This window comes from Pelecanus crispus, chromosome Z, assembly GCF_030463565.1.
Source record: "Pelecanus crispus isolate bPelCri1 chromosome Z, bPelCri1.pri, whole genome shotgun sequence".
Classification (NCBI taxonomy): domain Eukaryota; kingdom Metazoa; phylum Chordata; class Aves; order Pelecaniformes; family Pelecanidae; genus Pelecanus; species Pelecanus crispus.
The window spans coordinates 4,648,919-4,757,456 of NC_134676.1; the positions used below are offsets into that span (position 1 = coordinate 4,648,919).

General features: G+C 43.0%; 1 protein-coding gene across 3 annotated transcripts; it reads left to right on the top strand.

The window, feature by feature from the left end:
• Positions 1–33,872: 33,872 nt before the first annotated feature.
• On the top strand, positions 33,873–78,487 carry ST8SIA5 (ST8 alpha-N-acetyl-neuraminide alpha-2,8-sialyltransferase 5). 3 transcript variants are annotated; one of them, XM_075726822.1, is made up of 8 exons: positions 33,873–34,003; positions 49,516–49,623; positions 62,280–62,372; positions 66,080–66,166; positions 69,308–69,452; positions 71,714–71,826; positions 76,936–77,028; positions 78,019–78,487. In XM_075726822.1, exons 1-8 carry the CDS (start codon positions 33,873–33,875, stop codon positions 78,485–78,487), a joined length of 1,239 nt encoding a protein of 412 aa, XP_075582937.1. The 3 variants fall into 3 exon arrangements, with proteins under 3 accessions (XP_075582937.1, XP_075582939.1, XP_075582940.1); XM_075726824.1 differs by lacking the exon at positions 49,516–49,623; XM_075726825.1 differs by lacking the exons at positions 49,516–49,623; positions 62,280–62,372.
• Positions 78,488–108,538: the final 30,051 nt, after the last annotated feature.

Genomic DNA, 108,538 nt, shown 5'->3' on the forward strand with positions numbered 1-108,538 from the left:
CGTCCCTGAGGCCGCCATGGCCCCCAGCCATCGCCCGGGCTCCTCAGGGGAGCGGCGGCCCCCGCGGTAGCGGGAGGGGACGGGAGCTCCGGGAGGACGCGGGCACCGCCGCCACAGGGGCTTGCGGTGTCCCGGGGTCCATTAATTCTGCCGTGAGAGCCCCGTGGCTGCGGTTGCTGCGTGGAGATGGAAGCGATCCCGACGCCGGCCGTCGGGACAATTCGCCCTCGCTCCTTCAGGCTCCGTCAGGGAAACGTTAGGTGGAGCCCATCCCTTCCCTTGGGACATGGGGGCTAAAGTGGGCATGGGGGTGTTGGGTTGGTGGTTGGACTGATGATCTTGGAGGGCCTTTCCAACCTTAGTGATGCCCAGTTTTTACTTTCATTATTACTTTTATTATTTTACTTTCGTGTTCAAAAAATGGGTAGGCGTGGCACTTTGGGACGTGGTTTAGTGGGCATGGGGGTGTTGGGTTGATGGTTGGACTGATGATCTTGGAGATCCTTTCCAACCTTAATGATGCCTAGTTTTTACTTTTATTATCATTTTACTTTTGTGTTCAAAAAAATGGGCAGACGTGGCACTTTGGGACGTGGTTTAGTGGGCATGGGGGTGTTGGGTTGATGGTTGGACTGATGATCTTGGAGATCCTTTCCAACCTTAATGATGCCTAGTTTTTACTTTTATTATCATTTTACTTTTGTGTTCAAAAAAATGGGCAGACGTGGCACTTTGGGACGTGGTTTAGTGGGCATGGGGGTGTTGGGTTGATGGTTGGACTGATGATCTTGGAGATCCTTTCCAACCTTAATGATGCCTAGTTTTTACTTTCATTATTACTTTTATTATCATTTTACTTTTGTGTTCAAAAAACGGGCAGACATGGCTCTTGGGGACATGGTTTAGTGGGCATGGTGGTGTTGGGTTGATGGTTGGACTGATGATCTTGGAGATCCTTTCCAACCTTAATGACTCCTAGTTTTTACTTTCATTAAAAAATAATCCAGCCACCAAGCCAGGAAACATGAAATTGCTACTCTCCCCTTACTTGGTTTAATGGTGGAGTTGGTAGTGTTAGGTTAATGGCTGGACTGGATGATCTTAAAGGTCTTTTCCAACCCAAACGATTCTATGATTCCCTGCAGAGAGACCCGTGGGGGGATGCCACGTTGTTTGACGGCTCCGCTGCTGCCAGGGCCGCCCCGGTGGGTTTTTGCTCACAGGATCTTTAGCGGCAGGTTTGATTGCTTGCTTTGAACGGGTAGTCAGGCTCGGTGCCATAACCCCTTATCAGTTACTTTTAAAAATAGGTTAAATGACTGATCGCTTCCCTGTTGAAACGCGAAGATGGCATCGCATCCCTTTAAAAATAACTTGCTGTCGTGAAAGACGCGAAAGTAATAACAGCACTTCACGTTTTTAATACAGGCTTTCACCTGAAAACGTCTTTTAGAAATATTAGGTAATTAAATTGTCAAGCACAGAGTGAGCACATGAATGTCTTCACTGAAAACACCAACTTCTGGGATCAAACTAAAGGAAAATTTATACTGTAGTACTTCCTAAGAATTGAAGGTCAGAAAAGAAGGATATCAAATCAAACTATTATGCAAGCATATTATTATATATAAAGCATGGTGGATGGAATAAATGGCCGTATCGGCCACGCAGAATGGATGGTCCTGGTCAAAAGCCTCTTCCAGCCTCAGGCATGGAAAAATACTGCGCTGTTACTTTCAACAGAGCTTCTGCCCAAGGAGAACTTGCAGGATTTTACTTAATTAGATAAAGTTTAATACAATCAAATACATTTAAGATACCAAAACAGCAACAGCAAGAACTCAGGAAGGAGCAGAAAATGGGAATGTGATTAAGAAATTCTGGCCTGCACTTTTTTTTTATTATTAAACAGCAATTTCAATTGTCGCAAATGGCCAGCAGGAGTTCAGAATTGCACATTGCCTCAAAGGCATTACTCATTTTATCAAAGAGCAGGCGTTAGTTGCACCATACCCCTCAAAGCGATACTATAACAGAGGAAAAGATAGATATGAGAGCTCCAGACCTCCTTCGGCCAGATGCTTAGCAGCATCACACTGAATAGACTGCAAGCCCAATGCTTTTGCTGCCTTGTCAGTACCTGTATTTGAAACAAAATAATCTATTTAACCAAAGTCCTTTGCTTGGCTGAGAAAGAAAGAGGATGAGAGAGAGCTGCTTGCCATTCAGCCCTTGTGACTTTGCACGTGCTGTTTTATTCATCTGTTTTCCCTGAACAAGAGGAAATACTCACCAGATACTTCACTGGCAAGCATTTTCTACCCAAAGGCTCATTTTATTTTTTAGCATATCTTCCAGGGGTTGTGAAGCAGCCATAAAATAGCTTCCTTTAATCCACCTGGTTGTGTCACAACAGAGGCAAACCACTGTTGTTTTGTTCCCAAGAGCTGGGCAGCGCTTGTCTGGACTTCCTTATGCAGACTGAACTTCAGCTCTGCGCAGAGTTCTCTGTCAACGTGCAGAGAACTTCTGGACTTCTTTCAGAAGAAGTTCAACAACTTCTTTCTGAAGAACTGAGGGCTGATTACAAAATCTTTTCCTTGTGCCTGCGCACATGCACGCACACAATTTTAGGACTATTTTGCACAGCTGGTGCTCAGCCATGTTCCTATAACTATCATTGAAATTAACTTTATTTTCTCCTGTCTTTTATTGCATTCCAATTTCTGCCAATCTGTGCAGGAAAACAAACCTTATAAAACTGTTGAATAGTTTCCAAATTAACAGGTTCCCTGAAAAAAAAACCACCCTCAATGTTTACTGGCTTGCCATCTTTATGGGCATTTTACATTTTACTTTTACACAAAGTATCTTTCAGCCTATACACTACCTACAAAAACCTTCTTACAGGTGCTGACCATCCCTCTTCCCACATTTTTTTTCTACTAAGAGCACAGCTTGCTTTTGTATTTCTGGAGCAATTGCTGTCCTTATTCTCTCCTCCACAGCATTACCTTCAGCCATGGATGTGAAGAGTGCTATGCTAAATGCCTGGTTGTAACTTCACTAAAACCAATCAATAGAGTCAACTAAATTGTGCCTGAAGAATGAAGGTTATGCCTATAGAAAGAGAATGGAATGGAATAGAATAGAATATTTTGGTTGGAAGGGAGCTACAACGATCATCTAGTCCAGCTGCCTGACCAGTTCAGGGCTGACCAAAAGTTAAAGCTGTTGTTAAGGGCATTGTCCAAATGCCTCTTAAACACTGGCAGGCTTGGGGCATCGACCACCTCTCTAGGAAGCCTGTTCCAGCGTCTGACCACCCTCTCGGCAAAGAAATGCTTCCTAATAGCTCAGCTCAAGGGCTGTGTGCCATTCAGCACAAATTTTAAGGGCATAAGTGAAACTGAAGATTATATTTGTACCTGCCTTCTGCACTGACTTGATTTTTTTTTTTTTTTCATGTGCTGTGATATGGGAGGGTCTAAAATGATTTTGTGTAAGTGATTCATTGTTCTGCATTTATAGCAGCATAAGTAAGAGTAGATGGTAGAAAATTTTGGAGGTTTGAAAAACTTTGAAAAGAGAGGTTTGTAAAAGTGTGGCTGAGGCTTCATGAAAAGAAGTTGGTCCAAACTGTACCCAGTATTCCCTCACTGTTGTACTGAGGGTACAAAGAGCCAGTGTCCTTACTCAGTAAGCCTTTTTGGAGCAGGAAAAGATTGCTTTGCTAGTTAATACCTGTGCGGCAGAAGAAGCCATGATGGAACAGGAGGAGCCATTTTCTGCTTCCAGTGTTTCTCATAGTTTTTAATCCATTTTCACTTGCCCTGTGTTGCTCTGGATCTGCTCTTTTTCATACACATGCATAGGTTTTTCCTATGTAGCGCCTGATGCACTTTGGTCTAGATTCTGCTTTCCATTTGGCTTGCTTTGTAGTGGATGGAGTGCTTGTGTTGCCATGGCTGCAACTGAGCCGAATGGTCTCATCGTCTATACAAATTAATTTTGATAACATTCAGTGCTTTGGGGGGTGGGTGTTATCAAAGGTTATTTGTACATGGACTTGTGTAGACAGGCAGGACCTTCTCTGGCTATCATCCAGGTTAGCCTAGCAGAAGGCAGCTCTGACCTGAAAGCCAGAGAGCCCAGCTCTGACCTGAAAGCCAGAGAGCCCATTTGGTCTGGTTTTGAGCTGATAATGTCTGTCTTTTCTCAGGGAGACTGTTAACTCAGGGGTGGCACTCAGTTATCATTACTGTAGAGCTTCCATGCTGCTGTTGCCTCAGATCTTGAGAGTTTCGAGTGCATCTGCAGAGCTCGTGCCTGTCTTTGCCTGCTTGTGTATAGGTTTTTCCCCCAGAAGAGTTCAAATTTGAACCCTGCCTGGATAAGAAATGGTACCACCTTAGCCAACAACTTATCTTGTTCTGTAAATCTAGAATCTTATTTGTGTCTTGTTCAAATGTATTGACTAAAATATTTTCTCATTTGCAGTATTAGTACTGTTAAGACACTGCAGTTAACTGAGATCAGTCTGTAGCCTATTTGTTTTATTTACCAATTGCACTTCTCTAAACCTACCGTCAACGCCTCTGAGGGGATCCTCTGAAGACAGCAGATTTATGCATGTTTCAGTAGATTCACTGTTCGGATGTGACTTCTAGTGATGATGCATGAGAAGAAAAAAATGCAATGTTATTACTAAGCCACTCTACAACAAAAGCTTTTACTGATATAAGATGCCTGATGAGGCAACTGGTTCTTTACAACTGATGATTCACATAATTTTGGATCACTAACAGGGACCAGTCCTGCAGATATTTCATCAAGCAAGAAGTGGACCATGTACCTCAAAATACCACTGTGAATCTTCTGCTTTACAATATTTCTATATGAATACAAGCCTGTGATGGATGTGCTTATGGCAGCTAAAGGGTACCTGACCAATACAGTGTTAGAAAACCTGTGAAACTGATGCCAGTAAACCTTGTAAAAAGTAGAAAAAGTCTAAAATTTGTGTTGATTTTCAGCACTATGGAAAGAAAATCCTACTAGCTGTAAGGTGAAGCTGTCTATAATAATCTTTGAAAGGCAGTGAATAATTTCACTACCAGCTTTTGGGATTTTCCAGGGTAGCCCTGCTTTTAAAGCTGAAAGTTTCCTTAATCTGTTGCCACAGGTTTTTTAACTTTGTAATCTCTCATCTCAAGCAGCCTGTGGGTTTGAACCCTTGACTGTCCCACTAAACTTAATTTCATCTTGAAATTCAGATAATCAAGGTTATATAGTTATATATTAAGTGTGACTTTAACTTTTCTTTTCCTCATAGGCTTTTTCCTAACAGCATGCAATTCCTTTAAAGCTATTAATCAGAAGGCTGATGAGTTCTTTTGCTTTTTTTTTTAATATTATGCATTGACTATAGTCAAGCGATCTCTTCAGATTTTGCCTGCACTTCAGACATGCCTGGGTCCATCTCTCAAAATGGTGTTTAACAGAGATATCTGTGTTGGAGGCCTTACTTAGCAATGGAGACAGGCACCTCAGGAAGGCATTTCAGCTTTTTGTTTGCCTGTGATTTGTTGTGACTGAATGACTAGTAGAATATGCCACATGATACTATTTCTGCTCCTTCACTGAATGGTTTGCAAGAATATCCAGTGTTGATACTAACACATAAAAGCAGCGCGTATGATTTTCAAAAGTATTGTCTCTGTGTCGCCTTTATTCGTCTCTCCTGAAATCAGTGAGATTGCGGTTGTCATTGGTTTGAAATAGGTTGGCCCAAAATGACTGTTTTTAAAAACCCAAGCTGTGAAAATCAGCATTTTGCAAAGATGGGTATGTGTAAATATGAAATGGATCGTGTGATCATTTGTGCTAGTGAAACACACTTGCTTGTTTGCATATACCAAATGAACAAGAACATAACTGAACTGAGTTTGTTTAGAGTTGAGGGTTGGTCTCCTAAATAAGACACCTAACTTGGTTTGGGAAAAGAATGAACGACATTGCTGAAAAATTACAGAACTTCTTTGCCATGAGGTCCCTGCTTATGAATGAAATCAATAATGCTTCCCCACCTTGTCATAATTTATTATTACAACACCTCTTACAATTAGGTATGATTATTTAAAATAATAATATTACATATGGTGATATGGATGTAGAAGGAGTTATGTTTTATCAAAGAGTCAGGAAAGTTTAGTTGTAGTGTTCATTCAATTCTGGTTGCAAAACAGGATGAAAAGGAAGGGAAAGTACAAGAAAGGAAGTGTTTTTCTTCTTTAGGAAGAATGCAGGCAGATTTTCTCTGGTGAATTAGATAAGAGCTACCACTCGGCTTTCTAGTAACTTTGCCACATTGAGAACATCTGCCAAATTGCACTGAAAAGGTCACATCTGTTTATCTGGGAACAGGACGTGTTTTGTAATTGATTGAAAAGAATGGCATAGGACAAGTGGCAATGCAATAAGGCTGCCCTGAGCAAAGCCAGTGTGGAAGTAAACACAATTTCAAGAAGCTCTATCAGGAACGGGCAGTCTTGGTGAACCCTTATGTACAGGGTTTGAAGTCTCTACGGAATCTGTGCATCTTTATTACTCAGGAAGCGAACAGATTAAGACTGAAAGCTCCCAGCTTGAGCCAGACCCGGCAGCCAGGTTCCTTCACTGGTAAAACCACTGTGCGCACTTTCAAGTCTGGGATGGAGGAGTTGACACTTCAAAGCCCAGCTGGATCAGCTGCCTGGGGCATTCAAACTTCCCCTCTGGCTACAGCCTGCTAAGGCAGATGTGCCGCTTTGAGGCAATGTATATCACAGGGCTAAGGCGCGGTATGAGACATGACTGGAGGAAGGGCACCCTCACTAAAGGGGGGTGCATGTGGAGCAACCCGCCACAATGATCATATTAATCCAGGCTGATGAAGCAAATCCAGAATTTCACCATCTTCCTCTCATACCACAACTATGGTGAGGCTTATAGTAATCAACTTTATGCACTTTTTTTTTTTGGAAAAGGTGACTCAGTATAGCCCTCTTCAAGCAGAAGTGATCCAAGATAACTCTCTTAGAGCTACTGTGGGGAGGTGAAAAGCATTACCGCTACAATAACACCACTGTTAAATATTTCTGCTTATCTGAGTGATGATAAAATAATTACAAGAGGGTTTTTTTTATCGTTGGCCTCAGTGTGTTTCATAATCAAATGTTCCTTTAAAGCTGGGAAATCACATTAACGTCAAAAAAAAAAGAAAAAAAAAGAACTTCTCTCTCAGGCACTGCCATATGTCTTTCCAGGTGGAAATACAAGAGGGTAAGGCAGTAAGGCAAGGATTGTGGAGGGACCCTGTTGTGCTTGCCTGTTGGAAAGCATATGGTGCAATAATATTCCAGCTCTGACTGTGAATTTTCCTTCTCTTGTCTCCTCTGGTAAATATGATCATTCTAATTTATATTCAACTATTCTGTTTGTGCCTAGGAATAGAATGCTCCTTCCATTATCAAAACTACGTGTTAGATCAGGTCCCACTTCAGAGAGAACCCCAGAAGAAACAGAGAACAGGTATGAAAAATTTCCTCACCAATTGTCTGAACCACCTTTATAATGTAGAAGAGGTTACAGAGGCTTGGATTTCAATGGTCTTTATGGAGACTTTGGGATGCTGGAATTCCAGCAGAAGGAATCTCTCCCCATCTTGAAGCGGTAACTGCTCCAAAGAAAAACAATGCTGGTCCTCAGCCAATTTTTGTGCCCCTGCAGTAATGCTGAGTTGCAGTTGGCTTGGTCTCAGGGCTTCCTTCCTAGCCTTGGAGGTGACTGCATGGAAAGTATTGTATTTCAGAATTTATTATTTATTGCTTAACTTTCTCAGTGCGCTCTTTGGGCCATGATGCTGTAGAAGTGTTAGCAAAACCTGAGTTCCTATCATCCTGCTCTCCTGGGCTTGGCCAGGCACGTCTAGGACTACACAGAGAGCTTCACGTCTCCAGGGCCTTGATTTATGTGGAATCCAGTGAAATGCTTCACATACATGTGTAATCAGAGATTATAGCAAAAAGTAAAGTAGTTATATTTGTTTCAGTATTGTCTTTCAGTATCACGTCAGCATACAATACAGTTTTTGAGCGAGGCTGTTGCTTGCGGCTTCTGAGGAAAAAGGCATAAATCTGTGGCACTTGGCAGTTTTGAAATAAGAAGCCCATGCAGGGACGTTTGTCTGTCGTCATAAGCAGTTTAATGGCTGGCTTCTGTTCTGAAGCTGGAGGGGGTTTTATGTCTCCTAAAACATATTATCATCTCTAGAGCTATTATCTTTAATGTAACTGTGGGTATTTGAATTGTCCAATCCTTTTTAAAAATCCTGTTAGGCTTTTGACCTCTGTGATTTGTATCTGCACAAAATCCCTTGGAGCAAAATAAACCCCTTACAAAGTTCCCTGTGCACGTACCACTGAGTGTATTTCCACACTGCAGATACTTAGTCTGGACTTGCCATTTCTCTTTGATCCTTGGGATCTGATGAAAACTTCGTTCTCCCTTTCCTTTTTACTGTCTTTTCTGTGGGAGGAAACAAAATTCTGAAAATTTCAGAAATGTCACCTTAAGGAGTTTATAATCCCTTCTGTCCATCTGCTGACCCACTGTTACCTGGTGGTGGTGATGGTTGTAAATAAAGGATGAAGTTATATTTCTATAAGCATAAACACACAGTAAGGAATAAAAGCACAGGGAGAAACATATAGAGCAAACCTTCACAATTCTGATAAAAACCAACTCTTTCATGAAAAGTTTTGAGAAACATTCCCATAAACTGTAGGGCTCTGAGGTGAATTTGTTGTGGGGCCTAGGGTGCTGGGAGCTCCTTATGACTGCCAACTGTTCTCCATCAAGTGCATACTTGTGCAGCAGAGAAACGTCTTATCTCTCCTATTCCCTTTTCTCCCCAGGAATCCTGCAAATGTATCTGGTTTGGGAGTTCTAGTCTACCAATGGGAAAGCTGGAGTATGGTATGGTCATTAATTTCACTGTGTTAGAGTCCAGATTGCGTGGGGGTGTGTTTTTAAACAGAATGAGTTACGCAGAGCTTGGGCAAAGCACTTTCTAAGTAGAAATGTCAAGTAAACTGATAAGTTATGACAGAATTACAAAGAAGGCAAATTATACCATAAATGGAGAAGTCCTGCAATGTAACTTCTTGCCCATTGTCTTGTCTATGGGAGTGTATCTAGCCAAGCTTGCACATTTACCCGGCTTTAAAACTTCCAACCTGATTTGAGGTGTAAAATGTGATGGAGAGTTGATAAGGCAGGGACGTTGCTCCAGACGTCATCAGCAATCTGTTGTTATCGTTCAGTCTTACTGGAGATCTACCTGGAGGCTCTTAGCAGGAGCAGAAAGCTGCTTTGTGCTGTGTGTTAAACAAATAGTAGCAGGCAGCCCTGGCCTCAATTAGCTGTTTATCTAATAGCCCAGATTCTGCAGTTTTTAACCTATTTTGTGTTACCACTATACTCATGTGAATGGCCCCAAACAGGTCAGCGTTTGAGTCAAGTTACTCATGAGACACTTTGCAGGATTAACCTGCAGATTCAGTGTTTAACTCGGAATTATGCAGGAAAGCAGTCTTCTGCCCCTTTTTTGCTTTTCAGCAGTCATGCATGTAAAAGTTGCATTGATTTCAAATTTTAGATTTAGAATCTTGTTTGTATTTTAAGATAGATAAACCTCTTCAAAGACAGTCTAAATGCTTCTTCTAGATACAAAAATAAAGCTTGATAGTAAAAATGCTCTTTAGAGAAGTTTTATTGCCTCCAGGGGATTTCAGTGCCACTGGAAGAACTGAAAGAGCTGTTTCCAGCAAAGGCAAGGATTTAGCTCAAAGAGGCTTCCCCCAACACAAACAGCTGTTTCTTGTCACATAAGAGAGGAAAGCTGCAAAAGAAATAGGACATGAAGTACAGAGTGAATAAAACTGCTGCTTCCCTGCAAACATCCCTTACAAAGTCTTGAGCGTAGGAGGGCTTTCCAGCTCATGATGCAAGAGCCAAGGCAAGGGGTGGGTTTCGTGGGCTGGGCTGAAATTTGACATCAGGAGGAAATTGAAACCCAGCATTGGTGGAAGCTGTCTGTGATGCAGAGGTGAAGGCTGGGTCTGGCTTGACGCTTAGGGGACGTGAAAGAGGGGGCCAGCCCGCGATTCAAAGAGCGAAAGAAGCAGGAGTCCATGAGTGGCAGTGGAGGAGAAACAGAGAGAAAGGGGCAATCTGGCATAATAGGAGGGCAGCCGCAGCACGTGTAGAAGGTAAATAAGTAATCACAGTAAATTAAGGGGCAATTTGATTGGCAAACATCTGGTTGCTGCTGCTCTCCTGGTCTGGCTGGATTTCTTGCAGATGGTACGTGCTGTTCTCTCTACAGTACATTTCCGACACGTTCGTGCAAACCTTTACAGAAAATCTAGCTCCGTTGTGATCTGCATTAATCTACAAGCTTTGTTAAAAATTGTGAATCAACTCCAAACACAAAAGAGTTAGTTTTCAAATGGTGATTTTTTTTTTTAAAGTAAAATACATTTGCATGGAAGAAAACGAGTGTTGAGAGACAGGCACAGCACATCTGTAAGATGCATGCATGTTACGGGAGGGGAGACTGCAGGATAAAGATCACTTGCAATTTGCTACTGAACTTCATGTGTGCTTTAGGTTGCTTCCTTTAGATATATTAGCAAGCTGTTAATGCCTGTGCTGAACATAGTCACCAAAAAATCTTGGAGTATTTAACTAACTCTAATAATAGTTTTGTATGTTAAGAGAATGGTGTGGAATTATAGGAGTAGGAAATAAAGAGGGATCATAATGGAGGCTGACTGTGTGATGAAGTGTAAACAAATCAGAAGGCAAATTAAGTCCTGTTAAATCTGACTCAGATACGATTTGCCTCAACTTGACTTCTCTGGGGTTGCAGGGTGTTGTTTCCTGGGCTACCTAAATAGTATTGGAGCGTTGTGCAGATGCTGCCAAGTTAATCAAACAAATAGTCATTTGAGCACCAGCATGAGTTTTAGGGATGAGCGATCAGGGCATTTGCTGAGGCTGCAGGTCATAGGGACCCCATGAAACTAAATAGCAGTGCAGATCATCCCGGCTGTGGATGGGAATGGGAGAAGAAAGGAACCTGTACCTTAGCATCTGACCCTACAAATGCGACATTCGCTCTGCCCTTGAAGAAGGAGATTTAAGCTCTTATTTCCTGTTTCCAAGTAAATCTCTTATCTAGGATCTAGTACCCACTCTCCACCAATATGTTGAGAGATTGCAATAACAAATCTCCCCGTCACATCCGGCGGGGCTGCTAGCAGCACTGCACCTCTCTGACATTACATGCTCTAATTACACACAAGGTTTTTAAGAGTGCTGAAACATCACAGGAAAGAGAAAAAAATAACAGCCAAGATTTCAAAAAATGACAAACCAGGACTTCGCAGACAAACTCCAATAGAGAAAACGCAGCTTGTTTCATTTTGCATTTGTTTCGTGGGAAAAAAAAAAATAAAATGCTTAGGTGTTCCTGAAGGAATGCAGAAACCGCAAACACAGGCTGCAGGAGGTGCAATTGATTGCTCTACAGAGGCATGATGAATCACCCATGTCCTACGACAGCTTTGCTTTGAAGAACTGAATGACTCCCCAGCCACCCATTCAGCCCTGGGCTCAGCCCGGGTCTGCACCGTGTCTCTGGGCAGAAGGCCAGGATGCTTATGTACGTAACCACCTTCTCGAAAGACTTTTTCCCAGATATATCAGAATAAGGTATTTGACGGAGTAATTAGGTGGAGTATTTTAAATTAACAGTAACCAAACAACTTGATTTTCACTCAAAAATGATCCTAATTTTGTAATGGATAGGGCCAAAATAAGCTTGGTTTAGGATCAATGTACAGAAGCACCTAAACATGTTTCTAGAATAATTCTAAGATTTCTTAAGCACATGAGTATGTGAATGCATTGTGGTTTTGAGAGACTGCAACTATTTTTGACTAAGGTATTTAAAGACTAGAGGTGTTTTTGACCACCAGTGTTGGTTTCCTCCAGACCTAAATTCTTATAGGTTGTGCAAAGAAAACATCTGCTTTTGCAGAGCGATTTTATTCTTGGCTGTTATTCTACTGAATGTAATATTAACTTATTTTTAGAATTCTACTTCATATTTCAGGCACAAGTGTATATTTCTAAAGTATTCAAAACTGGCATTGTTTTCCTGTCAGGGAAAGTGAGAAAATGGGAGTAGTCAGTATTTGCATTTATATAGCATCTTCTCTCAAAGGATATAGAAGCAGATATGAAACTCCTAAGATCCGGGGAATTTTCAGTAAAATGTGTGATATTTGCTGATCTTTCACCGACTGCATTGAATGTGATGAAGGAGATGCAGCCAGGAAACTCTGACCTCCAGGAACTGACATGGGAAAGGAAACTTGGAAAAATGGAAAACGGTCTGTCTCATTCAATAGTTCAGCTGTTCAGTCTCTGACCCATAGACACGATATCCTCTGGATGATACCTGGGGAGTCATGCATGAAGGAAGGGACAATCTTAAGTTGTTGCAAAGTTGCCAGATAGCTTTTAGAGCTCAAGTTTAACTGTCTAGAGCTTTGACAATTGGATCAGTACAGCTTTGGTACCATAGACAGTATTGGTCTAGGATTTAATTAGAATAACCCCTTTTTATTGAATTCTGGGAATGTCAGCTTGCTAATTTTACCTCTAGCTCCTTTTCAGGCCAGCTTTTCCTTAAAAAGTATTTTTCAAATTGGGATGTGGGAGGCTTATTAGGTCACTGAAAGTGACAGAATATAGATGTAATCAATAGTTCATCACTGGGAAAGAGGGTGCCAGGGGTGGTGTTGCAGGTCAGCTGAATTGCTCTGATCGGACTCAGAGTCACAGACCAAGAAAATTACTTTTTATTGCGTTTGCTCCTCATCATCAGTTATAACCCTTAGCATTCATTTACCAACTTTCCAATGATTCCCCAAAGAATTAGGATGCATTTGCCTTACAAAACTCTCAAGAGTCTGATTCTTACTATTTGGGTATTAAGATGTGAAAAGGATTGTTGTAAAATATTTAAATTTATTGCTTATAACTGTGAATACAGTCTCTGTTAGGAAAATTAGCTTTAATTAGTACAAGTAAAATAGCTTACTAAAAATCCCACCAGGTCTCTCTGGGTCTTTACCAGCGAGGATGGAGATCCACTGTGGAGCTTTTAGCTCTCTTTTCCAAGAACGGAAAGAGAAGTACAACCTCTGAAGTGAAATCTCACCCTACTGTCTTTGCCCTTTAGTGCTAAGTTAGAAGACCATCTTTCTGTTTAAACGCTGACAGTATTTCTGCATTCTTAGCTACTTGTGTGCTTTTAGGAAAATGCCTCTTTTTGGACCTATAACACCGGGCAAATCAGCAGTCTCAATTTGTGAACTCAGTTATATATATCCTGACTCGAGATCTGAGAAGGAAATAGCTGTTGGCCTGTTTTTACTGGCAATGTGAGAACTATGTGCTCAGTTATCAGTTCTGTTTTGCTGCTGCTTCTGTCAATATCCCATAAGTGATTTTACGTGTAAAAATTGTGCGTGATCATCTTTGTTGGAGGGACTGTATGTTCCATGTGATCCTGGCAAGCATTCAGTATTTTGTAGTTCCCAAATGATGAACTGTTATCTCCTCTTTTAAAGCAGTTTCTTATTTAAAAAACCTATTTATTTTACAGTTAATTTTAAAATTCTATTACTTTTAATATTTCAATTCCGATATATTTTTCAGCATCCTAGTAAGAGGCTTGTATCTATCAATATTCTTTCCTTGCTTGAGTCATGAAGTTTATGACATTTCTAGAATGCAACATTTTGTTCTGAAAAGAAAAGCAAGTATCATTCAGTTTTAGTGGATGACTATGTTTGTACTTATTGATGTAAAGACAACCCTATATACATCAAGATCCTCCAGTTCAATGGATATCTAATTTTTGAAAATAAGATTACAGCTGGTGGAATTTTCTTAATGTGGGCAGCTTCCTGGACCTGCAGCTGAAAATTATATACTTTCCAGTTAGACAGCTAATAATAAAAATATCAGTTTCAAAGAGCAGATTCAAAGTATTGTCGATATCTATCCCCTTTGCATCTCAATAGATCTATTTTGCAAGAAGTTTGTATTCTTTATGATGAAACCCCAAAGTGTTGTTACGTTACATGTTGGAGTAATCCACAGCTTTTAGTGTCCTATGCTCTGGAATTAAAATCACATGAAAACCAGGAATGTTGTTTCTTGCAAAATGTTTTGAGCTCAGCAAAGGTGGCATGGCTCCTACTGCTTTTCATCTAGCTTTTGACATCTCTTAGAACAGAATGAGAGGTATTATTAGTTAGGTAAAATCCCACCTGCGGTGCTTTTTATTATGCGAAAAAAGAATGGTTTCAGTTAGGGGTGAAAGCAAATTGCTTGTGGTGCTAGACCTCAAAACTTGTCAGATTTTCTGGGTCACTTAGCGAATTATTTCTCATATGATTTTTTTTCACTGTTGATTAAGTTTTGGCAGCACTACATAGATAGAGAGGAAAGAAAACCTGTCCTGAGAGAAATCGCTAACATTTTGCAGAATTTCAAAGCAAATTTATTAAGTGGAGTCCTGGGAGCATTCATTCAAACATTACAAGAAGCTGCTAGGAGAGACTGTGGAATCTCCATCCTTGGAGAAACTCAAAACTTCACTGGAGAAGGCCCTGAGCGACCTGTCACGATTTCAGAGCAGGCCTTGCTCTGAGTGACAGGTTGGACTAGAGGACCTCCAGAAGTTCCTTCCATCGTAAATTAGTCTGTGATTGTATGAGTTTTTGGCTCTATGAATGAGAGTTTAAATCCTAGTTAAGACAAGGAATCTCATTGTTTGAACTGAGTCAATGTGTCACCCTGCTCTTAGTTGCCATTACATATTCAGGGAGTATTTGGCCAGTATTGATGCTCCCAGTCTGTCCTTTGGTGTTCACAATTCATTCCATAATTCTCCAACTTGATACCTCTCCTTTCTTCCAGGAGTTTTTAAGTGACGATGAAATTTTAAATTATGGCCTTTAGATGAAAGCATCCTGTTTTCTTGGTTTCTCTCCCTACCAATAACAATTAGAATGCTTTTTAAAGAGGAAAGAAATTAAAATGGAGTTATAAGAAGGAAGGAAGGTGGTTTGGATGGGTGACAATGTCATCTGTACATTGGGTTTAATCCATATCAGGTGTAGTCTTGGCTCTGCCACTTCCACCTTACGGGGTCTTCAGCAAGTCACGCTGTCTCTGCATGCCGTAACCTGCCCATGGCTTGGGGACGAAGCCTTCTACAGCTAAATCTGTGCTGTGAGCATCAAGCCACCTCGGAGGTCAGGGGCACGGGAGTTCCCTTACCAGAGGACTGAGCTCAGCCCAGCCACCAGGCTACAAAGATGGAGGAAGGCTGGGGTGAACCCTGGCACATAGCGATGGAGGAGGCTGTAGGAGGCTGCAATGTATGTCCTATGGCCATATATTATACATATATATGTATATCTGCTCTTCTGCATCACTGTGTAAACTCATGGTGCCTTATTTTGGTATTGAGCAGGAGTCAAAGGAGCCTCCTGGTGTCAAAAAGAAGTGAATGAGGCCTTATTCACCTCTCAGTAATGTAAAGAACCAGAGTTCAAGAATGTTAGTAGTTTCTGCATCATCTTTGGTGAGTTTTGAATCAAGCTGGGTTTAATCTTATTTAGTTTTAGTTGCAAAGAAGCTAGATCTATAGTCTAAGCTAGTCATATAAAGACTTTCTGTAGTCAGTGGGGAGAGAGAAACACACCCAATGGCTGATTTGCCTGTCTGTCTACCCTAAAAAGCAACAAAACGTTTCTGGAATTGCCGTTTTCATCTGCTGGCTATAGCAGGAGTCTGCTGAACAGCTCTTCTAGAGATCTATCACTGAGAGCGCTAACATTCAATCAAATGAGTTCTGCATTTTACACACCACACACATGTTCTGAGCAGGCCCATAGCAAAAGCCGCTGCATGTTTCCTCCAGAAGGGAAGTTGGATTTAATTTTTTTAAAATTTCAGTTCAGAAAAGCACAATATATATCCTTAATTAGATGTATATGTAATTAATGCTATCAAGATTCAGGATTAATCAGACTTTTTATTTGCCACTTTTAATAAATACAGGTTTTTTTCTCTCTCTCTATAATGTGACACCCAGAAAATGTAGTTTCTGTTATTTGCATTAAACAGAGCAAAGTCCCACAGGTAAAGCAGTCTAGCGCCTGAACTCTGGAAGTTGGACATGTAAAAAAAGGACATTTGGATCATGAACTTTAGGAGTTGGGTATATTTTTATGCATATTTTTTTTGTCAGAAGGTAGTCTGATAGTCTGGTATATTATTTACAGTTAAGATATTTGAGTGAATGGACATTGCGTTACTATTTTCTATTAAGAATTATCCATGTAAAGGGAAAACAGGGCATGTAGTTCTCCTTAATCTACATGTGGGACATTCACTGGTTCCCAGGGAAACCATTAAGGCAGGATTTGAAGAGTACAAATGAGGAAATATGATAAAGCAGAGTTGGAGGCAGAACACAATCTCTTATAAAAGCTTCCGAGAGTGAGTGAGTAACCCTAAACATTAACTAGATTTGAGGTGGAGGTTCCCATTAATGAATGAGGACCTAAGAATTCATCCTAAGAGTATGCAGGGTATTAAATGATGCAAAGCAAAGTAATTTTAGAGATGTGACATGTTGTTTTCAGCCTACATAATACTTTAATCCTCAGACCTACTATTCTAAAACCATCAGCTGTGGTTAATCAGGAATGCTTACAGCAGGGATTGAAATGGCCACTTCACTCCTTTTTTCCAGTCAAATTTTGCTCTCAGCTACACTGCTGTCCTACGTATTTGTGAAGGTAGGATCCAGTACACCATTTGGATCCTCCTTCGACTGCAAGCCATATGAAAAATCGTGTTTGCCTTAAATAGTGAGACTCACTTGCTAAATAAGCTGGTTAGTTTTCCCTCTGGACATTCTCTAGTCTGTAACAAACCCCCCCAATTTTTAAGTGTTTTAAAATGTGTTGTTGTCAATGTGTTTTTAAGAGATCTGGGCAGAGCTGTCATCGTTCCTAACCTAGTCCTGTACTGGAGCTGTTCCTTAGCATGTGGGATTTTTCAGTCTGGCTGGTTCATGCCATTTAGCTGGTGCCTCTGACTTCCAGGTACTCTCCTAGCTTCTTACACCCACTCCCTCAGAGTTTTCCTTATGCAGGGCAGGAGGGATCAATCTGGGCTTCCAGCTTAACCCCTCCTGGGGACCAACAGGAAGGCAGGCAGTGGCACGCTTGCCAAGTGACACAATTTCATCATCACTGTCTTTAGCTACAGGCAAGCTACATCGCTTTGCAAATTAACCCTGTGGTGATACCTTCCATTCTGAGTCGGATTAACTCTTTCCTTGAGGCTGTAAGGAGCTGCCGAAGTGTCATGGTAGGCAGAGTCCTGCCTATCTTTTCTCCCACTAGCTTGGCTCTATTTTTGCTCTTTTTTGCACGTGATAGTTGACTCTCCTGGCTCTGAGAAGGAGCTGTTACCCTCTGACGTTAGGGCAATGCTTGAGCAATAGTTGAAGTCAATGGCTCTGGGTTGCTGTGTGAGGTCTTTTCAAATCAGGCAATGAATGATGTGTGTTATCTTTGCTAGGAAGGAACAAATCCTAATAACTTGCCATGGCCAGCATTGACCACTGCATAACGACACTGACTAAAAGTCATCTTCCAAAGTCTAGACTGAAAGACTCAAGCTTGATAACCAACTCCTGGTGTCGAAAGTTTGTCCACCTGGAGCTGGCAGGTCTGGTTCTCTCTGTGTATGGATGATGTGAAACACGCTGCTGGCTGCCCTTACTCCTGTGCTGGTACATCCTTCTCTGACCCATATTGAAAATATCTGCTGCACACTGGCACGTTGTGAACTTCCCGGTGGATGGCGTGCACTTCTCCACATGCAGTGATGCCAGGTGGACACGCGAGAGCTGCACCGCAATAGCTTTCCAGTGTGTGGGTTCATAATCGGAGTGTTCTTCTAAAGGTTTCTAGTAATGGAAGTGTCACAGATGAATTCTTCATCTGCTCTCACTAGGTGGTATTTCATTTATCAGAGATACTTGCTTTTCAAGAGTTTATTCCTTTTCCGTTCATGGCTGTAGACTTAAGAAATAAAATTCACATCTTGTAGCTTATTGTCACTTTGAGAACTCATTCTCTGAAACCCATGGTTATTATTTTGCCTGCATCTCACACTGTAAAATATAGAAGAGTTTGTGTCCTTCAGAGTGACCTTAAATAGCAGTAGCACAAAGAAAGCGATCAGATGCCATTAGCAGCCTTCTGCTGGATTAACAGCCAGCAAAATCTGGTGAAGATGCCTGGAGCTTTCTAGCATCACTGTTGTCATTTTGTACGTAATTGCCCACGAGCAGCTACACAACATCCAGCAAAGCCCAGCTCAGCCACAGCAATACGCTGTCAGGCCGGTGCACCCGCACTGCTGGGAAAGCTCCCCAGCAGCTTTCCAGCTAAGGCAAATTGAGGCGAAGCACCTCTCCCACGGTTACACAGTGAGGCAGTAGCTCTCCTGCGGTTAAAATCCCCCATCTCTACATGGCTTTTAGGCTTTTTGTCCTGGTCACTTGTGTGACATGTCTTCATCCTCCTGTCTACTTGAGCAGACTGGTTTTGTTGGAAAATCAGCCTGTCCTGTGCAAAAATAGAGAGACGTGATACGATGTTGTCCAGAGATTTCAGCAGGGCTTGCTTGAGAATGCCACAAGTCACTTATTCAGGCCATCATTTTGCAAACACCTTCAGCTGACAAAAACCAGCACAGCTGCCAAAAGAGTCTGTTGTTCTCACCCTTTCATCTCCAGCTTCCCTGCTTATGCCTCCTGTGTAGCATCCCCTCTCCTGTTTTCTGGGAGTGTTTGTGTGCTTGTGCATTGAATTTGGACTGGGGAGCAGATCCACATGAAAACTAACCTTTTAAATTCTTTTTCTGCTGGGTTTATTCTAAACTGGATTACCACTGTGATAGTCACGACACATCTGTGCAAACACCAGTGCTGTACAAGGCAAGGAGCAGTGCAACAGCAAAGACAGGTAGCTGAGAGCAGGACAGGTTTGCTTTTTCCATTGGTAATACCAGCTTAGGCCAGGTTCTAGTATTTGTAATGCTGCAGCTTCATGTAATCTTCAGCCATCAAGAAATCATTCTGTCCTGGCATGCCATGAACATTTCCCTAAAATAATGTCGTCTGGAACAGCTAGGTGGAAATGATTGAGAAAGTGGTATTTTAATTTTTTTTTTTTTTTAATTAGGGCCTGTTAGACCGGATGCTGTACTTTCATTAAGCAACTGTGCAGATGTAGGAGAGTCAAAGAAAACCCTTTCTGTACCCAAAATGACATAATTTAGTCGCTTCCAGAGCCAGGAGATGCTGTGTTACCCCAGGGTAGCATGCAAGCGGTAACACAGTGCACAGACCAGGCTGTGGAAGCAGAAAATGTGAGGGGAGGAGAAAAGGCCTTTGACAACCTCCCCAAGCTGGGAGGCAGAGGTCAGAGAGGGGAAGGGAGCTGTTGTACTTCGGATGTTCGACTTGTCAGAATTTGTTTAGTGAAAAACCAGAAATGTTTCCCAAAGCTCCTTTTCTGGGCTCTGGGCACATCTGTTATAGGTTCAGAAAAGGAACTAAAATAACACGGGGGGAAAAAAGTTAACTCCCTAACATCAGACATGGAGAAGGAGTGATATCCACTTCTGGCTATCAAATTCTAACTGTGAGAGGGGAAACTTTACCCTCTAGCCTATCCCAAAAGAGTTGGGTGTAAAGAGGTTCCCAGTAGCATGTTCAGGAGGTTATGTTATCATGGATCCTCTGGAGAACAGGGTCTGACCAGCTCCTGGAAATGTCTTATGCCCAGCTCGTTATACTGATGTAGCTCTTCTTTAACACAAGCAGGATTTTCAGGGGGAAATGCGGTTTTTTAGCAGCGACAGCCTGCTTGGGACCGATGAAAATCCCAATTACCTTCCCTCTTACTTGTAACCAAGCATCTGTAAAAGACTGGAGCCCAAGCAAAATGAGTCAGGACATGTGGGGTTTGAGGTACCGACAGAGCCTTTGACAAGGTCTGAAACAGGAATGGGAGTAGGGAAAACAGGACAACGTCACTTGGAGCCAAGCAAAAACTCATCTGCACTAAAAAATGTCTCCTAAAGAACACACTCTCTCTTCTACACTCGCTGCCAATTGCACTTGATTAATCAGGTTTGTGTGGGGGTGTTTTCCTTCGCTCCATTCCTAACAGCGTTTTTTTTCCATAAGTGATCTTAATCTTGTTGCAGATAATTCATTGCCTGCAAGATCACGACTGCTCTAAAAAGTTGCAATAGTTTTCCTTCAGAAACTAATACAATTCTTGCTGGAAAGCCATAAATACCTTCTCAAGACATCAGCCCCACAAAGGTATATGTTCTTCTAAAAGTAATCACTGTGCGTTCCCCCCTTGCAAAAAAGCAGGGTGGGAGTTAGGCTGGTTTTGATCCTGTGGAGTTGATTGAAGGTTTCCTGCTGGAGTCTATTTGATAGTTTCAAACCAGGGAGCATTTATGTGCAATACACCTGTTTCCAAAAGCTCCCCCACCTCCATAAAGACAGCTGCAGCAGAAAGTCCTAGTCACTCTGGGGAAAACACATTTTATAATAGTTTCCCATCCCCCAGCCAGATGGGATCAAGCTGAGGCAGCTGCATTCCAGGTCCCATGAGAAATACTACAAAAATTGCAATTAATATAATTAGTTAATGCCTTTTTTTTATCCAGCATGGTAACAACTAGGGAAAAAAAAGCTTGAAATAGCTATTCTACATATCTGTCCAATATGATATTGGATGCTTCCCAGGATTGCTCTAAGCTTTCCCTAGGGCTTTAAAAGAGCTTGTGGGTGCTCAGCCAGTTGCTGCATTAAGGATCTCTATTACTGATGGTAACGGGGGTAGGTTAAAGCCATTTGCACAGTAGATTTTGCTGTGAGAACAAAAAAAAAAAGTGAGACTGAATTGATAATAAAGTGATTTAGATTTTGCTTCCTCCCTTGGAAATCAAGATTGCCTCCCATTGATTTAAGCATGTACTGGCTTAGGTTCTGATTAAGCAGTAATGCAGAGTTTGCCCGATGATTCAGCTTTATGGGGGATGTACAAACGAAAAATACATGGCCAAATACATCCCTGGCACATCTCCGTGAAATCTGGCATTTACCAATTCGTTAGCTGCTTGTTGTTCGAGGGTTTCTCTGCTAACCTTCAGATGGTGCAGCAAGTGAAGATTTCTTTTGCAGGCATTTTAATTCCTTTTCCTGAAGTGTTCATAGCAAATAAAGCAGTGTACCAGGAACTGTAGCCCCAGTAAGGTGTATTTGTTATTGCCATAGCAGGCAGTATTTAGTCTGCAGCCAGGTGAGATGACCAAAGGGTGAAATATAACCTAAAAACCAGGGCAGATTCTTTTAACAATCTTTAGCTTCTCTGTTTTCACTTTCAGATTTCATCCAGGGGCCAAATTATGCAAACATGAGTATTTTTTCATTTTATATTCCTGTCGCCGTTCCCTGCCATCCCTGTGGGGAAGCCTGGAGGTCAGGCATCTTAGCGAAGGGCGTGAAAGTAAGGGAATGTTGAATAATAAATGCCTGAGGTCATGCAAGCTGTTCCTATCTCCCACTTTCCTAACAGATGATTACAGAACGCCTAGCTGAGGAAGTTCTGAGTGGCTCACACAGTGATTCTGGGGTGCTAGTACGCAATCTGTGAAGCTGTCAATGCTCTTAGCCTTTGCATGGGTCATCAAGGGAGTTTTTGAATCTCAGTAAGTACTTTGCCATGTAGCAGGGACTTCCAAAAGCTACGTGCTGTATAACTGGGCATTTCCTTTTAATAGTTTCAAATTGTTTCATTTTTGTTGCTGCTTAAATTCTTTCAGTTCTAGGAGAAATGGTATTTTAAAGTATCTGAGTTTCTTATATTGTCTGGAAATGTAACTCCCCCCCGCCGTCCTCACCCCAGACCATTTGTGAATGTTACTGGGAGGAAGAAATATCATCACTCCCCAGATTTGCCTTGTCCTCCTTTTGCCTGTGAGAGGAGGGTTAATAGAAGAAGTGGGAAGAAGGGTTAGCAAAGGGGAGTGCTAGTCATGTGGACAGAACGCCAGCAGCAAAGCTGGCACATGTTGTTTCATCCGCATGAAAGTATGTTTTATTCATTTGCTGATGATCGTCTACAGTAGCTATGAGAGAGGAAAAAGAGTACCAGAGTCATACTGGAACTCTAGGTGAAATTCTGTAGCTTTGTCCCCCTTCAATGGCAGGTGGCCGTGGGAAATGTGAGTTTCTGTGACAGTTTCACTGGAATTAATATAGGCACTTTCAGTGGATTAAATATTAAGGGGAAAACATTCATAGCTCACTTATGTTATTTACTTGGCATTAACTTCAACTTGTTTTCATGCTGTTTCCATACTTGGCCCTCTCACCAGCGTTCAGGCATCCACCGTGCAGATACCTGCAACTGAACTGATCATCCCAAGCTCCCATTATACTCAGGAAAGACAAAGGCATTTTTAGGATTTGACTCATTTGACATAGCTTGAGACATTTACTTTAGGATGAAAAGAACTGCTAGTCTCCATGGAGCATATTGACTAAATCTCAGCTAACTGCATGGAGGGTTTCGGTAGGCTGTAGGCACGTACATTTATGGTAGGAATCAGGTACATCTATGTTTAGTGCTATTAATACCTACATTTCCTGGTTGCCACTATAGCAGGGTTCCCATGAGCTGTGTGAGATACTAGTCTGTCTCAACCAGATGATCCTGGGGCATGTCAAGTCGTTCAGGATGGCAGCGCTTAGGGAACTGAATCCTGTGCCCAATCCGGTGGATCCTGCTCTTGCAGTCCTCAGACTGACAAAGTCATATGTTAAAAGGCAGAAGAGTTTTTTTTTTTGCCTTACGCAATAAGTAATAATGATCCAGCCACCAAGCCAGGAGGTGTGGGGTTGCTACTCTCCCCTTAACTGGTTTAGTGGTGGACTTGGTAATGTTAAGTTAATGGTTGGACTGGACAATCTTAAAGGTCTTTTCCAACTTAAACAATTCTATGATTCTATGATTCTAAGTGGAAAGCTTCGCACAGTTGTCTGTGTTACTCCTGCAATACACCTGCAAGGCCAAGAAATGCTATGACTGCTAGTTCAGAAATGAGGGAAGAGATGCTGAGGAAGGCAAAGATACTCATCTGCGTGGCATATGGAGCGTAAGGTGAGGTGACTAAGCAGTAGATGACTCCACCGCACCATGCAGAAATCGCAGTTCAAGTGCTGGAAGCAGCCGTGCTTTCGCAGAAGTGCCATTTTGCCTGCCCAAGTCAGCTTGGAGATCTCGGCACTGCGGTGTAGCTCTGCGTGAAGTCATGAAGGAAGCCTGGTGAAACATGGAGCTGAGCCCAAACCTCCTCCTAATTAACAAAGGCTAGTTAGGGCTGTCGTCCCTCCTGGGATGAGGATAAGGAGGAATTCGGCTTTTGGCCTGCTGGAAGGAAGTTTAGGGTTTTACATTAAAAACGTGGATAGTTCTGCAAAAATAGCAACCTAGGGAATAGTTAATGATTTTTTAATTGAATCTCTTACTTTTAATATTAATAAGCCAATGGGGTATGAACACTTGGAGCTGATGTTTGAAGTCAGCTTGGATGGATATCGTTGAACTGTACCTTTTTTGTAGCTCTGTAGCTTTTCACTAGCTGCTGGGAAGATAATACTTGTAACAGGAACATGTACGTTCTGGAGCACGGATGCGCCGTGATGGGAGAGTGAGGATAGCAAGGAAGGGCGACAGACATGAAATGCAGAGTTAATGGCTTTCCTGTGTATTTCTGGGAAGGGTGACGTGCTGCTTCCAGGCAGCAGCTTGTGAATTCAAGTATGTATTTAACATTCAAAGTCAAGCTCTGTTCTGTGTAGGGCCGGTCAGAGCTTGCATGGATTTACCAGGTATGTGGCCCAGAGCAAGATACATCTTCTGTGAAGTTGGTGACCATCGAAACTAAGGTCATGTGCCACACAGCACAATGTTTATGCTGAAAGCACTGTTTTTTGCAGTGCCAGCTAATTCTTCCGCTTCATCGACTGGAAGGAGCAATGCTGAGGAAAAAGGCACGTCCTTCCTTTGCTCAAAGCAGATGGATGCTACATCTATAGATCTGAACTACAGCTTCCTTGGATTTCCAAGCCAAACCTTTAGTTGGTGAGGGGATAGCACCTGAACGTGAGTTGTCAGAGGGAATTTGATGATCGTGCCATAGTTCCCTGCTGTGCTGAAAGGCCCTAAGTTCCCTATTGCTTTGTACTTGATATGGTGCATTTTTCCAGCTGGGAAAAGTGAATGGAAAAACTCTACCCAGGGCAGTGTATTGTGAAGGATGGCTCCAGGCCTGAAGGAGGAGAAGCAAGAAAAAGTGGGAGGCTGGAAAGCTGTAAATTAAAAAGGGGTAAGGGACAGTCTTCATACACCCTTTCCACCTTTCTTTTAATTTGCTTGTCTGTTAAACCTTAGAGCAAAAGTTTAATCAGTTTATAATGACAATATGTAACAGTATAACATATATTCTCTGTAATCTCTTTGTCTTTGCCACAGTAAATAAAAATGGAGAATTTAGTGTGATTATTGCCCCTTTTATTAAGCAAATATTTTTTCTGTGATTCCAACGGAGGTGAACTCACAGCATCGTTCTTGTTTGCCAGCTACTCTCATAGGCTGCAAGGACCCACAAACAGTACTAGTTATGGTTTTTGTTATCACATCAGGGAAGAGCTTTCCTCGTCAATTAGCCAACTTCTGGACCCATGAAACTTTCAGTGTGAACCTGGCATCATGGTTCATTTTCTTAAGCGCTGCATGGCTTGCAAAAGAGGAATATTGATTTGGCTCTTCCTGTGTCATCCACATCTGTAAAATGATAATGTCATAAAATAAGGAACTAAAATGCCGATGTAATATTTATTTTTAAACTAATTGTGAAAAAAAGCAGCTATCTGATGTAGAATACGTTCACTGGGGACTTTTCGCCGTTTAATGTCCCAACATACTGAATCACAATAGAAAGTTAGATGCACTGAAGAATACATTTGTAGGACCTGAGCCCAACCAACCATATTTTTACTGGGCTTGAGTCCCAGCTTTATCTTCCTCCTTTGCCCAGGTCCAAAGCCTTACTCCCTCATTGCCACTAGCTATTTTGTTGCTACTTTTTGCTCATGCGGATCTTATCTATTGTCATTTGACAGAAACTAAAAATGCAGTTCAGAAAATGCTTTACCAAGAGTAATTTGTTCCCAGCAAGACCTTTTTAGCTACACAGTAACATGAAAGCATCAAAGTGCCAGGAGAACTTTTCAAAAATAAACTGCCCTGATGCTAAAATAAACTTTAATTGATTGAGAATTGCACTGAGCCTGACAATCTGAACCATTTATTATTATTTTTCCTTTCAAGCTTCAGCTTCATGTGATTTAAAATGACTGAAATACAGTTCCCACATACCTTCCTACCCACACTGCATGAAACAAAAAACCACACACAAACTTCTTAGCTTCAGAGAAGCTGCTGGATACACCTGGAAGAAAATAAAAAAAGGTGATTGAAAGTGAAGTTTCAATAAAGGTGATGGTGATGGGAATGTTCTGCAAAAAAAGCCCCCTATTCTGGCTAAATGCCATGCTGTGCTTCTATCTCCTCGGAGGAGAGCTCTCCTGGGGATGTCTCTCCCTGTCAAAGGCATTCCTTTAATGCCTGCTTGTAAAGCACTGGATCCTGTAGGCCAGATGCTCTCTCAACTCCCAGTGTTGGAGATTAATCACAGGCTGTGGATAAACTACAACTCTGTCTTCTCCACTTTAGGTGTTTAAAGAAAAAACACAACTGAGTGGCTGTACTTGGCTGTTTAAATAAATAACCTGTTGCAGACTCTCTAGCAAATGGTCACCACCACCACTAAAGACTGCTGATAAATGCGCAAAACTTTTTGGCTGATGGAAAGGAGGCTGTACTGGCGATCCTGCGCTAGAGAGAAGTGAGCACTGGATGTAGGTGGAATACAGCAAATGTCAGTGGGGTCAGTTACGGGGTTTCTTCTTGGCGGTATGTTGTGGAGGATGCAAGTCTGATCAGCCATTCATTAGCGATAACTAGCGATACTTTTAAAAATATGTCAGCTGTGCTCATGGCGTGCTTGGGTGTGAGAGCAGGGAACGCACGGATCATTACGCTTCAGCCTGGGGAGTGTTTTTAGACTCATGCTGGTGTAATGGGGCTCATGGGTCATGGGCAGCTGGAATTTCCCCAAGGGCTGTGCCGTGTTCAGGTCAGAACAACTCCCAAACTATCCCCAAGCTTTGGCTGAGTTTAAGTTCTCACTGTAAGTCCTTATCTGAATCGTAGCCCTGGTCAATTCACTGCAGCCAAGAGCCAAACAAGGATTTTCATTTAACTCCCAAAATTTCAAGAGGAGGAAGATGCTTAAATACCCTTTTGGCTGCGCCCCTCAATCTCTGTGCCCATGTCAGCACTGCCTGTGACAGTGCTGTGACACTTACGTTCACAGAGCCAGCAAAGCTCATACTGCTGGTAGAGGTTAGGGGTGATCCAGGCCCTGCCTATGAATGAATTTCTTGGTCTGGGTGCCTGGCTGTCCCCTCAGGAATCCCAGACTTGTTTGTCAGCAAAATGGACCATTGTCGCCTTGGATTTGCATCCTAGTACATGTTTGCAAGCTGAGCAAGTTGCATGCTATCAAACATCACCTCTGAATTGCAATCCCTGCTCTCTGGCAAAGGGGCTAATAAATCCCTCTCTCACCTTTCCTTCTTGCCTGCTTAAATTATAAATTCTCATGGCAAGAACTGGCTCTGCTAACGCTCAGCTGCGGTGTCTAACTCAGTCCTCTTCCAGGAGTGGTCTCCATTTGCTACCCTAATACAGATAAGCATGACCTAGGAATTCATGGCAGATTGCAGATCGAAAGGAAGGAATTTGAAAGGGTCGCCAATTTTATTAATAGCCATCTCTGTAACCGCATGCAGGTCAGACCGGACACTGCAGTGCTTAAAAGCTGAATCCACACTATCACAGGAGGGGCAGAAAGATGTGCCTAGTACTGTAGGGATAGAGATTTCTTTCTTTAGGGTTGGTTGTCCAGATTTCCAGTAAGCCCTTCCACAGTGCCAGAAGAAGGAAATAAAGTGTATTTCAGGAAGAGTGGGGATTTTTGAAGACTGCAGAAGCCGGTTGGATTCTTTTTTATTTATAATTTTTGTCATGGACTGAACTAAGCATGGTCTGTTTAAAAAATCATGATGGGCTTGAAAACATATTGGCTTTGCCTAGAAGAGTAACTCAGGTAAACATGTAGACTACCCAAGACACTTGTTGCCGACGGCGCATAGTTAGTAACGTAATCAGTGCTGTAGGAGAACATCATGAAGAACGGTTTGAAAGCTGAATGTCTGGACTTCTTGAGAGTTTGTGTGAATTGAAGCTGATGGTTAATTCAAGAGGAATATACTTCATTCCTTCAAATGCAAACCAATGCAGAACTGTGGTAAAAAGGCAAAGGTAACTTTTCCTAAATAATTTTCTATGATAGGTCTCTTCTACCTCTTGATTATAAGCATAGTGTAAAATTTTGGAAGTACTTAATTAGCTGACTATTCAGAGGAATATTTTCTTTTTCATATTTACCCCCATTCTGATTAGCACTACTCACTGACAGCAAAATGTATTCCAAGATCAGATTCATTGTCTCTCTGAATTAAACCTAACTTTATATGCCATATTATAGTTTTAAAAAATATCTCAGATTTTTTTGTTGTGAAAATGTATTGTTAAAGTAGTCAAATAATTATATTACTTGTGTTTTTCAACATTAGACAATGCGTGATCCTTATTCTGACCATGGGAAATATTTGTTCATTGTAGCGTTAATGCTCGAATATTTTCAGGGAAAAGAAATGTCAAAACTTTCAGCTGCCATTAAACTTGTAAAGTGAATGCCACTGACTACAGCACTTTCCAGGCTTTCACTAGGAGGTTTTAAGTTTGGCTGTGATGAACTAGGTGGGAGTTATGACTTGCCTGAGGTAGAGGCAGGATCATGTTCCTATTCTGAGAGCAAATGTCGGCAATGGAAAGCCTTTGACCCCTCCGTGGTTCTGCCAACATCTCAGTCCTGTCGATTTGGTGCTAAATCCAGGGCTTCCATGCAGTGCTCCGAAATCAAACTAATGCTTTTAACAGATGATTCCTGTAAAAGCAATTTGTTCCTGTTTCTTTTTCCCTTCAGAGAAACTGAGCTTCCATCGTTCTCAATTATTTGCAGGGTTGTTGTGAGCCCGTACAGGATCATAACAATCATGCTAAACTTCCTATATTTTCTAGGAATCTGGAAACACCACTCACTGAGGAAGCAAGACTGCCCCTAGCATCGAGCCCAGCTTAGTTTTGTACTTTGCTGTACGTTTTAGCAAGCCCTGCTATAAGGAATGGTTAATAGTAAATGTGCAGCACTATAGCCGTGGCAGCCTCTGCATTAGAGCTTCCTACCAGGGACAGGAAGACCTCGCTGCTTTTCCAACAGAGATGGTGTCAGCAGTGTCAAAAAGGGATATTTTATGCACCAAGGTCATTTCTTCTTCAGTGCCTATGTGACCCATAACTGGAAGGAAACTGGTCATGATTCAGTAGATGATGTAAAGTATATCCAGTGTACAGACCATATGCTATCTTCAGGACACTTCCTCCAATTCAGGCAGCTCCACAGGTAGGAGGCCTGGTGCCAAAATCTTCATCCCCTCATGGCTTAGCCCAACTCAGGAGGAAAGAAATGTTTACATCTTAGCTGAATCCTTTCAGCTTCCTTTAATATCCCAGTTTAAGACATACAGATTTGTGGCGGTGATGGGGGACTAGACATTGCGTTACCCACTAGAGTATGCTAATAAATTAATGTTTTATATCTGCAAAAGAATTAATATTGATAAGCATATGTTTATGAGTTTCATATTCAGCAGAACCTTCCAGGCATATACCTATGTGCCAGTGCTTTGCAAAATCAGGGATCTAGCAGTTGACACAAGCATTGTAGAAACTGTAGATAGACTTGATTTAATTTAGGGGAAAAAATGAGATGTAAAAAGTGTTCTACTAAAACCTTGTACAGCCCATAGTATTCTGCTGTGCTGTTTGTGAAGTTCTTTAATCTGCCTAACAGTCATGAAGAGGAGTGGAGAGTGGCTGAGCAGGCAGGGAGAGAAAAAATCCTGAAGGGGAACATGAAGCTGCCAGAAGCAGTCTGTCTTACACGTTGCTGGCCTTTATTTGTTGTATGTGAGCTGCTTGATAAATATCACCAGAAATAATCTATCACAAGCAACTCCTCCAGCCTGAGCAGTGAGATTCTGAGCCCTCTAACACAAACATGAATATTCTCCAGACAGTGATACCCTCCAATGGGAGCTCATCGTTTGCTCTTAAGTCCAAATAAAGCAGAACTGAATTTAAAAAAAAAAAAAAAAAGTTAAAATTGAATCTCAAAGACAAAGAAATCTTGGCTAACCACCAAGCCCATGTTTCTGAAGCACACAAGGAAAGCTGAATTAGCAAAAGGACGGAACCTGGTAGGAGTCACTCTACTTGTGCAGGGAACAAGCACATCTCTTTCTCTCTCTCTGCTGAAAGGACAATATGCAGCTCTTCGTTCTAAGCTGCAGTTTATTTTTTAAAGCAAATGAAATAGAAAAATTCACTTCTGATGGGCAGGTCTGATTGGGAATTTCCTTAAGTACCTTTCACTAAACCTGTCATTTGAACCAGTGTTTGACTGTTTGACTGATTACGCATCCTAATTTCAGCTGAAAGCAAGGGTGTTTAGTGTCTCAGATAGCAGGATCTGTCTGTTGGTTGTTTAAATCACAGTATACATAACTGAATATGTTAAACTCACAGTATTGTACAGGTTCAGAGTAAAGCCCTTTATGACCATATTATGACGGTCTATGAGCAGTTCCATTTCACCATTTTTGCTTTAGCCTGTGAAGTCTATGCTCCAAGAAACAACATAGGAACACCCTTTCTGAGCCTGTGCATATCATGCAGCTTATCCACCTCTCTCTCACCATCTCACAAGAGGTATTTTGAGGAGCTGATACTAGTTACGTGACACTTGATCCTCTTGTGATGGAAGAGATCTTATTTATTGGGTTCCTGTGCTCTGGCATGATGCTGACTGGAGTACAGCATGATGTGACCTGGACTCGCTGTATATTACCAGTGTCATTGCAGCTACGCTGCCCGTTGCGGGGTCAATGCGTACGTGACTAGCAGTCAGTGCTGTACGCAGCACCTGAGGCCCAGTCGTGCCCAGCAAATCTGTGTTTGCAACACAACTTACTGTAATGTCCTTTTCCCCAAGCCTTTCTCAAAATCTGGAGGGGCTCTTTTGTTGCCTGTGCTTTGCTTAAGTGCAGGGTGTAAAAAAATTTAAAAAAATGTAGATTGCTCTCTGCAGAGGACTGATGCTTTCAAGGTGCTCTGTAGTTGACAAGTCAACCTCTCAAAGGGTCCCTGGGAAGGAGTGCTGGTATTGCTCATTCAGCCCTTCTGCGTGCACCGTGTGACTGTTTTCGCTCACAACAAATATTGCAGGCAACCTTGAGCATCCTTTGAAAATTTGTCGAACGACATCCTTTTTCTTTATGCTTGCACAGAGCTGCTCTGCTTCCAGTTCTGCAGTGTTATTGTACTGGGCTGAAGGCAGCAAACAGATTTGTGTTACATATGACATCAGGAACGGTGTCAGTGCAAGATCTGGCACAGAAAACCCTCTCCACTTATATATCTTTGTACTTCGCTTTCTGCTTTAGGCGTGCAGCTCTCCTGCACATGGGCCTCTCAGGTGCTGTACCTTCTGGCCAGCTCTGATATAGCAAAGAAGGATGAGAGTACACAGAAAATCAAAGACTGAGTGAGAGTACATGGCGATTCCGGGCTGTTTACTGCAGCTCAGGCTGACCGTCAGTCTAGGAGAAAGAATAGCTGCTAGGCTTATGAGTTTGGTGCACAACAGCAGGGATATCTCAAGAAAAAAATCACTTTGAATGGAGGGGAATAGAGGAAGAAAGGCTGAAAGTGTTTTCACCAAAACCTAAGTGATATTAAAATCTGCAAAACTGGCATCGCACCCATAGAAGGTCGTAAGTAGCCAAATTCTGCTGTCTGATACTTTGGTACTATCGTAAAATAACTCCTGGAGCAACTGAGACAAAGTTTTTTGAGATTATTTTCAAAGCTGTCACTAAAAGTCCAACAAATCAAAGCATTAAGTAACTTTTCCTTCACATCTGCCCTTACTGGCTTTACCTCTCAGCTTCCCCATACAAATCTGCCTGTGTAGTATCTTGGGTCCCAGCCTGGGATTTCTGATGGCCATACTGCTTTTCCTGTTACTGAGAAGGGTAGGCATTTACATTCGTCTAAATGGTGTGGTTCCTGTATGGAAACACTCTTGTATTATATGGGCTTACATGAACTGGTTGTTAAATGAAACATATTTGGCCCTAGAGCTGATGACTTTGACAAGTGGGAATGCAACCGCTTTTGCTATTTAATTTGCAGTCTCCTGGTACATGTATTATTCCCAGTACAGTACAATGAGTGCATCCCACTCAGTTATTTTTCTAACCAAAATACTGCTTTTCTTCCCCTGGTTCAGGAAGACCGTGAACCACAAAATGGTGGGAGAGCGTTTCCAAGGAAGTATTGCTACGTGCTTGTCCTCTTCTTCTACTTTTCCCTGTGTGTTCATCCCTGGCGACTGTCAGGGACAAGGCACTGGGCTGGATAATCTTTGATCTGACCCAGGATGACCTCCCTGTTAATATGCACAGGTGATAATGATAATTGAAGCATTTAGCAGGGTTCACAAATGCATGTGTGGGAGCTTTGGAAGGGACTGAAGAAGGATGTGTCAGAGGCTGGATCCCTACACCTTCTCTGCAAAGTCAAGGGTGTCTGAAGGGCTGGTGTCCCCTGGGGGTTCCTGCCTGCAGGAGTTTGGGGTGACCAGGTTCCTACCTTAAACACTTTTGTTGCTTAAAATAAGGTAAGACAAAGCCTGCTTTAGCCCTTGATTTTCTTTCCTGGATTGCCATAGGTCATGCTGAGGAGTAGCCCTGGCAACAGGAACTGGGTTGAAGGGGTTACACAAAGTTACCTTTGGCCCTTCTTCCCGTTCAGCACTGATTACGGTGGAGACAAAGTCCAGAAATGGTCCCTGTTTGTTGCTTCGCACAGCTGGGCTGCTGGCACTCTAGAACACTTTGCGTATGCTCATTTAACTGTTGGAAAAATGTATTCACACAAAAATCTTCCCATTCTCTTAGACAAAGTATTTTTTTTTTTTTCCACATTTTGTTGTCAAAATCCTTTTCCCATCTGTTATTGGGGCAAAACAATCTTATAGCCAGGATGTTTCATTCATGGGTAAAGCTTTCATTGGGGCTTGTTTTAAGAAGCTAAAGGTTGGGGACAGATTTTGCTCCCAGTGAAATCAGCAACAAAACTCCCATTGATTTCCCTGTGAGATGAATCGAGCCTCCCCTGACAATGGGGAGATTTTTAGAGGAGTTATGATGGCTGTGGACATGGTCTTGTTGCTTTGCCCGTTCAAAAGAGAACTGTTTCTGGTGGAGGAACAATCAGAATATTTGTCTCTTTAAATGAATGGTTCTTAGAGCCTGCACTGAGAGGCAGTCTCCCTCTCTGCGGCTGTGAGGCTACTCAGAGCCTCTGATAAATCAGCATGCAGGAACTGAGAGCTCTGTCCTTGAAGAGATGCACAATGACCTTGCTTATGCTTACTCTGGAGGAATAACCAGGGGAAATTTAGGAGCCCAAATAGTGAGCGGTCTATGACTAAAGGCACTTCATTCTGCATGCAAATGCTACGGTACCGAAGGCACGGTACGGACGGCACGCTGCTACGCAAAATGCAGCTTTCCTGCTAGCCTGACCAGATTGCTGCTGTTGTTTTTTGCAGGGGACTGAATGAAATCCTCATGATCGTTACATGCTTGTTCAATAATAGCACACCCCAGTCACGTCTTCTTGCAAGCACATTTTGTTGGAATCACTGAGCAGAAGCAAAGAAGAGCTGACGACTATGTGTTTCCAACGCGGGTTGCCAGAGCCCTGTGTTTGCCATTGGCTGCAGTTTTCTGGTTTATTTGCAGCTTCCCCCATCTGGAATATGAAAATGGGATTGAAGTAGATAATTGCTAGCAGCGGGTTTTCAAGAGAGGCTTAGAAGGAACAGAATGCCTCTTGCACAGCACAGGCTGCCTGCTCTGAAAGAGCTCTGAGAGATGATTTTAGATGTTACCCACGTCTGAATCTCCTGGAAACTTTACCGTGGAAGCAAGCCATTGCACACAATCCTGGAGCTAACCTCCAAAAGGGGCAAGGAAGGGCTAGTGGGACCAAACAATGGGATACCTTGTCCTTGGATTGCTCAGAAAAAAGCCAGCAAGCATTCCCCTCCGCTTCCCAGCAAAAAGGGCATGAAAGCTACAATGAACTGAATTTTACCCGGCGGAGCGTCAGTGGCTTTTAAGAAGGATGGGATACACTGACCCTTCGTCAAGCAGGGATTTGCTGGGAAACAGAACTTTGTTCTTCATATTCATCTGCGCCTTTGCCGTGGTCACCTTGCTGCAGCAGATCCTCTATGGGAGAAACTATCTCAAAAGGTAAGGGGGGATTTGAGGGAATAGGAAAAGTTGTCCGATCGGACTGAATGGAGGCAGAGGTCCAGCCGTACCATTGTAACGGTTCAAACCACTTCTCGGTGTTAGGCTGACAATATTAATACCCTGTCAATCCAGGAAGGTGCATCCAGCATGTGTAACGTCTGTTAGATTGTTAATAGAAGAGAATGTTAGGCAGAATATAATGATTTGTGTGTTTCTTAGATTGTGTTTTAATCCTCAGCTGTTGTAAAAATGTTAGTCTTACTTAACTTAAGCTAGACGGACTTGTACCACCTGAGTATTTGCCCCTGATCAGACCCTGCCATATCGGCTTTTCACCCTATGTAAGTTCAAGCTGAAATGGCTTGAGAGGTTGAATTAACGTAGTGTGCTCATTGCCTAAACTTTAATGTCTTTCAAAAGAAACATGTGGACGCGATTCCTAAAATCAAAGTGACAATATTAATGTTCCAAATAACAGAGAGAGCACTTTATTTTTTCACTGCTGTATTCTCATGAATTACTGCTGAGACTGCTTTGTTGTAGAGCACATCAGTCTTTGATCTGAAAATGGTGCTGCTCTTTTTACAGCAAACACCACTGGGGATCTTCAAGTGTTTAACCTTGACCCATGCAGAGTTTATTTTACTTAAAATCTAGTTTGAGGTTGTTACGGCTTGTATGATTTCATAAGGGGGAATGTTTCTCTTACACGCTTTGAGGTAAGTGGGTTTCAGTAGTGTAGGCAGCTGCTGTGGAATTTTTTACTGGAATTTAGCTGCATTTTGCCAGAAGAGATCAATGGTTTGGTTCTTGCCTGGTTTGCAACTCATGTAGTTGTTTGCCTTGTGCCAAGAGCAAACAAAATGCTGACAAATCAGCAAATGTTTCTCACTGGGGGGGAACAGCAAGCGTGATATTAATATGTATAGACAGGAGCGTTGTAGTTTATCCACAGAGCAATTTGTGTGCCTTGCTTAGCAATGAGGCCTTGGCTGGGGGACTCTGCTTTTGGGCACCTCACTTCCAGAAAGATGTGACTCAGTTGGAAGGAGCCAAAGGAAAGCAGCAAGAACGAGCAGAGGTGTAGAAAATGTGTGTGTTTGGCTTGGAGAAAATTGGGGTGAGATATGGTAACTGTCTTGAAACACCCAAACTATTTCTGCCAAGAGGAAGGTAATAAACACATCCCTGGGAAGACTCACGAGATGACAAGAAGTCATGGGCTTAAGTTGCAGCAGGAAAAATTTGGCTTTAACCATGAAGGGAAACTTTTAAAGAATAAGGCTACCTGAGGAGGTATAAAATCTCCATCTTTGGGGGCTTCAGGAACCTGTTAGGTAGACAAGGGCAGTACCGAGCTGCCTTGGTGTTGAGAGGATGACTTTATGACCAGTTGAGGTCTCATCTTGCCTTATTTTCTCAGTTCTTCCCATTTGTCCTCGAGGCCTTGCAGCACTACCGTTACTTGCTTTTCTAAGTTGAAATGACTCCAACAGGCTTACAGCAATGAAAAATAAATCCAAAGTATAGATTGAAAGGAAAATTAGCCAAGTAAAGATAAAATGGTGAGAAGCTGCAACTAAAACTCTTCCACTGAGTGATCTCTGTGGCCGGTCTCTGTCCTGCCTCGTGCCCTGGGAGCCTTTCTTGTCATCAGCGGGCTGCAGGGAATGCAAAAAAAGGTGATACCTGATTTGCAAAAAAGGGTGATATCTGATTCCCAGGCTTGCTAGGAGAAAGTCTGGTTCTGAGCATCTGAGCACTCTGCCATCAAAGCGGCGCAAGCAGGGAGATGTGTATACATTTTGTCACTTTGCCTGGAAAACACTGTTTGTTTTTTTTTAATTCCAGCTTGTAATGATTTGTGTCTTTTACTTTTTTTGATCACATGAAAAAGTCTCAAAGAGGGTTCCCCCCCCCAACTCAGTGCAGGGAAAAAGCACTTTGACTCCTTTCTGCTGGGAAGTGGTAGTTCCCATCTTTCATGGTAGTAAAAATGCAGGATGTGGCAGCCTCAGGCTGTCAGTTATTACTGATAGAAAGGTGATTTACATAGCAGCTTACATCGTTACCATAATATTATCATGAAGGTACTTTTTCACTGTCTCTTTCCCTCTCTCACTCTCGTGCCCTGCAGTACATTATGGTGACCATTCCTGGGCAGTTCGATTGCCAGTCCGCTCCGTGCAGAGGTAGCTGTAACCTTTAATTAGTCTTTTTTTTTTTTCGCAAACCTCCGGTGTTAAGTCCCCTGTTAGAAGCTGATGCTGGCTGTGAGGTTCCTTGGACACGTTATAGCTGGCACCTCCAGGGACCGTGATGGAGCTGGTGGTTTTGGAGAGCATCCTTGCAGAGGGGAAGTGGGATATTTATAGCTTTGGTGCCGCTTGCCAAGCTGGAGCTTGGGGACGCTGCCTAAACCTAAAGCTATTTACTCGCTGGGATTCAACATGCTGCTTGGTTTACGATAGCCTTTGCTTCCATCCCAACATCTGCAACAGTAACAGGCCTCTGGGCCTCTTCCCAAGGCAGCGGGAAGAAATTCCCTAGTGTACTTAGAGAAACCTGAAAATTGCCCTGAAGTACTATTCCAGTAAATGTACAATGCTTTAAAGCCAAAATATAACATAGGACTAGCTTGTTTCTCTGCAAGAAGATGGTGGAAAAGGGTAAAGGCCAGCAAAGCAGGGGGAATCTGTCCTAAAACAAGCAGCTTGGGCACAACGCAGGGGACAGCATACACTAGGCACTGGTCCCAATAAGCGGTGTGGACAAAGGCACTCTTTTTGGGGAGAAAATGGAAAATTTAGCTGTGCCGTGCCCCTTGCCCTTACAAGCAGGCAATGGGCTGGTTTTATTGACATAAAAACCCACCTGAAGGTCTCCGCGGAGGGTGCCATGGAGGCTCGTGGTCCTGCGTTTGCCCATGGCCATGCTCCCAAAGCCTGGCTGTGGGGATGGCAGGACTGCAGGCAGGAGAGGATGCTCCAGGAAATAAACTCTGCTCAGTGAAAGCTGATAAGGGGCCCAGCCTCTGGTCAAGTCCTCTCTTTCCCCTTAATGAGATATTAATGAGCTCCTGGCATTGCTAGAAGAAAGGGAGAACGTAGAGATTGAATTTCTAGGTATTCACACATTTTTCACCCACCATATGATGTTCTCTCCCTCTTCCCCTGCTGTTTTGTACTCTGTCATTGGAAAGCAGAGTCCTGCCCACCATTTTTTTTTTTTTTTTTTTTTTTTTTTTCAGTTTTCCCCCAAGTGGGATGGATGTGGGTGCTCTCAGCAAGGCCAATGCCTCGTCCCCATAGTAGCAGCTAAAGTCCTAACGAGAGAGTTAAACTGCAAGCTGGAGAATGACATCGGGAAGCTCTGGTCTCTGTAGCTCCTGATCCTGAGTAAAAAGGATGATGAAATGAGATATAATTAAGGGACTTTAATACGGATCTATGGGGTAATTATTTTTATTTTAGCATTAATGTGATGATTAAAAATCCGCTGCATTGATCTGCTAAAGTAGGTTAAATGCTGTGGACTTCTGCTTAAATCCAGAGCTGCCGCTTCCTTTTGTACTGACTCATCTTTCCATTGCTCGGCTTTCAGCTGAATTTTCTTTTGAATCAGATGCTCAGCTGAGGACTGGCCTTTTTTTGTGAGCTCTTGTTTGGCCACCAGGGAATAATCCTGGATTACATCAGGAAACTGCCACTACAGTAAAAAAATGTTGAAATGGTCCCTGTCTTCATTTCCCAACCTGTAGCATGGGAGACATCAATAGGATGGTCCTTGCCTGCTTTGGAAAGAGAAAAATATCAGAGCAATACTTTGCTAATACACTAATATTCTATTGGCAGGGAATTCACTAAATACTGTTTTTTTAACAGCCTGACGTCTGCGTAGGGTGAGAGTCAGCTGAAGAAGGGAATCTGGCCCTTTAAATTTTTTTTTTTTTTTTTTCAGCCAAGTGAGGAGAACACATTTTCAAAGCTATTAAAGACTTTAAACAAAGATTACCCTAGGGTCTGTCAGAGCAGGCACGGACAATAACTCAAAGAATCATGCAGCAAGAAACAGTGAACCTTCCCATGCAGGCAGCCTGCATTATTTGAAAGCTTTACATCTTTTAAGTGAGAATAAAACATCACTCCTATGTGTCTGTAGCCTATAATTAATATCAGACTCTCATAATTTGAGGTTATACCACCGTTTTGGTATTTCTGAGGCAGCTTTTATTTGCCAGTTGCAAATCAATCCCCAGACATCTTTACCCCTTTCCTTACCCCCATAGGAAAGATAGCTTACGATCATTTTTTGCACAGTGTGGGCAAATAAGGAATAAACCCACAGAAAATAAACCCAGACTACACCTTGAGAGATCATTTAGTCTGTACCGTGCTGTAAGACAAGATCATATCTTACTCATACCAGCGACAGCAGTAGCTGTGATGTGGACACGGAGACTGCACGTGGCCCGAGTTGTATTTTGTCCTGAGCTGGGCTCTTGAGGAGCTCCAGCCAACTCATGTCAGTTGGGAGCTCCCGCCCCATACCTGGCATGTGCTCCTCTGGCCTCTTCATAACACCCTGTGAAGATGTTAACCGTAACCTAAGACTGTCTATTCCAGTGTTCAAAGTCTCTTTCCATTTAAATATTTTTCCCAAGAGACGTAAGCTGAAGGTCACCTAGTGAGTCATCTAACACACAGCTCTGTGCCCCCACTCTTTCTAACCAGAGTGAAATATTATCCCAGAGAAATGACATGCGACCCGTGAGTCACCTTCCTGAATCCCTGACAGCGCTGCAGAGCAGGTTTTCCTTTTGGTTGGTTTTCTTCAGAGGAGAAGAACACTGGAAGCTTCAGGAGACAGCAAAGTCTTGAAGCTATATACAGCACTATGTGTATATATGGGATATGGCCATCACCTTAAAGTGACCGGATCTAGCCTAGCATAGCAGGAGAAGCTGAGATTCCAGCCATGCTGTTCTTCTTTTTTTTTCTTTTTTTCTTTCTTTTTTTTTTTTTTTTTCTTTTTAGGTTGGAAAAGACCTTTAAGATCATCCAGTCCAACCATTAACCTAACACTACCAAGTCCACCACTAAACCAGTTAAGGGGAGAGTAGTAATTTCATGTTTCCTGGCTTGGTGGCTGGATTATTCTTAATGAAAGTAAAAACTAGAATCATTAAGGTTGGAAAGGATCTCTAAGATGATCAGTCCAATCATCAACCCAACACCCCCATGCCCACTAAACCATGTCCCAAAGTGCCACATCTACCCGTTTTTTGAACACCCCAGGGATGGTGACTCCACCACCTTCTGGGCAGCCTGTTCCAATGCTTGACTACTCTTTCAATGAAGAAATTTTCCTAATATCCAGTCTAAACCTCCCCCTGTTCTTGTTACAGAGCATTTCAAGGGGATGGGGACCCAGGTGCTGGCATCCCCATTGTGCCTAACTAACCTTGCAAAGACAAGGAGCTGAATCAGCTCCCCGAGAGGTCGGAGGAGCACTGGAGCCTGTGCTGGGGGAGAGCTCAGGGGAGAGATGGCAATGGGATGGAGGGGGCAGAGCAAACAGGGAGCTCATGGATTAACTCAGCTGCCTGCAAAGTCATCTCTCATTGGTTGTCCCATTCCCTTTCTCATTGCTGATGTGGGTTGCTTTATAATGCTCCTGTCTCCCCACATCAAATAAAAGGTGGGAGCTCACAGGTACGTGGCACGTGAATTAAAGTTCTGCAAAAATTTGCAAACAATCATGGCTCTATCCTAGGCTGCAACAGAGACTTTTAGTGTGAAAAGTGTCCCGAAACCAAAATCTTACCTTCTACTACTTGCAGTTTCTTTCTGACTCAAAACTTTCATTTGCCTTTAAAGGAAAGCATCAAGTAGCTGAAGTTTTAGTATCAGAGCATGAAGGTATGTTATTTCCTCTCATGAGGTCCCTGGCAGTGCTCTCTATGGCTCTAATGCAGAAAGCAGGCAGGGTCTGAATCCCTGCTCCCTCTAGACTTGCTTTATTTCTAGCATTGCTGTGTTGCACCTCTGCTGTTAAGATGGCAAAACCACTTGCTAATCTAATCTCTGAATTGCCAGTCCTCCTCCATTCCCTAGCTGACAGTAAATTAAGATAATGAAAATAATTTTTTTTTCAATACTTTACATGTGCCAATTGCATTATCCTGAGCACATCATTCCCCGGTGTGCTACACCGTGGTCCTTCCTGAGCTGAAACCACGGGGAACGGGAGTCGCTACAGAGTGACCTGCAGACGCTTGCCCCTTTTGCTGTGGCTGTGGCCACCCAGCAATCCCTAATTCAGTTCCCACAAGCCCACCCTGCGCAGGAGTGGTCAGTTTGCCTAGGGTTTGAATCATGTTGGGCTGTAGAAGCTCTGCAGAAGCTTCTTGCCCTGGAGTGGTGAATTATAGGTGTCCCATTTACCAGCCAAAAGGTGGCCATTATCCTCACTGATTAATACAGAGGCAATTAAATCCTAATTCTAATTCACATAATACCCAGTGGCAGCTTGCTTCAGTCTCTAACTTTGTTGTGTGAGGATCTAGGCCTACTTGTGCCCATGCAAACAGCTCTTTTTGAATGTTTGGCTGAGTATCTAGGCTAACTCCTTTCTGCGCTTTACACAGATCTGTTGGCTTTGTATGACAAATGGTTGACTTTTGCCAATGCCCAGCATTCAACACCTCTCAATCAAAGCCCTTTAATCCAAAGTAGTTTAAAACCTGTGACATGTCTTTCAGAAACATCTCTGTTATAACCTGCCATCGACATGTTTTACGTCATTTTGAAAAAATTAGCTGTTTGCCCTCTATGTGTATGGGCAGGTACAAAGTTCGGTCTTACCTATGTTTGTAGAAAGCCAAACCCAGAACCCAGTCTTGTTTGGAGTTGTGCTACCCCTGTGTCCCTCACAACCCCAGCTGGGAGCGATCACATCTGTGACCGCTGACCTCTGTGGCCAGTGTTGCAGACCTCCTGGTAATTCAGTCTTTTATTTTTGACCTGACTGGAATTTCCTGATCGTTCTTACACTTGCTGAATTTGGTTCAGACATAATCACTGTGCAAAAGCTTCGTATTTTCTTACTTTTGCTATGCCTCATTCTTACCCTTGACTGCTTTTTCATTTCATTTCTCATTTTTTTAATTCAAGTGTATTCATTGCTCAGCAGTCCATGCCTCTCCCAGGCAAATTGTGAACTTAACCTCTTATTTCTTTGAGGCATCCTTGGCCTCCATTGCTTGCATCCATTTTACTTTTTTCATCAGCCCCACAGATAGTCACTGTCCTTCCACATCCTCTTTAGTTAGTTAGTTTTATGCTTTAGTTCTCACGATGAGAACCTTAAAAGCAATCTCTGTCCCTGGTAGTTTCACGGCACTTTCCATAAGAACAAATACAGCCAAGGCTAGGCTTTTCACAGTCCTAAATGAAAATCTTGGGCGGTCAACAGTTTGGAGGGCTTGCATAAATGGTAGGAGGAGATTGCGCCTTCCGCTTCTGTGCGTGGAGAGAGGGAATATTGCCTACTCCTGTGGATGATACTGAGTACAGGCACGTTGACTCTAAACGTCATTTTGCTCATTCTCTTCAGCACGAGTCCTCAGTGCAACTGGGGCTCTGTGGGTATGTTTACACAGAAGAATATAGTGCAGTGTAGGGACACTTGGCCTGGTGCTAAATATATTTATTTTGGAAACATGAGATGCAAAGCAATTAGCTCACTCAGATCTCTAATGCTATGGTGAGATTGCTTGTGGTACCCATGCTGCGTCAGGTTTCTTTGCACTGAGCTACTGTCTCAAATGTCAGAATTTGCCGGTATCTTAAAATATTTGGGATTTCCTGTAAGCCTCTGTGCTTGGGGCTTGATTGGCCTTTTTTCTTGAAAAGTTCACAACCTGCCTCAATGTCAGCTCATTCTGTTGTGGGTCTTGTGTTGCCCCTAATTATTACAAATAATAATATTTTAATTATGAATAATTATTACAAATAGAATTGATACAGATTATCTATTACTCCCTGGATGTTTATCTTCCAGCCACAGATGAGAAAAAGAAAGATCGTATTGTTTTGAAAGTTATCCTTCGATGTCCTTGATGTCCTAGTCAGCACTTTGTCCCGTTTAAGCAGACTAGTTGAATGTTGGTGTTGAGTCTATTTTATCTTTCTTGGGAAGTGATTTTAGAACAGGTTTTTCAGACGTTGCATGTGAATATCTTATACAAGGTTTAACCCAAATGTGAAATGTGCTACATGAAACAAAACCTTTTTTTTTTCTGTGTAATGGTGGTTATAATCCAGAAGCTTCCCACCTATGTTTCCAATTTTGCTCTTTGTGCTAGTCAAAATATACTCCTCCACCACTTTGGTACTACCATTTCCCTCTAACATGTAGAGCCAAGCTGGTCCCTGGTATAATACTGTACGGCCAAGTGCGTGGTGTAACCAGACGTGCCCATTTCCCACATCCTCCATCCATACTTTTCTTTTCGTGGGACCCATATTATTTCATTTCTTCCTTTTGTTATGAACATACCATTCCTGCTCTCCCACATATTTTCATACATTTTCAAAACCTTTCCTACGCATTTTCTCCCGATAAGATAGCAAGCAATCAGCTCAGCAGTTACCCAGCATCAGTCAACTTGCAAAGCCATAGGTCACTGAGTCAAAGATTGGTGCCTATTAATACAGTGAGCAGAAGAATGTATGTGTATGTATCCAGACTAAAACTTGCATTTTGCTAATTTTACTGGAGAAATAAGTATTTTTCTAAACTGGACCGGTCAGATTCAACTCTGCTTCCACTGAATGCAAACGTGAGTTTTATTATGGACTCACATAAGAAGGGGAGAATCCTGCTCAAGTACATGAGTTGGCCCCAACAATGTTTTATTTCTTTGTGCTGTACCTGGTAGGGTTATGCCCACAGATTCTCCACTGAAAGAGGCCAGTACACACATGGTATTTTTCTGGCATGGTAGCACAGGTGAATTTGACCTGGACTGCTACAGGCAGATTTACTTTTTTTTCTTTCATCTGTGCTGTGTCTTTCTAGATTGCTGTGCCTTGAATATTTATTTCAAAATGGAGTGTTTGAAGTGATATTAAACCATTCAAGTACGCGTTTGCCTTTCTCCTGTCACCTAACTTCACTGTTTTCAGGGACTGAGTCTGGCCCTTTTGTCAGGAAAGGGGAGTTTTTGGACAGAGGCTAGTCTGCCTTGACATTGCTGGGTTGGGTTTGATCTCAGCATGCCATGGTTACCTAGTAGATGCTTTACTCCTTTCGAGCCCCTCTGATGTCTTTTCAAGTGCAGTGCAAATAAACTTGCTGTTTCTGGCCTGCGTGAAAAAAAAAAAAAAGGATCCTTGGGTTTTTTCCAAAACTCCTTATTATTATCTCTGTTGGCTCCAGTGCTTGTCTTCACTTGTACAGCAGTCTGTCACTTTGGAGACTCCTGATATTCCCCTTTCTTACCCAGCCTCCTCTTACTCTCTGATCCATTTTACTGAGTGTTTTCAATCAATCTCATCTGCAGGTCATTCATGCATACCACTGTTTTCGTTTTATTTTCCATACACCCTGTGGACACAGTGAGTCATATTTGCCTTATTTTGCAGAAAGAAGGAGCTGGATCTTCAGTAAGATTAACCATCTGACTTTCCTATACCTCTGTGACATTCCTGCTAGTAAGCTAGGGGCATCACTTTCCATTTCCAAAGAGACTAGTGTGATCATTTAACACCAAAGTCTTAAGTTCCTCCTCTCAAGGGCACAAGAATTATGAAATGGGGAAACTGAGGTATAGCGAAAGTAAGTGATTTTCCACCGACTTCAGGAAGCCTATACACAGCCCAGACTGTCTGTTTGTCAGGGCAGGGTCTCTATATGGCTTCATGTTTGGGTAGTATGTAACAGAGTAGTGCAGCACCATGACCATCATAGAAACATGATTCTAAAATTATTAATAATGTATACAGAATTAATGTATATACTATTAGCTTCTAACTTAAACAGGAGCCAGAGTCACAAAAGCTGGGCTTGCTGTTACCTCCTAACGGCCTCCTTGCTAGGGAGAATGCATGTAGAGAAGGAATGTGAGAACTGCTAGAAAGAATGAGCAGGAAAAGCGAAGACAAGTAAGAGAGGGAGCTCAGAAAGAAAATGAAGTAATCTGCCTTGCTCTTGGGGAGACTTGTATCTTCCTTTCACCCCTTCAAAGAAGGAGTCTATAGACTCGTCAGTGCTAGGTTAACAGTTGGACTTGATGATCATAAAGATCTTAACATTTTTTCCAACCTAAACAATTCTATGATTCTATGACTCCTCTGCTTCCCTTTGCTTGACCATCTGTGGTAGGCCAGCAAGCTGAGTCAGATTTTGGCTTAGCTTCACCGATACAAAATGACATTGGTTTCTGTCTGGTTTCGCTTGCTTTTGGGTTTAGTCTGCCTCTGGTAGATGCAGGATGGGGGTCGTGGTAGCTGTCACCTTGAAAGATGAGTGGAAGTAGCCTGCTGGCTGGGATTAAAGGAGATGAGCTGGTGGGTTTTGGGGAATGGGTGGCTCTGGAGTGGCAGGTGCCCTTCCATGCCCTCTCCTCGCACCACCTGCCTGGCACCCCCGTTGCCACTCAGTCCTCGTTACCCATAGGTGCCGATCACTGTGTTACTCAGCTACTTGCACCAAACTGCTCTTATGCCTTGAAAGCACGTGGGTCTCTTCTGAACAAATTCTGCTGCATACGTGGTCATGGCCTGCTCTCTGGTTAGAGCCCAGACAGGACCACCAGCTGCGCTTAAAGTCTTTTGGGTCTTCCCCATTTATTAGCTGTAGAATAGCTCCCTGTTAAAAGCCTTGCCTCCTTGTCTGAGGTGAATTTTCACCTTGCCTTCGTGCTTTAGAAAGGCAATGAGACACCCCTGAGGTGGGATCTCAGTGTGACAGCAGCATGGATACGCAGCTTCTTGCTGCAATCTATCCACTTGTTCATTCTTCCCTTACCTTATAGTTCAAAAACCTCATAACTGTTTGACATCCTCTGCTATTAAAACCTCCGCTCATGCAGGAGTTGTTCCTTGTTTGGATTGTGGCAACAGGCTTTTTGCTTTGCTTCCTGCTGCTTCTTGACAGCTGGTCTTGACAAGCCCTTCAGAATTACTGCTGCTTTGTTAATTTTCTGGTTTTTTCACCCCCTTCCGCTATTCTTACATTATGCCAGTGTTTATTTGACCACATACTGATTCAACATTTCAAGTTACCAATTAGGATCAAACTATGGCTTTGACATTTACCGGAAACTCGAGGTCTTTGTTGCTAAGACACCCAAGTTAACCAAGTTTCTCTAACACAAGGCACAACACTGCTCATCCTCTTATTTGTTAGGGGTAAGTCCTGTGATTAGTGATGTCCATAAACCTTGATGAGAAATTTGCTTACGGTGAATGGGCAAAACATAGCATCTCTGCACTAAGAGTGTTTCTGGTTATTACGTCTTTTATAAAGTCTTCCCTTGTCATCGTCAGCGTCATGCATTGGGGAAAGGTACCAATTTTAGAAGGAAATAACATTAAGGCAAATTGAGCAAATGGTGAAGTTCCACCATTGGTAGTCATTGGTAATGATCCCAGGCTTAAAATTAGCTACTTTTTTAAAACTCTTTGACACGAACTGTCTAAATTACATAGGAGACCTCCATGTCTAAGTAATTTCCTCTGCTTTCCTTCCCTTCTTTTAATCTTTCCTTACCTTTTTTTTGTTGTTGTTCTGCTTCTTTTTCTCTTCCTTTTCTGCATTTCCATCCTGCATGTGCTTTTCTATTGCAGTTCTGATTGGCAGAAGCTTAATTTACCTCTTCTTTATTTACCTGTTAAAACATAGTGCTGAGAGTGAACATGTTAGAATTCAACTATCATAATATGCCAAAGAAATATGCTGATGGAGTAGTTCATGTCTCTGTTCTGTTTTTTTCAGGCTGTTTGGAAATTTGGCCAGACAGCTTTTATGAGTACTTATGACTCACAACTGAGAGGTTTAGAAAATTTTATATTTTTAAAATTGAAATCTCCCAACTCAAGGCTGATTGAAATCAATGATAAAACTCTCAGTAATCTTGTTAGGAACAGAATTAATTCAGGTCAATGTTTTCAAATGTCTCATCCTTGATTTCTGCTCAGTCTTAATACGACAAACCATTATTCTCTGGAGTTGTTCTTACTAGGAGGAAGAGGTTTATTGTACCATCACTCCAGAAAATGCAGTGCAGCAGCTTGGTCTCAGTCTTGCAGACTCACAATGAGACACACAGTCCGATGAGCTGTGTAACATTTTTTCGGTGGTGTGTTTTCTGTATATATATATATCTATATGTGTTGTTAACCTCTGGAGTACCTGTTTGTTGGAAGAAGAGCACTATGTGGTCCCATCTGGTTCAGGGTCAGACACATCTTGCTCCTGACCCTAAGCTCAGCTCATGACTTTGCCCTTACCATGTAGAAGTGTCATACCCAGACCCTTGCTTGCCCTTGTTAGATATTTTTGTACCTCAGTTAGATCCCCCATTCTGCCATTTCAAAGCTAAGTATTTTAAGCTGGTCATCATAAGACATATCTACCATTCCTCAGTGTTAGTCTTCCTGATCTCCTCTTGGATCTTACCCAAAATGTGCATGTCCTTTTTTAAACTTGGTGCCTCAGCTGCAGGACACAATGTTCTCAAAAAAGGCTTGATGAGAGGAGGGCATTAAAGAGTGGTTTTATCATTTCTTTGGCCTCATGGACCGATTCACCTCCCTCCGCCTTTGAGCGCTTACTTAGCTTCCTTTCCAGCTGTTATGTGTGAAGATGTACAAAGGGAAAGGACTTTACTGAATGTTTTAATTTTTCATTTCATCTGCCTGAATATTGGCTATGCTTTAGGAGAGTACACCTCTGAAGGACACACCGACACCAACTATTTATCTAGATTAATCCTCTCTATTTCAGTTTGCAAGTAAATATCTAAGCCCAAAATATCTCATTTAAATCCAATTAAAAAGTACAATTCCAACTTGCTTTTTTCTGCGCTTATGCTCTCTCTCCTCATGTACCATTCAGTGCTGCCCTTAGCAATTAAAACATATTTTTAAGGTCATATATTTAGATGCCTTTTACAAAGCCATATACATTCAAAAGAAGCATGTTTCGATACCAGTTACAGTGTGGCAAAAAAATGTGTTAGACTGTGGTACATGGGAGAGAATCGCAAGTGTTTATTTCAACAAGCCTAAAAGTGAAGGTGTCTTAGTAAAAGTGAGAATTTTCTCATATTTTCTTCACACCAATATTCTACTCAGAAGTCGTACCTTGGGCAGCTTCAGTTGATTAAAAACTGTCAGAGCAACGCAGAATGTACGGGACTCCCAGACAAGCCATGGCACCGCATTACCCTATAGCCATTATAGCACAACCTGTACACCCTTTGAAGTGATTCTCCAAACTGATCACCAAAGTAGCTCTCTCCAAGCTGAGTGTAAGATGTAAGCGTGCGACATCATCTCATTTTGCTTATGGCAATCAGGATAGTCTCTTTCACTTGTTCTGATTTTCTGGAAAATAGGAGAACTGCATCGATGGATTTAACTAAGAAGTAATCAGAATGGGTCTCCTATGGGCAAAAATTTGGCTTCTATATTTGAAATGTTCCCATTTTTATACTTAAAAAGTTTTTCTTTGAAAAAGCAAAATTTGCAAGAAATGAAAATGCATTTGAAAGATTCAGAGGAAGATTTTCAATATTTTCATAGTGCTTTTCTCTCACCTTTTGTGGTGGGAGGCAGCTTGGGAGGGGAGGGGGCATTTCGGGAGGCTAGCTCTTTCCTCAGCTCAGAGTATTGAAATGGCTCCCTACCTTCTTCAGAATTCCTTCTCCCTCAAAATGTCTTTATCAAAAAGTCTGTTTTCAATTAAAAAAAAAAAATTAAAAAGGCACACAACATACAAGAATAAACTTCTTGCATTCTTTCAAAATATCCTGGGTTTAGGTCAGAAAAAACGTTTGTGGTGACATGCACTGCACTTTACTTGGGTGGTGGAATCCTTCTGTCGTGTGCCTGCAAGCAACCCCGGGCTCCCTGTACTGCTGATGGAGGAAGAGTTTGGGGGATGGATCAATTCACCCTAGGGTGAAGGCCAGCCTTTGATCGGGTGAATCTTTCCCTAAACTGTCTGTACCGAGCCAATCTCTACTGATTTTTAAGAACGAAGACAATTAGCTCATGCGGAAATGCCTGCACTGCAGATACTTGAAGTTAGACAAGGTTGTCTTAAAACAACTATGACAACAAGAAGATATGTGCACACATTTCCACAATACAGAACAAACAAACTCCTACTTCATGTTTTTGGAGCTGTTTAGAGCTACTCCCCTTTCTGCTGCAGGAAGCAAAGAGGCCTTATTTTAATGCCCCATGTTGTTCTTTCTTAATTTCCTATGTTTATTACTGCTGCCAGTTGGACTAGAGGATGGATGTGGTCTGAGAGATTCTCCAATAAGCCTGTTGGCCAAGAAAACTAGTGGGGTCCTGGATGCCCTTTCTTTCGGGCAAAGTGGGCTGGCAGATTCCTGGCTGTCCCTGCACAGCCCAGCCAGGAAGTTAACTTTCAGTATTGGCAGCACGAAATGTTCACGAGTCAGCTGCCAGACTTCTGAAATCATGAAATTGGGTTAAAATGGAAAAGATTAAAAATCACAGTCTGTGAGATTCTTTTTCGTTGACTTCTGAGCTAAGGGGAGGATCTGACTTGTGTTGTGAAATGTTTCTTCAGACCCAGCTTTTTTAAACACATGTGAGATTTCTGCCCAACCATAGGTGTATTTTCCAGAAGACTGCAGGAATCATGGGTCTTGGAATGAATTTGTGAAAGTTTGGAAAACAGGGAGTTATGATGATTGTGATATGCATTCGCTTAAAAACTATCATCTTAACAGGGAAAAGAAGCAAAACAGTGTAACTTAGAGAAGTCATCAAAAGATAAATCATTTGCTAGTATGGCCAACAAATCAGAGGAAGGACCTAGTGCCCACAATATTTAACAACTACTGTAGATGTCAAATTGAAGTTTGGAGGGTTTACTTGTTTGGCCCTGCAGTTTTCCACATAAGCCTCCAGCTTTTTGCACTTGCGTCTCTGGGAATGAAATTTCCACCTTGCTCCACACGTATATATGTTGTTTATGAGCACAGATGGCTACAGGCCTTCCAGTTTGGTCGGGGAGTTTGGTGGTGTTTTCAGCCAAGGACTTGTGGAGTCTATGGGAACTGAAAATTAATTGTTTCCACTAGTAAGATGATGTCTTGTGGTTCTTGGTATCTTTTTACTGTTTTTGATGAATGTGTTGTAGTCACATTTCTGTGTTAAGAAAAAGGACATGAGAACTCATGCTGATAGACTTAATCTAATGAATGATACCAAATGTCAACTGCCTCGTTTTCTTGCTAGAGGGCTGCAGTTTAGATGGCAGAATGGAGAGGAATTGGCAAATTGGACCGGCACCTTTAATTTCACGGATGACGGAGCAGTGAAGAGTGGCAGTGACAGAGGCACCAGGTACCAACACCCGAGGGAACGACTACAGAGATATCTCTCTCTTTGTATGAACCACAAATGTGAGCACAGGCTGTATGAAAAATGAGATTTGCAGTTTGCATTGGCTGCTCAGTACTGCTCCCCATGGCACAGAAGATTCCAGACATGCCCAAGTGCTGTGCTGTTTTCCCCCTTCAGGGCCTTGGGGCCATTTTGGAATATGCCTTAAGCATCCAAGCAGTACGCAGGAGGGTGACTTCTGTGTTCTGGCCTCTCCTATTTCCATTCCCCCACCAATGTTATGTGTCAATATGTGGGAGAGTGGGACTTGGGTGGGCAATGTCCCGACATGACAGTATTGATGCATGCAGAGCACACTGGAGAATCTGGCCCAAGGCTTTCTTTATAATAAAATATGTATTCTAAGAAAACATAGTTTAACTTGAAATCTTTCCAGGGTCTAGTAGGGGAAAAGTGTTCTATCAAGATAAGCCTGGAGTATTTCATTTATTTACACTATTTTGAAAATATGAGAAGCACTGATGTGCCATTGCACTTTTTGTATTTATTAATTTGTAGCAGGATCCTTATGACTGACATGTATCTGAAGGGTCATGAAGAGCATAGTCGGGAAAGTGGCTGCAGTTGGGTCTGTGGCTATTGCAGGCCATCTGCATAAATTCAGGTACAGGCATAGGGTGAATATCTTCCTGGAACCTCAGTTGCAGAGGTCAAAAATCCTGAGTCATGTGTAGTATCAAGTTCAATAAGTAGCAGGGTAATCTTAGAAAGACTGTAAGTTAAAGAAAAAATGAAATAGTTAAAAGAATCTTACATTTAATACCTACGTATAAATAAAACTCTCTTTGGATAAATTGCATCCTTTTTTTAAAATATCATCACAGTATATTTTGCTAACCATACGCCACTACAGCTGTGGAGCTGATGATAGCATTTCAAAGGCAAGCGGAAGCAGAGTTGGACCTGCCAAAATCCATCCCCTCTCACTGAACCGCAGCAATGCTGCAATTCCTGTCAGGGCTCTTCGCTGTAACGTGATCCTGCATGAATGCTACGCGCCACTCGGGTGGTTTAACTAGTTACAGTTCTTTTTATAAAGAACCAGCTTAAGCTGCAGTTTTTCACTCAGAGCAAGGGAAAAATGGTTCATTCTATGTACGTATGTATGTGTGTGTGTATCTGTCTGTCTGTCTATCTATCGACCTATCTCTACTTTTGTTGCCTTTTTTTGTGTATGCATCTATAGTCTGTATATGCAAAGTCTTCAGTTTAGGCACTTGGCATATAAAAGAACCGAATGTGGCACAAAGACAGATATCTTCTTGAAGACATGAGAGAATTAATAAATACAGATTTCCCTCTCTCGGCACCCTTGACAGAGACAATTGAACCATCATTGATTGCAGGATGGGGAAGCAAAACCGTTGACTGCAAAATACATACTAGATGTGAGGCACTGAACGACAGTACTATTCTCAATCTGTGTAGCCCCTTCAAAGATGAAGAGGTTCAGGATGCAAGTGTTTTTTATACAAACAGGCTCAAACTCCACAAGTTAGGTGTAAATGTCAAAGTCTATAATATCGATAAAAGATGCAAATTTCAAAGGATTTTGAGTTAGGGATAAATCTAGCTGCAACATTTGTTGCACATAAGTGTGTTATAGATATTATTTATCCATTTATCTACTGTCTGAAAGCTGAGAATACAGCAAAATAAAGAACTGTATAAATGTGGAGGTGAGACTGGAGGTGAGACTGTGTGGTGAATAACTGCAGAGCTATGTCATGAATTGTTTACTGTTTACCTTTGATCACTTTTCTTACTGTGTTCTTTCTAGACACCTCCTGAGAGTCTTAATCTGACACCCAACTTCAGGCTGTTGATATCCGTTGAAAACAAGCCTTCCTCTAATGAATAATTTTTTCCACCAAATGGAAAACTTGCAGAGTACATTTTACCGACCTGATTTTACTTGTATGTATTTACATGTCTCCAGAGAGACATTTAAAGTCCATAGAACTTACATTTCACTGCATGACTCTGCAGTTTATTGTGAGTTATCACCTCCTTGTGAAAGGTTTGGTGTTTAAAGATATTAATTGAAATAGGTATTAATACACTTTTCATTAGCTTATATCATTTATATATCTATATGTATACAGATACATGTTTATTCTTACATATGTGGTATCAACCTATGTAGATTCTATAACTACTCTTTATCTTTTAATCATGTAGCTTAATACATGGTGTAGAGACATTGACAACTCATTCTGTAGGAGTGATTTATTAGATGAAAATGAAGGACTTTTAAAGCAAAGGCACACTGAGAGAATAAGTGCATTAGACCTGCAAGACAGCCAGACTTCACGAGAGTAATGGTCATATCAAAACCAATGAACTGTGAAGATTAAATATGTCATGAAAAGGACCAAGTAGGACAGAAACGAAGAACGTTGTGTTATCTGATTTCAGTAGAAACTGATTCAGACCTTAACTAATGTACGAAGTTAAAGCGTGGGTTGCGATTGTAATGGTTTTTACTGTTCAGGGGAGTTCATTACAGAGTTTTGGAAAATGAGCCCTACTCTGACTGTAGACAGCTCCACTGTGCTGGAGTAACCAAACTAACCAAGGCCTTTCATCCCAGTGCATAAGACACTTCTTCAGATTGCGCAGAACCAGTCCATGGAGACAAAAGCTAATATCATGAGCTCGGCTCAGTATGTGGTACAACTGAGAGTGTGGATCATGTTTGTGGCATCTAACATTGCCCTTGGTAGCTGCCCGACAGAGATCTCTATTTGCTGGGACTCTTTGGGTACCAAAAGCTTCATTTTGATGCGTATTGCATTGCTGCAGGTCTTCTAGATAGCAAAGAAGTTGTGAATACTTGCAAGGAGTAAAAGGAGTAAAACTCAACAACTCCCCAAAGCCAAAGGGATGTGTACTTTCAGCTGAAGGAGGACTAGATGGGCTGCAGGCTCTTTGAAAACCTCACTCAGATGCAGCGTCAACCAATTGTCAAATATTGGCTTATTTTTGGTTCTTACATATCAGCCATTGCTCAGATTTCTACCTTTTGCTTTTTATCTTGTGCTAATTACTATAAATCTTACATCCTTGTGGGGAATCAGGTAAAGGGTTCTATCTGATGCTGGTTATGAGAATTAATATATGAAACTACTTCCCAGAGCCCTGATTCCTCTGCTCTCCTTTTAATATGTTGTGCAGCTTACTAGGATTGTGAGTCTTCATCCTTGAAGCATTTTTTTGTTGCCAAGAAGCTGCCTTAATGATGTGATGTTCTATCTGCCATATTAGTTGGGTTATGGTGTTCTCTGCCACCTTCACTCCATCTGAGCTGAAGATAAGGTTCAATGTAGGACTTAGGTGGTGAATCATAGAATCGTTTAGGTTGGAAAAGACCTTTAAGATCATCCAGTCCAACCATTAACCTACACTACCAAGTCCACTAAACCAATCAAGGGTAGACTAGACTAAACCATGTCCCAAAGTGCCACGTCTGCCCGTTTTTTGAACACTTCCCGGGATGGTGACTCCACCACCTCTCTGGGCAGCCTGTTCCAATGCTTGACTACCCTTTCCGTGAAGAAATTTTTCCTAATATCCAACCTAAACCTCCCCTGACGCAGCTTAAGCCCATTTCCTCTTGTCCTATCACTAACTACTTGGGAGAAGACACCAACACCCACCTCACTGCACCCTCCTTTCAGGTAGTTGTAGAGAGCAATAAGATCACCCCTCAGCCTCCTCTTCTCCAGACTAAACAACCTGTGAGACCACAGAAGCCTTTGACGGGCGAGAGGAGATGTGGGCTTTATACTTTTGGGCCTGTCAGTTTGTGTACTGAATTCTCCAGTATGACAAATCTGGAGCTTTGTCCCCAGTGGCTGCAAAATAGAAAATATAGTCAATTGGATTAATCAAATACATATTTTACAAGAATGAATGAGACAATGAGCCTTGAGACATCAGACCTTATTGGTCAGGACAGTAGCTGAGGATGTTCCTTAAGTCACAGCGCTGAACTTCTCATACAGAGATACTAAAATCTTGAGAACCACAGGAAAAAAAAAACATTGCTTGCAATGATAAACTGAAATGTGTTTTTTGAGATGTTATTGATGTGTAAGTGTTGTTGTGTGTTTTGTTATGCCTCCCAGGTGGTCATATGGATAACAACATCAGCAGCCTAGTTCAATCAGAGTGATGGGAATGGGCTTGATTAAAACAGCCAAACACCAGTTTATTAAAAATTGGAAGAGTTCTGAAATGACATTGGTAAAATATGACTCCCTTCAGCATACCCCACTGCTGCTTGTCAGGAGCTGATGTTGTTTTGATACAGTGACTGTGAAAGAAAAGAAACACCAAAGTGTCCCTAAAACTAGAATTCAATATACTCTCCAAGAAATCATTCTAGGGGTGACACATTGTACAGCGGGAAAAACTATAAACAAAGATGCATGGCAGTCTGTGTGAGAGAAGACCCAGGAAGCACAAGGTGTAGACGTGTGGATTCAGAAGGATGGTCTGCAAGGTGGGCTTATCCCAGCTGGGGGAACAAACTGCAGGAGGAAGCCTGGACTTTGGTATCTCATTTAGGGCTGTTTCTGCTTTAGCTCCGGCTCTTACACCCACAGCTGTTGCAGCAGAGCTGCATTGGGTAGTGTATTAGACTGACATTTTGGAGAGACTTGGCTCCCAGATAAGTGGACAGATGAGAAGGGAACAACGTGGCATTGGCTGGAGTGGATGTTTGGCCAATTCACACTGCTGATGTGGCATCAGGCAGCAGAGCCAAGGAATCCCAAATGATCTGTGTGTTGAGACATGAAGCCAGCAGATCAAAATCAGAATGGCAGTGAGCAGCCAGTGCCAGTTTGCCAGGAGCTTTCATAGCCATAATGAAAAACATATCCTCAGGGTATCACAGCTATCATCTTAACTGTACCGATGTCTAAGCTGTCTGTGAAGTCACGGGACCAGATCAAATAAGGACTCCAGGAAAGGAGCACCTCTGAGATACGGCAGATGGATGCATATTCTTATCTAAGGTTACTTGGGAGGTCCCTATCACTATCAATGAACTACTTTTAAAAGACAGAAATATAAAAGCTTCTCCTCTTCTGTGGAAGATCCAACTTATGAATTTAGGTCTGGTTTGTGGAAGCACTTTTGGTTTTTTTAATGTAAAAGTCTTTAATTTGGAAGATAGACAGCGTATCTTGGGAAACTGCCCTTGTCTTGGTGGATGGACACTTCTGATGCCATCTATTACCAAAGAAATAAAAACTTGTGACACTGTAAGGAGACAAATCTAGCCAAACATTTCAAAATATCCTAGATGGGAGATCAGGAGGTTCATGAGCTTTTAACCTCAGTTACATGAATGTCTTGGGAAGCATGAATCCCTGTACAAGAATTCCAGCTCCTGACTTCTGTTTGTTTGCTCTGGTTCTTCTAGAAAGAAAACCAGCCTTGAACTAAAGAAGCTATTTCTATCTTCAGCTTCCAGGCATCGGATACATTTTTTCCTTCCTTGCTACGCTGTATTGAAAAGCTTCCTGCTACTATCAATTGCTTCCTGGTGCAGTATCTACCTACTCAGTCACCATATGTTTAGGTTAAGCTTCGTGCACCTCTCATACTTTTTGGAACCCAAATCATTTCTGCAGGTCCTTTTGTAACTCTTGCTAGTGTCTCAAACCCTTGAACTTGAAATATCAGAACTGGATGCAGTAATTCAGAAGAGCTGTTACCAGATAAGGTATACAAAGATGTATGACCATTTTCTTTTGCTTATATTTTCTTTTTTTTTTTTTTTTTAACATGATACAGTTTATAATGACACATTTTGTTCCCAGCTACAGCCACATACTGAATGTTCATGATAAGTTAGACATCCACTACATCTAGTAGCTTTAGAGATGAAGGTGATAAAAAGATTTAAACCAGTTAATGCCAGTGACATTGGCATCAGCAGGTGGTAGTCAGGAGGAATGTGACCCATCTTTTTTTTATATTTGTTGTCCCCAAGAAGGAAGGTAGTCAAATAGTTTCACCAACCTGTATAGGAGAAGACTATTGCTTCTCCAGCCTCCTCCTTCATGCCCACACCGCCTTCTCTCTCAGTTCAGTCTTTCAAGCACCATCCTTGTGTGGACAAGCGAACACAGGCTCTCAAAGAGCAGAAACAACACATGCAGCAATGTGATTTTTTTGTGATGCATCCCTAGTGAAGTGTAAATTAATCTAAGGGCATCAAACATTTCTGCTTCACTTGATGATTCTCAGAGCAGGGGTATCTCATTTAAGATCAGTACGTCCACAGGTGTTTTCTTTTGCAAGGGGTAGCGTGAAAGGTCAACTTCAGAGGCCGCGCTTGTTCTTGGTGGTAATTGTGTCATCTAGGCAGTGTCTACGAGAGCAGAGCCCAAGGTCTCTGTTCCTGCCAGCCATGAACTTACCTGTCAATCAGCCTCTATATCGGCTTCTTTATCTGCCAAACGGGGATCGTGCCTTCCAAACAGGCTCAAAGTAATCTTAGCAGAATATGCCGTGCGAAGCGGTAGGATGGTCACTGCAGCGGGGTTGGGCTAGATGATCTCTAAAGGTCCCTTCCAACCCAAAGCATTCTATGATTCTATGATGCACTCTTTGGGGGAAAAAGATCACTGTGTTGATGTCAGGTCCTTAAACCTTTTGACCAAATCTTGTAGTTTTTGATGTTGTCGCATAGAAATATTAATAGAAGCAAAGGCTCCAGGGTTTGGTGCCTCACTCACAATGGACTCTCTGATTGTCGTGGTTTAGCCCCAGCCAGCAACTCAGTACCACGCAGCCGCTCGCTCACTCCCCCTACCCCGATGGGATGGGGGAGAGAATCGGAGGAGTAAGAGTGAGAAACACTCCTGGGTTGAGATAAGAATAGTTTAATAATTGAAATAAAATAAAGTAAAATAATAATAATAACAATATAATAATAATAATAGTAATAATAATATACAAAGCAAGTGATGCACAATGCAATTGCTCACCACCCGACGACCGATACCCAGACAGTTCCCGAGCAGCGGTCGCTGCTCCCCGGCCAACCCCCCCCAGTTTATATACTGAGCATGACGTCATATGGTATGGAATAGCCCTTTGGTCAGTTTGGATCAACTATTCTGGCTGTGCTCCCTCCCAGTTTCTTGTGCGCCTGGCAGAGCATGGGAAGCTGAAAAAGTCCTTGACTAGCATAAGCAGTACTCAGCAACAACTAAAAACATCAGCATGTTATCAACATTCTTCTCCTACTAAATCCAAAACACAGCACTATGCCTGCTGCTAGGAAGAAAATTAACTCTATCCCAGCCGAAACCAGGACACTGATGAAGTCAACACCTAGTCTGCTCTGCTCTGGATGAGTTTTCCAGAGCCCCTGTAGCCATGATATGTTCCATCTCAGCAGTATTTTTGCTACATGGGTCTGAAGATCCCATGCTGGCTCTGCCAGACAAACGTGAGTCCCTGCATGCTTTGGGGATTGCGCTCTGGCACACTTGCAAGGTTCCTGAGTAGGCAAGGTGAATCTAGACATGACGTTGGCCATGGCTCTGCCCGTACTGATGAGTACAGGCACTGCTAATTGGACAGTTCTCTTAATAAGTATTTAGTAGAAGACTGCAGGGCTTGGTTCATTTATTCTCATTTCTTAGTCATAATGTGTATTTTTTCAAAAATCTTTGTTTTACCTGCAGGGTAGGTGGAATCCTTCCTGCGATGCTCTGCTCTTGCAGCGTAAATGCTGCAGCCTCACTGCAAACAGTGCAGAACTGGCACGCCAGGAGCAAGCAAAATGGGAAGGCGGCTTGTGCAGGAGAAAATGGTCTTGTTTAAAAGATGCCTGACAATTACACTCAGTTGTATTTTACAACCTTTGCTCAATATATCAGACAAATCAATGCCTCAATCCAAGTGTCACTTGAAGGCAGGACTGAAGTCTCAGGCTTTTTAATTCATGTAGCATGATCAAGAAAAGCTTACTTTCAATCAAAGCAGGAGCAGCCCAACTGCAGGTGATCAAAGACCTAAGAGCTGGTGTACTGGGAAACCAAATCTTGTCTCTCACTAGCGAGCTCAGTAAGCTGCTCAGCTGGAAGTGAGGTTGCAATGGGAGACACGAAAGTTAGAAAAGAAGAGTCTCAGTCAAAAATGGAAAGTTACAGAGTGAATAGCATCTCATTTCTGGGCATTCAGTACTGAGAGCCATAAAAAAAGAGTCCTCTCTGAGCACTTGCAGCTTGTGTGGTGTTCAGATACAGGATTTGATCCTGGAAAAATGTTGTAGATTTGAAAGCTACAATTGACCTGAATGGACATAGAGCAGTGAGTTGTGTGTAGTGCCTGCTTCCCTGGGAAAATGCAAACCCACGGGCAACCATGCGGTTTGTTGTGATTCGGTTGTAGTTGTGTTCCCCATTGTAAAGAATAATGAATTCTTGTGTTGGTTTTCTTGTAGACTTGTGACCTTTGAGGGATAAAAGTTGCTTAGATTTCAGCAGGGGAAGCGAAGGCAATGCAGGGAGAGGACATTCTGACGGTGACATATCAACTCTCTTTTATGGATATAAAACATGACTGTCATTCTTGTAAAGCTGAAACACAGCGCTTTTCCATGGCAAAAGGAGTAGCGTAGTCAGGTGCGTCACTTGTCACTAATCAGGAGCATAAATCAAAATAAACTGCACTAGACTTTTGCTTCTTAGCTGGATATCAGACTGAGGAAGACGATGGGGAGGGCAGTTTCCATTTGTGCTAATTAAGCTTTCTGACAGGCAAAAATGTATCTTCGTTCACAGGGAACTACATGGTTTAGAGTGGGAGTTAATAGGCAGAAGCAGCGCTCGGAGCCCAGGGAGTGGGTGAGACTGATGCTTCCTCTGGGAGAGCGTGGGGGGCTGGTCTCCAAACACTCCCAGCAGGACCAGACGCTGCTGAGCGGAGGAGCTGGGTTTAAAGGACATCTGTGGGGGCTGAGGGAACCCGTGTTCCTCGTGCTAGCACCCGGCGTTGTGTGAAAGCTGTATTCTGGGGAAGTACAACGTGAAGCACTTCTGTGGGAAGAGGTTGGCCGGTGCTCCAGGGAGCTGCCTCTGCTAATTTGCCTCAGGGTGTGTAGCAGGAGGGGGATTGCTGTGAAGCAAATAAATAGCATGAACACTCCTGGGAGAAAGAGAGGAAACTTTTTTTTTTTTAGTCTATTGACCAGATACTGTCTTGTAAATTCCTTAACGCTGTTGTAGCATCATTAATGCTTGCAACCTAAGTGCTGCAGCATCACTAGCATTAACACTAACGAGGCTTAGTGTCTGGCTGTCTGCTTCTGATGTGGTTCAGGGCTTATGAACGACAACCCAGATGATAATTATTCAGTGGCTCGGGCACACTGAATTAGTTTCAGTCAAGCTCACCCCACGGCCAGTAGCGTCTTCTCCCCACTCAGTGCAGAAGTGACACCGCTGTCGGTGTCCCCTGCCTTTGCCGCAGGAGGCACGTGTCCCATCAGCAGTGTGCCATCCAGCCTGCTTCACGGGTCCTCCCTCTGTGCTTCCACAAGGTGCCAAATGGTGAATTCGACACTCCCAGCGACTCTGCTGGAAAAGCTGGAGCTATTGTGAGAGTTAAGAGACTTGCAGGACAGTCTTGTGCTTTTTGAAGCTGTAGGCTAATGGAATAACTCTCCTACAAATGCAGTGCTGCCTCATGGATTTCCTTTCAGATCCAGAAGTGGTTTATTTTTTACCTAATCCTTTCCTCCTTACCCTTCTTCCTCTTTGGTAACACTTCCTTTTTCATTTCTATTTTTGGTTTGTGCTTTGGGTAAACAGGCAGTGATCAAAGGGAATCTCTGAGACTCAGGAAATTTCATCTGTTTCATAATATGACATCTTCGTCTCCAGTGCCACAGGCTGAAGCCAGCTTTCCTACGTGATAGCATGTGCTCTTTGACATCTGAGCTGCAGTTCTCTAACTTAGCAGCAGAGCCAGAATTGCGCAGGAAAGATAAAAATACATGTTAATCTAGATTTTTGCCATTCTTTTCTGTCCTGAGGCACATACAGGGTATTGAAAGCCAGTGTTAGGTGAAAGGCGAGGATGAGGCTGATCGCCCTTACACCCAAAGAGGTAGGAGTGGTGTGTAACGTATTGAATGTTGCGGGGGGATGTATACCTGCCTCTAGCTGTTGTGTAGAACATGCACATTCAGGGTCCCAGTCTTGTCTGACTCAAAGAACTAAAGTAAAGAATGGATACTGCAAAATACAGTAAGGAAAATGAGTGTTGTAGGAGGATGAAAAAGTTGTCTGGACTGGTAGCCAGAGGGGACTCCTTAACCCCTGTAAAATTCTGTGACCAGCAACAAGTCCTATGGTGTTAGCTCCGCAGAGAGAAATATCAGTTTAGTTTTGGAAATTTGTCTGCAGTACATCCACCCAGGGCTTTGGCCTGGTGCAACCAGGTGAGCTCTTAATCCAATTTCAGTTGGAGCAGCTTTCAAAATACACAAGTTGCTCAGCTCCGGCTCAACAAGCCAAGCATGCAGAAGATGTACCAGTGCAATGGATTTCAGCTACTCTTTAGTAAAGGCTGAATGTCCAGGTGAACGATTGAGTTGGAAGGAGAACCCAAGCCTTTTGGTGAGAGAGCAGATGAAGGTTCATGTCACGTGAACTTTTATCTCCTTTCCGGAGGCTGAGAAAGTCTTTTCCCAGATTTGTCACTGATTATGGAGCATTTTAAATACACAATTTCCTCTACCAATCTCATAAAAATACATCTGTTGCCTTGAAGACTATGCAAACACATTTCCAAATAGTCACATTTTGTAAAGATTGCCGAGCTATTGTTTTTTTCTGACAGTAATCATTGTACTTCTTTATTAGGAATTTATGATGTTCTCCTGCCACCTTCTAGGCATGGCCTTCTTCCTTTCAGTCTCAAGGTTTGTGCCTCTCACTGGATCACAGAAATGATTGGTTTGGGATTTGGCAAAGCTGAGGTGGTGAAAACCTCAGGAAGAGGTGAAGGAGACACATCCTAAAGCAGCATTTGACAGGATAGAAACATTCTCAGTTGGTAGCAGATTGTTTTGGGAAGCTCTTGAGCTTTTTCCAGTTGCATACTGTATTCCCTTTCTCTATAGGTTTGTCCCTTCCCCGCTATATCAGATTGATTTCTGGATGTACTTACAAGGCAAAATTCAGCAGCTGTTTGTTTTTAGTTGCTTCTGGCCTTTGGAGACCCTGTTGGAGATACCTGGAGATGTTATTTTCTGGACCCTCTCCCTTCCTACAGTTCCCTTGGGAGGTCTGAACGCTTAGCACTTCTCCAGAACAGATCAAACTTTGGATCCCCCAAAATTTTGATATTAACTGTAAACATGAGCTACTAAGGAAACTACCAAGACTTTCCTACTTAAGGATTATATATTCAGAACTGAACAGACATTCATGTCAAACATGAATTTTGATGTTATTTTTAAATGACACAAACCCAAAATATTGTATTTCCAATGATGTTTTAAATAAAGCTCTTCCAGGAATCATGTATTTTTCTTTCATATTGAAAATTCAAAAGATAGTTTGGAGCTACAGCCTCATGAATTCTGAGATTTTAAAGGATCCATCAAAATGACTTGCTCTAGCCTTGGTCATAACACCTACTCCTACAGGTCGTCTCCTCGTATTTCTTCATTATGCTCACAACTGCTGTATGGATATGCGCAGTTCTTAGGTATTAGGTTTTAATTCAAACTTCTAATGATAAGTGTTAAAACTGACACAGAGCTTGGTTTAAACCCTAAATCTTTTTTGTCATTTCAGTACAGTCTCACTGAAATCACTGGACAGCCTGGGCTTTCTCTGGCCCCTAAACATGAGTAGCTACCATGGTGTTTTGTTTTCCCTTCACTCCAGTCTGGTGGCTAAAGTGGAGGAATTTAACCAAAAAAGTAAATATTTATGTCTATATTTTAATTAAGAATAGCGCTGTCATTTGTGCTGTGTCTGAGCATTCAAATCCTTCTGTTCTGAAATCCATCTCAATTTTTTTGAGAAGAAAATCCCAGCTTCCCTTCCCTTCTGAATACACCAAAAGAGTAAATCCCAACGAAAAGCTCAATTGCGTAGAGGTATGCAACAGTGTCCACAGACAAGGTGCAACTTCCAGCACTTTGCTTTCCACCTAAAAGCAAAATTTAAGGAACTGATTTTTAAATTCTCAGCACGTTCAGATACCCAAAGGATGGGAACAGTGTTCCTTAAGTGATCAGTGCTTTTCCCCTGACTTTCAGTGGCAGCTGCCATGTGCTGACTGCTGGAAAAGGTGGCTGGTCCTTGTTGGTGCTTCCAAGATAGATGAACTCTTGTAGAGATGGACAAACTGGACGTGGGTGGCTGTTCTACAGTCAGCAAAGGCATCTGTGTTTTCCTGTGAAGTAATAACCTGCCTATGGGCCAGACAGCGTAGTCTCGTTTGACAGAAATCATAAATCACAACTTTAAGCAAATTTCCATTGATGTGCAAGACAAGTATTCCAGTCTAAGGCTTATTTATAATCTTTTTTCCTTGTCCTTCTTCAGGTATTTTGAGTTTTATGAAGGGCCTTTGGAATACAACTCTACAAAATGCCTGGAATTACGGCAGGACATCATTGAGGTGAAGGTTTTGTCTATGTAAGTATGAATGAATGTTTGCTAAAAGGTTACTTTTCAGGCAGGATGAAAATCATAGCTTACAATAAGATTGTCAAAGATGCAAGGCTTAACAATCCCATCAACAGGGATCTCATCAGGGATTCCTGAGGTTCTCTTATATGTGCAAGTAGTAACATTTGAATTTGATCTGAGGTCCATTTGAAAAAAATGGAGGCATTTCACATACATTGATGCATTTTGGTCAGGTCCAGTATCACTGTTTAGAATGAAATACAGTGTAATATTATTTGCAATATTATATTCCAAGTCCTCTACTGAGGGTAATTGAAGAGTAAGAACAGCCAGACTGACTCATAACAAGTGTCTGTCTAGCCTAAGGTTTTATCATTGATAGTGGCCAGCAGTGAAGGCTAAGAAATGAAGGAGAAAGGTTAGCCTGTCCTGATAACAAATACTGGCATGGGGACTTGCTGAGTGGTAGGTGGTGACTAGACTACAGTAGTCAGAATGGAATATTGTCCACTCTGAGTGGAGAGTTCGACCTCCACAATTTCCTGCAGCAGTGAGTTTCACAAGTTAATAACACTCACTAAGAAGTAGGAAAATGTTATTCTGAGAAAAAATAAAATATCTATATTTTGTCTTTTGTAGTCCTATATGGACATCAGAAAACTAATGAGTTGAATGACATGTAGCCATGAAGCCGTAGAGATGGAATCAGGCAAAAAAGTGAGGTTGCCAATGGAGCTCGTTGGACAGAGCAAAGCAGGGTATTGTTGTGTTGCCCTTTTGCATTTTCAGCATTGGACTGAATTTAGGTGCTTAGATTATGCCTAATCCTGTACCATATCTAAACCCAGTGGTTTAGTAATCTTGCCACCAATCCACAAGGTTTATTAAGGTCTGTAAAGTGCAGAGAATCTCAATTGAAAGTGCAGCTGTACAAGTGCATAGCATTAAGCAATCAAGACTACAACAAATACAATTTGTTCCTCCAGGTCTGCATGAATTTTGAGCATGTCTCCCTCGCTGACTTTGTGCACAGAAAAATGTAGGTTATGTCCTTGTCTTCTGTATTTGGTACTGGATGAAGGATACACGAGTAACAACTTTGCACTGCTTGCTGACTTGCAGTGCTTAAAAATAAAAAGAAGGGGTGAGAATGTGACACTTCTGCCAATGTTCTGCTGAAGGTGGGGAGTTTTGAAGTGCTTTTCTGCATACTTATCAGATGGTACGGAGGACTACTCATTTCTCTTCATCTTATCCAATGGGACATAGAAAGTAGTGGACTCCTACTCAGCTGGATAGAGTTAGCCTTACTTTTACGATAGATGCCATTTGACATTAAACTCTTTTAATATGCTGGGTTCTTCTGATGCGCTTGCTTCTAATGTGCTACATTTCCTAAGTCAGCCCTTATGGTAATGGAAGATTTCCAAGTTAATGTTCTCTGGTGGGCTACAGAAAATACAATATGACCTAATTCCTTCCTGTAACTTCCACAGCCTGGGAAATCCTAAGTTCTACTCACTGTAAATATATAATTATCTTAAAAGTCTTTGCTTTATTCAAACATTCAAAGCCCTTAAGCCTGAAGAGAACTCATTAAGACCTATCAGTCTTGAAGAAATCTCAGACTTCAAAAGTTCTCAGCCAGATTATGACATTGCTCCCTAGCTCTAGATATTTGCAAGGCCTTCATTATCTCTGTTGTCCAAATACAGAAGAATATGTATGAACTTTGACACTGTCTCCCACAGCATTCTCCTTGGGAAGCTGGCAGCTCGTGGCTTAGCCAGGTGTGCTCTTCGCTGGGTAAAAAAACTGGCTGGCTGGCTGAGCCCAGAGCGTGGTGGTGAATGGAGTTAAATCCAGTTGGCAGCCAGTCACAAGTGGTGTTCCTCAGGGCTCAGTTTTGGGGCCAGTTCTGTTTTATATCTTTATCGATGATCTGATGAGTGGATTGAGTGTGCCCTCAGTAAGTTTGCAGATGACACCAAATTGGGCAGGAGTGTTGATCTGCTTGAGGGTAGGATGGCTGTGCAGAGGGATCTGGCCAGGCTGGATCGATGGGCCAAGGCTCAACAAGGCCAAGTGCCGGGTCCTGCACTTGGGTCACAACAACCCCATGCAAGGCTGCAGCCTTGGGGAAGAGTGGCTGGAAAGCTGCCTGGCCGAAAAGGACCTGGGGGTGTTGGTCGACAGCTGGCTGAACATGAGCCAGCAGTGTGCCCAGGTGGCCAAGAAGGCCAACAGCATCCTGGCTTGTGTCAGGAATAGTGTGGCCAGCAGGAGCAGGGCAGGGATCATCCCCCTGTCCTCGGCACTGGTGAGGCTGCACCTGGAATACTGTGTCCAGTTTTGGGCCCCTCAATACAAGAAAGACATTGAGTTGCTGGAGCATGTCCAGAGAAGGGCAGCAAAGCTGGGGAAGGGTCTGGAGCACAGGGCTGGTGGGGAGCGGCTGAGGGAGTTGGAGGTGTTCAGCCTGGAGAAGAGGAGGCTGAGGGGAGACCTGATCGCTCTCTACAACTGCCTGACAGGAGGGTGTAGTGAGGTGGGTGTTGGGCTCTTCTCCCAAGTAGATAACGGTAGGAAATGGGCTCAAGCTGCGCCAGGGGAGGTTTAGGTTGGATATTATGAAAAATTTCTTTACTAAAAGAGTGGTCAAACATTGGAACAGGCTGCAGAGAGGTGGTGGAGTCCCCATCCCTGGAAGTGTACAAAAAACGGGTGGACATGGCACTTGGGGATGTGGTTTAGTGGGCATGGTGGTGTTGGGTTGATGGTTGGACTGATGATCTTAGAGATCCTTTCCAACCTTAATGATTCTATTCTAGTTTTACTTTCATTAAAAAAGAATCCAGCCACCAAGCCAGGAAACCTGAAATTAATTATTACTCTCCCCTTACTTGGTTTAGTGGTGGAGTTGGTAGTGTTAGGTTAATGGTTGGACTGGATGATCTTAAAGGTCTTTTCCAACCTAAACGATTCTATGATTCTATAACTCTAAGGTAGAAGTGATTGGAATGATATCACCAAAAATGTGTCATCCTGTATCAGCCTAGTGGAAGCAGGGGTGTAATTTTTTGGTATAACTAAAAGTATATTTATTAACAGAGAGGGTGGGAGACATCCTCATGTAAAGAGCTTTTCACGTCCTCTTACCGTCACAGATGCTTATCCCTACATGTGTGCTATTGCAGTTTATAAAATGGATTTACCAACAGTGCTGTTCTGTAGGATCTCACGGATTGAGATAACCTCACCCAAATATAATCATAGTTGGCCAAATTATCTGGTTTCCTCTTTTCCAACACCCCCTCTGCTGGGCCCTTGTGCTAGGTGCAACTTTTCCCCCCAAAGCTGCTGTGGTTGCCAGACACTCATTAGCATCCCAGCAGACTGTGGACAGACTTTGGTGCAGTAAATGCTTCTTGCTGGATATTGCATTTTTTATCCTGAAGAAATGGAGAATGCCTATCAGGCAATAGAAATCAGTCCCAAACATCTGAAGAGCTCCATCAGTACCTGTGTATACATGGCTTAGAGTTGCTATGCCTGAACAGAGAAAGAAATAAAAATGATAAATTTTGCGCTGGATAGACTGACTGGTTTGCCCTATCAAAAGCCTACTGCATGCTACCCTGGTTGCGGCTGTTTTAGGAAATGAAGCCTTTGTAATAAAGTGAATTTTAATTTTCTTTCTTTTTATCTTTTAGGGTGAAACAAACCGAATTGTTTGACAGATGGAAGAGCCTACAGATGTGCAAATGGGAGATGAACGTCACAGAAGCTAATTTGTTCAAGTAAGAATGGTCCACATTAATGAGACTGAGTAAGATTTACTTTAGTTCGAGTTTAGCTTCCTGTAGAGAGATCAAACCTTCACATGTGTAGCATTATAACACTGTTACTGTTGGAGTACCATCCTTTTGAATAAATACAGACTTTTTTCTACTTTAAAAAAGTCAACAGCAGGAGTGAAAGAGAGCTCTTCTGGCACATGGGATAGTCTTCCCAGGAAAGGTACAGAATTTGGTATGGGAAAGACTTTTCCAGGTATTATTCAGACAGACATGAGGATGGAGCCAAGACTTAATGGCTACATTTAACACATCAGCCTAACTCTCTGGTGCTGTAAGATGGTAATAGCATTGGTGACACTGCAAATTTGGCCTACAAAATACTCAAACTGGATTTTTTCTGCAGTGTATTAGGTACTGTCAGACCTTGTTTATCATTTCCTTTTTTTTAATGCTCCTCAGCTATTACTCCCTGACTATCTAGATATTTTTTCTGGTCTTCGGAGACCTGTGCAGTTTGTTTTTGTAGTACTCAGTCTTTCTTCATGTGACTTCCTCTTTGCTGAATGTCCTCCACGGTCCTTTCAAGATACAACTTTACAAACTGGTCTTGTGAGGGCAATAGTAGAATGAAGCCAAAACAGTATTTGAATGTTGTATATTGGTGTATTCAAGGGCCATATTTGAGCAGGTCTAGAGAAACCACATTATTTCAGAGTAAGTGGAATATGGGCTAGGTAAGTCTGTAAGTCACTGGCATGATTCAGAGCTGTTGCTTAGAATAAGGCCCCACAACTTTCTCCCAAATTCTCTTGCATGACTCCAGGAAATAGCTGTCACGAGTTAATGAGAGAATGTGAGAATGCATGTGCTGAGTTAGTCATTAACATCTTTAAAAATAACTAATTGTCAGTCCCAGGCTCATAGAAGCTTTTCCAACATGAGCTCCACACATAAGTTTTTTAATTTATTTTTTCCTGGAAATTACTTGATGGGTAATTATCAGAGCCCATTTTGAAGTCAAAAGCCATTCAGGATTAGAGCCTACTATCTTTAAGACTGTTTGGAGTAAGAGAATTAATGACTGTGCCCTGAGTGCAAGGAGCACATTGAAGTATGGAGGCCAGCCCAGAGGTGAGAGCAATGAGAACAGACTGTCTAAAAACCATCAGGAGGACCATCACTCTCTCTCAAGCCACCAACGCTGGTACATTAAGCAAAGAACCCCTCTCCATCCTAGATAGTGCTCTGAGACAAAGAGGAGATTAAAGACTCCTGTCACTGGCTATACTTGTCCGACTGATATATCACTGCTTAAGAAACTCCCACTGGCACCTAGATGTAACCCAACCTTTGTTAGCTGGTTCCAGGAACAATAATCATGCTAGTCATGGAAAAAAAAGAAAAGTTCAGCATCTGTTTCATTTTTGTCCTATGGGACAGAGACTTTAGTGTGTGAATGTGTAGGGAAACTGTAGTCCCTTAAAAGCAGACCAAAGTCTCTGAGTTTGGAGGTAGACTAGTAGGAGGGTAAAAGGTGGTGGTCTAACAACACTGAGTTGTGGGCTTTCGACCTTTGCCAGTTCTGGACCATCAGGTGAGATGGGGAGAATCCAGCAAAAATTAAACGACAGCTGGTTAAGCAACAGGGAGGGAGGAAGTGCAAAAATCACACTAGCTTTTGTATCTGGAGCCCAAGGAAAACAATTTCCTTGACAGTCTTCCTCCATCAGATATCAGACATTTACACTAAGGAACGTGCCTCTGGAAAACCAATTGAACATTAGATTAAAGAACAACATCTCTTTTAGTTCCTTAATGCAGTACTAATGAAGAGTTTTTTTGTATCTCAAATACTACAACTCAATCCTGCTAGCTGCTTGTAATTATTTAATGTTTTCGTTATTAGAAATTATTTGTCAAGCTATTCAGTCTCAGTTGCTACCTTCATCTGATCATCATATTGTGTCATTCTGCATGAGTCAAGTATGTAATAGTAATTGGACATCACTGAAATGCTTGCATAATTCTGTATTTGCTTTCTGGTGCTTGTAATAAAGCCCAGAAAGAAGACTGGCTTATTCTTCCAACTCATAATGAGACCACATACCCAAGAGGCAAGGTGTTTCATCTAGGTTATTTGAGAACCATTTGGCTTTGCCTTCACGTTTGTGCATTTGCCATGATATGTATTTTTCATTAAAGGTATAAGATGCATTGAGAGAGAAACAAACTGGCTCTGAAGTAAGAGTAAGCAGAAGTCAGGACTGTCAGTTCCACCAGTAAAAGGACAAAAGCAAAGATGGGAGCTAAAAAATGGACCCCTTTTTTTCCTGTTTAAATTTCATATCAGAGCTGAATAGGTTTTCTTTCATGCCAAGAATCCTATTTTTGAGATTTCAAAACAGTCCTTGCTTACATTGGGATACCTGCCATTTTGTCCCAGCAACAAAGAAAATTTTTGGCCATTTGGCTGAGATTTTGGAGTTGTAGCCATGACCAGTCTGCCTGGCACCCATCTGTTGGGGCCACATCATCTTCCCAATGCATATATGCAAGGTCAAAGGCAAAACTAAGACCTTTAAAAGTTTTTTTGTAATCAAAGTGCCGTGCTCCACAGTAGTCTGGTAAGTGAGATAGTGTCTTTAGTTTTTGCTGTGTTTAAGTCCCTGCCCTGCCAAGCTTCCACACCCCCAGATGAATATTTTAACCCCTGTGTTTCCTGCCCAGTGATGAGTAAATAATTTACAAAAAGTCGAAGACCTCTAAAGCAGGGAGGGACTAATTCATTAGGATGGTTTCCCCATGATACTGGGGGCAGAAGCTCAGCTTTGAGGTCTGGAGCAGGGCAGAATTTGCACATGTATTTCCTGCAGCCTAGAAGAGACAGGTACAAGGATTTAATTTCTTCTGGTTTTTGTTTTTGTTTTTTTTTTTTTTTTTACCATAAGTTCCTCAGTCAGGCAAAATTTCACCGAATCTGAAATTCTCTAAAGGAAAATCCAGCAAAACACCATTTTACCCCTTCTACAGCTACGACATTTCTTTTTGCTGAAAAATACCTTGTTAGGAGTGATAGTAATTGCAAATCCTAAAGCATGCTGTCGGCTCCTTGATCTTATTTCTCTCTTTTTCATTTTACAGGTCTACTTTGTCGAGGTGTTGCAATGCCCCTGCCTTTCTGTTCACCACCCAGAAAAATACTCCCTTGGGAACTAAACTGAAATATGAAGTGGATACTAGTGGAATCTTCCATATCAACCAAGAAATCTTCAAAATGTTTCCAAAGGTGCCTCATGCCTCTGTCCATTTGCAGAATCAACTTCACTCTACTTGCTGCATTAGATGTTATCCTATAGCCAAGCATTTAGCAGTTGGCTGTTTGACATTTCTACAAACTTCATTGCTTATACTTTGAAAATACTTATTTTTTATATGATACTTTAGCTGATTATCCTATTTTCTAGTAGTTGTCTGCTCTAGTATGCAATATATATGCATATTCCTGCAGAATGTTACTGATCTAGCAGCAAAGTGGCTAATGAAATAACTTAAGAAAGCTGAATAAAAGAGGCATTTACTGATCAGAACTTTTAAAAAGTACAATACTCATGTACAATAAATCCAACATTTGGGGTAGGTCTGCTTCTTTAGGAGCATGATTATTTTATAATTCATGTTCACAATGACTAACTATTTTTATACTTATTTCTGTTTGCAGCTTATCTGTGAACAGGATGCACAATTTTTAAATATATTCATCACAATGATTATTCAAAACCTTTTCAGCAAATAATCCTTGCCCTGAGGGTCATTCAAAGTTATAACCGGTGGGCAATTCCCATTGCACATAGTGACGAATGTGTAGCAATGGGCTTATGTGACTACTGATTTATCATGGGGCACACCTCATGAATTTAAAATGGTGTATTTGGAGGGGATAACTGAAATGTATCCCTTTCAGAAAGTCGGAAAAATATTCAAGTTAAGTACTTAGATTTGTGTCATTAACGTTGTCCTTTAGGGTCTAACCACTTTTAATCCGTTTGCTTTCAGAGCACTACTAAGAGGTAGGGTAGCGCCGTTATCTAAATGTGCACATGGGGAACTGGGGCAGAGCAGGGGAAAAGCTCAGATCCAGGAAAGCACTTTAGCATCTAGAGATGTGCAAAAAAGGGTACATCTAAGTCCAGGAGTATTATCCTCAAAACCCTGCCTGCTGGCAGAGATGAATGCATGAAAGACTCGCTGCCTATGCTTTTGCTAGGAGCGTCCTATAGCTGCTGTTGTATTTATCCAGGTGTGGCTTGAGGATGCTTTGCAGGCTCTGTCCCATGCCAAAGTGCATTTGGGATTCACTGGGCAGCAGTTATGTGGCCAAAGCCACCCTCTGCCTAGGAGCAGGGCTGCAGCGTGGTGAATGTAGGAGATAAAGGGCTGAAAGCACAAGAGCAAGACTGTAAGGGCAAAAGCCTTGCGCTGAGTGTGGAGACCTGGCTTCTGATCTCTCTTTCAGGACTGCTGAGGCATTTTTTGTTAAAAAATCTCTGAATAAAGCACAGACAACTATATTGCCTCTCTGTTAGACAGCGGCTGCTTTTCTCTGACATGTGTAATTGCATGCCCTTTTGCCTCGTGCCGTATGAATGCTATGGAAAGATCCTGGGAATAATCACACAGAAACGTCATGCCACTATCACATCTCGCTGTAGTTTGCGGTATGAAATTATCGATAAAATATGGATGTACGAAAACGAGCGCATCTCTACATATTCATAAGGTGTGGCGCGGCCCCGTTCTGCGTCACAACCCTCTCACCCTAACAGCCCAGTTCTGTTTTCAGAGATGTGACTTTCACTCTCTCCTGCTTCGGCAGCAGCTGCATGTCTACATATGAAGACAGAATTTTGCCCAAGGATTTGGAAGATGTGTCCTACACAAGTCCAAAAAGGTGTCTGACCAAAGGCTCTAGGCGCTGCTGGTAGTACAAGTGCTAGTTAATAATCATTGAAACTATTAATACAATTAGTGGTAGCAAGCACTAAATTTTGGGCTAGGTTCTGATAAATAGCTGTAATGTGCTGTCTGACTCAGAAAGACCTCTCGGGCTTTACTAGCTGCTCTGGAACTATGTGTGCAGAATTCTCAAAAGCAGGACATCAGAGCCTGAGAAGTGAGCAGTTTGCAGGCAGCTCAGAAGGCAACGCCTGGGGTACGCTAATTTTATGGTTCATGCCCTCATGTGGAAATCAGAAGGGAAAGCAAGATTGTAAAATGACTTCTCCCGTTATTAAGCCTGGACAAAACCAGGTTATTGCTTTTTTTTCCCTCTGAGTTAGTTGCCCATACTATCTCTAATTGCACAGAAAACAATCCCATCCATTTATGTGCCCCATGGGAATATTACGGGCCAGAACCAGTGTCAACTTCCTATGATTAGTGCATCTGCAACAAGATGCAGCTGCACACAAAAAAAGGAAAAAGTAAAAAAAAGACCTGTTGCCTCCACGTTTCAGGATATTTAACTGTTTCCTTGCTGTGGTGTTGCAGGATATGCCATACCACCGCTCCCAGTTTAAGAAATGTGCGGTGGTTGGGAACGGAGGAATTCTGAAGAACAGCAGATGCGGCCGAGAGATTGACAGTGCAGACTTCGTGTTTCGGTAATCACTACAGTACCATTTTTCTTTTTGCCTTTTTTAATGACAAATAAAGGATTGCAAAGCTATTCTCTCTCACATGGAAACATAGGATTTGCCAAACTGGCCATACCAAGCCTGCTTCTTGCACAAAAAGCGATGTTTCGAAAAAAACACCTCACCGTATAATATTTATTTAAAAATTACACTGTGAGGAATTATTTCTCCCTAACTCCATGTGGTTAATCATTGACTTACTGACAAAGTTGGATGTCCTCATTCAGGACATCCCCTGTTACTCAGGCTGTGGATTTATCCTTCCGTGGACATTAGCCCAGGAGCAGTGTCCTGTGAATGCGGCCATAATTTTCTGGGGCAGTTCTGAACCAGACGTACAACCTCTATTGCACGACAAGCAGCTTGGCCAGATGTTAATAGCTCCATGCTGTGCAGCTCACATGCCTTGGAGGTGTTTCTGAAGTAGTGCAGAGCTCAAATGCTGAATAATATGAGTTACAGTAATCAGTACTGTAGACTCCAGGGTGTGTAAAGATACCTGAATAACTTTGAAGGTTGAGTGTCTTCATATTATGCTCCCGACCATATGTGGAGTTACTGAGGTTTTGCATAGACTGGGGTGTCCCATGACTTGCATCCCTGGATAACGGAGTTTAGCAGCACTTTCATCATCCTTAATATATATGGAAAAGACTTTTTTAATTATTGTATTGGGTTTGAGTGGCAAGGTTGTGGTAGCGGGGGGGGGCTGCAGGGGTGGCTTCTGTGAGAAGCTGTCAGAAGCTTCCCCCATGTCCCACAGAGCCAACGCCAGCGGCTCCAAGATGGAGATAACATCTCTCTTGTAACATGGCTCTGGGATAACAGATTTAAGAAGGGGAAAATGTTGCTGCGCAACAGCAACTGCAGCTGGAGAGAGGAGTGAGCACATGTGAGAGGCACAACTGCAGACCCCAAGGTCAGTGCAGGAGGAGGGCAGGCGGTGCTCCAGGCACGGAGCAGAGATTCCCCTGCACCCCTGGTGCAGCCCCTGGCGAGGCAGCTGTGCCCTGCACCCATGGGGGCCCACGGGGGAGCAGAGATCCCCCTGCACCCGGGGAGGAGCCCACGCCGGAGCAGGGGATGTGCCCGGAGGAGGCTGTGAGCCCGTGGGAAGCCCGTGCTGGAGCAAGCTCCTGGCAGGAGCTGTGGCCCCGTGGGGAGAGGAGCCCAGGCTGGAGCAGGTTTGGTGGCAGGGCTGGGGACCCCGCGGGGGACCCACGCTGGAGCAGGCTGCTCCTGAGGGGCTGCACCCTGGGGAGGGACCCACGCTGGGGCAGTTCGTGAAGAGCTGCACCCGTGGGAAGGACCCACGCTGGAGCAGTTCATGGAGGACTGTCTGCCGTGGGAGGGACCCCACGCTGGAGCAGGGGAGGAGTGTGAGGAGCCCTCACCTGAGGAGGAAGGAGCGGCAGAGACGATGCGTGATGAACTGACCCCAACCCCCATTCCCGTCCCCCTGTGCCACTCAGGGGGAGGAGGGAGAGAAAATTGGGAGTTGAGCCTGGGAAGAAGGGAGGGGTGGGGGGAAGGTGTGTTAAGATTTTTTTAATTTATTTCTCATTATCCTACTCTGATTTGATTGGTAATAATTTAATTAATAAATTAAATTAATTTTCCCCAAGTTGAGTCTGGTCTGCCCGTGATAGTAATTTCTGAGTGATCTCCCTGTCCTTACCTCACCTCACGAACCTTTTGTTAGATTTTCTCTCCCCTGTCCAGCTGAGGAGGGGAGCGATAGAGCGGCTGTGGTGGGCACCTGGCCTCCAGCCAAGGTCAACCCGCTGCAATTATTCATATGCATGACTAATCCCTCTCTAAATCCTGTTAAGCTCTTTTCCCAGGCCATGGCATATGACAGCTAGCTCAGAGATTCATGACCTGTTCTGTAGAAAAGAAAAATCTTTTTAGTTCTGTTGGCCTATTTTCTGATCTTAGGTACGTTCCTGTCAGTTTAGAATAACTGTGCATAAATCAATGAATTTCTCTGATTGCATAGCAGCAAAAAGTAGGTCAGATTTTGGCTCATTGCATTCTTAATTTAATTTGGCATCAAATGAGAAATAAAATTTTACCGATCCTACCTTCAGTATTTGTTATTTTCAGACCCCTTGCGTCTGCCTCTTGTGCCCATTTTATAGAAAAATATTGCCTTATTTTAATCTGTGAAACAGTCAAGGCTTCACATAATTTGCTTCTTAAAAGCCTATATGCATTAAATTCTTGTTGTAGATTCCCTTGTATTGTGCTAGATCACAGCTATCAGTATGGTTGAAATGAAAGGTACCTTTTACACATGGGGATGACAAACTGTTGAGTGGAAGTGGGAATATGGGAAGCGGACGTCATCATTTATATATAAGAACTTTCAATGGAGGTCCCTCTTTACCGCTGTTGCTCTTTCTTGAACTGTACCACAACTGCATAAAAAGAGCAGATCAGAGAGTACAGAACTTAGAAATTGCTTTTGGTACCAGTAATTAATTAAGTAGAGGCTCAGGTAGAACTGCAATATGAATAAGTACACAGTACTTGTGCAAAAAACCTACTGGTTCGCCACCTCCAAAACGTATGGGACCAGCATTATAGAATCATCGAATCGTTTAGGTTGGAAAAGAGCTTTAAGATCATCCAGTCCAACCATTAACCTACACTACCAACTCCACCACTAAACCAATTAAGGGGAGAGTAGTAATTTCATGTTTCCTGGCTTGGTGGCTGGATTCTTTTTTAATGAAAGTAAAACTAGGAATCATTAAGGTTGGAAAGGACCTCTAAGATCATCAGTCCAACCATCAACCCAACACCCCCATGCCCACTAAACCATGTCCCCAAGTGCCATGTCTACCCGTTTTTTGAACACCTGCAGGGATGGGGACTCCACCACCTCTCTGGGCAGCCTGTTCCAACACTTGACCACTCTTTCCGTGAAGAAATTTTTCCTACTATCCAATCTAAACCTCCCCTGACGCAGCTTGAGGCCATTTCCTCTCATCCTATCGCTAACTACTTGGGAGAAGAGCCCAACACCCACCTCACTGCACCCTCCTGTCAGGAGCTGCAGAGCGATAAGGTCTCCCGTCAGCCTCCTCTTCTCCAGGCTGAACAAAAAGACATGCACAAAGACATGCTAGTGTTTAAGAGCTTAAGGGCTGCTGACATCAACTTTAAAGTACAGCTTGTCTTTAAGGTCAGGTCTGAACACATCCACTTTCCAGTCTGACACCAGTTCACCAAACTGTCAGGAATCACCATCTTGGTCACCAGCAAAACAATTCTTTAAAATATTTCAAAAAATGCCTATGGAGCACTGCTAACATTCAGTGATACTTTCAGGACACCTGGGAAAATATTTTATTGTCAGGAAGCTTGTGGCCAGCAGGATGCAAACAAGATTTTTCTATGAAATAAATTGTGATAGCAATTAATTATAGTACAATAGAATATATAAAATACACACACAAATTGCATTTACTAGTTGTTATTGTCTATCTCCATCTACTGGCCAGAGTGGAGATCTGTGATGAAACATTGGGTGCATTTCTAGATGGGACCACTCTCTTTGCAGGGACAAATTTTTGGAGTCCTATGATAAAACTACAGTTTATGCAAATTGTATAATTTTAATAAGGAATTGTCACTTTCAACAAATTCAGTCTGTCTTAATCGTGGTGGAAATGTGCTGTTTGAAAATATTGAAGGTGAATATTTGAAAACCTTTTTCAAATATAATCTAACGAGCACAGTGCTAGTTGGAACTGAGGGTGCTAGAGGACTTCAGAAGGGTGTTGTATGACCTAGCAGAGAAAAGTGCTGGAAATAACATTGCCTACGAGAAGGATGAGGTGGCTAAAAAAAATTCTGTGACCTGATAAAGAGGGACTCTCTGGGAGGTAGACGTGAACCTCCTGAGTCTGAGAAGGACTTTGAAGGATTTTTTTGCGTTCCTCTGCTCCCCAACATGCCCTCTCCCTGTGACTGAGAAATGATGATGGCAGCTGAACTGTAGTATTGTGACAACACTGAGCATGGCTTACCCTAAATACCTTCACGGTTTTCTGCTATTCAGCCCTGATCTTCAAAAATATGGAGATGTTTGGGAATTATTTTTGGGAAGTGTTTTTGAGATGTGGGGATTTTAACAGTGATGGGTTTTATTGCGGCTTGTAGATCACTTCAAAAAGTTCTCAAGATGCCAGCAAGTATCTAACGCTAGCTTAAACTGAGTGTAAAACTAGTTGCAAGGCCTCTTATGTTGCCTCCGATAACACATGCTGAATCTTTGGTTTTTAGCTGGGTTTCCTATGGAGGTGAAGCCTGTGTGATAGCTTGTGTGTATGTGTGTGTGTCTCAGTAACTTCAGCATCTCTTGAGCGATGCTCTAGATTTTGTGAGATGATGAATCTAGGTCAAGGCCAAGGTGAGTGGAGGCTGGGCAAAGTCCAGGTTTGCAAATCTTCACAAGTTTGCTCCTAATAGCTTTGACATCCTCTGGTGAATCTGTAGAGTCAGAATTGCTGCTCTTACACTGCGCTGGGAGGTACAAAGGGAAAAGGGAGGGAAGCAGATAGTTTTGGATTAATTAGGACTGGACTGATTTGTCTCTTGTGGAGCATTTCCCCCAAATCCTCTTGGATATGAAACAAAGCATGTTAAAGGCAATGTTATAGACATAGTTTATCTATTAATTATGAAACACAGCTCAGCTATTGCTGAGGAAGTCTTTGATTTTATAGGCTGATTGTCCTTGGGGCTTCATCCTGTTTCTCATCCTAAAGTGCCGAAGTAAATAGCTGAACTGTTTTTAAGGAAGCAAAATGAGTGAGCTTTGGCTACATCTGCAAAAAAGGGTCATCTCTCACAGAGTCGGGGAAGAAGAGAGGTCTTCATTCAGCCCCTAAGAACTTGTTATTTTAATGCACATTTTGGGCATCAACATGTTTTGATACAATGTTAAATTCTCAATCTGTTTCTAGATTTGCTGCTTGAAAGAAATGTTTATATCAATTCTACTTTCTAGTCCTGAAAAGGTGGAAGGAATTTTTTAACTTTCTTACTAATTTCTTTCCTTTATAGATGCAATTTGCCTCCTATATCTGAGAAATACTTTACGGACGTTGGGGTAAAGACGGATGTCGTGACTGTCAATCCCAGTATAATTACTGAGAGGTCATTTCTGGTTTTTGTATTTTCATCTCCTATTGCTTTTCCAAATCTACGTTTCACTAAATTGTAACTGTTACAGAGAACTTTTTTCCCCAGTATTACTTTAAACTGATACTATGAATCATACATTTCATTCTGAATTGAAGTTATGCAGCATATAGAATCTGTAGCAACTTATAGAAGTGTGTTAAACACATAGGCCTGTACATTGATAACAGAAAGCGGGAAGCTGATGAGCTAAAATCCTAACAGCAGAGCCATGCTTCCCCTGGGAGTCCTGCACTGTGCTGGCAAGCCCCAGGCAAACGTATTGGACACATTAGGGTGGGAGCAACTGCTTTCCATCCTAAATGCTTAAATAAAGTAGGACACATAGTCATATGTTTTTTAAAAAATGCCAGTTAAACTTTGTAGCCAGGATTGACTAAGTGATTTTAATTTTAAATTTGTTAATACCTTAATGCCACCGGGCTGACAAGTTTGGGACCATGGGGCTAATTCCTGCTTTCCTTTCTTGCTGGGGGAACGTGTTTCTTTTCTTGAGCAACATAAAATCATTTGCTTGCATTGTGGATTTATTTTAAATGTTACAGTTAGTCATTTTAGAAATGTTTTTGCTCTGCTTTGGTATTTGCCACTTTTTATACAGTTCTGCACTGCATAGTGCACTATACAGCTAAGCAAACCTTGGAAAAATTACATACTTCTCATAATAAAATGAGAAGTGAGACATGATCAGAAATGTCTACAAAGTTTGTCCACTGTTTAATGAATGTATTGCCAAAAGAGGAGAGAAAATGTGTTTTTTTAATCCCCTGCATTTTTGTCCTACATTTCATACTGACACTTTAGCTACAAATCTAAATATATTCCCCTTTCAATTATGTCTGTATCAGAAACATTTCAATAAAAGCCCATTGGAGTTTTCTTGTCTGCTGGGTCCAGACTGAGTCCGCGCTGGTCTGACCATCACTCGCATCCTTTTCCTTTTAGATTTCATAAGCTGGAGAAATGGAGGAAACCCTTCTATGACGTGCTCCAGGTCTACGAGAACGCTTCCGTGCTCCTGCCAGCTTTCTACAACACTCGCAACACGGACGTCTCAATCCGGGTCAAATACGTCCTGGATGATTTTGAATCTCAGCAAGCCGTTTATTACTTTCATCCCCAGTATCTCATCAACGTCTCACGCTACTGGCTCGGCCAAGGGGTGCGGGCCAAGCGGATTAGCACGGGACTGATCCTCGTGACTGCTGCCCTGGAGCTCTGCGAAGAGGTGCACCTTTTTGGCTTTTGGGCCTTCCCCATGAACCCCTCAGGGATTTTTATAACTCACCACTACTATGACAATGTGAAACCTCGCCCTGGTTTTCATGCTATGCCCTCAGAAATCTTCAACTTCCTCCACATGCACAGCAAGGGGATCCTGAGGGTTCATACAGGGACCTGTAGCTGCTGTTGACAGGGACATTTCTTCCCCTGAGGAAAAAGTGTAACAGGAACTCGATGCCTGTGTATGATGTAGGAGGTTTTATTACACCCTGAGATTATGCAATAATTGTTTGATATAAATTTCCTCAAGGCATTGCATCCCGTAAGATCTAGGATACCAGCTTCTTTCCTGCTAGCAGAGTTGGGTCCGTAACAGTGTGGGAGAAGCAAAACTCCTCTGTCCCAGGGTTATACACTGTCCTGGAAAGCAAGTCAGATAAGAAGCACATTTCCAATAGGTTTAGGGATAAACAGAGCACATGAATATAGTTATCATTTCACTATGAAGAAAAGTACCAGACTTTTGAGGAGAATCAGTGGTGGACAATTTTAGCATAGACTGTAGGACTTTACATAGGTTTCTGAATCGAGCACCTTGGGCCATTGCCAGATTTTATTGAAAGCACTGTTCTCTGGCATTTGGGCTTTTGGAAATACTCTTTAGCATTTTGGTTTTAAAGGAAAGTAGATAACTTGAGGTCTTTGTTCTGGTATGTCACAAAGTATTGGTGAAAAATAGCAGATAGATGGAATAAACGCGATCACTTTATGAAAATTTTCAGCCAGGATGGAAGAGAATGTTAAACTCCCATTCACAGCAACAGGTAACAACGTTGATCATGGTGTGCAACTGTTTTAGAGCTTCTTTCTTCTTCCTTCTCATGTCTTATATTTCTGGTCTCCTCTGCTGATCACATTTTCTTTCTCGTTGTCTGTAATGCTCTCCTAGCTAACACATGAGCAATGTGTGTATTTCCTCCTAGAGTGACCATCTCAGCTTCAGATTGGAGTTCTTACTGAAGAAACATGCTCCTTCAGACTTCTGCAAGCTTTTCTTGGGCTAAATAGCAAGGAGATTGCAGTTATATTTTCTGAGTTGATTTTTTGGTTCAAATACCACAGCATAAGATAGAAAAAGGCTCTTTGATTTTTATGAAAGACTTTGTAAGAGTATCTGAATGTTGATTCGCTGTTGTGCAGGTCAAGTTAAATACTGTCAGGTATCTGTGATAAGTACTGGCAGGACATGAAGTTAAAATACAGTGAAGATACTTTGTGGCCTGGATTATGATGCTTATTTTAAAATTATGCATCTCAAGAGCCAGGAAATGTGAAATTACTACTCTACCCTTAACTGGTTTAGTGGTGGACTTGGTAGTGTTAGGTTAATGGTTGGAATGGATGATCTTAAAGGTCTTTTCCAACCCAAAATGATTCTATGATTCTATGTCAGATGTTTTAACGTGGCATTTTTTGTATGTTGAGAATGTTATTAGGATGGTAAAAGGGCTGGTGTATTCTTTAAAAAGTTACCGCTGTAACTCTGTCAGTTATGCCAGGCTTAATTTTTCACCTGATACAGTTAAGCTGGCAAAATCCTGATGCAGAAAAGATGCCGCATATTGCTGGAGTTTATTTTGGCTGCTGAACCGTGGTGTAGTAGGCTGCTGGTATATGCCCTTTCATGCTGGTATGACTGCGTACACAGGAGGGTGAGGTTTGCTGTTTCAGCTGTGCTGGCATAGTTAAATGAAGAGAGTTTCCTCGTAGAAGTTCTTAGTCTGAAGCACTTGGGCTGTTGTCCAGTGCCTTGTCTTGTCTTACTTAGATTACAAGATCTTTGATCAAGGATTTGGAGTTTAAAGTGCTAGTTCTATATGAGGGATACTTTTTTTTTGGGGGGGGGGGGGGGGGGCGAGAGGGTTTAAATCCAAATCTGGACTTGGATTTTGATTTTGAAATGCATGAATGCACAAAGCTTCTTTTAAAAGCCTCTGTGCTATGCTGAGAGCTGCGAAAGTTGCTCACGCTACAGATAAAATGATTGAAAAGGAAACAAAGCACGATGGTCACCATTTCAAAAGTCCCTACTGACCAGCAGTGACTTGGACGGTATGTGAGAGTGTATTTCCTTAACTTTACACTAGCCTCCAGAGGTCTGATTACTTTAAAATCAACCCATATCCTTGAGAAAGGTGTCAGAGCTCGCTTGGGAAATACCAGCCAGGGGTAGGGGAAGGACCTGTGCTTAAGCTTTATATATTTGTGGTGGTGTGTGTTTGGTCTTAGAGTTATACCGTGTGTTAGTGAGCACCACCTCCTATCGGCTAGCTGTGAAATATGCAGCCCACTAAGAATGAACTTGTAGATTAAATGGTTTCCTTGATTTAATATGCAAAAGAGATCTTTGTCTTCGCTGTGTTTTGTATATTTATGTGCAAAGGGCTTTGATAATGAAACGCTGTAATGAAAGTGCTATTTAGAGAGCAATGTGACCCTGTGGGTTGGCCATCTTGCTGTGCATTAAGCTTTATGATATCAGTAATGATGCTGAAGCTGGTACCTAGAGCCCTTACTCCTTATTCTGCCTGAGTATGGGACTAGTAGTGACTTCAGTATTGCTTTGCTGTTGTGGCTTTGCTAAGGTTACCTTCTTTAGTAAGGGATTTTTCTTTACTGTGGTGATTGAAGTGAACGATAGCAACCGAAAGGAGTCTGACAAGTTGTGAAAGATACTTCAGAAAAGATGGGAAAGCACTTGAGAGTCATCCGTATGTTGGAAAGAAATGGTGCAAATCCCTCTTTTTAGTTGCAAAAATCCTTTTGGACTTTTTGGACAGACAGAAGTATAAGCAAAACTGTAATTACAGTTAACCTGTAATTACAGGGTCACAGACATTTCCTTTCCTTTGTTTGCTTCATATAAATGAGCAATGTCAATTCACCTAGGCTGTACTGCAATAAGTGCAGTTTTACTGTGTTTAGATTTTGAATGGTTATATATCTATAGCTACTATATTTTTTTAATGATTTTAAAATGTGTGTGCAGGATACTCGCACGTATGCACCAAAGGCCCAATCTTGCCACGTTTATCTGAAAAGAGCTCCCATTCAAGTGGATGGGTATTTTAATTGTATAGGGACTGCAGAAACAGGCCCAGACATGTCTGTGAAGGTGTACATAGGTGTATAGTTAGATATAAGGAGTGATTTGCAAGCCAGAAAGATACTTAAAGAAATATATATATAAAATAGTCCTTGAGATGAAATGCATGTTGCAACGTGTTTACTTTCCTATTCATTTTTCAGGTGTTGCTCAAAAAATGATTGAAAAACTCTGGCATTTGTCAGAAATGCTGGATGTGGAAGCTTTCAGATATTTTTTGGCCTCCTTATGTTGCACTGGGCGCTGGAAAATCAGATTCCTCCTGCTGTACCGCAGTGTCTGTGGGGCCGAGTAGAAATGGCGTGGTGGCACCTTGTAGGAGCAGGGTCTGAGGATGGATCCTACCTGCTGCTCTGTTCTCCGTAGGTAGCAAATAAATACTGCCCAGGAGATTTTAGCTACGCAGAGGCTACTACCCGCACAATGTCACCTTGGGGTGGGTGAGCCACCATTGACCAGCCTGAGCTTCTGCCTGTCCTGCTTAAACGTACGAAAAGAAGGGCTTTTGCAGAAAGAAGGACCCTCCTTGTTCTCTACCACCATTCTTTAGTGCACTCAGCATAAGAAAACACTCTTTTGACATCAAGAATTTGTCTGAGGTTGAGGCTATTTTGTTTTCCTTTCTCCCATGTGGTCAAAGCTCCAAATGTCCAATCTTAACCTTCTTTGAACAATGGGATTCCTGAGTGACAAAAAGTGACCATCAGGAAGCCATGTGTGTTTGCTGCACACTGTTACGGCAAGTAAAGGGCGTGCATAGCATGTCATGCTTTCCCACAGAAAAGGCTGTAGGCCTCAGAGAAATCCCCCGATACAAAAATCTGATCTGTCCGAGAAGAAATGCTGTCAGCTGTCTGGTACCACATCCTGAGCTCAGGCTGTAATCCTGGCTCTGTTGCTGAGGGGATGAAATCTGAGACAGGCAGAGAGAAAATTATAATATGATGGTTTAATCACTAACTCCCCATATTATTTAGGAGAATCTCTTAAGAAGTTCCTGAGATCTGCGTACACTGGCAATGCAAATTCAGTCGGAAAAACATAGCTAGGACTGCTTCTTCTTTATTGTCAGGTCAACAGAGGAGGCTTATGAATCTGCCAGTGCATTCATCAAAGGGAAGGAAGTATTTAGTTGAAATAGTTTAGCTGCTTGCTTTTGATTTATGAAATCCAACTTTGCTGTCGGACAGAATGGATTAAACGGTGATAGGGTCATTATAATATTTTAGCATATTTTCTGTGATTGCAACGGAGTTGGCAAAGGCAGCTCATGAATTGCAAAGGAAGAGCCCTGCTGCGGTAGCTCCTCCTGCTGCGGCCTCGGGGAGGAGAGGCACCATGGTGAGTAGGTCCGTGACCTCCTGGAAAAGCGGTGGAAAGGGAATATGGGAGATTGCAACCACCACTCTGGTCCAGAGCCTTTAACACTGTGGAGTAGCATGATCGTGATGATAGATGAAGCTTCACAGCTTGCAACAGCCAGGAGCAGCTCCCCTAGTCCTTGACAAAAGCTGCTCCCATGCAGCCTCAACTGATGATAAATGAAAGGTGATGTTCACTCGGGATGGTTGGATGTAGTAGACGGAAGGAAATCAACTCTAAGAATAGTCCACTCGGGGGGGGGGGTTCGGTGAATGAGTAGAAATGTTGCTCAGACCTTGAAGGCAAAACCAGTGGTGGGACGCAGGTACGTGGGCGGACTGCCCATGCTCAGCTTTACACGGCGGGAAGGAGCAATCCCTGGTTTGTGTGTAAGGGAAATTGGGGTGGATAAAACACCGAGGCGTGGAGCGAGAGGGAATCTGTCCTTTTTAATCTTCCTGGTGGCCTGGTGGCTTGTCAGCAAAGATCTGATTGTAGAGAGCACAAGCCTGGGCAGTGAAAATGGAGAGCTCTGAAATGGTCCTTTCCCCCATCTCGCTTGCATCCGAGCGTGCAGAGAACTTTGGAGCTTTTACACATATACGAAGAAGGAAACGGCAAAATTTGGCAACCCCTAAGGGCCAAATTCCCTGGGAAATTCTGGAGTAAGCTGAGGTTTTAGGAATAAAGGAGTCAGTATTTATGCTTAGGGACTTTTCCAAAATCCAGTGAAGTCTGTGGAAAGTTCAGTGTACTTCAGAGCAAGCCTCCAGAAACAGGCTCTGATCACAGGCAAGAAGAGCAGCCTCTTGTTTCTTACTCACCTGATTTCAGATACATTTTTTAAAATATTGTAGATACGGTGCAGTAGCAATACTGTGTTTTTAATGGTGTGCATAAAGAACAAACTTATCTGGAAGCAGAAATGTTGTGACTGTTGCTCTCCCTTCCAGATTTTGGCACTTTTCATCTTTTCAAATTCATCTATGCAAAACATTTCATCGTGGTAGTGTAAATCGCCATATCAAATCACAAATGAACCCTCTGTACCTAACTGTATGTATGCGAATCACATGCCTCGACAAAAGAGGTGTTTTTCTGCTTGCTTTAAAATACCAATGTGGAATTTATCAGCGATACGAATGTGTTCAAGGCAGGATTCAGCCCGTTCCCTTTGAAGCCAGCACAACGTTTGCATTTGGCTTCAATAGAAAAAACCATCTGGTCCGAGGCTTGTAAGTCAAGCCAACAACCTGCATCTCCCCAAATCCCCTCCCAGACTATTATCATTTTATGTATTATCATCCTGTCTCATGTGGGTGAGGCTGCTGGGCATCCCTGTGTTGTCTGCATGGTATTCAAAATCAACAAGCAATTGTACTTAAGTGCTTTTTTTTAAAATAAACTTAAGGGAAATCCAGATGTATGCTAGGCATTAAAGTGAGAGAGCTTGAGTCCCAGGCCGTCAGCACCTCCAACGCTCCCCGAAAGCCCTGAGCATCTGAGAAACATCAGAAATGTGGGACTGGGCCGTAGTGGGAAGCTTAAAGAAAGACAAATCTGCCTCAGCGCTTCAAGGATTGAAAGCTGTAAATATGTTACCGACATGTCTGGCTTTCCTGTTAGAAGCCATAAATGTTCTCGGTGTTTGATCTTTGGGTAAGTTGTACATTTTTAACTGTACTAATCACTGTAAAATGTGTTAGCATGTAAAATGGTGACCAATTAAGCCAGCAAAATCAAATACTGTGTTGGCTAGTTCTCGAAATGTCTGTTCTGTCTGAAACTGTCTGATGGACCGAGAGACTGAAGTATCTCCAATGCTCCATACGGCTTATGAAGACTCCGGTTATTACTCATTTTAGCAGTGGGGAGCAAGCAGGATTAAATTAATCCCTGTCTGTTAAGCTTGCATTGGCCAAGTGATACACACTGACGTGTGACACTAGAGCCTGTCCCCTTAGAGACGAAGAAAACCACCTGCACCTGCTCCAGCTGGGACAGGACATGGTGAATTTTCCTTCATTTCTGGGTTCTCCTTATTGCCAACCATGAGGTTCCCTGATCAAACCTCTGCGTTCAGCCCATGTAAATTGTATCGAACAGCAGCTGCCTGGTGAATGTGTTCCCCATTTTCACTTGGTGGAAAACAAATGTTTAGTTTGGAATTACCGGAGCAAAACTGTGTGTCTTCACGCTAGGGGAGCTTGGGCTATCACAAAAATAAAGCTTGTTTCATGTTTGTTATTTCTGTAAGGCGGTGATGGTGGGGGTGGAGAAATCCAAGCGGAGTCAGGGCAGTTTCATGCTGATGTTAATCCCTCGTGTCCATTGACTCCTTTCTTTTTTCAACTTTCCCCCCTTTAATTTTTGCTTATTGTTTCTGTAGCTGTATTATGGTTGTAATAGAAAGCCTACCAATTGATGTAAGCCATAACTAAAACAGTAATCAGGGTATTTTTTTGGTCTGTGTCACTGTGTTTGAAAGATAATTTAATTCTATTGAATAAACCACTTTAACAGTTTTATGGGAAAGGCAATCTTTGGGCCACTCTTTGTGCCGTCAAACTCGTTTTGTGTTTTCTGCTGTTCCGTGTCTCTGAACAGAGAGGGTTGGAAGCTCAGCTGGTAGAAATTGGTTTGTATAACTAGAGAATACCACCGTAGAATTATATGATGATATAACATCATATATGTATACAAATATGTAAAAGTATATGTAGGGCTATATGATGATATAAATCGAGAATTCATCACTGGACGTTCAATGTTACATTCTGGATTGTAGCCTACAATATGTATGGGCACAGTAAGGTCATTTATTACTAGAAGTAGCAATCTGTATGCAGACAAGCTTTGAAAAGGCTCTGCAATCCATGGGTTTTGCCTACTTACACCTTCCTAACAGTTCTGTCTCTTACTGTCCTCACCCTTTACATAAACTCATCTTCCCTGGGTCTGGTCTGTCTTACGTAGCTGCAGTCTCACAAGCTTACACTTCCGTCAGTATTCTCAGCATCAGGAGAATGAAAACATAAATGTAAAAATATTTGTGGGAATACAGAATAGCAGATGAAACAAGCGTGTATTTTTTGAAATTGGGTATTTTCCTGCGGCGTTCTATTGTTCTAGATTATAAACTGAAATAGGAGTAGGTGATAGAAATAATACCATCTTGATATTAGCACTGGTGTAAGGGAAATGTAAATGGCTTTGAAGATGCAGAGCCATGGTGAATGCTGGAGGAATCAGTTCTCATTCTTGCTGACATTAAAACTGATGGATGTACTTCCTTCCCCCAGCTGCTTGTGATTATTGTTAGTGATTATTCAATCAAGAAGAGGAAACATGTGGAGAGGGAAAAGTGAATAGACAAATTGACACTGGATGATATAATTGCTGTCTATCACATTGCAAATTGCTCAGCTAAGCAAGCAATCAAAGAATGGTTCATTTCCTAAAGCCTGTAGCATCCGTCATTTTCCTCTGTGGCGTTTGCCGCCCTTCCTCTGAGAAAATCTCAATAAAAAGCCATAGTGAATTACAGAGATGTTTCACCGCAGTCTGATTCTGACAGCACCCAGGAGTGGATACTCAGGGAAAGAGCAGAAGAAATAGGGAAAGTAATAAAAGGCCCTTCTGCTGGTGTTCCCTCAAACTGCTATTGCCAGTTTGTATTTTTGGCCTCAGCAACGCTATGTGGTACCAAGTGTCAGATTTTAGCTCTGCGCTCATGTGACGAAGTGATTCCTTTTGCTTTTGTGAGCTGCTCCTTTCTTCCAAGGGCACCCAGAAAGATGTCTTTGAGTTGTGGGACCTGCTAGGTGGAGCCAGGGCAGACATGGACCTCCCGTCTTCCACCACAGACATCACAGGCATCACCTCTTGGAACAAAAGCCTTACAAATCTCGATTTATCTTTTTTTTTTTCCCAACCAGCTCTAGAGCTGTGATGAGCACTGCTAAGCAGAATCTACTCCTGGGTGGTGAGGTGCTAGCTGTCAGGTAATTTTTATCACTTAGTTGTTTTCTTGCTCTAAGGTTTCAGTCATCTCTAAGCCCTCCCGGTGGGTCTGGCTAGAGGAATAAACCATTTAAATCCATAAAGGAGCTACTGTCCATCACAGAGAGGGAAAATATTCCCTCAAGTGTGTATAACTGCTGCCGCGGGCACCTTTTCAGGTGAAGACACCCTGGTTACAACGGTGCCAATGCCAAAGCTTCCTATGTTTAGAAACCCAGACCCCACTCATTTTTTTCTACACTTGAAAACTATTGAGTTGGCAAGTTCAGGTCTTAACCAAGAGTTGGGAGCATGAGTGTTTTGTTGAAGGTGGGATGTAGAGAATAGGTGGGTATGTAGACCTCAGAGATAATCATACAGACCTCAAATCCTACCACTGGATCAGCAGAAGTGCTACAGGAGGGGGTCTCACTAGGTGTTCGATAGCAACTGTGATAGCCTGAAGTAGACATCTGGAGGTAGAAAGGCAGGGATGCAAAATGGAAGTCTGAAATATTTAACAAAATAATCCTTTTCTTGCTGTCCTTTCAAATGAGTGATGTACACATCCCCCAACACACTCAGATTATTCTTATCACCTAAGCCCACAGTTTTACCCAGTACACCGGCACTATCTTCTTCTCTTGGATGTGCTGGCTATCATTTCACGTACCTGCAAAATCAATGGGCTTTTATCTCAGCTTGTCGTCACCAGCTTTGGTTTGCATTTCGTTACAACTCGTGGAGCTGAAATCGGAGGTCCAGAACACCTCGCCTGCTCTTTGCTGCCCAAAGCTGTAGAAAAACACCGTGGCATTAATGTCCTCCCTCCTTGCTGACAGCATCCCTCCAGGTGCTCACCCCTCTCTGCCTGCATCCTTCAGCACCTTGGGGCCGATGGGGACATCTTTGCCCGCTCCATCCCTTGCCTGCAACCCCTCTTCCTTCTGGCAGCACCTGGCAGGGACTTACCAGAAGGATAACGAGGGCTTGGCACTGGAAAAGGTTTCCTGGGGAGCCACGGAATTCTCTGTCACCAGTGGGTCAGAAATCAGGTTGTACGGAGGTCCTTGCTGTTGGAGTAGCCGGTCCTGCAGTGGAAGGACAAGGGGCTCTTGGACCCCTGCCCATCCTGGTTCCTGCGATTCAGTGCTGCCTTTTGAGACCTCCAGACATGCTGATATATGAAGGGTCTGACAGATGCAAGGTTTGCTGCCAGGCCAGGTTTAATTGGTGTGATAGAGAATGATAAAATTCATCAACAAAAATAAGCTTTCTCTGGGTTTCTTTGCATTTTTGGAAAGAAAAAAAAGGACTCAAATGCACTGTTTCCCTTTCACAGTGCATCTTTTGTTTATTTTTGTGAGGAATAGATCTTGTCAGATGTGCTAACAGCCAGGGCTGCCACACTGTCAGTTTTAGCAGTCTTTCTGCCTTGCTGGACTTAAAGTTCAGGTTTTTTGGAAAATGAAGTTCATCCTTTTCCCAAATGAGGTGAATGAAATACCGTCGAGGCACCTGAGCTGATGCCTGGAGCTTCATGGGATCTTTTTCATCTTCCTGCCTGTTTCCTTAGTGGCACTTGATAACACCGTGGGCTGCAGTCAGGTCAGGCAGGCAAACGCCTTTCAGGCAGTGGAAGTTAATCTTGGCAACATCCATGTTTCTAAGCATGTTATATCCCTTGAGAAGTGCTGAGGCACTGAGGGAGTCTGATAATTTTGCAAATAATTTGCCATCTTTGCTGCTCAATGCAAATGCCATCAGGTGATAAAATAAAATACTCGAGTCCCTAATGCTGTGCTCTTCGGATGTTTCCGTAAGCATGTGGTGCAGGATGATAAATATGGAATATGCGTCCCTTTCACTTGAAAAGATTAATGAGATTTTTGACTTCCTGGATAGGTGTTTCATGAAGTACGGTGTACTGAGAATTTTTTTGTTTGTTTGTTTCCAAAGTGTCTCCTCAATCACGTCTTTAATAAATCTCTCAGAAACTTTGCTTCATGTGGCAACATTTGGGAAAGGTTTTGCAACAGCGATGGATTTCTGTATCACACTACGTGGAAAACTGATTGAGTAGGCTCTTTGAATGATGGTGAGAATGAAAATTAACCACCACCAGATATTTCTCTTTCTCTTTCATGGCGTATCAGTTACTGACGCAGAACTGGTGCTACCCTTGCAACCAGAGGAGATGGTCTCCTTTTCCACTCCAATTCTGATGGTCCAAGTACCTCATAGATAAAACTGGTTAAAGTAAGCGTAGTTTGGGGAAAGGATAGCCATGTCTCTGGAGCAGTGAGGGAATTTGGCTGAATATCCTTCTCTGTTTACCTGACATGCCCATTTTATGACCGGCTTGCCTCCACTGAGGTCCCACAAGCGGTGGGACCCAGATTTGACACCTGTGGGAGGAGATACCCGAGCGTGATGGTGGCTTTTTTCCCCCTGTTCACCCCATGTTTGCGGAGCTGCCCATAACCAGGTGGTTGGACACGCGCATGCCCTCTCTCCTGCTGAGATTTAGGGTGGGTGACGTGCAGCCAAAACCTCTCGAAGGGAATATCATAGTGTGGTGCAAGCTGCTTTGTCCACCACCTCCCTTCCCTTGCTGAGGCGGGATGAGTCTCACTGTTCCTCCTGCCTTTTTCTGGGAATCTTGTTTGCTTTCTGTACGAGGTAATATGGAAGTGGTGAGGGGTCCCTCCTTGTTCTGCCAGACCTCGTAACTCTAGAAAAACTTTGGTCCACAGCAATCTTCAGGCTGCTGTTTATGGCCTGGGTGATCTCTCTGCTTCTTTTTTTCCCAGCAGCCGAAGGGAGGCAGGAGGATGCTGCAGAGCCTCTGCACATCACTCTGCACCAGTCTCAGACCAGCCCCAGAACCAGACTTGGTCGGACCTTCTGCCTTGCTGCGGGCCACTGAGAAAACTTAAAAGCCAGTCTTGCCTGGCACCTTTGCAACCGACCCCAGGAGGTTCCTGGTCTTGCTCAAGCCGCCTTCTTTTCTAATGAAGATGCGTTTTTCTAATGCATTTCTTTTTCTCCTCAGCACTCACAGTTTTATGGCTCTTTAGTCTCTCTTGCCTTGCAACCAGATACAACGACTTGTACATAGCAATGCAGATGCTGGGATTAGATGGTTTTCCCTGGATTTTCCATGTTCATGGAAGCAGAGAAGCTCCGCTGTCCTCCCATTGCTTCAGGATCAGCTGCGGCAGCGGTGCGTAAGCCAGTACTGTATTTGTTGGTGAATATAAGGGTTGAGGGTTGTCCCCTTGCGTGCTGGGGACACGTAGGCTGCAGGGGTACAACGTGCCTCTCCAGCTCACCCAGGAACAAACACTCTTCCCCAAACCACTCACTTCTCCCAGATCTATATGCTAATTTGTCATTCTTATTTATTAAAAACTCTTAGGGATACAGAAGGACAACCATAATGACCAGCTCCTATCTAGCAGCTGCTTTAATTGGAGGTTTGGAGTTGTTTCATCTCAGCTCACAGACCTGTTAACACTGGCAGAAAAACACCTTTTGCCTTTCAGTATTTCTTTATCCACTGTTACAGACAGACTATCTCGTTCTGTTTATATGATTATATCTGACTGGTGTGTTACCTCACTCATCTGAATAAAGAATAATTAGTAAAACCCGATGTATGCAATATTCTACAGAGAGCAGATCTTGACTTTGTGTCTGCACAGGCTTCTTATTCTATAAAAAAAAAACCCTGCTGGCATCACTTTACTTAGGCTGCTAGCAGAATTAAATGTTTACACATCACTGCAGGAGGAACCATGCGTGTCCACAAGCTGAAAACATCTAAAACACATCCAGAACAGTTTTGTGAGCAGTGGAGCTGAGGAAAATTATCCTTTTCTGGATTTATGGATCATGGTGGGCAGATTATTTTTTTTAAGTAAGTGCAGTAGTGGGTTTATCCTATATTAGACCTTGTAGGACTGACCCAGCAGAGAGATGTAACAAATGCTTACATGAACAGAAGAGATTAAATCAGATTTTCTGCCATATTAAACACCAGAGACTCCCCTACCTGGTTGGGATTTCTGCCCTTTCCAAGTTCTCCAGTATAACGAAAACACAAGTATATGCGCACTATCCACAATAGCTTCTTATTTCCCTGAAATGTTCCACAAACCATCTAGGAAGAGACTGTCTCAGGAAGCACTGACTCGCTCTCAGCCTTGACTGAAGTTTAGCACTGGAGTTGGAAGGCAGAAGAGAGGGGCTGGCAGACAGACACAGGCAGGGGACTTACACAACCCTTTCTGCAAGAAATCATGTCAACAGGCAATATTGACCCCAAAATATTAAGTACTGCTCTGCTATCATAACATTTTTTTATCCCAGTAAATTTGCAGACGCTTTGCCAGGCTGATGCTAAACTGTTTGTCACAGAGAAGAGGCCGGTAAGACACATACAAATGTAACTTGATGATTCGGTTGGGAAAGTAGCAAGCATTTGCGTCTTTATATGGTCTTATTAAAGTTTTGGGGTGAGTTTTCAACCAGCTCACCAGATGCTGACTGTCCTCTGCAGAGTCTTTAATGCACTGAGGTCTCATCGGCTGTGGGTCTTGTGGCACAGCTCATTTCCATCTTCTGTGCTGAGTATTTTTGACTACCCCAAGTGCAAATTTTTAGTAAGTATTGCAAAGCTTTTGCTTGAAAAACCTATTTTTATGATTAGCAAACTTTGTAGCTGCATAAGCAAAAGACTTCATTTCCGGGGATTAACCTATACATTCATAACTTTTTAATCTATTAGCCATTTGACTGTTAATTTTATACTAATAGCCAGCAGGAAAAGCAAACAAGATGCATTCACTGAGCAATCAAATATATGTTTTTACAGTCATTCAGAAGACATTAAAATAGTCTGGCCCTGCCCCATTATCGTGGCCAATATTATTTTGATAAAAAAATTGTTTTCTGCTGCATAATTTTATACCATAATCATGGCTATTTAAAGGGGCTTGCTACGAAGGACAGGTATTTGTTAAAGTCTCCCAGTAATCCAACCATAAATCACAGAGACTTAGATGGGACTGGTTGGGTTGTTAGCCTTGACCTTGTCTTTTTAAGCCCAGTCATACTCTTTGCATAAGAAGACTGAATGTGGCTCATCTCAGAGCGTTAAGCTTCAACATTTTTGAGCAGCAAATGATCTCTGCTAAGTAGCAAGTGGCTTTGTCCAGAGCTGAGGTCAAGGTCTTGCTTGTTGACCATCTGAGACACAGCCCCGATGTGGTAAGACCCTGAGAAATGAAGAGGTGAGAACCTGTCTTGTCTCTTTGGCCATCGATCTCCAGCAGCATGAGTGGCATTAATGAACTTAGCTGTGTACTATTCATATTCTCAGTTGATAGGTGGAAAAACAAAGACAGAGAAAAGTTGAGTCTGCACCTCCTGCAACTACAAAGCAACAATACTTAGCGTGAAATTAATCTCTCCTAATTTTAGGCATCTCCAGTGTAGAGCCTACAGGTGAGCTCCTTGCCAGGGCTCTGTTTGTAGAAACATGGACCAAATTTACCAGCTTAGGCCAGGTATTAGTTTTGTTCCTCCAAAATGGCATCAGACTGTTGGCAGTCTTTCTGGGAGCGCCTCATCCTGCCTTTCCTCTCCTTCCTCTGCATCACCCAGGAGGGGCTAGAGCTAAAGGGAGACGCCATCCTGTGCCTGTCCAATGCCAAGGTAAGAATCATGGAATAGAATCACGGAATGCTTTGGGTGGGAAGGGACCTTTAGAGGCCATCCAGCCCAACCCCTGCAGTGAGCAGGGACAGCTTTAACCAGAGCAGGGTGCTCAGAGCCCCGTCCAACCTGGCCTGGGACGTTTCCAGGGATGTCTACCCTTGATTGGCTTAGAGTAGACTTGGTAGTGTAGGTTAATGGCTGGACTGGATGATCTTAAAGGTCTTTTCCAACCTAAACGATTCTATGATTCTATGGGGCCTCCCCTGCCTCTCTGGGCAACCTGTGCCAGTGCCTCACCACCCTCGCTGTAAGGTTTTGTTTTCTCTGAAAGATGAACTCATGTCCTTAAAGAAATCTATTTCAAAAAAAAAAAAATCAGGCTGACCTCCAACTTGGAGCGGTCTCCTGTTTTGCTGTCAGGGACTGAAAAAGTTAATGCCTCAAACATTGTGGTGAGGCAAATTAAGGTCTGCCAAGAGACCCCTCAGGGTCTCCATAGCGATAAATTGGGGCCTGCCTAGCCCCACAGGTGCGGAGCTGAGGGGCCGAGAGGCTGCAGGAGCACTCACAGTCCTGCCCCCGAGGGTCCCGCAGGTCCCTGTGAGGAAGGGGCTCACCCCCCCGAAAGGGCCCTCGCCACCACCCCCCGGCAGTGCCTGTGCGGGAGCCAGAGAACATTCTGGAAGGAGCCGGGGGGGCGGGACGAGTGGCGGGGCCCAGCCCCAGCCCCGAGGGGCCCCGGGCGCACCCCCGGTATTTGGGTTGGGACCCGCGGGGCCTGTGGCGGTGCTTTCCCGGCCCGGGCTGCCTCCTGGTGCCCATCACCCCCTGACCGAGCCTGAGAGCGAGATGGGACCCGGCCGCAGCTCGGCCCCGCTCTGGAAAGGAGCTCGGAAAGCAGGGGGGTCTGTGCTGAACCCCGCGGCTCAACGGGAGGGTCCCCCTTATCCCCTCCACATCGTGGTGCCTTCCGAGTTCAGGTGGCTGTTTCCCATCAATAAAGTGTTTAATTGGTCATTTGGTGCCATTTCACCTTAATTTAGCCCAAGGGAATCACAGAACCTCCCTGATCCTCTCTGGACAGCCCAGTTTGGGTCATGACAATAACTACAGGAACAAAGTGAGTATCTGGCTGAGCTGTAATGCTGTAATTTAGAAAGGGCATTCATCCCAACAGAGCCAGCTTGTGTTGCAGAGCAGTCTGTGCTCATGATCTGGGCTCTGATACTGCGACGTAATTACTTTTCTAATATCCATGTATTATTTACGCTATGCTACCGTTGCAAACAATGACGAACTCCTTTTGACTCCGGATCTGTTGCTACTGTAATGTATTTATTAGAGCAATGCAAGGTCAGGCTAACCTCAGTTATTTGACTGTAAATGACCCAACTGAAAGCAGTAGTTTTAGTCCTGTAACACCAATGCAAGTGAGATCCAAATGAGGACTTTGAAGTATTGATTTACTTTATCGCCATATCTTGATAGGTGGTTATTAAGTACTTTAAGTATTAATGCTGCTGCTTTATTGATAACACAGAGATATGTCTTATATGTTTCCTAGGTATTTCTTCAGGAGAAGGACTTGAAGGGAAAACAGAGCAAGACACACATACCAAAGATGATTGGATCAACGGTGAGTTAGGCAACTTCAGTCTTCAGACTCTCACTAGAGTTGGTTAATACCTTTATAATCCACAGTCCAGAAATTGTATATATAATAATATCACAGAAGACTGTTGGTAAGGGATTTCATATTACTCTGATTTTCTTCAAAGTGAAATTACAGACTGGAATGGGCTTGCAGAGTGGGGAGGTGGGGCATGGGAGCTTCATTGGCTTCAAATCTAACTCAAAATATCAATGTAGTAAGCTCTCCATTACCTCTGGCAAGAGGAGGCAGGGCCAGCCTGGGCAAAGAAAAGCCCAGGAAGGGAAAGTAGCAGAGTGCCATGCAGAGATGTTTCTGGTCATCATTTGTAATTTGCCCTCAGCATATTTGAGGCTGATAGTGTCCCTGCTCACCACTGTTGCGTTGTTTTCCTTGCTCTAACCGTGTCTTTCCTGCCTTCATCTTTCCAAGGACATGTCCTTCACCATTCTGTATCTCCACCTGTGCTACCCAGGGAGACCTGAGGCACACTAGGGCAATCACCTGTATCACTGTCTGAGATGTTTGATTATAGCTTGAGGTAACTGATGCTTGTGTTGGATGGAGGCTACTCAAAAAAGCCCAATTCTGGCTGTATATGAGACAGTTTGGAATGTCAGTACCCTCTCACAGCACTTGTGGGTCCATCGGCGTGGTGCTGGGCCACCCATCCTGGCTGTGCAGGCAAAGAGCTTGGCTCCCCATGATCATTAGCTCACAACCATGCAGAAAGTCTGGCTTTAATGGCAAAATATCTAAGATATTGTCCCAAAGCCAGTCAGCTGTACTGGATTTAGGTGGGTGCTGTGTGTAAATGAGGGTGATGCAGCACAGTTCCTCTGCTCTTTGCTGACTTCAGCAGCTCAAGATTGCAGTGGTTTTGCTGCTTGTGCGATGAACCATCACCTTCACCCCACCATTGTCTTGCTCTCTGGTTTGAGTGAGGGTAATCTGCATGCTTTTCCACATGTCTTTCTTTTTGGGGAGTTTTCTCTAGTGATGCATGTGTATCTAGAAGGGGTAACTGTTGCCAGATCAAAAGGATGCCAAATGAACCACATTTAAGACTTTCCCAAGGAAAAATTTTAGTATTCAATGAGGATACTAATGCAGCACCTGAGTAGCATTGTTCCTCTCATTATCACATTCAGTGGGACTGGTAATGAAAAACACCTGAAAAAGCAAAAGAACCCAACCCAACCCAATGGTTGCTGCCAGAGAGGAAGCCCAAGGTGAGAAGGATGAGGTGGGCAGGCTGGTGCTGGTCCTGTGTGTTTGGAGCTGCTACATATGCTTGGAGCATACTTTCCTCCAAAGGATGGAAAAGACCTTTTCTTTCATATTGGTGATTCCTGGTTTTGTTTTTTTTTTTTTTTAAATTAGGTCCATACCTTTCATTCACACACACACACAGGGTTTCCATTTGATAAGCTCTGCTTCATTTATTCTTCTTTCAGCAAAGCCCCTTGTCTCCCCTTCACTGCCCAATGACGCTTGAATCAGTCCACACCTTCTGTAGCGGAATTAAGTTATTTTCCACATTACAACTTATGCCATAACAGACTAACTTGGAAGTATGAGAGCTGGCACATTTTCATTTCTAAAAAAATAGTCAATAATCAGAGAGAGAATTCCGATTAGTCAGGCACCCTCTCTCTTTAGAAATCCCTGTTGCAGTATATCTTACTCTTTATTAACCTCCAAAGTCTAACTCAGACTGACTTTTGGAATATGTCTCCCATCACCCCCTTCTGATTTAGATCTGAAACAATAGGCTTTGAACTTCTGACTCAGAAAATTTCCCAGCTGTCTCCAAACTCTGGTCCTCTAGCTCTTTGAAGCAGTTGAGTTCGCTAACTGGCTCCATTGTTTGTTTCAAGGTTTCTCTTTCTGAGTTTACAAAAGCCAACAAAGCAACGACTACTTCAATATGTGCTCACATATACACAAGCTCCTAAAACTGAGGCATGTTCATAAACAACCATTTGTGGAAAAGTGCTTTGCCATCATAAGTAAGCTGAAACAAAGCCTAAATTCCATATTTTCTCTCTGAGGTATGGTGTGCTGTAGGGTGAACGTGCCTGGCTGGGACTTGCTGGTCCGTGCTGCATCACAGGCTGGCAATGCCACCCCAGCGAGTGTTTGAGCAGAAACTCCCCTAACACCGTCCCCGTAGTGCCCTGTGGCAGGGCTGATATGTTTAATGTCTTCAAAGTTCAATATTAAGCCTTGAAGGTGGCTCTTCCAAAGAGACTTTGTGAGATATCACTTGCTCTAGTTTGCTATTGGCCTGCAGTGATGGCCAGATCTTCACAAAACCAGCTCCATAGTTCTTTATGTAGTATTTTAATTACAGTGAAAACTTTTCCAAAAGAAAGTGCATCAGATGAGTTGTGACCTGAGGAAGAGCTGCAGATGGTGTCTTCAAACGAGGGTTTCTGGATCAGATTTTCCTAAGGCTTCTGCACTGACCTAATTTTGTTTCTATTGCAAAGCAGTGGTGACCTGCTTTTTGGTTGAGTGCAGGTGAAGCTGGCCCTCATGCACAGCTCTCCCCAGTTGTCCTTTGTTCCCTTTTCCAAGTAGAAAATGCTTGGGAAAGAGGGAGGAAATCTGTGCTCAAGTCTGAATACTGAAAAGCAAAAATGTACCTTAAGGTCCATTTAACTTCAGGACTGAAGATAGTTATATAGGATGGACTCCATCAAACAAACCTCGTCTGTGCCTTGAGAAAGGGATTTTACTGTTCTTTATACCGATATTAAAAGTCTGAAACTGGAGGTTTTTTCCCACAGAAAACTTTTCTCTCTCCCTCCCCCCAGAAAGTGAGCCCCACCAATGTCAATTTGAGGTATATCCAAAAGTTATAATGTCACTATTTTTTTCTGCCACAATTACAGAGAGGAAAAAAATACCTTAAGAATCTCTTATCTCTGTAAGGAGAAAGCAGTTAAAACAAGCAGATAAAAAGTGTCGAGGCTGGAGGCATGCAAAGGAATGCCATAACAGCTTCTGTTTATCTTCAGCCCGATGCCAATATTTTGCAGTCAGGTAGAAAACCTAAACTGGCACGATTTTTTTTTAAAGTCTCCCCACATTGTCCTCTGCAGGAGAAGACAGATGAGATAGAAAATGAGCGCTGCTCTTTAGCACAGGTGGAGGATATCTGTAAGAATATGCATAAACTGGGACATAAGTGCACCCTCAGCAAGTTTGCAGATGACACCAAGCTGAGTGGTGCCGTTGACACACCAGGAGGACGAGATGTCGTCCAGAGGGACCTGGACAAGCTGGAGAGGTGGGTCTGTGTGAACCTCATGAGGTTCAACAAGGCCAAGGGCAAGGTCCTGCCCCTGGGACGGGGCAACCCCCGGTATCAGTACAGGTTGGGGGATGAAGAGATTGAGAGCAGCCCTGCGGAGAAGGACTTGGGGGTACTGGGGGATGAAAAGCTGGACATGAGCCGGCAATGTGCGCTTACAGCCCAGAAAGCCAACCGTATCCTGGGCTGCATCAAAAGAATCGTGGGCAGCAGGTCGAGGGAGGTGATTCTGCCCCTCTGCTCTGCTCTGGTGAGACCTCACCTGGAGTACTGCGTCCAGCTCTGGGGCCCTCAGCACAAGAAGGACATGGACCTGCTGGAGCAGGTCCAGAAGAGGGCCACCAAAATGATCCGAGGGCTGGAGCACCTCTCTATGAGGCCAGGCTGAGAGAGTTGGGATTGTTCAGCCTGGAGAGGAGAAGGCTGCGGGGAGACCTTATTGCGACCTTCCAATACTTAAAGTCGGCCTACAGGAAAGATGGGGAGAATCTTTTTAGCAAGGCCTGTTGTGACAGGACAAGGAATAATGGATTTAAACTAAAGAAGAATAGATTTAGAATAGACATTAGAAAGAAATTTTTTACAGTGAGGGTGGTGAAGCACTGGCACAGGTTGCCCAGAGAGGTGGGAGATGCCCCATCCCTGGCAACATCCCAGGCCAGGTTGGACGGGGCTCTGAGCACCCTGCTCTGGTTAAAGCTGTCCCTGCTCCCTGCAGGGGGGTTGGGCTGGATGAGCTCTAAAGGTCCCTTCCAACCCAAAGCATTCTGATTCTATGAAAGAGTAGCAGAGTGCCCTGTTCACTCCTCTGCCACACCTTTGCCCTCAAAGGAGCTGCATTGACATAGGTTAATAATGGGGAAATAAAAAGTTACGTGACGACTTGATAGCTTACGATCATAATAAGCTTCCCCCAATCTGTATGATCGGGGGGTGCAAAGGCTAGGCTGCTGCAGTGTGAAATAAGAGGTTTATTGTTTAATATCTTGAATGCAATAATGCAGACTAATACGGACTTTAAATCTTGCCCTGGCAATGAGGGCTGAACAGTGCTGAAAATCTTGGTGGTAAAATGGTAAATGGTGAGGAGCCTTTTGTGCTTTCCGTGCTTTATTTCTCTTTATTCGCACATGAAGTGGTGTGCTACTAAATCTTAAAAGTCTCTGTCAAAAGACCAAGAAGAGTTATCCTTTCACAAGCCATTTATTAACTGTATATTTGAATTATTCTGCCTTGTAGCTTCTCATGAAAAGATGTGTGTCTTTCAAATAAAGGCATGATTTGTCCTTTTTGTGTTGGAGGTGACATACTGTTGAATTTTGGAGCAATGCCGCCGCCTTTGAACAGCTCGAACGTCACCACTGAAATCCCTAATTGGGACTCTGTGGTCTGAGGCTTAATTTTAAGCACATCTCAGGTGTGCTGCTGGCCTGGAACCCAAGCAGAGGATGGAGGAGGCACGATGTTGCACGGTCCTAATCGCTGACCTCCCATGGTGGGTGGGGTGCCATGGTCTAGGTTAGTTAAAGCGACACTTTGACGATAGTTCTTGATTAAGCGTGTTGTGAAAATGTTAATGATGAAGTGTGCGGGTATGAGGGTTTTTGATAGCTCAACTTCAAGAATTCCACAAAAGATCTTATGTTGCTTGTCACCTCCGAGGCAGGGATTTTTTGGTGGGTTTTGAATACCTTGGCGACTGTTGCATGTGGTGGCATGGAGTAACAAGTGGGAGGTACGTCCTCAGCTCTGCCCAGAGCCCTTCAGGAGTGCCCAGGCTGCTTTTCTGGTGACACCAGCAGGCACTGGTGGCCTTTGTCTGAAGAAAACATCAGCCAGAGATGTCCTGGGGAATTTTTCCAGAAAACCTTCTGACTTGAAGAATTTACAGAAAGGGGAAAAAATTGTTTGTCTTCTGGGTAAACAGCTGAATGCATTAAGTGGCTGCATATCCAACACTGTTATGTGCTGCAAAGAGCATCACGCTCCCCATGAAGGAGGCAGTGGTGAACTTCATCCGCCATAACACTTAAAGGGCTGTTTAATTTCCCAAGTGCTTGCTCCAGTGAGACTGCTGACAGGCTTGCAGTGAAGGAGATATTCAATTATTTTGATAGGTTGATGAAATTAAGTCTCAAGCCAAGTCACAAAAAACCATTCCCGAGCCGCTAAAGCTGGGAACCACACCTGGCTGCAAGGTGCTGGTTTATGGCAGGGTGGGAAGATGGGAGCTGCAGTTGTCCAGCCCTGGTGGAAACAGTGCAGAACATGCCTTGGCTTAGGACACCAACGTCTGGAAATTTTGGCCTTGTGCAATATCTTTGTGAAGGGAATAGAAAGAAATTGCACAAATGCTTTCTCTGCAAAGAGCTGAAATTCCCGTCTGGATTCAGGGAAGCCTCCAAGCACTCACAAAGTCCAACAGGCAAAATCCTGCCTTGATCCGGTTCAGTAAGAGCTCGCCGCTAAGGCCAGGATTTTACCCTGTGGGTCTAATTACACACTTAGAGTCAATCAGCTACAAAAGTGCTTTCTGAACTGAGCCTTTGCCCCCTAGAAAATGCTGGGAATTAGATTGCTTTCAGTTGGCTTTTCAGTTCAATTAGTTGGCAGAGCTGATCTCAACGTGGATTATGACTTACTTATGACTCCCGGACTGGGGACGTGTGGAAATAACATTTCCCTCTTCATCTCTTCTCGTAAAGGTGCCCTCTACATTTTTTTTTTTTTTTTTTTGTAGCAGATTATTTCAGCTGTTTGATATTGTACATCTGCCTTGCTCATTCACATTCATCCTTTGTGTGCTGCAGTCCATCGTAAAGACGGCGCTGGCTGGGCTGGGTTACTTTTCTCTCTCCTTTCTACAAATAGTTATGTCTACAAATAGTGTATGTGCTTCAGTTGCTTGTATACTCTTTGTGTGTGTATATGTGTGTGTGTGTGTGTATATATATGCACATATACAAGCTCTCTTTGCTCCTGCCATGTTGTTCCTTTCTCCTAGCAGGTGGCAAATTCAGGTAACTGCCATTCTGCTCTTGTTTCTGGAGTTCAGCAGTGTAGTAATGCAATGCTTATTTATGGTCATTTAGGCGGATTTAGGGGATTTGGCTTAAAACAGCATTTCCAGGAATCTAATTTCAAAGCTAACAGCATGGGGCGGGGAGGGGGGGGGGGAAATCATTGCTTCCTTGCTTCTTAACAGCTGTGTACCTGGTGCTACAACACAGAGCAGTGGGGATTTCTGCCCAGGTACTTCTGTGTGCAAAGTATGCCAGGGCTGGTGCAAAACCTTCTCAGGAGGCTCAGTGGGTTGGGTGTTGAGTCAGCCTCTCAGGTACTTTTGGCTCTTAATCTTCATCTTACAGGCTGAAAAAAAAATCTCTCTGCTGATCTTCAACACATGCAGCGTCATGAAGCAAGTCCACAGGTATGAAAGGAGATTTACCATGAACTCCTACCACAGTGGGAAGTGTCCCTGTGGAAATAGGGGTCCCTGTGTGGGAGCACCTCCCTGCGTGGCTCCGACTCAACACCCCTGCAATAGCCTCAACGTCAAGCGTGCAAAATGTTAGAGAGTTCAAATGAGAATAGTGAAAAGCTTGGAAATGTGCCTGAAAACTTGTAAGTCAAGCACATTAGTTTATCTCGGTGTGGTCTCTGTGTGCTGGTGCCTTCCTGGGCACCCAAAGTCGGTCTTGCTTCAGTCTAGCAGCCATCAGTATGAAAGATGTTGTTGGAAGCTGAAGTCAGACATGGGAGATATCCACCAAGAGAGATGATGAACCCTTATTGTGACTATGCCGAATTCTCCAATTTTGGAAGCTTTGTTTTGAAAGAAAACCTATTTAACTACAGGCATAAATGTTGCCATCCAATCTGACCAGTCGTATGAGCAGTAGGACCTGGGATCACTAGACCAAACACCAAAAAGTGTCAGTGCACATATGTGTTTAAACTTGGATTGCTGTTCACCTGTGCTGTAATATAAGTTATTAGTCATTCTGCTGGCAGGAGGTAGCCAAGCATGTTTTGTCTCAAAGCAGAGCTTTATCTCTGGATGGCTCATTAGATTTGTAATGGTGGAGGGCGGTTTGATTTCGGAGGGGACAGGAAAACAATCAGGCTCAGAAATAAGAGCCTACGGAAGAGAAGCCTGGAGAAGAGGGGGCTGAGGGGAGACCTTATCGCTCTCTACAGCTCCTGACAGGAGGGTGGAGTGAGGTGGGCGTTGGGCTCTTCTCCCAAGTAGTTAGTGACAGGAAATGGCCTCAAGCTGCGTCAGGGGAGGTTTAGATTGGATATTAGGAAAAATTTCTTCATGGAAAGAGTGGTTAAGCATTGGAACAGGCTGCCCAGAGAGGGGGTGGAGTCCCCATCCCTGCAGGTGTTCAAAAAACGGGTAGACATGGCACTTGGGGACATGGTTTAGTGGGCATGGGGGTGTTGGGTTGATGGTTGGACTGATGATCTGAGAGGTCCTTTCCAACCTCAATGACTCCTCGTTTTACTTTAATTAAAAAATAATCCAGCCACCAAGCCAGGAAACATGAAATTGCTACTCTCCCCTTACTTGGTTTAGTGGTGACCTTGGTAGTGTTAGGTTAATGGCTGGACTAGATGATCTTAAAGGTCTTTTCCAACCTAAATGATTCTATGATTCTATAAAGTTCAGGGCAGGCTGGTTATCTGGTTCCGTAACGTTACACGTGGACCTGAGTGTTTGCATCTTGTTCACCGTCATGGGATGGAGACCATTTGTGCAGCTGTGATGGAGTCACCTATGGACAAGTAATACAGAGGATACTTGGGGAGGGAATTAGTGTCGTGCATTTTGGGGAAGCTTATTTGTATGCTTATAGCTACTTACAGCCATATTCAGATAAGATATAGCAAGCAGCAAGTCCTGCAGGAAATAACTAGATCAACTCTGACAGCCTGAGAGTAAATCCATGGCACAGAGAGATAAGGGGTATTAATATTTCTTGGGTTAGGTCTGGATCCCTGTAACTCTGAGAGCTTTTCTATTTTTATGTCAGCTTAATAGAAAGTTTTGTATTTATTTGGTGTTATCTGGGCAAGTTCAGCTGCAATTATTTTACTTTTACCCTTGCCCAGACACACGTATATACACTTGCACTCTTGTTTCTTGGCAGCTTGTAACAATGTCTCTAATCCTCCTTGGCAGAAATCTTCTAAACTAATTCTCTTAGAGAAAAAAAAAAAAAAAAAATTGATGGTGATAATTTTATTGCTGATACAAGAATGGAGGTGAAAAAAAATATCTGAGTGAAGAAACTTTGGCCAAAAGTTGACTTACTTTCAGTGCCTGTCTCGAGGAGTTTGTGTGCTGCAAAGCTTTAGTTCTTCTTCAAGATAAGGATCCTTGGGAGGAGGAGGATGAGGCTGGCATAATGAGAGGTAGGCAATGCTACCGGGGTGACTCAGAGATTTGGTGTGAATAAAAAGAGAGAAATAAACCCATTCAGCCCGTGGGTGTGTGTAAGCAGACTCACAACTACCACTTGAAATCCAGTATCATAGTTTGGATGGGGTTTGTAGGAGTGATAGCATTTCCAGTCTGCAAAAGGACTGCACAAGGCTTGCTTTGGTTGCTTCCTAACAACAGGTCTTGGAAATTCAGCTTTCACCTGTGTCGTAAACCTTCTGGGCATTAGTGTCTGAAAGGGCGAAAAGATGAAGGGAACACACATGTTTGTACAGGATTGCAAAAACAAAGCTTTGATTTTTTTTTTTTTTTTTAAATTTTAAAAGGAAATAAAAACCCAGCAGTTTTGCAGCTGTTGTCAGCTCTCCATCCTCTCTGATCTCTCCTAGAGCAGAGTTAATGCACAGGATTTTCAGTTGCGGTCGATCAATGGCTGATGCATTGTGCTGAACACCCAAATCCGAAAGAAAAGATGCCAAATATTCGGTGTGCTTCACTTCCAAGGTGTTGTGCAAAGAAATGATTGTTTTTAACAGCTGAGACAAGTGTCGTGCACTGAAAAAGACCTTAGCTTTGACTTTTGGCGAGACATTTGACCTTCCCTCTTTGAGGCCCTGTCTGCAAAGAGCTGGTTATTATGTTTTCTGGGATTTAGAGATGAAAGTAGCTGTGTCACTCTGTGTCCTCCAGTGGGTGCTAGCAGATGTATGTAAAGTATTTGTAGGATTTTTGACTTTCCTCATAGAATATGTTTGACAGCTGTGCCTGGCTGTGATCAGAGCTGTTACTGCAAGCTGCCTGCCTCAAATCAGCGACGGGATATTAGCCTGTCCATGAGAAAAAGGAAGAAAGGAGCCAATCTGCATAACAGTAGCATAAAACCTCTGGTAGGTTGGAGAACAGCATGAAGGTGTGTGATGGGCAGAACGCGGTTCCGTCAGTAAGTGACCATAGCATCAGAATTTCTTCATTAGCACTTCTACATCTCCTGGATTTGGAAAAACCAGGGCCACCCTTGCATTTTCTTGGGTGGGATTCATCCCTGTGTATGGAGACACCTCATCTTATCAGTCATCTATCAACCCTGGCAGAGGTGTGGGGTGGGTTGCTGGGGTGTGGACACCTGCAGAACACATTTAGGTGAGATGAGCCCCACGTGGGCAGCCCTGTTCAGGTGCATGGATGTGTGTGTCACAGGGCAGCAGCTGAACCTGCAGGAAGAGCGGGACTCGCAGCTTGGTAGCTGCGCTACTGATGTGAAGGACCTGCCTTCTCACCAAAGCGTTCATCTGCAAGGCTTTGGCTGATGGTAGGTGAGCTGGGGCCAGTGATCTTCTGTCTGAGCACCTGACTGTCACCAGGAAACTTCCAAGGTCAGGTTGGATGGGGCTCTGAGGAACCTGATCCAGTTGAAGATGTCCCTGCTCATTGCATCAGGGCTGGACTAGATGACCTTTAAAGGTCCCTTCCCACTCAAACCATTCTAGGATTCTGTGACCAGGTACACATTGGTGGGGACAAGTCCACTGGTGGGGGAGGTGCTGTTATATTGTAATTGGTGTAAACGATTGCTGGATCAGGCTCTGGGAACAGTGAAGTGCAATCAAGACAAGACAATACTGATAAGTCAATGCCAGGACGATGAGCCCTGGACAATCGATTAAGTATTTATTTTGTGACATGCCACAGTAACGTCACCTGCTCACAAAGTGATTATTTTGGAGAATGCAGAGTTGCAAGGGACCACGTGCATCAGCAAGTCTAGCTTCAGCTTAACCCATAAAGTATTTCATCCACGAAGATCCCAAGCCCCTGCTGAATCCAGCTGTGCATTTGTGCTCATTACTGGTTTTGGGGACCTCTTTGACAACCTCCCCGTTCTGATGTTGAAAACCTTAAACTTGCTGATGATCAGCTTGTTCGGGAGCTGCCACTGCTTGAACAGTTCTTTAGTTGTTTGTGAAGAGCATCTGTCACCCCCCTGAGCCTGCTTCCCTGTGCACGCAGCAAGGAAGATGCGAAGAGGCTAAACTTTGGGGTTTTGGTGCATGTTGTTGCTGGTGACTCAGTGATTACTGGAGCAGGGCAGGTAATGGAGTCATCCAGCTCGGCTGTGGTGAGCTGCTTGGGGATCGTGGCCATACTCCTGCCCTTTTCCTGTTAACTCTGTGTCTCTCCTGTCTATGTAGAGCTTTTGAGGCAAGAATTTTCCCTCTCAATGTGGTTATTGCAGTGTTCAGCACAGCAGGGACCCAGTCTCAGCTGGGAACTCTAATGTCATCGGAGAGAAAATAAGAAATAACAAATAAAAACAATTTTTTCCCCATTAGCTGAGAACAGAGTATGCAGAGGCTTCTCTGGTGCTGATTATGTTGCTAATGACAGTCTTAAAAAGGTAAAACAACATTTGCAGCGCAGGAAGGTATTTAAGGTATAAAACGCAGGTGTGCCTGGGCATTGCTGCCAGGAAATTTCTGCCCACGTATGTGCACAGGCACAGCTGGGCCACGCAGCTTCTCCACCCCCCAGGGCAGGAGGGTCAGAGGCCGCACAGGGATGCTGAGTGATATTTCGGCAGCCCTGCGCAGGCTTCGAGGAGGCTGTGGGCGTGCAGGAGAGGAAATCAATGACCGTTGCAGAACCAATTTGGCTCAGCTCTTCAGACGCTGTGTTTGAGCCCTTCTGGGTTTATTGAATTAGATCCTTATCTTTTAGCGAGGGAGGTGAAGGTAGCTTACAGAATTGACACGTTTGCTGCAAATGTCCCCAAATTCAACAACAAGCCGTGTGCTACAGGTCTTAATCATTGCTGCTCTTCTGGTCTCTGATACATGGATCTGATAGAGAAATCCTGGCTTGCCTCTTGGAAGCTTAACTCTGTTGAAGTCGGAGGACAAGCGTTGGGGTCTGCATATTTACTGTCATTACCTGCGTTATGGGTCTGAACTCTGCAAACACGTACTCCTGCTATCTAATGTCAACAGTGGTACTGGCTTTACTGGCAGCGCTAAATTCTTGTAGGGATTATACTGTTTGCATTAAATATTAAACGTACTTAGATTTGGTAGCCTGTGCATAGGTTCAAATAAAAAATTAAAAATGGTGTTCTTTAGTTGTGTAACTTTTAAGTAAACAGAGCTGTAGAAACATCTGTTAGCTTTGATTTTAATTTACTGTATAATAGCTTACATCATAATAAATGATGTTGTGTGATTTGGATGTAATTTTGAATTTGTCAGGAAGCTTGCAGCCAAATCACTGAAGTTAATGGTAGTTCTGCAATCAGCTTCACTGTGTGTCAAATCAGAGGAGCCATTATTGAATTTTAAAAGGCTGAATTACCGTGTTGTTTGTATTAAATCTTAATGCCGTTTTGGGTAACGGTAACGTTTTTCCTTGGAGGTATGTACTGAATAGGGTTTCTGTTCCTGAATATAAAAACCAAACAGGGTTTCGGTGAAATTGCTTGAATTCCAATTTTAAAGGGGTTAGATGTATCCAAAAGTAATTTCAAACCTGTCATAAATGAAAGAATATATTTCCCCTGGTGGATATAGTGTTATAGTGCAGTCCTTTTTATGAATTAGAAGAATTTAATGATGTAATGTTATGTTGTTAATTACAAAAAAAATTATGTACTAACATGGTTGGTCTTTAAGGGGGGGGGGGGGGGGGGAGCGGAAGTGGTTATGTTTCTCTAGGGATGGGAAAGGAGTGGGAACTGCCCTGTACTTGCTTGTTTTGAGGCATTCTCGCTTCCACTGACCACTGCAGGATGTGCTGTGAGCACCGTGAGAACATTGTCTTGGACCCCTCAGGGTGGGCTGGGAACCAGTAGATGGGTGTAGGTGTAGGTATACTGTTCTTACACCTTATGAAATTGGGGGTGGGCAGTGGGGGTTTTTTCTCCCCCAGAGCCTCAAGTCTTTTTAAAGAGTCGTGGTGACCTAGACTGATTGTGCTGGTAGTCTCTTGCCATTTTTAGGTTTATATTTTATAATAAATAAAATGTAAAAAAAAAACAAAAACAAAAACAAAAAAACAACTCTTCCCATAAAGCACTGCTGGAGCTGAGCCCATGCCTTGCTAAGTCAAAATGAACCTCCTAGCTCTGAGCAGGTGCCTCCCTCTGCTGAATCTGGTGCTTTGGTGTCACCTGCCTGGTCCCCAGAAAGGGAAGGCTACGTCAGCCCGAGGTGCAAACATTCAACTCTTGCACGGAGGAAGGTGGTGAGATTGGGCTCCTTTGCTCATATCTCTAGCCCTGCTTTGCTAAATCAGCTTGGGCAAGTGCTGTAATAAATCCAGTATCTCTCCAAGCCCCCAGTTACCTGTTCAGAGGGTGGCAGAGCTTTCTGGCTTGTCTACTTGCTGTAAGGATTGATTTGTGGTTTAAGTTCTCTGATATGTTTGGAAGAAAACCAGAGATGCACAGCAAAATAACTAAACTTGATTGTTTCCATCACTTTTTATGTAGATGATGGCAACAAAGTCACCTGGCCTGATTTTTCCATTGTTTCCCCAAACTCAGCCCAGATGGGGCATCTCTTGGCAGGGACAACTGACAGCCTCCCTGTGTATTTATTGCTGCAAAATAGCCTGGGGAATTAAAACCATTTTTGTAGCTCTTGGTTAAATCAGTGTTTCATGGGCATCAACATCTTTTAGAGGAATATTATTTGAATTTTTATTTGCTCGTGATTTCCCACGGAAAATTGCTGGCTGGTATGGTTTTCTTTGTCTCTCTACAATTATTGCCTCGCTCTGTGTGGTGTCTAGCCCAGCAAAACTTCTCACCTGCAGGAGAGCGCTGGCCCATGGCATCACTGGTGAGCTGGGAGACTTTTCCCATCTTCAGGCGGTGCGTGACAGCAATAGATATAATGGACTCATTTGGATAATTTAGTACTTGCTCAGTGTATCTGGTTTCTCTAGTGACACTCGGATGTTCATGCTTGACTTCCCCACCTCTCACATAATAAATTAAAGAGGTTTCACCTTGTTGGCAGCACTGGCTTTTGGCCCATTATCTTTCCTGACATTGTATACTTGAGAAATTAAATTACCTAGTTTCCTGGCTAGCTCCCTAATGAATGCCATTAATTAATATGTTGTTCAAAAGAGGAGGTGTTTTTATTCTTAATCCATGGGAGAATATCTTTCCTTGGCCTGCCAGTGAGCAGGGTGTTTGCACACGTGGGAGCAGGTTGGTCCCTCTGCTGTTGGCTCTGCCCCACGATGTCCTGTCGGCTTGTGCATGAGGCTCCGTTTCCCAGGGAAATGCTGACTGGGGATGTGGGAAAGTGAGAGATACTCAGTGAAGTAGAGGTGGAAAATGCGTATTCCTTCTCTCTCCCCCGTCTTCTCTTCTGCTTCAGTCTCTAGTCCACTATGAGCAACCTCTGCCCCAGTGAGGACAGCAGACAGTTGATATTTCTTCCCTCCTGACCTTATTGTTTCTCATAGCCAACCTTGAAATCCTCTTTTTGGGGCATCTTAGGCTAATTCTGCTACACAGTGGAGTCACCGTTTGCTCTTGGGTCCTCCTCCAGTCTTTAAAAGAGA

Excerpts from the sequence above, each read along its gene's own strand:
- ST8SIA5 (XM_075726822.1), top strand. The coding sequence starts at position 33,873 with ATGGGATACACTGACCCTTCGTCAAGCAGGGATTTGCTGGGAAACAGA. Across the intron at positions 66,167-69,307 it reads ACAGAAGCTAATTTGTTCAA|GTCTACTTTGTCGAGGTGTT; the intron begins GTAAGAATGGTC and ends TTCATTTTACAG. Across the intron at positions 69,453-71,713 it reads TCTTCAAAATGTTTCCAAAG|GATATGCCATACCACCGCTC; the intron begins GTGCCTCATGCC and ends GTGGTGTTGCAG.